Source organism: Haemaphysalis longicornis, unplaced genomic scaffold (genome assembly GCF_048455015.1).
Source record: "Haemaphysalis longicornis isolate Haplotype H1 unplaced genomic scaffold, Haemaphysalis longicornis Haplotype H1 scaffold_2, whole genome shotgun sequence".
Taxonomy (NCBI): Eukaryota; Metazoa; Arthropoda; class Arachnida; order Ixodida; family Ixodidae; genus Haemaphysalis; species Haemaphysalis longicornis.
Genome location: NW_027526295.1, coordinates 153,978,260 through 154,112,682, shown reverse-complemented (window position 1 = coordinate 154,112,682; position 134,423 = coordinate 153,978,260). Strand labels below are relative to the sequence as shown.

Here is a 134,423-nt window from a genome sequence, read left to right as displayed (position 1 = left end):
AGCAACACGTGCCGAACAGATTGCGGGAGCAGGCATCCGGCTATCATCAAGTGGTGATCCCCTCGTCACCAACACGAGCCTGTTCCTCGTTCAGGAATATGCGTGGATGCCGACAGGAGGAACGTCAGATCACATGAAGTCACACCTCGTCCGGCCCGCAACCAGTATAAGAAGGGAAGGAGCACCGTCGTTCTTCAGTGTGTAGTTAACCGTCTTTGTTCTTTATCAACGAACTTGTTAGTTTGTGGCGATATTGAATGAAATCGTGGAACAACGGAAAAGGAGATGATGGAAGCGCTCCTCGCTGGTCAAGCCGAAACAAATGAAATTGTAGAAGCTATACGCAGCAACCAGAACGTAATGGAAAGTAAGATTTACGTAACTTCAATTTAATTTTCAGGTTACGGTGGACGCACGTATTTTTTTTACTTTCGGTTGCATCGGACGTAACTCAGAACAGGAGGTTAAAATGCAGTCGGACGCAACTTTAATTTCGAAAATCGCACGCCTCGGTCAGAGTCACCCGTGTCGAAACTGGGTTCGTTATTCCGGGAAGGGGCCAAATGGGAAAATACGAAATGGGATGGGCGTTTTGAACCGGGTTGAAGCGGCAGGGAACAAACGAGCAAGTTCAAATGGGAACGGGTCCAAATGGGAGCAGGCGAAATGGGAAAGGGCGAAAAGGGTAAGGTCGTTTTGCGCCTGGTTGAAACGGGAGGGAACAAGCGGGAAGGATGAAATGGGAATGGGTTCAAACGGGAACCTTCCGATGTATGTATGTATGTATGTATGTATGTATGTATGTATGTATGTATGTATGTATGTATGTATGTATGTATGTATGTATGTATGTATGTATGTAGAGAGACAGAGAGATAGAGCTCTTTATTAGAAGAAAGCAGAGAGGTCTGCAGGCATGTATTCGCCTACATGCTACTCTGCGGGGATTGGGTGAAGGGAATAAAGGCCCTAAAGGAAGCATGGCGAAAGAGAGGGGAAAAAAGGAAGGGGTAAAAAATAATGTAACATCGAGTGTTCCGTGGGCCACGTAAAAGTCCAGGTGGTCTCACAGGATGACGACGCATAGTTCTACATTTTCTGTGCGACGCCGATGTCGTGTAAATAATCAAACAGTGCACCTAACACTTTTCGCTGGGATTATGGAGATGACCATGGTCTAAGGAGGGCTTTCAATGATAAAAGTGCGTTGTTGAGGCACTCGATCTTCTTGGCGAGGTGGTTCCTTTCCTGGTTGTACGCCGGTCACTCTAATAAAATGTGCTCAACAGTTTCTGGCAAACCACAGTTATCACAATAAGGGTCTGTGGTTTGACCGAGGCGATGTCGGTACGAGTTCGTAGGTGCTGCGTTGAGGCGCAACCGATGATACAGCGTCTCAAGTCGACGTGGGATTCGCTCTGGGATCCTCATTCTCAGGTCAAAGTCTATATGATACAGACAGGGGTGATGAGTTTCGGGGAAAGACCAGAGGCGGTTTAGTTCCTCTAAGGCAAGCTTCTTCGCTAGCGCTGCAGCCTCGTGCTTTGTAAAGAAAATTTTCCTTACATTGCGCAGTTGTAGCCCTCTGCGGGCCGCCTCATCTGCTTTCTCGTTGCCGAGAATGCCACAATAGGCCTCCTGCGTTGGAGTTTTGGCGACATGCAGCACCCCTAGCGGCCGACGCCTCTGGGTAGTACAAAAGCAGACGACCCTCGCCTCCCTCCATGTGTTTTCAATTACAAGCCAGAGTGAAAGTTGGTTGTGGCGCTTTGTGGCGTGTTTAAATGACTGCATACTGCATGAAATAGCCCTTAAAGTAGTTGCAGAGGCTAAACAAAATAATACCCGCTGAAAGAAGCCGATTTGTCGGCTTTCTTTTGAGCGAGCTGTCGCGGGGGTCACGGCGTGGGACAGTATCGCCAGGTCGGGTGGTTTAGCTGTTTGACGACAGTTAGAGTTTTTTCTTCTTGCGTGCGGTCGACAAAGGAAAGTTCATGCGTAGAATAAACACGGAACGCTGCTCATCCTATATCCTGAGGTAACTGCAAAAGGTTGCTTCAGCGGGAGCATGCAAGCGAACGCAAGAATTGCGCAGCCGTCTCAGCTGACACTGCTGGCCTGGCACCGCCTTTTGAAACGAGTGTAAATTTTGTTTCGTATTTTCGCAAATGAAATGATTCTTGCATATCGTGCGTTTTACGCCGCACGATTCACGAACGGCAGGGTACATGTATACTAGCGAGTAGGTGGGGCAATAGCGCCAAATAAACAAATTAAGCGCTATTAAAGGACGCAAAACATGCACCAAATAACACGCCCGCTGCCTGCAGAGATGTGTACTTTTTCTATAACATCACATAAGACAGCCGCATACACGGCGCGGGGCCCCGAATATTTACATACGATTATCACTGACTGTGTTGGTTTTCTAGTGCAGGGGTCGTCGAATCTGAACGCCGACACGCCAGTTTTGACTTCAAATGGAGTTATACAGGGAGACAATAACAGAGAATTGGTGTGCTCCAGTTGAATTGTCCCCCCCCCCCCCCCCCCCATCTTCACACTTCGCCAGATTATTGTCAAATATTATTAGAAAGTCGCTGATTTTTTTCTCTTTGCATTCAAAGCCCCCCTTCTCCTCCCCCCTCGATTTGCAGTCCAGCCCTCCGCCGAGTCGGCTGCATGGAATTCGGCCGCTGCTGACCCTCATTCTAGGCTATTAAGTGCGAACTGGGAATGTATGCTTCAAGAGTGTAATTAAGTAAAGTGAGAGCAAACAAAGAAAGCGAGCGGCCTCTTAGTTCACCCGACCACTTTGTTTTACGGCCACTAATTTCGGAATCGCAAAACAGATTTCACGCTTCTGACGGTCGCGGCATTTTGTCACTGAGACACGCAACAAAACGGCAAGCTAACGGTGCACCATGTATTCGTAACGGCGACGCAAAGGAGTACTGTTTAATGAAAGTGCACGCATAGTGTGCAGGTACGCAAAAGAGCGGCGCACCGCAGCAGGCGAGCCTGCATGCGGTCCGCCGGACTCGCTGGCTTTTTAAAGCGCGATCATCGCCAATTGCGTACCTCTTCTTTGTTGATCGGCTGTTTTTGAGAAGTCTTTGTCACCTAGAGTATTAGTTAAAACTAGAATTTTCACTTAAAATTTCACTTCGTACGGCCATCGATCGGTGAACCTGCGAGTAGCAGACGCCGTCACTGTCCCGGCACTTTCGTCAGCGCTGTAAACGTGTTTAGCGCTGCAAAGCTTTTTCCCCTAATGCCAAGTTGATCGCTGAAATAGATCGGACGCGTCGGGGATGAGCTGGTGACCACGTCGCAAAATAATCGGGAACGTCGAGCTCATTTTGCTTCTGTCAACACGGGATCCTATGGGACCCGCGGCGAGGAGGAACATCCAGGCACCCTACGGAAACCGCTTGCGCAGCGCCCCCTGGGCAGCGCAGGAGGCCTATGTGCGGGTATCCATTGCAAGGTCACACGGTGCCCTGCGACGTAGGCTAGATGGTGCAGGTAGGTGACGTTGCGGGATACATGGTCGTGAAGGCTGAAGCAACTGTATGTATGTATGTATGTATGTATGTATGTATGTATGTATGTATGTATGTATGTATGTATGTATGTATGTATGTATTGTACGAATCAGCGCGCCGCTCTTCACGCTTTGTGCAGCACTCCTCGACTGTGTGGCGAAGCCTCCACTAATTGCGCCTTTTGAGTAGGTGCCCCTCTCTCGCATCGGCAGCCGACGGATCCAAACAGGCCGCAGCACGCTGGGAAAAGTCGGATCACTGGTGCCTCGCTACCGGCGTGATTCAAACTTCGGCAGTGGCAGACGAGGCATGCATAGACTTGCCCGAAGGACGCGGAAGCCGTTGCGGAGACCTCCTCTCTCCCCTCTCTGGGACTCAGCGTGCGCCGCTATTACCGACCACTCACGAACTCTTGAAACAGCGTTGTTTTTGTCTGTACCGTTCGTGTCGTGTGCAAATTCAAGAGGGAACGCTTGTTTCACAGTTAGCGCTTTGGGTACAAGGCTTCTGCGCTGCCGAGGGGGCGCTGCGAAACCGACTTCCGGGCAGTACTTCCTGGGCTGCAGGGGTCCCATAGCATCCCGTGGTGACAGAAGCAAAATGAGCTCGATACTCCCGATTGTTTTGCGACATGGTCTCCAACCCATCCCCGACGCGTCCGATCTCTCCCGGCGATCAACTTGGCTTTAGAAAAAAAAAAGCTTTGCAGCGTTAACTACGTTTACAGCTCCGACAAAAGTGCTGGGCGGTGACAGCGCTCTGCCACTTGCAAGCTCACCGATCGATGGTCGCATGAAGGAAAATTTGAAGTGAAAGCTTCTTGTTTAAACTAATACACTTGGTGACATGGACGTTTCAACAGCAGGCGACAAAAAAAAAAAAAAAAAAAAGAAGTAACGCAATCAGCGATTATCGTACGTAAAAGTTTGCGAGTCCGGCGGACTGCAGGCTCGTCTGCAGCGGTGCCCCGCGCTTTTGCGTACGTGCATGCACAGTATCCGTACACTTTCATTATACACTGCTGGTTTGCGTCGCCGTTACGACTAGATGGTGCAGCGTAAGCTTGCCGTTTCATTGCGTGGCTCAGTGACAAAATGCAGCGAGCGTCAGAAGCGTGAAGCCTGTTTTGTGATTCCGAAACTAGTGGCCGTAAAACAAAGTGGCGAACTGAATGGCCGTTCTGTTTTATGGTTTGCTCTCACTTTATTTAATTACGCTCTTGCATCATATATCCCCAGTTCGCACTTAACGGACTGGAATAAGAGTCGGCAAGGTATTCAGGTGTAGTGCCGAGCTGCATGAAGTCGACACGGTGGAGGCTGGATGGCAAATCAGGTGGGTGGTGGTGGTGAAAAACATTTATTAAGACTATGTACAAGTGAGGGATAGGGGCGGCCTTAAGGGCCGACCCTGTACAAACTCTAGGAGGAGTCCTTAGTCCGGGACCCGTGTGGCTTCCGCGGCGGCGCGCGCCCTGGCCACGAGGGCTCTTTGGCCCTCCAAGGTCGAGCAGCCGAGCAGGGCAGCCTCCCAGCTCTCACGGGTAGGGGGGGAAGGGGACGTGATTGGGGGTCCGCCGGGTTGGATGGGCATGCCCACACCATGTGGAAAGTATCCGCAAACGGATGATCACAGTGTGGGCAATTCCCGAAGATGGCCGGATTGAAGTGCTAAGTATCGCCGGGCACAATACCGTGTTTGTGTATAGCCGTAAGAGCCAGCGCTCGTCAGCCTTAGTCAGGCCCGGCGCCGGAGGCGGAAATCGGAGCCTGTTCAATTTGTACATCGCTGTGATGTCGCGAAATGAGCTGACCGGGTTAGGTTCTGGATCGTCAAGAGATGGAGGGCGAGGAGGGTCCGTGGGCTGAGGTATCGGCAGCCTCGTTACCACCTAGTCCTGCGTGAGCTGGAGTCCAAATGACGGAACGTGTACTTGGGCGGTCCATATAATAACAGCCCTTGAGGATTCGAGCAGCGCGAATGGTGATGCGACCTTTGGTAAGATTTTGGCACGCACTCCGCGAATCGGTAATAATGATCCGAGATGCGGGGTCCGCTGCGGCGAGTGCTATGGCGACTTCCTCCGCATGAGAAATGTCCGGTGCTCCAAAAGTGAGCCCTTGAACAGGCATGTTTTGATGGATTACGGCTGCCGTCACTGTACCACCCCCCGTGGTGAGGGCCAGACGCGTCCGTGTAGAATACTCCAGGCCGGGACCCAAAGCGTCCTTGCATGGCTGTAACCCGCGCAGTTCGCCTGCCTTCGTGAGTCCCCCTAGCCATGTTTTGGGGTAGAGGCTGGATATCCAACGCACCACGCCAGTCCTCTGGGATTGTGCTTCGCTATTCTGTCTGATATGTGTAGGAGATGTGGAGGCGTTGTAAGAGGCATCTCCCACCGTGCGACTTGGTAAGCCGCAGGTACTGGTTATGGAGATGGGCATCTTTGAGTTCTCCGTACGTACGTGTTGGTCATGCCCAAATCTGCAAGACGCTGGTTAGACGTCGAGATCGGTAGGTCGAGGGCGCGCTTGTATATCTTGCGGAGAATGCCTTCGAGCGTGTGCACATCACATTTGCGCAAACGTAGGTATGGTGTCGAATAGAGGATCCGACTGGTCACGAAAGCGTTGGCGAGGCGCAAAGCATCGCGGCTTCTGAGACCCCCCCCCCCCCTCTCTTGTTTGAGAACCGACGGACCATCCTCGACCATACGTAACTTGCGCAGGGTTGTGTCGACTTTCCTGCTCTTATGTATGAAGAGTCCCAAGACGCGGATTTCTTCGCGTTCCGGGATTGGCCCGGTGCTCAAGGAAAGTGCGATTTGAGTCGTGTCTTTTGGTTTGGGGCGAAGATGCACGTACTCCGATTTTGCAGGGGAACACTCGAGGCCGCAGCGGCGGGCGTATTCATCTACGACCGTTGCTGCATGCTGCAGGCTGGCCTCAATGCTGCCAAGGGAATCCTGGGTTGCCCACAGCGTGATATCGTCCGCGTACAGAGCGTGCCGTACACCGGGGATACCCTTCAGCAGTGGGGGGAGATGAGACATGGCGAGATTGAACAAAAGAGGAGAGAGGACCGCTCCTTGTGGTGTTCCTCGAGTACCCAGAGGATATGGGCCATGCTCCTTGCCTTGAATGCGGAGGTACGACTGCCGTTCAGTCAGGAACTGACGGATGTACCTGAAAGCATTATACCCACAGTTCGTTTGGGACTGATGGGTAAGAATGATTTCGTGGGTAACGTTATCAAAAGCCCCCTTAAGATCTAAGGCGAGGACTAGTACCTTATCGTTACTTGGATGCTCGATCGGCTCAATGACGTCACGATGGAGTTGTAGGAGAATGTCCTCAGCAGAGCGATGTGGACGAAAGCCGTGCATAGTGTCGGCAAAAGTGTGCTCGACCTCGAGGTAATCGGTGAGCCTGTCCCTAACCATTGTTTCCATAAGCTTCCCCACACACGAGGTTAACGAAATAGGGCGTAGATTTTCGATGTTGATAGACTTGCCCGGTTTGGGAATAAAAGTTACCAGAGCCGTTTTCCAATCAATTGGTAGCGGTTCGCGCCCCTCCCAAATTTGATTGAAGTAGTCGAGGAGGTGAAGGTATGCTGGGTTTGGGAGGTTGGCTAGAAGCTTAACCGTCACTTGATCCCGACCCGGCGCCGTTCTTCGCTTCATTTTCGACAGGGCCGCCTTCAGATCGTGGAATTGAAAGCAATGATCCAAGTCTCCGTTATCCGAGCCTGCATATGAGAACGCCGGTTCCATGGAGTCCTGCTGGCCACAGATACATTTATCCCTAAGAGCCTGTGCCAATTTATCCGCGTCACCCGCGTAAGCGTGGAGCGCGCGTTGAAGATGTTTTTGTGTTTTTGAAGATGTTTTTGCGTTTCTGTGCGCGTTTGGCTAGGGTCGATGAGGGCCCTGAAGAAACGCCACGTGCTGCGGTTGGACATTTGCTTGGCGGCATTGTTGCAGCGTTCTACCCAATTGGAGTCAGCTGGGAGGGGTAGGGGAGCTTTGAAGGCAAAAAGAAAAAAATTCTGCGGATTGCCAATAATATTTGGCAATAATCTGGCAAAGTGTGAATATGGGGAACAATGCAGCTGGATGCGATCAATTTTCTGTCCAAGTCTCCCCGTCAAACCCTAATTGAGATCAAAACTGGCGTGTCGGCGTTCAGATTGTTAGTGACATGGGAGGGTGGGGGTTCTGACGACGTGCTGGGGGCCGCATAATAATGCCCCGCGTGCCGCATTCGGCCTGCGGCTGTAGGTTGCCTACCCCTGCGGTAGAGATAACCAACAGTCAGTGACGATCGCATGTAAATATTTGGGCCGCGCACAGTACATGTGGCGGTGTAGAATGTTGTGTGAAGCATAGAATTACACATCTGTGCAATAGCGGACATGCGATTTGGTGCTTGTTTTGCGTCCTTTATTTGCGCTTAATTTGTTTATTTGACGCTATTGCCTCACCTACTCTCTGGTATACATGTACCGGCCGTTCGTAAATCGTATGGCGCAAAATCTTAAGCAAGAATCAGTTAGTTTGCGAAAATACAAAATAAAATTTCCACCCCTTTTCAAGGCGGTGCCAGGCCAGCTGTGTCAACTGAGTCGGCTGCGCTTTTCGCGTCCTCTTGCATATGCTCTCGCTGAAGCAACCATTTACATCAAGATACTGGCGGTGAGCGCGACCATGGGCGGCGTTGCGAAGCGCTCCTCCGTGACGTCGGCTTAGGGATTGTCGTGTTTGTCGTCTGCTTCATTCGGGCTCGCTCTCCATTCTGCTTCTTCGCGCTCGGTTGGCGTCTGATGCTTGTCCGCACCAAATTGTGCGTGTGCGCAACCTTTCGTCATAACAAAAGTCTTAGAATTGCATACACCAGCTCAAGGCATTTAATGTACAGCTTTGGATACCGCAACGGAAGCAACATTGCCGGCGTCGCCCCATTCCTTGCAAAGCCGGTCCTGTGCGGCACGCGAGGAATCGAAGCCACGCATCAGCTTCTGTATTAAGCAATCTTTCTAACAAAGGGAACAGCCAGCTGCTAGTAACCGACAACAGCGAAAATACAGGACCAAAACAAATTCCAGTCTTTCCCGACTGTCGGCTTTGTCAAAAGACATTACGATTTTCGGTTATCATATGTAAGGTAAAACAGTTTTCGCAACCTTGCCAAACGCTCGAAAGTATTGTATCACATCACTTTACGTTGTCATGGCATGAAAGTATGACACATATACTATGGGCTGCAAAAACTGTAGGTTGGGTTCCAAATAACCCCCTGTCTGTATGTGCTCATGATATACCAGGCTTCTAACCAGTATGGATATTTATTGAGCAAAACGAGTCACGCTTACGGTAAAGATACAGTAACACTATGTTTGCTCAGATTTGGAGAGATATTTCGCTACATTTTCCACAGCCATATCTTCCCAATATTCAGATATGCGTTATAGGAAAACTGCACTCAACAGGAGGAGGATGAGGAGCTAGGTGGAGAAGGAGAAAACATTATTTAACAGTAAAATCGAGCTGGTTAGTAAGCCGGGTGCTCAGTCCAGGCAGCAAAGCAAGAGTAATTTTTTTAAATTCATATAACGCATCCAAAGTAGACCAGGATTTGTTCTTTACGCCTGGATCGGTTGGAAAACAATAAAGAGCTGCTTGGAAATATTCATCGGTTGGAATTTCTTGTAATATGTGCGTGTATACTATTTATTGCGTTCGTTAGCGAGTATATCGAGCCTTCGACACCGCAATCACGTCATAAATGTTCGGTCAGTTCATTATGATAGCTGGTTGCGATAGAAATTAATTCGGAGCACAAAAGCCGACTTCGAGTACTCTGGACAACGTTGTCTGGGGCGCGATCGCGGTGGCGTAGCACAAACCTTCTCCTTGTATTTGCATGAGAATAAACAACGCACGCTGCGGATGTGCACCTTCTTGAACGCAGCCATAACGAAAGACAATTTGTGAAGAAGGGAATACATGCCATGAACCTAAAGAAAATATATACACGATCTTTGGGAGCCTCCCAAACATCCCCAAACCTACTAATAGGACGTTTGTGACGGTGCAGAAAAATTAATGCGTTGGTCCCAGAAAATAAAAAAAAAGACATTCATCTGTAGCAAGTCAACAACAACGAAAGAAATATAAGACAGCCGCTTTATTTCCTGTGCCAGGGGCACGGTGTGCAGTACGACGATTCGCATCCTTTCCGGCATCGGGGAGGCAGCTCGCACGAACATCGCAACGACCGTACGGTGGTTCCCGGCCCACATGGGACGGGAGCTCCGCAACGGCCACCGAAACGTCAACGAGGCAGCCGACGCTGCGGCCCGTGATCTCGCCGCGTGCCGGGCCGCGCCAGCGACGGACGCCGACGACGACGAAGACTCGAGCAACGACGAAGAGGACAACGACGCAGAACCCCTGACTACGTACGGTGCGACGCTGTGCTGGTACAGGACAGAGAGGCAGGCCTACCCTCCGCCCCACCCGGGGCTCGTGAGGAGGGAGGCAGTGCTTCTACGACAGTTGCAAACCGGGACGGTGCTAACGCCGGCGCTCGCGCGCCACGTGTGCCCGGACATGTACGAAGACGCGGTGTGCAGTGTTTGTGCGCGTGTGAATGCGGACTTGGCCCACTTGATGTGGGGATGCGACGAGCACGACCCGAGTGACGGGAGGCCGATCCTCCCTCCGGACGTTACGAACTCGATCCGCTCCTCGGAGCGCGAAAGCCAGCTGAGGGCCATCTAGCGGCTCGAGGCTGCCCTGGGCAAGCAACGGCGAAAGGGGAACCCGCACTCCTCTCGGCCTCCTCCCGCGGGAGCGAGGGCTAGGGGCGATCGCGGTGGCACTCCGAGTAGCCCGCGCCGACCGGACGCAGTCCACGGGGTCGGCCCGACGCCGCGGTGAGCGGAGAAGACTACGGGACGGTGAAGCCCTGCGCGGCCTGATCCGTCCCCGATTGCAGGAATCTCAATAAAGTCCTTTCTCTCTCTCTCCTGTTGTGCGATGCGCGTGTAGGGGCCCGCTGCTTGGCGCGAAGTTGAGTATTGATTAAAAGCATTTCAGAAATAGTGTAGGGAAGTCTGCACATTTTGAATACTTATCGAAAAGCTCTGAGCGCGGAACCTCGCGAATAAGCTATAGAAAGGACGAGTTACACACGATTTTCTGACCGATGCCCTGCAGAAATCTGTTCTCTCTCTCCTAGTGTGTTGTAAACTTGGGGAGGATACAGCTTGAAATTATTCAGATGTCAGAAGCTGCAAAAATAAATGATTTACTAGAAATACGCTTTTTAACGCTCGAAAACATCAAAGCGGACGATTTCTAGCAGAGGCACTGCTGCCCCTCACAAGTGGAGTGTAGCAGACGACAGCGGCGCGAGTCCCTAAGCTGACGTCAGAGCCAGGGGGGGCCACTCAAACACCTCATCGCGAATAGGATGAGAAGCGTTGTGTGTTTATGAAACTTGTGAAGTTTCCTTTGTCGACCGAACGCAAGCAAAAAGAACAATAATTATCGTCAGGAAGTTAGACCACCCGACCAAGAATACTGCCCCACGCCGCGACGATCACGACAAATCGCTCAAAAGAAAGCCGATAAATCGGTTTGTTGTAGCGGATAATATTTTGTTTGGCCTCCGCAACTACTTTAAGGCCATTTTATTCAGTATGCAGTCGTTTAAACGCACCACAATGTGATTAAATTAAGTACAACCAACCTTCGCTCTGGCTTGTAATTAAAAACACATGGAGGGCGGTGAGGGTCGTCTGCTATTGTACTACCCAGAGGCGTCGGCCGCTAGGGGCGCTGCACGTCGCCAAAACTCCAGAGCAGGAACCCTATAAATACGAGTCCAACGCACCGAAGTTCATTCCTGTTGGAGCAGTGAATCAATACTGTCACTCTGCTCGAGTCCTGTACTGTAACCTCGCCCGTCGGGGCATTCTTCTTGCCGGGCTTCGGCTCATCTCTCACCATGCAGTAAACAAGTTAAGTTTGCTTTCGGCTTCTGGTCTTCTTCAAGGCAGCAACATTGGCTGGCCGCTCGCTTCACCACGCTACCACAGGCATGTCGGAGGCGACGGAGCTCTGCTCGGGTACGCCTGCTCGTATGCAGCAACTGGTTGTCAGCAGTGGGATGGCAACTATGCATCTGTATGTATGTATGTATGTATGTATGTATGTATGTATGTATGTATGTATGTATGTATGTATGTATGTATGTATGTATGTGTGTGTGTATGTATGTATGTATGTATGTATGTATGTGTGTATGCATGCATGCATGCATGCATGCATGCATGTATGTATGTATGTATGTAGATTGTCACATTAAGCTTCTCTTGCCGTTCGCTAGCTAGCGAATCACGCATAGGTTTTTTTTTATCTTTTCACTAAAATAAGTTTACAGTTAATCGTATTTATGCAGCTCTGAGCTGCATACAGCTCGTCATGTTTGCCCCGCGCATCACACGTCCTTCAGCTGAAATTTAAGAAAAAATTGACTTTCAACCACTGTTTTTTTATCGCTCAAACGTTTTCCTCCATTTCAACGCAAAGTGTGCGCGACGCGCGTGCTAGCGGCTCTGCGCCGCTCTCTTCAGCACACCAGCGTCAAGTAGCGCCATCTACAACACCGCTCCGAAATTCATCGCTCCCCTGTGCGCCCCGCCGACTGCCGCCCGTCACACTTCCCCCCTCTAGCCACCATAGCCATACATAGCTGCTATAGCCCTGTTTAAGTCCTCAAGGTTGATTCCTTACCCAGGGTTAACCCTCGCCGCCTGGAAATGTATGGAAATGAGGAAAAGGAGAGATGACAGGATAGGGGTAGAAAAGAAGACAGGAAGGTGAAAGAGCGCAGAGGGAGGCAGGAAAAGGGGACTGGCTGGTTCCCCCCGGGCGGGTCAGATTGGGGGCACCGTCTGCGAGAAGCAGAGGCCAAAGTGGCGTGTTGCCTCTACCGGGGGGCCGTGAAGGTCCAAAACAACCCCGGCTTTGGCTCAGCCACCAGGATTCCCTTTTCGCCAGAAGCGGCTCAGCCACGCACAGCCGGGGCGTGGGTGGGTCCAACCCACATGTGCTCGGGTCCGTGGTGTTGCAAGTCACCAAGTGCCTACGGCACTAGGCACCCCAGCGGAGCTCGGGACCGTGGTGGTGCTACTCACCAAAAACCTTGAGTACACAAGGTGCCCCCTGCGGGGATAGTTGTCTGTGTCTACAGGCACACAAAGCCATTTGATTGGTCTGCACAGAGCTCATAAGTGAAACCAAGTCATGGGTGATTTTAATGCATAGTTTTTTTAAAAGCGAACCTTTAGTTTTCAGTGATGGAGTAACGTGAAAACATTCGCAAGAAAGCCAACTTTCTCTATAGATGACAAATGATCGTGGATGAATTGGAAAAAAATGCTGCCTGTGCCCGGAATCGTCATTGGATCCCTCGTGTTATGAAACCAGCGTCTATCCGGTTGCTCCATTTTGATATGGTTGAAGCCATTTGAATTTAGAGAGGGGTGCATGGCAATGAAAAATTCAAAAAATATTGCACCCCACCATGTAAAAATGACGATGGTCGAACGCGAAGTTTTTGTCCTGTGAAATCAAATCACAAAAGGCCAAAAGTCAAAGCAACTGCAATCTGAAATCCAAACCGTCTGCGAGTCAAAGTCCAATATCGGACAACCAAAAATCCGTCACAAGAAAGCTTCGTGTTCCACCTTCATTGTCGTTAGCTGGAGGGCTGTATGTTATTTGGATAGTAAGCTGGTGTTACCAGGATTCAAATCAACCTTGGTCGTTTTTTGGTGGTGCTAAGCATCACTAGTGACATGTGGCTTTTTAAGCGGGAGTGAAGATGATGTACATACAGTTTATTCCACTTATAACAATATCCAAGTGCCAAGAAAATCCCATCGTTATAACCGATAATTGTTATAAGCGGGTTGCAAACTAAAAAGACGGAAGAGAGCTCAAAACATTTTATTCGCATGCTAGCAAGGTCGTACTACTATTAATTTGCGGAAAAGAATCCACAGGTGGTCACCTTTGTTTGCCGCGTGTGAAGCTAGCACAAATCTTTTCCAAGAGCATCTATAGGTGCTTAACCTAGCTGAGGTAAATGTCCTTGGCGGAAACAAAGTCCCCGAGGGACTGTGTCACGCATTGGGCCTCATACGAAGACACTACCTGACTAGGCTGCGCAACCGCGTCATTAGAGTCATCACTGGTGCACTTTTTGTGCACAATATAACCGGATCCAGTCTTTATATCCGATATCGTGGTACTGGAGCATTGTAATAAGCGGTTTATTTTACCATAGACAGAATACAAAAGTTGTCGGCGCCAAAGCTGTTCATCGTTATATCCGATATATGTTATATACGGTATCGTTATAAGTGGACTCGACTGTATAAGCAAAAGTTTTCTGAATTACTACCACTGCTGCTGCAGTTCATGTAAAATTGTTTTTTATACATGCAGCCTTGAAAACAATATACCAACACAAGTTTTGAAACGAGAATTAATGTATTTTTAATAAAGTCTGCATCATATAGATTAGCTTATCAGGAAATAAAAAATGGGCTAAATATTGGCAAAGAAGAAAGGCAAGTTAAAAGCAGAACATAACCAAAATGAGACTCGTGGGCAGCATGACACAACGTAAATAAAACAGAAATTCGCTGCCACGGTTTAAAGAGTGTTTCAAAGAGAGGCAAGCCAGAAGCACAACGAAAACGAAAGATGAAGATTTTGCCTCGCCCTGCCAACACGAGCACCAAACATGATGAGCACCTGCATTTGGAAAAGCTTGAACTACAAAGTTACAATCACCTCTATTTGGTTGCTTGGTAAAAAGCGAGGCGATTCTTTGTGGATGCTATGCCCTATTTTTCAATTTCCTAATAAGAACCTTTGGCCAACTTTTATTTCATGCAAATGGGATACAGGAGCTTGTCTGTTACAGAGCAGGTGCAGTCATCCTGGCCACGACACAAAAAAGGCGGGCATGAAGAAGGTGGACAAAACAAGCAACCGACTTGCAACTGGCTCACTGACAACTGGCGAGTCAACGCTATTGTTCACTTTCTTCCTTTGGACCTGTGAAACAGCCACAAGATGTTGGAAACTGGGAAACAACGCCCGTGGAGCATGGGGCGAAACTTAGCAATATGTTTAATCAGTTACCCTTTTTCGCACCAGCCTTTGATTTTCTGGTAACCTTAGCACATACACGTGTGAATTTATTTGGGGCAGAAAGAAGCGCATTTACATTGCAGTGCTGAAATGCATTATCATGTGTGGTAAAAGTACGGCATAGCTGCAGCTTTGTATTCTCACTGTTAACCAATGCATGATGATTGCGCTTGTAAGTGCTGTGTCAAACGTGCTTGCCAATACTTGAGGGCACTTTAAATATTCTACTCTTTCGATTTACTTGCATGTTGAAGCCAGTTCTGGAAACATATTCGCGTTATTTACTTGCAACATTTTGGTGAGTATGGCAAACGGGATATAAAAAGTGCAACTCCGGGAAACGCTCCACACGGTGTTGATAAGGAGAAAAAACGCGCTATTATCTCATATGCATAGCATATTCAGAAGGGTAAACGATATTACTGTGCACTGCAGGGCAATTTCAGATGAATAACGCTGTACCTGCATGTGCAGGAGTTCATCAATAGTCAAAGGATAGTGCAGGAAGGGTGGCTGATCAAGCATGCTGCTAGCATTGCCTCGTGGTACATGACAGTTATTTACGAGCTCCTGCTTCTTGCAACCATGTTTACTTGTCCAATAGGTGTGGTTGTACCCCATGTCTGCAAACACATCCATTTCGTTTAGACATTCTGAGCAGTGCATGCATGAGTGCATGGGTTTCTTTTCTGTTAAAACTATATTGGTTATTGCTCTGTATAGGGGGTTGTGAAAGCAATTTTCTTAAGAACACTTCAATAGTAATGAAATGTATTTGTCTCAAGTCGGTTTTCAGGAAGAAAATCCCGCCATCTCCACGAAATGAATGATGATGAGAGGGGCGAAGCTAAAATGCTTATCGGTAAAACCGTGAAACATTCGCCCACACATCATATAAAGACTCGACACGTCAAGCTTTCCACCGCTCCGTTGACAAGCCCGTCGACAACGTCGATGTTTGAGGTGATTATGTAGGGCTTGCTTGGGACTATGAGAATCTCCATGGGTAAGTTGGCGAATTCGGTGTGACATTTTAGCCACCTTGGCGGTCGCGTTCTGCAGAGCGTCTTGTGTTGCGCACCCCCGGTACGTGTCTTCAGCTCGCAGGCGACGAACGACCTCTTCTTCCTCTCCTCCCTGTTGGGTAGCAAGGCCAATCCCTAGGGGGATCCTGCCACAATCATCATCAATGTGCCGTGTACGGGCTGGACAGGGCGCGAGCAAAAGGAGCTTCGCCCCTAAAAATCGATTGTGGCTGCATAGTAACTCAGTTATTTTGTGCGGCAGTACCTATATGTGTTGTTTATGAAAGGGTATGGCACTTGTTACCTGCGCTTTGTGTTTCATATTTCATGTAGTTCTATGCCCTGCACAAGAGGCTGAGCTGTACAAAGGAGCCTATGAACTGGAGATAGTCTGTGAGGCCAAGTTTTTTGCATCAACATCGTGTTTGACAGGGTAAAGGCAACAAAACGCTGTTGCGCTTTGTGTGATGACTGATGTGTTCACTCTGCCGAGTACCTTTCAGTACCGGTATTTGTGACCCACTGGTCTACAAGACAACAAACAGTGTGACTCTCCTACTTCAAACTTTTTTTATTTAACTTGGAGTTTCTCTGGACTGGAAAGCTTTGGAATTTACGAACCAGCCACCCTTTTTCACCTGCTTTTTTGGGTATCTGTCGAAGTTTTGAAAAAATGGCTTAGTGGGCAAGCAAACATCAGTGTCATTCACGCACTAGAAAACGCTGCTGTATTAAGTACAAAAACAACCATTACAAGTGAAAAAAGAAAGTTTTTTTCAAGGAAGGAAAACTTAGTGCCAAATACAGCTGATGTTATTTAGCATTCTTTTGGTTGTGAAAGATTTGGATGAACTAAATTCACCCACTCTCCCTCCCTCCCATCTGCTTTGAAGGTGGAACTGACCCCTCACTGCGCAAAAAACACTTACTGACCAAAAGCTGGGGGGAGTTTTCCACCGATGCAGAAAACAATAAACGCAATAGCTCAGTTAGAACTACCTGCAATAACTCAATGACGCACTTATCGTTGTAGGCACTTCTACCTGAGGTGTTTAATTTCACCGTCTTCCACAGTAGAGGTGGTGAAGTACAAGGTGTTACAGAAGGCCTACAGAGTACAGACACAAGTACAACGGCCGCAAGTACAAAGTTTCAGAGAAACCACATACAAAGTAAACGTAAAAGTATGTGATTCGAACTAATATAAAGAAAAGGCACTAAGCTAGAAAAACTGCTACAAGATTGGCTAAGTGGCAGCTTTGAAATTTGCATAATTTGCGCATGAGTGACGTATTGTGGAAGGCCATTACATTGGATGCACTCTGAATGGTACATCAATGAAGAGTATTATGCAGTCCTGCCCAGCAATGAAAAGTTATTCGCCGAAAAATATAGCCCTGCTGCTTAACTTGAAAGAAAAAAAAATGTAGCTTGTGCTAGAAGTCAGTAGCTTGGTTTGTAAGACTTTGTAATGCAACCTGGATATCTAGTAAACACTAGATTATCAATGTTTCGCTGATGGAACAGTTTTGCATACAAATTTGTTCTGACAAATTTGTATGCAAAACTGTTGACAACTCAACTTTCTGCTGTAACCTTGGGACAGTTTTGCATACAAATTTGTTCTGACAAATTTGTATGCAAAACTGTTGACAACTCAACTTTCTGTTGTAACCTTGGGCGGCAACTTATTCTGTATAGCTTATTGTGTCTTCTATTAACTATTCTAGATAGCGTGAAGGGCTGTTTGATATAGGCCTTTTATTTATTTTTTCAGCAGAACCGTTTATTGGTCTTTTTGTGGTCACATTTGGAACAGTATATTTTCGGCTGCTTAATCATTCGATTTGCATGGTGGGCACTGCAACCGAACATTGTTTATTTTCTTGCACAACCGTGAAATCATACCCTGCTATCCCACTGCTATATTTTACATTCCGGTAAAGGTGAGTTCCCTAATTTAGTATGTGGCATAAATTCGTGCCTTAGTATGGACTCCCAGCAGTACTTCTCCTAATCGTGAATAAATGTTTTGTGTTTCAGGTTTTACTTTTTCACTTCAAGGAAGAATGGCAGCAATTACATCACACAAAGAGAGCCAATCAAATTCCTGGAGGGTCAATTTCTATTTTGTAATTTGTGGTGTGTCGACTAACAACAACAACAGTTAACTTTTGATACCAGAACATGACGTAACTAAGAGTAACGACTCTGAAAACGTGCATTTCCATCCACGTTGGTGTTTCTGTAGGCCAGTGCTACGGCATGGCGCCTGTGAATGCTAGTACGGAACTCTTGCCGTGAAGTTCAAGTACGGCTTCACATTGTACTTGTGTGGTACGGCTTCTCACAGTTGCACTTGCGTTACGGCACGTGTGCCGTCGCTTACAACTACAGCTTCAGTAGTGTTTTTTCGTTTGATGGATACATACCGGCATCAAGAGTACCGCTAACTCTTGATGCCGGTATGTATCCATCAAACAAAAAAACTCTACTGAAGCTGTAGTTGTAAGCGACGGCACACGTGCCGTAACGCAAGTGCAACTGTGAGAAGCCGTACCACACAAGTAGAATGTGAAGCCGTACTTGAACTTCACGGCAAGAGTTCCGTACTAGCATTCACAGGCGCCATGCCGTAGCACTGGCCTACAGAAACACCAACGTGGATGGACATGCACGTTTTCAGAGGCGTTACTCTTAGTTACGTCAATGTTCTGGTATCAAAAGTTAACTGTTGTTGTTACCACAAATGTCATATGGAGAAAAACACAAAAACAATATTATATACATTAATTTAACAGTGGATCTAGCAGCAGTGCGCGGGAGGAGTCTGAGGCTGGCTGCTGCTCCTCACGAACGCGACGACCGCCTCGTTGACGCTGACGCGTTCGCCGGTCGGCTCGTCCTTGAGCAGCTCCACGACGGCAGGCTCCACACCGCACGCCGCCTTCACCACCTGCCGGCAGGAGTAGCGATTCCCCAGAGCACAAGATAAGCAAGTATTGGGCAGGCCCTGGCACGAATCGGACTTGTGACTTGGACAAACAAGCAAAGCATCTCCCGTCATGGAGGTTCCCGGCAGAACACTACACCAGGGCTGTCAGTTCCAGTTCTTTCTGGTGGGAAATGCCTGCATGCATCCACGAATTCACAAGTACTTGTAGGAAAAATTCCCATCCAACTCGTACATGGTCACTAAGGAGAGGGGCTACAAGTATTTTTTTTTCTACTAAGTGGCGAGCTTCTTAGACTCACGCTTTGACGACAATGCCTGGGCTCACATGTGGGTCGTTGAAAGGATAGCAAATAATCGCAACCACTTCCAACTGCATTTGCTGGGCACCGGTGAAGCCAGGAGGCTGGAGAAACAGTTATGACCATTTTAGTTTCAGGTGATGTGCACGCAACAAGAATGAATGGCAAAGCATGCAGCCAGCATGTGATTCAAGAAGGTTGGCTTGATGCTTCAAGACAAACATGACTATAAGCACTGAAACCTCACCAGTGCAACCCGCTGTGCCGCATTAATAAGCAATGCTTTAAAATGTCAGCTGCAATCCCAACAAAAGAACTTGGGCCATCTCCCCTAACGTGAAACCAAGGAAGCACGCAATGTATATAAGTGTATTCAAAGATTGTAAGTCTCTCTTTTGCCGCACGGCGCGCGCTGATTGGGCGCCGGAGAAGCACCGGTGGGAAGAGAAATCGCGCGCTTGCTGAGTCGGTGGCACCCTCTCTTGCGTTGAACCGGATATAAGTAATTTGCATGCACGGTCTGCCCCAATCTGGGGTAGTGTCAGGGGTCAACGCGAGCGCAGTGCAACGCGAACGCACCGCAGTCCTGCTGCACGCCATGTAAGCTCGTCCTCGGTGATCAACGATGCCCCGGCCGGCACCAGGTAATTATGTATTTTATAGCTTCGACCGACCACCCGACGGGATCAGTTTTAGCGTCGACATCCGGTGGATATTTGAGTGTAACAAATTATAACCCATCTACAAACAGTTTCTGCTTGGGCTTCGCGATTGCTGAAGCGGACAGCGAGCGTTCCACAAATTTTTAAACCTTTTTAGTTTATTTTGAACCGGTGTTAACCATTATACACTTTTCTTTTAGTATACCTTACGTTCTAGCGCGAGGTGTCAGAAAACGAGTGCCCCGTTGTTTTAGTAGTGTGAGACGACGACGACAGGAGAAGCCGACAGCACGAGCCACTTAAAGGGCTTCACCCCGAAAACAAAACGTAATGGCCAGAATGATGACATACCTGCGGTGTCGTTATTTCATAACGTTGACATAATTGTGCCATGATTGTATTTGTCTCCCCGTTACACTTCCACATGGCAGTTTAAGAGTTCTCTTTTCAGTTAACGTTTACAAGTCTCTTTTGGAGCGCAGTACTGTGTGCAACGTGGGAATAAAACTGTTTCGCAGGCGGTCCACTTGGATGGGTAGCCCGCGGGGGAGCCTTTTTAACGCGTGAGCATCGCTGAAGGCTCAGGCGGCGAAAAACGCGCCGTTTCTGCGTCGGCGTGACCACAAAGTAACGCAAGGAGTGTAGGCGAAATAATCCCATTGTCTGTAAACAAGGGCACGCACCGGCTCCGAAAGCGGGTATGTCTCGGCCAGACATCCCCATTGGTTGCTCACGCGCGTATGCGTTGGTCTGGCGTCCCCATTGACTGGCGCGAAAATGTGGCCAAACAAGGAAGAACCATGAATGATTAGGTATTATTAACATCTGCCCGAACTTCACCTGTTTCCTCTGCACGCTAATAATCATCAACGCAGAGCCGCAACTAGTCACCTTCATCTTCGTCACGATCATCATCAGAGTGCTCGGTTCATTCCGGCTTCATGACGGTCGTTCACCGAATAAACGCGTTGTATCAAGCCTCCTTGTCTGGCCTCTCAGTATGCATGAATATTTACGGGGCGAGAAGTGGACAGTGACCTACGAAAATAGATAGAAATGACGGCCGAACTGAGCAAAATGAGCGCTGAGCAAAGGGAGGGGTACATGCGGGTATGCCACGGTCCAACGTTTATCCTAACGTCATGCGTTGAAGTCTAACCCTGTCAATCGGTACCTGCAGGTTAAGTGAAGATTTGGACGCACTTGGTACTACATCATTTAGTTGAACTAAAATATTACCTAATGCTAAGCCTGAACATAGGCCTGAGAAGGGTGGTCGGCCAAGGCTGCTAGTGATGATAACGAATAAAAAGAAAAGACGCAAGGCAAAAAAATGGTAACGACGAAAATATGCCCTGTTTGAGCTCTTGCGTGTTTCCGGTTATCATACACTTAGCAACGTTAAACTCAGGAGAACAAACTTCCTTTTGTAACTTCAATAGAGAATTTTAGCTTAGCGGAAGCGTACAGTACGCGGCGAGTAGTTGGACCCAACGCATGCGCGTGCGGGGACGGCCAGGGGGGTCACCCCTCAATGAACTAATACGCGGGATCGGCTAGGCGGGCCTCTCGTCCCCGCGGCGCGAGTCCCTAAGCCGACGTCAGAGCCAGGGGGCGCCACTCAAACATCTCACCGCCAATAGTGCAGTATATTCTAGGCACTATTGGCGGTGGGATGTTTGAGTGGCACCCCCTGGATTCGACGTCAGCTTAGGGACTCGCGCCGCTGTCGTCTGCTACACTCCGCTTGTGAGTGCAGCAGTGCCTGTGCTAGAAATCACCCGCTTTCATGAATTAGTGCATAAAAACCACATTTCCAGTGATTCAGTTATTTTTGCCAGCTTCTGACACCTCTGAATAATTTCAAGCTGTATCCTACACAAGTTTGCAACACACAAGAAGAGAGAGAGAACAACCTTCTTCAAAGCATCTGTCAGAAAATCGCCTGTAACTCGTCCTTATTAGCTTATTTGCGAGGTTCAGTGCTCAGAAATCCTCGATAAGTATTCAAAATGCGTAGGCTTCCCTACAGTATTTTTGAAATACTCTTATGAAGACTCGAACAGTCCAATACTACGCATCAAGCAGCGGGCCCCTACACGCCCATCGCACAGCAGGACATAAAGCGGCTGTCTTCTATTTCTTTCGTTGTTGTTGACTTGTATCAGATGAATGTTTATTTTCTGTGCCTAATGTATTAATTTCTTTGCACCGTCACAAACGTCTTACTAGGAGGTACGGGGATGTTTGGGAGCCTGGCAAAGATAGTGTGGATATTTTCTTTGGGCTGTATGACAAACATTCCTTTCTTCACAAAGTGCACATGACTTTTATGGCTGTGGCCACGAAGGGGCTTATCCTCAGCGTGCGTTGTTTATTCACATGCAAATACGATTACAAGGTTTGTGCTACGCCATCGCGATCGCGCCTCAGACAACGTAGTCCGAGTGCTCGAAGGCGGCTTTTGTGCTCCGAATTTCTATCGAAACCATCGTTATTACGAACTGACTCTCAATTTGAACGGTTATGACATGATAACGGTGTTGAAGGCTTGATGTACTCGGTAACTAACGAAATAAATAGTATACGTGCCGGTTTCCAGTATAACATGAATCGAAACCCACGAATATTTCCAAGCAGCTCTTTACTGTTTTCCAACCCTTCCAGGCGTAAAGAGCAAATCCTGGTCTGCTCGGGATGGCGTTCTATGAATTGAAGAAAGTTACTCTTATTACTGGGCCAAGTCCTGCACTGAGGACCCGGCCCACTAATCAGCTCGATTTTACTGTTAAAGTTTTCTCCTCCTCCTCTTTCTCCTCCTCTTGAGCGCTGTTTTACTATAACGCATATCTGAATATTGGGAAAATATGGCCGTGGGAAATCTACCGAAATATCTCCCCAGGTCTCAACGAACATAGTGTAACGGTATTTTCGCCGTAGACGTGACTCGTTTTGCTCAATAAACCTCCATACTGCTAAGAAGTCTGGATAGTATGTTAGGTTATTTGGAATTTAACCTACAGTTTTTGCGGCCCATAGTGCATGTCAGCATACGTTCATATCATGACAACGTAAAGTGATGTGATACGTACAATACGTTCGAGCGTTCGGCAAGGTTGCAAAAACTTTTACCTTACATACGATTAGCAATACCCCCCCCCCCCCTCCCGCTTCGGCACGAGAAGGGAATGCCCTTTCAGGACCCCTTTCACGGCGAGTTAGGCGCCCTCAGTGGGTGCACTGTTGACAACAATGTAGCTTCTACAGCGCTGCATCTAGCTTGTGGTATGAACTAGTGCCTGACACTAGTATGAACTATAGATATTTTCGGCTGCGCACTCGCGATTTCCGCGTGCAGAGTTAACTAACTGGCGGCGGCAGCGAGTAATGGCGCGGGGCGCGGAAGCGTCGTTGATGACGTATGCCAAAAGTTGCATTCAGGCACGCCGAAACGGAGCGGAGCAGAGGGGGTGCGCGTCGCCCGCGCCCGCGGACCATGTCTTCTGCGCCTCTTTCACAACCCCACTGCGCATGCGCAATCCCCTAGCGGCCAAGTTCCTAAGCAGTCCGGCAGGGGCATCAGACGACATTCCCCATAGCTCACGCATGTGCGCGAAGGGGTCGTGGTTGTATTTACATCGTTTAATTATTGTTTTTGTGCTCGTTGTGCGCGGAACAATGCCCACAACTTGTGCTGCGTTCCGCCGTAACTCCGAGTGCCGAAAAGAGAACGGTGTCGGCTTTATCGCTTCCCGTCGGCCGCACGCGATCGGCTACGGCCGCTGGCATGGATGAAGGCCGTCCGTCGCAAAAGTAAAGATGGTCGTCCATGGGAGCCGAGTAATGCGTCCAGGTTATGGGGGAAACACTTGGTTTCTGGTAAGTACCTTACTACAAAAAAAAAACATAATGGCATTTATTCCCGTACTTAGATTTCATTCTTTTTTCCGGACAAGCTCTCCGTCGCTTTTACCGTGACACCCGGACTATGTACCGTCGGTGTTTGCGCACACGTCAGGAACCGAGACCGCCGGAGCAGTGCGCTTGACCGCTTTCTGCACCAGCAATAGCGGTCGGTGAAAATTACCCTACCTTCCCGCCAGGGGAACCCTGTGGAGATGCGACGCCACAGCGAGCATCGGCTGCTCGCTTAAACCGTTTGCGTTCGGTATCACGTTTACAAAGTTCGGAATCGGTTGATTGATTGATTGTGGGGGTTTAATGCGCCGACGCAACGCAGGCGATGAGGCGCGCCGTAGTGGAGGGCTCCGGATTAATTTTGACCACCTGGGGATCTTTAACGTGCGCCGAAATCTCGTACACACGGGCGTTTTTGCTTTTCGCCTCCATCAGAAAAGCGGCCGCCGCGGCCGGGAATCGAACCCGCGACCTCGTGCTCAGCAGCGCAACGTCTTAGCCACTGAGCCACCGCGGCGGGTGAGTTCGGAATCGGCTGCTCGCTTCAATCGTTTGCGTTCAGCATCACGTTCACGCCGCTTCGCAGCCTTGTCTTCAGTGGTGCTAGCCTTCCTGTTATCACAGTGATCGGTGCTTGTTACGGTTGCGCGGGCGATAGAAGAATTGTTAGGCTCCATTCAACGCATCGATGGAAATCGGAACGCCGGTGCTGGAACGACCGCGGCTATGACGCAACGTGGCGCGGCTCTGACGCAACACAATCCAACACAATCCACTTTAATCCAATCCAATCCAAATTCAATCCAATCCAAGCCAATCGAATCCAATCCAATGCCCCTCGCGAGAGAGTGTTCGCTATCGGAGAGGAGAGGGGGTGAGCGGTGGAGAGCGCAGCTCGCGCGGCGAGAAGAATGGGGGAGGGGCGGACGACAACGACGCCTACGCTGCATGGACAAGGCGAGTGAATGAGATGCAGTCGCACCTAAAAAGAAGCGATCGGAGCAAGGTAGGTTAAAAGCAACATCGCAATACATTTCATGGATGCGCGCAGAGCATGCGGTAACTGCGAGCGTAAGAGCTGCGCGGAGGAAGAACTATGCCTTTTTCTGTGCCGCAGATGACCTCCTTGTGCAGAGATCCCTCAGATGTAGAAGCTCGTACTGAGTATTTTTTTCATGAAATGGTCTCACTATCTGCGACAGGCGGATCAATCCAGTCAGCGCTGCTGACTTTAGTGATTTGTAGGCAATGCTTGTAGCTCGCTAGCGCTGCACGCTTTCCCTACTTCTGCCCAAACAGGTATGCTGTTACATAACGCTGTGTGCGTGTGCGTGCGTGTGCGTGCGTGTACATGTGTGTACGTGCGCGCGTTTGTGTACGTGTCCGCGTGTGTGCGCATATCTCTCAGTGTTATTTTTCAACTAGAATGGACTGCTACACTTTAGGACGTGTGCGGCACAGGTCACCCAAAGCACCGCTCTGCACTTCTGGAGCTCCCTTTTTTAAGCAATTTACTGCACTTATGTGCAGTATTTTTGAGAGGCTGTGGCAAGGTTGTACCTTTTAGGGCAATGTCAACACAGCATGCATCAGATTTCACACATAGCCCTCGCGTGCGAACTGCCGGCCTTTGTTGAGCTGGCGATCTCAGTTCATGCCAGACGACCCCAAGTACTGCTAGCTCTGCTGCTCGGACCTCACACGGATCGGTCCGAGATTCCTCTCCCAGCCCTCATTCAGTGATATAAAGCCACCTGGTACTTGACCAGGGGTTGTCATCTTAGGGCGTTATAGCACCACACAGAAAAAATTACCAGTGACTTACTTCGGCTATGCCAGGATATACGTAGCGTGAGCTAAGGTTCAGCTGGTTATTCCTAGGTTTCCTGGTTGTCTAGGATTAGCTGATTATAACGCTTACTGTTGCTAAAACTATTTCCAAACCAATACAATCCAACCCAACCCAGTCTAGTCCAGTCATCAGTGCTCCTAGCACATGGCTCCTCCCGCAACACGGGTCTCCAGGAGCCACGCGAAACGGCTATCAAGCGGCTCCGGCGCAGCGTCAGACTTGGCTACTGCGCAACGGAGGCCCACAGCTAGGCACGCGCCAGCGCGTCTGCCGTGGCTATGACGTCACTCCTCTGGAATGCGCAGACCGGCGGATGTGCAGACTCAATTCTCTACACACCCGTACTCCAATCGGATTGGTTTTTAATCCAACACAATCCAATTTAATCCAGTCCAAATCCAAGTCAAGCCAAGTGAAGCCAAGTGAATCCAATTCAATCCAAACCAATCCAATCCAATGCTCCTCGCGCTTGCGCAGAACGGCCCTTCACGGCCCACGCGAAACTGCTCAACCTCGGCCTGTGTAGCTTACGCTACAAAAAAATTGGTCGCGTATCTGCTCCTTTCCTTGCAAATGTCGTCAAAAGACGATAGTCTTTATCGAATTTGCCAGGTAAATGCCTCCCTTCGCTTTCCCGCTCACCTCTCGTGTTGCTGCTCTTGCGTCGCGCTCCTCCTAAGGTAAAGACGCCAAAGGTTTGCTTAAATAATTATAAATTTCCCGCGTTCCACTGCTCCAAACCGGGTGTCTCGATGCCAACGCTGCTGTACGGCGAAGACGCGCGTGAATCGAGGCGCTCTACTTCAACGTATAAAGAACCGCGTTTTCCTACTCCACGTGCGTTGCAAGCAGATCGTGGAACCTATGTAGTGGAACCTTTCGTAACTGCTGCCCGTTGATTTCTTAAAATGGCGCCAGAAGCTATAGTGGCGCGGGCGACAGCAGGCGACGGCGGAGTGAATTTGTTTTCTGCAGTTGAAGTATTTAGTTTCGCAAAAGTCAAGCATGTACGATTTTTTATAAAGGAACACTGCAAATACCACTTCTGTATTAATTTTTTGTCTCATATTTGCGTAATGTCTTGTTCTTCTTCAACAATGTTGACAAGTATGAACATTACACCGGACTTTGACGGGTAGATTTAGCTGTGACTATACAAGACTATTGCGCAGGCATTGTTTTGGTTTGGCCGGGTGGCTGAACCGAATCACAGACAGACAGACATAAAGCTAAAGGGCTATAATATATAATAAAAGACAGACAGACAGACAGACATACCTAAATTTCTGGGTGTAAGTAGCCCAAGAAAGACTACTGTCTTAAAAAAAACTCCCACCTCCCCTCGCGGGAACCCGACGCATAGGCGGAGCGGCGAAGGGACCGCATTTTCTAGCGCGCATAACGTTGAGGGGACTGCGTAAGCCGGTCCCAGTCGATGACGACGTCGGCGTACTTGTAAAGCGACGTGGACTCTAGGTGTTTGAGCCAAGCGTGGATGTTGCTTCGCCGGAGAACGGCACACCGGTTATATGCGCAGCGCGCCCGAAGGAGAGGAAACTGCGGAAGAGAGAGTACTGCACATGCGCCGTTCCCAGCGCGTCTGCCGTGGCTATGACACAACGTGCCGCGGCAACGACGCAACACAATCCAACACAATCCACTTTAATCCAAATCCAATGCAAGCCAATCCAATCGAAAACCAATCCAATGCCCCTCTCGAGAGAGTGTTCGCTATCGGAGAGGAGAGGGGGTGAGCGGCGGAGAGCGCAGCTGGCGCGGCCAGGAGAATGGGGGAGGGGCGGACAACGCCGACGGCAACGACGCCGGAGGGACAAGGCGAGTGAATCAGATGCTCTGCATCTAAAAACTTCGTCTGCTCCTCGCCGTAATGTGGGATTGCCGTGCATACAACGAGAACGCAGCCGGAGGAGAAACGCCGGCGAACACTGCCACTTGAACTTCAGCTAGGCAGGCTAGGTGGCACCACACCGCAATGAATTGTTTCCCTCTACAAAGCGGAAACCAATCGCGATGATCATCCTCATCATCATCATCATCATCAGAGGCGGATTCCGCCAAATGACGGTGGGGAGCAGTTTCCGAAACACCGCAGAAAACCGGATCTCAATGACGCACATGCGTCTCCATGGCGGTACGCGCTCCGGAAACCGCTCCCCGCCACCGTTTGACCACAGGGTGTGCGGGCAGGGGGAGCCGCGTCTTCGGGAAAAGAGGCATGCGAATCGATGCGTCAGAGCATGTTTCCCGCCCGCAACATCATCATGACGTTCGCGCGCCGCGCTGCCATTGGCCTCACGCGGCAGACGCGCGCCGTGGGGGAACAATATCATACCACAAGCTACCTACTGTGGAGGCTACATTGTTGTCAACAGTCCACGTACTGCGGGCGCCAAACTCACCGGCATCGTCCCACTAAGGGAAGCGACAAAAGGCGCCGGGGTTTTGGGGTTCCACCTGTCAAGAGGGGAGAGGGAAATTTCCCTTCAGGGCCCCTTCTAGGTGAGTTGGTTCTATTTCATTACGGCAGACAGTCGCGTTACGGCGGAGAGTGCATTACCGATGAGCGTTGCAACACGGGGGAGAGTCTCACTACGGCGAAAAGTGCATAACGGCTGAGCGTCGCAACACGGCGGAGAGTATCACGAATAGTGCGTTACGGCCGAACGTCACCACACGACGGAGAGTCTCACTACGGCGAAAAGTGCGTTAACGTCGCAACACAGCGGAAGGGGGACAGTTTCAGTTGTTCAGCCGTTCAAATGATCTGCAGCTAGTTTCATGCAACACTGACAGAGCTGTGCGTTACGTGTACGAGCCTGCACATATACGTTGACGCGTATTTCCCGCATGTTCATTGTTTTCGGGCACTTGTCTGATTTCGTTGTGTGTTAATTGATATCTTTCAAGCATATATATTCTACGTATTTGTATTACAATAATGTTCGCTATGCCATCAACCATAACCCCGCGCCCAATATCCCTTAGTTGTGTTCAGTATATTTAGATTGCTATTGTGAAATATACACCTTGTGGCAACCAGAAAAATGTGTAGCGGTTCCGGCGCTATTGTGCGGTACACAAACTAGAACCATCCCAGTTCTCTCCTCCGGCGCAAAAAAAAAAAGCCTTATAATGGTAGAATAAGTGGTATCAAAATCAATTTGGAGGGAATAAAGTCAACAGAACACGAGGGGACTATAGCTATCTTTAACCTTGTCTTTAGCCTTGTATTTAAAACAGTCTCTGAAAGCCCTGTTTTCACTAGGCGTGCGCTGGCGACTACTATGCATACAGATGTCACTGAAAAAGAAAAAGAACAGGTGGCCTTAGCCAAAAATTGGAAGCTTGTGGGCTGAAAACCTGTGACATGTTCAGATGGAAAGAGGGAAGAGAGATGAAGACGAACCAACCGGCCGTACGGGGACTAGCTTTGTAACTCGCTTCTTTTTCTTTAGTTCGTATTGAGTAAGCCGTTGAGAACAGCAGGGCAAGAATTGGTAACCTACCATAAATAAACACCGTGCCGTTAAGGAAGCCGAAATGCAGAAATTAGAGTTATAGCAGATCGGAAAAACGGTTCCGGTACGGTACACGGTACCCGTTACCGGCCCGTACCGGGAAGGCTAGTTTTAAGAGTTATAGCAGACCGTTACTACCGTCCATGCTACCGTGACTGGGAGCGACTTGTGTTGTACGTCGTAAGGCAATTTTTCGTGAGTCTGTGGCGTTTCCTGTGCTGAAAGCATTAGTTTTCAGATCTCAAAAGCGCTAGACAGTATTAGGAAAAAAAAAAAAGAACATCCAACGCCCCTACGGAGATTCGAACTGCGACTGCGTGAACATGAAGCGGGCATTTTATCTGCGACTGCGTGAACATGAAGCGGGCGTGAACGTGAAGCGGGCACCGACATCTATAATTACCACCTCATTCTGAGTCCCCCTGGGCACATAACCTCTCGGTAGAGGTAGTCTTCACGTACATCTAATCGCGTAATTAAAAAAAAACTGTCGACTTAACTTGATCCCTCTGTATCTTTCCCGCATTTTCATTGTTTTCGGGCACTTGTTTTATTTTTTTGCGTCTTTCGCGAATGTTGCATGAAACTAACTGCAGAGCATTTGAACGGCTGAAACTGTCCCCCTTCCGCCGTGTTGCGACATTCAGCCGTAACGCACCTTTCGCCGTATTGAGACTCTCCGCCGCGTTGCGGCACTCAGCCGTAACGCACTTTTCGCCGGAGTGAGACTCTTCGTCGTGTTGCCAAGCTCAGCCGTAATGCACTCTTCGCCGTAACGCGACTGTCCGCCCTAGTGGGACGATGCCGTTGGACCACCCCCAACTTCGGTGTGGTTAAACGCGCTCTGTGTGCGGGCGGAGTGGCCGATCCGGGAGTCTTCTCGCACCCAGACCGATTCCCGAAGCGCAGACGCGCCCACGAAGCCGTCCCTTTCCGCTAATGTGTTTCGACCATGAACGTGGTGCGGCACTTCCAAGTGGACGCTCTGTACTTCGCACGTCGAGTGTCCGTGGTTTCGGCGCACGTCGAGCATGAGAAATCATCGGCCCACAATCAATTAGTGAATGATTCGTCTTTGATGATAGCTTTCTACCACAGCAGCGCAGAAAGTTCGAGCTTCTAATTTAACAATGCAAGACATGCTTTATGACGGCAACGTATAACCAAAGCACATTTATGATCATTGCGCTTCCTTATATTGCTTTGAGAGAGACGCGCTCCAAGGCATCGATGCACGTGGCCACGGCGCTGCATGGTTCATATCCGCCGTGTGTGACTACATCTGCGAGCACTGACATATCACCAAGCGCCTACCATTCCTCGACTGTGGCCACGTGTATGGATATGTTTGCGGAGTTCTTAACGCGTCTGATGCCGTCAGCGTTGTGTTGCGTTCGTAGGTAACGCGACGCATGCACTAAGAGGTAGTTTCTACGTTGATGAATTACAGGGGTGGACTTGAACTCCCGGATAATTCCAGGAATGGGAAAGATCAAAATTTTGGCATTCCGTGGAATAAAAGGAATAGAATTGTGGAAAGCTTTAATTCCTCGGATTGATTGATTGATTGTAGGGTTTAACGCGCCGACGCAACGCAGGCGATGAGGCGCGCCGTAGTGGAGGGCTCCGGATTAATTTTGACCACCTGGGGATCTTTAACGTGCGCCGAAATCTCGTACACACGGGCGTTTTTGCTTTTCGCCTCCATCGGAAAAGCGGCCGCCGCGGCCGGGAATCGAACCCGCGACCTCGTGCTCAGCAGCGCAACGCCTTAGCCACTGAGCCTTTAATTCCTCGGAGTTGAATTGGAAAGGAGTGGGGCTTCCTATTCCGCAACACTGCAAAACACTACTCTTTGAGCTTGGAAGCCAGGCACCAATAAAAACACAAACATGCAAGGAATGTAAGCACAAACACCAGCTTATCACGCAAATGGAAGATTCCTTCCTACCGTTATAAGCGGTGTCGGTTTTTGCATTTTTCTGCTATGGTCACCGCCACCAATTTTCCCCAGTTGCTATCACTACAAGGGACGAGCCCAAATTAACTACAAATCGTTGCGTGTCGACTTGCTAGGGGAGCAGAGGTTGCTTGTGGGAATAAAGCACAGGCCAATCAACAAACACTGTTCCGGTCTCGCACGCAGCGAATGCCGAGGGTAATCTCAAGCCCACCGGAATCCTCCCCACACCAAATGCCTGTTGGCTGGCATGCCCTCTGTAGAAGCGCTGTTCCTCCGGCCTGCTTACCTTGACGTGTAGGCGGCTTTTTTTGACCTGGTTCCAGAGCTCGTCTCGGGCGGCCGGAGTGATGGTGACTCCTTCGTACGCCGACAATCCCCTCAGCCTGCAGATGACGGCCTGCGGCAACAGAACATAACGTCACCTTCCAACTCGGCACTCAGCCAGGGGAAGGTAATAGCCTGGAAGAAAATATGCTGGAATGTATGTGTGTGTGTGTGTGTGTGTAGGGGGGGGGGGGTGCGTACAACACCCAAGGGTAAAGCGGCGTGATCGTGGAATGGGCGTCGAGATACGGCCGCCATCTCTGCCGCATAAATCCAAGTCAGAACTGCAGCGATGCTCCAAGCCTTCTTGCAAGCATTCTGCTTGCAGGCTTACTCATCCGGCTCCAGCAGCTTGTGCCACCGGCCGTGCTGCATCAATACTGCGCCTCGCTTGCACTGCACCATGTTCCGGTTGGCAGAGTTACAGATTTCTCTGGCTCAACTACTTCTCACTAGGTTACTTTGAGTCCCACTGCCATTTCCTTTTTAAAGACGATAGCCTTTTTGGTGCTACTTGGACGCGGAAATTGTGGTCTGTCTGTCCGTCTGCCTGCCAGTCCCTCGATTCAGCCGGCCGGCCAAAAGTTAGCGCAGATGTTGAACAAGACGTTTAACACGCAACGCCATTCCTAAACTTCTGATTCTCGTTGGAATGTCGAACTTGTCGAAATTGTCGAAATACTTGTCGAAATTGTTGAGCAAAAACAAAACATTACGCCCACTTGAGGCAAAACATCAATCCATACGAAACATTTGCAATGTTCCTTTATAAAAGAGATGCATGGATGATTGAATTTTGCGAGAGCAAACTCTCCGGCCGCTGTATAAAAATTTACCGTAGAAAAAAATGGCTGCCGCATAGCTCCGCTAACCTCGGATATGCAAATCAAAAGCTTGGCTTAGTCTGGTTGAGGCTTGGTTTCGCTTGGTTAACCTTTCACGTAGCTGTATTGCCGAGCACGCCTCAAAGCCGTTCGGTTCCGTGCAACGCTCACAGAAGGAGGCCGGGCGAACGCGGCGTTCATTCATGGCAAACGCACCGTTCCTCTTCGCCGGGCGCGAGACTAGTCACGTTGCCCAAAACGACCCAGCGCCGCATGCATTGGAGGCTGCTGGTGTGGTTGGCTGCGTCGGCCGCAGCGACGGTGGCGACCGCTGTCGGTGCCCGCAGGAACAGCGTGCCCGGCGAATCACACGATGCGTTTCGAGGGGTGTGCCGCCGGGGGTGTGTCTCCGGTGAAAAGGTCATTTGCGCATTCTCCGCTGGACGAAAGTAGTAATGCTTTGCTTTAAAAAAAATGCAACGCCGACGGCACTGCTGCGGTACTGGTGGCGCCACCTGGCAGCGGTTCTCGGCACGCACATCGTGGCCTCCGCGATCTGCTGCCGCTGGTTCGCCGTCGGCAGCCCATTGCGGAGGCCACGCGCACATTCATGCGTTTTTCACGGCAAGTGCCAGGTGGCCCCTCTGGTGTTGCTAGTCTCCGCCGCTGCCTTCCGCGGTTCGTATTGCACACGTATTGTACTCAAATCGTACTTAGTATTCAGGGGAAGCAGACGGACTTTAGTCTTTAGACGACATTTGCAAGGAAGCTGGCAGATGCGTTGTCATTTTTTTCCCTTACCACTTTTTAACCTGAAATGCCTCATGGGCCTATCTATAACCGACACAGTGTCTTGCCGACCTACAGGGAATAAATGCTCGTGGAAGGGGGGCACCAGTGATGTGCGAGCCTTCAGAAGGAGAGCCTGTTAACACACACAGATAGCGGCGCAACACCACTATTTAAAGGGACCCTTCATCACTTACCACCGACTACTTGTAATGTATTTTGGAATAGTCTTGTCCCATGAAAGTGAATTGTCCCACTATCACCGATGCTACGCGCGATAAAAATGGCGCATAATCGTTCCCTCTCAACTCGATGAGGCCTACGTGACGAAAGCTGCGCACTCTCTCCCGGGGAGGGGGCGGCTCGAGTCGTGGCACTCTCTTCGACGGTCTTCGATATATCACAGACAGGGGAGTTTTTTTTTCCGCAACGTGGAGGGGGCTGTCTCCATTCTGGTGCAGCTGATTGATTGTGCGGTTTATTGATTGATTGATTGATTGATTGATTGATTGATTGATTGATTGATTCATTCATTGATTGATTGATTCATTGATTGATTGATTCATTGATTCATTGATTGAGTCACTGATTGAGTCACTGATTGAGTCACTGATTGAGTCACTGATTGAGTCACTGATTGGTTCACTCATTGGTTCACTCATTGGTTCACTCATTGGTTCACTCATTGGTTCAATGATTGGTTCACTCATTGGTTCACTCATTGGTTCACTCATTGGTTCACTCATTGGTTCACTGATTGGTTCAATGATTGGTTCAATGATTGGTTCAATGATTGGTTCAATGATTGGTTCATTGATTGTGTGTGTTTTATCGATTGAATGATTGATTGCGCGCCGACGCTACACAGGCGATGAGTGAAGGGCTCCGGAATAATTTTGACCACCTGGGGATCTTTGACGTGCGGCGAAATTTCGAAAACACGGGCGTTTTCGCTTTTCGCCTCCACCAGAAAAGCGGCCACCGCGGCCGGTGGCCGCTTTTGTACCTGTTCTGTACCTGCCAGCTAATCAGCCCGAGCTTTACCATAGTATTGATCGGTCCTCGTGCCCACACAGGTGTTTGCCCCAGTGCAATGAGGAGTGTAACGGTTCTGGACATCTCAAAGCCAGCCGGGGATCGTGACATTCGCGCAAGCTCTTTTTAGTTGAAGGTTCGGCGGAGGATCAACAGGTTGCGCCATTTATGAACACATTTTGAATTAGGATAGCCACCTTTTTTCCTCCATATTTTTTTCCCTTTTAAATAAATAAATAAATCCATAAAATAAATGAGCCGGTAATCTGCTTAATGGCAACTCGGAAAATCTTTGCATGTTTTCGCTTTCGCATTCCTCGTACAAGTTGTGCCTGGCATTCCTTTAGAAACTCGGTGTAAACTGAGCTCACACGTTTGATCAAAAGTGTTCAAAAGTGCACACATCGATAAACCACTACACAGGAAACTACACCAAGCCGACGACTCGGACAGCAGAGGTACAGGGTGTCAATGGCGTCAGAGGTCGCCATAAGCAATGGCCACATAGAAGCCACAGCAGAGCTTAAAGTCAGCCCGTGAGAAGCCACCCCTACCTGCATCCAATACCATCCTGCCCTGCTTTGACTCAATCTTGGTAGCAGCAGTGCTATGCAATGACCTAGAAGTTGTTGAACGGCCGGTATCGCCATATTGACAGCATTTGCAGTGGACGTTCCCAGGGCAACGAAGCAGCAACGACTGACTGGCTTGTCGGCAACACGTGTAACAAATTGCGTCACTGCCTTACATGCAGCTATCACTGCAGAACATGCACAATAATGCTCGAAAAATATGAAACATTTTACAGGGCTCGCTTGCCTGCTAAGGTGCCATCTACAACCAGACAGTAGTAGCGGCAGCAGTAGTAGAACTCGATATTCGTGAATAGGGTGCACCCTTTACGGGTCTTTCTTTATGTTATGAATGGGACCTGAAATGAGCTTAACAGTCACGGGTAACCCTAGTTCAAACAGGGTTCATGCTGGTTTATTTGACGGAAATTCACGGGTTTTTAACGTATAATGGGCGATAGAAGAAGGCGCAAACACGGCGCCGTGTCTGTGGCTTCTTCGTGTCTTCTTGATCGCGTTGTTAGCGCTGTTACTAGGTTTTGAGGACCACATTGCCGCTTAGAAACCCACCTACGACTCATGTTTACCAGAAGACGAAGGTCTGAAATAATAGAAATACCCGAAAATGGTACCGTTGTTACAGCCAACATTTAGTTAGACACGGCGGCATAAGTCCCCTTGTCAGAATTATGGCTCCAGCTACACTTCTTTGCTTGCGTAGCATTCTTTGCCAAGTTACCCCGCAGGCGCTTCTGGGCAATAGGTCCAATGAGTCAAGAGTTCCCACAGTCTTGTGACAGCAGAGTCAAAAGGTCCATTGCATCAAAAGGTCCAAGGCGTCAAAAGGTCCAAGGCGTCAACAGGTCCAACGAGCCTTTTTTTTTTCAGTTGCGACGGCGCCGACATAACAGTGCACGGTGGTGTTTTGGCGCCAAAAAAAATTGAATTTCATCGAGAAGTTACGGCCACCAGTATAGTTTTATTGAAAGTACCATGCAATAATCAACATAATTGGTCTTGGCTTCGAATTATGGGGCAATTTTTTTCATCGAATTGCACGAATAATTGCGGCGACCGCAACACAACATCATGGTAACCGAAAGCAGGGTTCGTACAGGATTCAAACACAAGAATTCAAGGATATTCAAGGACTTCCAACGCCCTGTCAAGGTATTTTCAAAAGTGCAGGGGAGAACATGTACCAAACTGTTCTATTCTGCTCGCACACAAAACATTTGCTTCTTTGCATTACAAAAAATGACATTGAGAAAAATCTCTTTGGAACAACTCCACCCTTTGGAAGTGGCCAAATTTAGTGCCACCCGGAAAAATATTCAGAGAGCTTTACAAAAAACTTGCCATTGTGAACTTTTTCGACCTCTGAAAATGGCGAGGGACATAACTTAGGCCCGACTTTTAAAACCTTCCTTACCTTACCCCATTTCCTCACCTTACTGAAGGAGCCCTTCATGCTCCCTTACAGTGAGGCGACCTTGCAGCTCCGATCCGCATTTTTAAAGCCTACCTCAACCTCCCTTACCAAAGGGCGCCCTTACTCCCGTCAAGGAAGCCATTCGTGCACATGGGTGCGAGGGTAAGCGCAATTTGTTCTTAAAATGTGCCTTTATTAGCCGCGATAGGCATTCAATTTGTCGTGTTTTACATTTATACGGGCATATATATTTAATGTTTGCTTATTGCGCAGTTCTTGAAACAAGTTGTACCGGTCGGTTACTAGTACAGTTGCTGGTAAGTCAAATCTAGTCTGGCAACAGTCTCACGTTGATTTTTGTCAACATCGCATTTAGCGTCGAAACGTGCGAGCCAACGTTTTGTGCGAGCGTAGGGCCAATATAACCATGTCCGGGAAAGTGGATTACACTGAAGGAAAAAAAAAGAACATCTCCAAGAACTGGCGCTAAAATACAAAAAAACTTTGTGGAGTGCAAGAAGAGCAACGCCGAGTCGCTGCGAGCGAAACCTAAAGTGTGGAAGCGGCTTTGCGACGAATGCAACAGCATGCCCAACATTCGTCCGCGGAATGTAAAACAACTCCGCCTCATTAGCGTTTCCTCTTCGTTGCGTTTGGCAGCCGCACGCACTTTGGGAACAGGCGCAAGCACACCGCCTGCGTAACTTCCCAGAGCACATTTGCTGACCGTGGGCTGCGAAACGTTGACGAGGTCGCGACCACCGTCAACCGTCAAAAGAAGATCCACATGCGAGAAAGTAGGTGTTAGTGCGATGAAAAATTGTGCTAGGGATCGTTATCAGCGCTTATTTAAAAACGGCGATCAGATATCTGCCGCGATGCTACCACTGCTAACACTACGCTGACCGGCCGCGGAGGTTCGCTGGTCCGACCTGTCAATCATCGCGGCGCGCGGTGCGCCGAGCGGCCGAAAGATGGCGCTACCTGCGCGGAAGCATCGAAACAGGCTACGGCAGAAGTCTTGGTCACCGATTGCTCAAGCGGCAATTATAGCTGAAATAAACTTTCACATGCGAGAAAAGGGATGCCAGTGTGGTGAAAAGTTGCGTTAAGGATTGTCATTTGCAATTGCACAGATAGCGGCGATCAAATATCCGCCCCGATGCTAAGCCTAAAGTTCCCAACACCCGAGCCGAGCCGAGCAACGCAAGCCGGTTGTGGGCCGTAGGGGACTCGCCGCGCGCAAGCGCGCTGCGTTTGGGTTCCCCTAACGTCTTGGGGAACTGCCTAATAACTTGAGCAACGTCGGTAGTGGGGCTCCCCTTCTGTCCGAGTTCTCGCGCAGGCAGAGTTCCTCCAGCATTTTCATCCTTGCTGCCTTGGAGAAACGGTAGCGGAATGAGAACTCGTCGTCGCTGTACAGCTCCATCGGGTAAAGGCGGTCTCGCGGCTGCCTCATCGTGAGCGATGGATATCTGTACACGTCGCCGCACATGAAGTCGTCCACCCGCAGGCAACACCGAGCAAAGTCCGCCCAGCTGTCGTACGAAGCAATAAACTCGGACGCCACAGCCGTCGCGTTCCTCCCGCAGCACTGCCTTACGGAACTCCCAGCGTTCCGTGCGGCCTAACGAGGCGTGTGCCGAGTGCTGCGGAGAAGTGTGCGTCCAGTTGAAAGAGGAGGGTAAGGTCGCATCAAGGTAGCCTGCGAGCGACCTTGCAGTAAGGAGACATCAAGGGAGCTTTTCGTAAGGACGCCTCAGTAGGGAACGTTCCGAAATTGAACTAAGGCCTCCTTGCGAGTTCTAAGGCGACCTTAGAAAGGTAAGGAAGGTTTTAAAATTTGGGCCTTAATACCTCCTTCCATTGTCATCCTCTAAATGTATGTTCAACAGTGGGGATGGGGTGCGGTATCTGGCGTTTCCTGCCATCACACATGTAAAAATAAAACATTCCACCATAGCTTGGGAGCTGATGCACCGTGTTCTCACATTCACAGTCTAGCTTATCTGTGCTCCTTTTGATGTCATTCTGGGATGTCAGCACCGTTCATTTTCGAAACAGTGGGGCATAGCTGGGGCACAAGGATATGCAAAATGAATAGGAGGACAAGGCAAGGCAGAAAGAATCGAACATGGGAAGGGGACCTATGTTAATTTCCCCTCGTCCAATGCCGGGATTTCATTCTGTACGAGCCCTTGCACAAAGCAGCCTGCCTGTACTCCTAAGCTGGTTTGAAATTGTAAAAGCACGTTTTTGATGGGGAGTGTGCAGGGCCATTGATTGGTTGTGGTGTTTAACGCGCCGACGCAACGCAGGCGATGAGGCGCGCCGTAGTGGAGGGCTCCGGATTAATTTTGACCACCTGGGGATCTTTAACGTGCGCCGAAATCTCGTACACACGGGCGTTTTTGCTTTTCGCCTCCATCAGAAAAGCGGCCGCCGCGGCCGGGGATCGAACCCGCGACCTCGTGCTCAGCAGCGCAACGCCTTAGCCACTGAGGAGTGTGCAGGGCCAGAATGGTAAGCCATAAAAATCAGGTCACATATCCGGGCTTCTTCGTTATTGCCCAAAGAATTCAAAAGTTTTCAAGGAGAAGGAAAAGTTCCAGGCTTTCAAGGCCTTTGAAAACTGAATTCTCAATTTCAAGGGTTTTCAAGGACCTGTACGAACCTTGCGAAAATTCTAATTAAACTCCTTTTAATTATCGAGAGTCGATTGTGTCTTGTTTGCGAGCGTATTGAACGGACATAGTCCCGACGAGCCCAGGGAAAACAATATGGTATTTATTTGCGATTTAAGCTATTTTCCAGTTCAATATAGTCATGAAATTTGAAAGGGCTGCAGTTTTATTCTAAGGGACAAACATGAGGCTGCCTGTTTCTGGTCCAGGCCACATAACCATTTCCTGGCGTAAAATAACGCAGAATTGCTAACAAGAACATCTGTAATAGATACGATATGCGTGCTTGCCACCTACACGTCAACTCTGTGCGCAGCCTAAGTGCTCGTCTGAATTCGTCTTAGTACCGAAATACCCGTGTCCCGAAATGTCTGTGCACCGAAATGTCTGTGCACCGAAAAGACCGTATACAGAAAAGACCGTATACAGAAAAGACCGTATACAGAAACGTCCTGTACCGAAACGTCCTGTACCGAAACGTCCTGTACCGAAACGTCCTGTACCGAAACGTCCTGTACCGGAAAAGACCGGAGCCGGAAAAGACCGGAGCCGGGTTCTCTTGCATTGTTTTCGAGACGCTAATGGAATGTCTTAAAAGCAGCGGCTTCAGGTTCTTCGTATTAAAGCTGCGACTGGTAAAGCTGTAGTAAAGCTTCGTAGTAAAGCTGCGACCCGTGATATCGCCTAAGATAAAACTTCCCACGATCGTGTAGCCGCTTCAGTAGTCAGACTTCACTTATCCATTTCGGTGTCTCAGAGGTCAGACTTCATTTATATGTTTCGTGGTCTCTTCAGCAAAACAAGAGTTACAGCCATTTTCTGTAACCATTCTCATCCCGTAGATGTTCACATGTTTACAACAAACGAGAATTCCTCAGCGTTTACCATTTCTCTATGGATTACCTAATTAGAACAAGTAAATGAACTTGTCGTGATAAGTCGGTCAGGCCACACCATAATTTTTCCCGGGATGTCTACTCTGGATTTACACCTACAGCAGTTTCCCGAATAAGTTGGGGCTTTGTCGCAAAACAAAGTAGAAATGCACACGAGCGAGCGACTTACAGCTGCACTGTAAAAATATAACTTCATTGCCCCCTACTCACAAACAAATTTGGTATAATAATTACTTGAATGAAGCAAGACCAGGTGCAGCTTTCCGGCTTAGCCCAGTTCTTTCAGATGTGATTACCCTGAAGTTATTGAGCGCAGTGCAATGACTTTGAACGGCCTGAAAAATCGTCTGTTTTGGTTTCCCGCATTTCCAGCCCGGAGGGCGCGTGTGACATTATCACGAAATGACCTCACCGTTTTGTGCGGACGTCAAAACACTGCAAAGGCCGGAGGAGGCGTTTCGACCGCCCCACCGCCGGAGCTGAGCGGATGAGCTGCCTGAAGGGGTTAGGCCTAGCAATGCGGCGGAAATGCGATGACCGCTTTCATTAAAAGACTTGATGGCGGCTTCTGATGCACTTCTCGGCTTTATTATCGGCTCCTTTCCTGCGTGTGGAACTTTTTTTTGGCAAGAGTGCCTTTCTGGGCAGCGGTTAACCTGTTCTGGCTACGTGTACCGCTTCGTAAACGCGCCAGCGCCCAAAAGCCGCTCGCCGGGCCGCCCGGGAAGTGACGTCACGGTTTCTTACGAGCGTCCGAGGCAGACGGCTACGTCACTTCTTTTCCCTCCGACGGAGTAATCCCGCGCTGATGTCCATTGCTGCGGACCGCTCCGCGTGCTGTTCCGTAGACGCGATAAATCAGATCAAATTGAACTATGTTCCACGCGTCGCAGGACGCTCATATTTCAGCCAGGGTATTCTGTTGAGAAAGGGAGCGAACTGTGTAGTAATATTAACACCGAAAATTGCTGTCAGTACCCCTTTAATGCATTTCGGCCACGTTTGGCCTTTTGTTGCATTGGCCGTTGTTTCCCACAAGCGTGGGTCACGGCACTTACCACTTTGACTTGCGCATGCCTTGATTGCGCTAATTCGTAATCTAGGATGTCCGGTGAGTCTCAGGGAATTCTCCACGCCTTTGGTGGGTTGCCCGCTTCCGCACTGTGACGGCTGGCACCATCTAATATATGCGGATGAGCTCTGGTGCCGCCCGGTGGAGCCGAGACGCTTTAAATGTATAGCGGTCACTGTGAGCCCCCTCCCCCCTCTTCTTACCTCAGCGAGCATCGCGTCGGCGCATATACGCAGGCGGACACGCTAACTGCCACCCGATGCCGGGCTGAGAAGACGCTAACGGGTATTTTGCCCAGGGGCTAGGTACGTAGTGCAGTGTGGTGTTTTGTATCGTGGTAGCCCACGTAATAAACCCCTCAACTATGTACGTTATAGTTTCCCTTTAAAGGGACAGGCGTATACACGCGGCGCAGGCGAGACACCTGGCTCGCTCGAACCCGTAGTGGGCAGTCTTCGCAGTTCGTTGCTGTGCGAGAGTGATGGGAAAAACAATGGCGCGTTATTCTATTCCTAGAAAGGCTACAGAAAGCACACAGCCTTCATATAAGAATTTCCAAATTCAAGGGTTTAAGGACCCGCATGAAACCTGTTGGATCCTGTGCCGAAAAATTCGCTGTTCACACCCTTTCTCGTAAGAACAAGAACATCCTGCAACAAGCACCTGTGCCAAGCTCCAGTGCGCTAGCACCGGTTCAAACCGCCATCAGGTTCACGCATAAAGGGTTCTAAGGAAGAAAAAAAAAGTGGGCACACACCTGGGGCGGAAGGCGAACCGCACGGCTTAGACCATCGATGTTGCGGAACTCCGCGAGGGACGCCTCCGCCATTACGCCGGAATCCACAAGTCCTATCTGGAACTGTTTTAGGAAGAGAGGGGGACGAGGTGCAACAAAGCAAACAATGCCTGCGTTAGTGGAGGCAAAAACAACCTTCGGGGCTGAAGCCTAGAAACACTTAAAGCGTGGCCCGCATGGAGAGAAAGAAGTTTCAGGGAATAAAAATGGCGAATGTTGCCCGGTGGCCCCGGCAACAGCACGCAGTCACTTAATCGGCGAGCTAGCATGGCTAGATGCATGGAGGAAAGCACTGTGTCCTCCGTGGCAGAGGACTTAGGATGTGTGGGGTCTAGGCAAGCGAAATGTCCATGGTGCGTACCGGCACCTGCGGCCGCTGGGCAATGTCCACCCTCAATATTCGCTCCATGTGGGCCGTACTTTATATAAAGAAGAGAGGACAAAAATGGCCACGCTTCTGCTCGCACCGCTGCAAATGTCGTCGAAAGACGATAGTACCCTGCCGCCCTTGCCACGTAACTGCTTCTCCTGTCTCATTTGCGCCCGCTTACGCCGCCGTTCTTCCCCTTTCTCGGTCCACCCGTTGGAGGTTTCCGGAGTTCAGTTTTGCCGCGTTCGAACTGCTGCGCCATCTGTTGGAACTGTTCGGACTTTGCGCTCGAGCCACGAGCGCGAGGCTAGGCTGCAATCCTTATTTGCTTCAGAGGATTAAGAGATTTTTCAACGCGGTCTTTTTTAATTTGCAGTCGCAAAAATTTAGCACGTATCTACTTTTAAAAGAAGAATGCATACCCCAGTTACGTATTCGAGTTCCTCCAATAAGCCTAATATTTTAGCACGCAACAATGCTGACAAATTTGGAAGGTATTTTTATATTTATTACGAGTGAAAATTTGAACATCTCTTTCAAGAATTCATTGTAACTTTCGGCTGGGTTGGTTATCCGGTTTCTAGCTGTGTCGAAAAAAAGGTTTTTATTTATGCCAGCTTTCCAGACTTATGCCCTTCGGAAGTTTTGTTCTTACAATTGGTTATTTTGTTAAAATTGGTTGATATTGTGCAGTTTTCGTTATGACATTAACGCCACCCTTGTACCGTATATTGTTGCATTTTTGTATTTGTAGCGAATGCTTTTGTACCCTGGTTGCCGTGGGGTGTTAATCGCGTGCTAAGCTCTGAATTGTTTGTGTTGATTTTTTGGCTGCAGCCCACTTTTAAATTCTGTGTGTTTCTGTAAGTGTCTGTAACTGCTAGCTTTCGGGCTGTGTGGGTTTTGTGATAACAGGCGCTGGACTTGTTTTATTGTTTCTGGTTGTTACTTTTTATTATATCAGGATTGTTTGATAATAAATTTATCTTCTCTCTCTCTCACACACACACACACACACACAGCGCGATACATACATACATACAATTTTCGTGTTTGAGTAGCCCAAGAAAGACTGTCGCCTTGAAAAAAATTGGCGCAGCGTCCATTAGTGGTGCAAGACGGATGAAACAGCAGAGAAACTTGAAAAAGAATTTGCCACTGCCATCTTCTTCGCATACGGCTTCTGGCTTCCGGCTTCAAAACGACAATGGAGTACTCTTCTGGGGCGGTATTCTCGTAACTGTCCCTTTTGAAAACGTCCCTTTTGCGTCCCTTTCATCGTGACGTACTTCCGGTTAAGCAGTGAGCGTTGGCAGAAGGTTTGCAGCGCTTGCGTTACGTCACTTCCGGTTGTTTGCTTTTAGCCAATCAGGGTTTGCCAAAAGGGACACTTTTGAAAGGGACGCAAAAGGGACAAAACTCGAGAATACCGCCCCTGGTGTTTTTGGTCGTCCATGGAATACGGAGGTCTCGAATGGGGGCGCGATACTCGGGCGTTGATGGAAGGTCAGCAAGGCAGTATTTTTGCGAAAGTGTTCGCCGCACTGTAGAGATCTCGAAACGCCAACTATGTACTTCTGAGTGGCTGCCTCAAGTTCAGAAGCTGTTACGCGCCGCTTTTAGGTATGCTACGCTGGCTTAGGTAAAGCCAGTGTTTTTTTTATTACATGTAGCATGGATTTCAGTGATGTTCGAAACTGACACTAAAGAAAGAAAGAAAAAAACAGCAGAGCTGGCGGCCTTTCTTCCTTCGTAGGATACATGCCTCTTGCCCCTCACATAGATTTCTGAACTTGCCGCTGAAAGTTCTCCATGACCGGCAGGCCCGGATCGTTTTGTCCGCAGGCTTTCGCATCTCCCCCAAAGTGGACCGCGTTAGCGCGCTCTACAATCGGCGGCAACCAGCTGCGGGAACTCGGCGTCTCTACCGCGACCTTTTCTGTGCTTCCCACTTGAGGCGCGAACGCACGTGAACTGGTGAAGGGAAGAGCACATGAGAGATCATGCCACAAACGCTGGGCAATGTTGTCGAAGGTCGAGTAGGACGGCGCCGGGCGCTCCTCCTGAGGGGCACGCTCGCGTGCGCTGGGTACTTTTCTCTTCGTATCTTTTTTCGAACGCCAACGGACCAACCTCGAGCTTAAACAGCTCTGCTGTTAAAACCGCTGTGGCTGTGGCCGTTATCGCTCCTGTCCTTTTCTCTTTGCATAGCGCCCCACAATTCAGCTTCTCATTAGAATATCACTGGCGCTAGCGCACTTTAAACAACTATAAACCGCAGCACCATTTCCACTGCATTATAAAAACCAAACGTGAATGTCACCCTAGCTGGGGGATAAGACTGGCGAAAACCAGAGCCGACGGCTATCCGCCGGAAGACGGCGAGAAGCAACACGATGCGACCCACCTTCCCCGAGGGCAGCGCTTCTGGCGACACAAGCACGGCGCGGTGGTAGAATTTGGCGCTTCCGTATTCCCGGCAGGCGTACATCTTGTCCATGACGGGCGCCTCCACCATGGCCGGGTGTTTCTGCACGCGTCGAAAGACTGGGTAGCAAGACGCACGGGCAGTATAGCGTGCACTAGAACCACTAAAAAAGCTACGTTTAAGAGTAAAGACACTGACGCACGGCGGCAGCCATTTTGGTGCCTGACGCCTGTGTGGCCAGCTTTATGCGTCCTATTGCGGATGACATTGACGGGTAGAATTGGTCCGGGAGCCTTTTGGCAACCATGACAGCTGTGTTTACTTTTTGAAGATTTTGCGACAGTGCGCCAGTACGCTAGGGTTAGGCTCCGTTACGCTAGCGTGGCTTATGTCGTGGCTCTAGGTTACGCTAGAGCCAGTAATTAGGCCACGCTTTTTAAGTGGCTACAGGTTACGCTACGCTAAGCCACTGCCGTTATTTGCCAGAGAAAAGCGAGGCAGACGTTTTCCTCCTTCTCACCGGTTGAAAACAGCCCGGTACAGAGCAGCACGGCATCGCAACGCTGTCTGGTGGCTTAAAAACGCACTCTCAACGTGTCATACAGCCACACTGCGCTCCGAAAATCACGACTTATCGAAGAGCGCGGGCAACACAGAGGCATCAAAATGTCAGCGTCCATGGGCCTTCCGTGGTAAACATGTCACGTGATGCAGTTCGACCAATGGCCGCTGTCGGCGGCATGCAAAAATGACAGAAGAGTGCCGATACTCTGAAATCTTATCTAGTGGCTCTAGCGTGCACCACCCTTACCTGGCAGTACTTGTTGAGGTCCCACTCCAAGAGGAAATATTCCTGCCAGCCCGGCCTGCTGGTGCTAAGCGATATGTCGCCGTTGCCGAAGACGGAGAGCAGCGAGGTTTCACATGCGCACCCTTCCTCCGGCAGGCTGTTGGTAGTCAGCCGCTTAAAGATCTCGCTGTTCAGGTCCACGAGCTCCGAGCCCCGCCTGTCGAACATCACCACCGGGATCGGGTGCACTCTCCACCTGAAAGTGGATGGTGCCCAACATCCCCTAAGTAAGAAGCGTGACCCTTCCCCTGCAGCAGCTAGTATGCACGAAGGGTGGCCAGTATTCTGTTGAAAAGACTCAGTATAAGAGCCTCGTTCGTAAATTGGATGACTTAGACACTTGTTCAGCCCCGAACTCTAGTGCAATGCCAGCGTATTCAACACAGAAATGTTCCAAATATTTTTTTCATAAAGGTCACCACATTGACGTCTGTAACTTGCAACGCACATAAGGTTACCGGCAAACTCTACATTTGTCAGCGCCGCCAGAACAGAGAATTATTCTCCCAGCCCTTGCAAGTTTGACGGATAGATATATCAGCAAAGCGTACCAAACCTTTTCCCTCGCATCTATTTAGCATGCTCTTAGAATCCCTATTATAGGTTTCTATCAGACAACCAACCAGCCATTCGCCTCATTCTAGAGCCCGAGACCTCGCACGCACAATAGGAACATGGTTTATATTCATGCTGGTTTATATGACAAAAATTTAAGGGTAGTCAGGGACTTTCAAAGCTGTCTGTGTGGATTTTTAAGGACCTCGTTGTCTATTAAAAAGCAAGACCGATGTTCAGGGTAAAATGGAGGCTTCAAAGAATGAAAAATTGGCGGAAAATGTTAACACTGGTGGTCCCAATGTTTCAACAAGAAGACACGCATTCAAACAAGTACCTTCATCAAAACGATGGCTCCAGCGACATTTCCTTCGACGATTTCTCATCATCGTTGGTTGTAGTTACACAAATAACATAAGTAGGGTGTGCGAATGCCGAATAATAACTTTCGAATCGAATATCGAACAGAATTCGGGAGAGAAGCCCAATATCGAATCAAATATCGAATATTCATTTTTATTTTTGCAGGCCTCGATTTTTCAAAGGTTAGACTAAGAAAAACAGCGCAAACGACGCGAAGAAGAAAGGTGAGAAGACTAAACCAGCTCCTGTGGTTTTAGTCTTACCTTTCTTCGTCCCGTCGCTTGCGCTGTTTTTCTTAGTCTAAGAATGTACCAACTGGCCCGTCAGCATACCCTTTTCAAAGGTTCTTGCGCAAAAGCAGACGCTACTTCACATGGTTAAGAGACGCGACGGTCTTCTCTAACTCGGAGAACAAACACACTTTTCAACTCGTATCGGGGGTACTCCAGGAATCCGGACAGGCGCGATACATTTTTGATTGCTCTGGAGTTGCTGTACTCCAATCATAGGCAACCACTACACAGCACCTCGCAACTCAGAACCGAGCACTTTGCAGGCATGAAAACACGAAAACACGGCACGACCACAATCACGGACCACGATGAGGCACTTCTTCAGAAGCACATGGGTAGCGCGAAGCGTGAATAATATGTGATGGAAGGAAAGCTCGCACTACAGCCGCCGTGGACAAGTCTGAGTTACCCACTGTTCCAGTGTACTATAGTTCATCTCACAAGCTAGCTGCAGCACTGTGGAGGCTACATTGTTATCAATAGTGCGCCCACTGAGGGCGCCTAATCCGCCGTGAAGAGGGTCCTGAAAGGACACTCCCTTCTCGCCTCTCGGCAAGTGGCACCCCACGGCCCCGGCGCCTTTTGTCGCTTCCTTCGCGGTGAGTTAGGCGCCCTGAGGGGGACAACAATGTAGCCTCCACAGTGCTGCAGCTAGCTTGTGAGGTGAACTATAGAAGAGCGAGTTGTGTCATTTGTAACTGATTAGGGGGTCTCTTTTGCGATGAAAATTTCTGCTGGGAAACTCCTGTTGTAAGCAGCGCTCCTTGCGGCCCCGCTGCTTACCAGTTGGTTGAACAAGCTTTGTTTGTTGAATCAATCCCCCTCTGTTAACGTAAATAGTCTTCTCTCTTTATTTCGTGATATAATACTTTATAAAAACCGTCAAATAACTGTTTAGTTTGATTTTAAAAAAGCCTATATGTGGCGCTGGCTGCAACGGGAGTTCTCTGTGGAACGCCTGCGCTCCACACAATTTTTTCGTCGCAAAAGAGACCCTCGCTCTGCATTGTTTTAATGCGACGTAGCATTCGTTGCAGAGTACACCCACAGCCAGAACCGTGTAACGCCCTGCATTTCCACAAAAATTCAGATATCGCGGAAGTTCCACCTGTAAGCGCTGTAATGGCGTATATACAGATAACTGGTCGCGCGAAATTTTGAAAAATAATAAAAAAGACGAATATAAAATAATTACGAAAACTGGCGAACCGTGTATAACGCCTTTCATTCCCACAATAAGGCAGATTTCGGGAAAATTCCAAATGTAATCGTTATAACGCAAAGGAAGATAATTGGCCGAACGCAGTTTAAAAAAAAAACAAAAAAATAAGAATAGTAAAAATACGGAAAACATCAAAACGTATAACGCGTGGCATTTCCAGAATAGGGCACATAGCGCGAAAGTTCCACCTGTAATCGTTATAATAGCGTAAATGGAGATAATTGGTCGAACAAAGTTTTGAAAAATTATATTTAAGAAAAATATAAAATAATTCCGGAAATTGGCGAACGTTGTAACGCCCTGCATTTTCGCAATAATGCAGATTCGAGAAAGTTCCACCTGTAGTCGTAATAGCGTAAATGGATATAACTAGTCGAACGAAATTTTGAAAACAAATAACAAAAATAGGAAAGAATACGGCAAATACGACCTGCATTTCTACAATAATGCAGGTTTTGCGAGAGTTCCACCCCTAATCTTTATATTAGCGTGAAATAGATAATTGGTACAAAAACTTTTGAAACACTAAAAGAATGAGAAAAATATCAGAAATTACGGAAAATAGCTAACCGTGCAAAACCCTGCTTTTCTACAAGAATGCAGGTTTCCCGAAAGTTCCAAGTGTAGTCGTTATAACAGCGTAGATGGAAATAATTGGTGGAATGAAATTTTGAACTAAAAAAGAAAAATGTGAAATAATGAAGCAAAATGGCAAAAGGTATACCGCATGGCATTTCCACAATAACGCAGATTTGGCAAAAGTGCCACCTGTAATAGTTGTAATAGCGTAAATGGAGATAATTGGTCGGACAGGATTTAGAAAAACCAAATTTTGTAAAAGCTCACACTCATGACGAGCGGCATAAAATGCTACGCATCAATAGATTTTTCTCTGAATTTATGCAGATTTTTTTCCCCCGCGCGACACACCTTACCTTCTAGAACACTGTACCACTGTGATTTAAAAAGCAAGCAAACACGCAGTAACTATACACCAACTGCATTACACCAACAGCCAGAACCACTTTTGATTTGAAATTAACGGAAGCGCCGTGAAAACGGGTGTGGTCTTTACATGAAGCTGCACTAACATGCAAACATCCGGTCATAGAATTAATTCAAAATGGCGTCCAGAGCCGACGGCGACGGCAAGGAAGAAAAATATTTCGACGCAATCGCAGGTTACTCCGTGGAGCGGGATAAAATTTACGGCCTCTGCAACGCGCGCTCGTCGAAAGCGCGATTTGGATGAAACTTGCCGGACAGACGGTGTAGCGGCAGTGCGTTAGCGGGCGCCGGCAGCTCTCGTTTTCGCAAAGCCAGGGAAGTTCAAAAACTCCACTCGACTATTCGAAAAATCGAATAGTAATATCCAATTCGCGAATCGAATTATTCGCGGAGGTACAATTCGAGTAGCATTCGCACACCCCTTGAAATAAGCACTAAGTGTGTTACCAAATGCAAACCTTTATTCACTAAAGAAGATCAACCAAGCGTAAATCCTCCCGCAGTCCTTACGTAGCGCCATGTTGCTTTTATGCTCATTGAAAAGCAAAATTCTTGAAATTCAAGGATTTTCAAGGGTCTCTAGAAATTCCAGGACGTTCAAGGCTTTCGATTGATTGATTGTGGGGTTTAACGCGCCGACGCAACGCAGGCGATGAGGCGCGCCGTAGTGGAGGGCTCCGGATTAATTTTGACCACCTGGGGATCTTTATCGTGCGTCGAAATCTCGTACACACGGGCGTTTTTGCTTTTCGCCTCCATCAGAAAAGCGGCCGCCGCGGCCGGGAATCGAACCCGCGACCTCGTGCTCAGCAGCGCAACGCCTTAGCCACTGAGCCACCGCGGCGGGTACGTTCAAGGCTTTCCCGAATTCCAGGGTTTTCAAGCATCCGCATGAATCCTGCCGCAAAAATGCCTAGGGTTAAACCTCAGTATAGCTTCTTTGACGTAACAAAGACCATGACATAATAAAGCGACCAACAACCGCATGTAAACTTAGCCTAGGTAGAATTAAACTTAGTGTGTGCCAGTAGGTTCAAACACCTTTACGCAAGGGGTCACATTTCTTAATCACAACGCAATGACTGGCAAAATTATTGTGCAAATGTTAGAAGCCAGCCCGCCTCGTATGCCAAAGGGACAGCACCCTGACCTGCCGACGCGTTTGGCGAGGAGAGATTTTCCGAGGAGGACATCTTTGAGTATCTCAAGGGCGGCCTCGCTCCCGGCATGCTGCACCAGGCCATCAAGCTGGCACGGCTCTGCCTGCCAAGGAAAAGGGAGAGAGGGATCATCAGCATCCTTCGCTTAGCACAGCGCTTCAAGAGCAGCCACTGCAGCCACACCTGTCACGCCAAACCGAATGCGCTTTGCGCCGACAATGAGGGATCACGGGTCAAAAACCCCGCTTTGAGCAGTTAATTGACAATGACGCTTTCGGGTAGCCACCATTGCCTCCCTTCTGGGTATGGAGGTTCCGACCTTTGCTTGCAGGTGGCGTTCAATGCGAGGTCACGTTTATTCACCTAAGAGAAAGTTGGTGCGGCCGTACGGTGTGCGCGTACGACGTTGAAGGAAAATGGTCTTGGGGTCAATAATTTTCGCGAAGACACTTAGTGCAATTCAATTCCATAGATTAGGCTCGCAGGCCTGCACTGAGGTTTGAGAAAAGAGAACACAGAGGAAAAAAACTGACTGCTCAGTTTTAAAATCTAACACTGGGTATTCGAACTGAATCATTCGCAGTTATACTATTCAAATGTTCGCACCCCCCTCTTTTTTTACTCTCTTTAGATATTATCCAGACGTGGAAGGCACACTAAACCTGGACGTGACTAGTTTTCGAAAATGCTCACCCATCTCTCCAGTATGCTTTCAAAAAATGGCCCATCTCAGTCTGCACAGATAAGCCGTGGATGCCTACCTTAGCACCTCACAATGTATATTACACCTTTCCTTTGTCTCACCGATGTCGTTTTTATTAATAAACTTTGGGGCTTTGATCAAATCTTGGGGCATCAAACATGCCGAAGCTACACCTGGGCTGAGAGAGGAGTCCGGAATAATTTTGAACACCTTGCCATCCTTAACGTGTGCCAAAATCTACACACGGACATTGCCCCTCGTCACCTCCATCTGAAAAGTTGCCACCCTGGCCCGCCAAATTCTTTGTAGTTATGCCAAGATGGGCGAGCGCCTAGCTACCGAACATGCTAGACTGCAAGTGCAGGCTATGTGCACCTACCTGCATGCGTAGTGCCGCAAAGTCATCCGCCAGGCGCATCAGATCCTCTTCATCCAACGTTGACGTGAAGCCTTCGTCAACGAAGTAGCAGTCCGCCTACGACACAAGCCGAAGTCAGGAAGCACGGGGTTAACTCACCCGACATGGAACTGTACCCTCACAAATACGATCGATTGAAAAAAATTCCCTCGCACTTCCCCGAGGGGGAGAGTGTGTAAGTGCGAATGCACGGTTGTTTATTGCGCGATTACGGTGGATATCGTGATCTTAATGAGTAGTCGAGAGATTACACACACGCACACAACTACAAAGAAAGATATTTCACTCGTTATTGCTGGTACCGTTGCCCGGACCGCCATCATCGTTATCGAGATGCAGGACCAGCGACCGCTCTCGACGACGGCGCGCGCTCGACTAATACCCTCCCGCGCCACGCGGCCGCTACACGAGCGCGCTCACGCGTCGGAATGCGGAGCGCCCGCTACGCGAGCGAGAGCTCTCCCGCCCGAAGTGGAGAGGAGGCGCCCAACACCCGCAGTCACTGAGCGGAGAGAGGAGGAGGAGAGTAGCGCGCGCCCATCTCCCCCCGTTGCTAGGGAAGACGAGGAGCGCGCGCACCCGCAGCTGTTGCTATGCGGACGACGGCGGCGGACGATTCAGGCTCGCTTAAGAAGTGCATTCGCACTTAAAATAATGTCTTCATACGTTCACAGCCCACATACGAACCATGGGCAAATTGAGGGGCAATAAAAAAACCAACGACGTTCAACTAGGTTCACATGAAAAGACACGCCGTTCAATATACATTTAAAAAAAACGTCACGGTATGTGAGATCGACCATGACCTGGGACAACACATAACCGTCTCTCCACTCTCGAGCCATGGTCGGTTTTTGCGTTGTGACCATCACGGAATACCGATTAGCCAGTGTCCTCACGCTCCACTGTTAGCTCAGGTGATTCTTGTGTAAGCCTTACAGCCCTGCACGGACCTGATTTTAAGGCCCGGGCATCCATAAATGAGCCTGGCCCGGGTCCGTCCCGGGCCAGTTGTCAAAAGCCCTGGCCCGGCCCGGACCCGGTCATTTATTTTTAGGCCTAAGGAGGGCCCGCGTGTGCGTGACCAGGCACTGGTGTATACATTACAGGAAATATATTATATTTGGTTGTCTTCGTGGCGGACAATCAGACGGAGCCTACAGTCTGTACAGCACGTCTAGGATTGAAATACAAAAAATTAGGTTTAAGCAGTGCACGTACTTCCACGCAGATCACGTCACATCGGCGTAATAATAGCTTGTAATCGTACATCACAGATACCATCATCTTTAATGACCAGATTCTTGGCAAAGTCACGTGGTTGTCTAGGCAAAGTTGGTATGCTGAAATTTTTGGTGCTGAGTTCTAATCCACAAGTATGTACTGTCACGATCACTATTACCTGCGACGCTCATTAGTATTTACCGGTTTACACAACCCTCGTCTGGTACGCGGGGCACGGATCAAGTACGCATTAGAAGGACAACGTCCTAATGAATCAAGGTTTATACTAACGTTTATGCCAGTATTCATTGTTTTGACGATATAATCTCCTGAATACTTATGAGCGTTGCAGACCATAGTGAGCGCGATAGTACGTGTCTTGAAAGGTTTCACCTGCAGTGAACGCTGAACGCCTCTGTTCACCAGCACGCGAATTCGATTCCGGGCCAGGGCATCTGGGAGTACTCCCGGCAGTCCTCCCACAGTGTGCAGCCAAAAGGACGACACCCCATAATAGGCCAGGTTTGGATGGCAAGTTATCAACTACTAATAATTCCCTATCCCAAGATGAGGCTGCGCACTCAACGAGTTGAAGCAACGACCACCCTACAGTGAAACTTTCGCGGCTTCAAGGGAAAGGAGGGAGAATCGTAGCAAGCCCTGTTCTGACTAGGCGTACGCTGGCGACTGCACCATGAATACAGATATCACTGAAAAATAAAAAGAACAGGTGTCCTTAGCCAGAAATTGAAAGGTTGTGGGCTGAAAATCCGTGACATGTTCAGATGGAAAGAGGCGGAGAGGGATGAAAACGAACCAACCAGCAGTACGTGGACTAACTTTGTAACTCAGTTGTTTCTCTTTAGTTCCAATTAAGTAAGCCATTGGGAATAGTAGGGCAAGAATTGGTAATCTTCCATCAATAAACACCGTGCGCTTAAAGAAGTAGAAATGCAGAAATTGGAGGAAACTTTTTCTGACTGTCCAGTTAGATTTTTTACATTTTATACCCCTGCAGTGATTCTACCGGCTTAGGCCGCTTTGGAGCAGCTTTTGGAGCAGGCAAAAATGCGTTTCGGAGCAGCAAAACCAGCTTTCGGAGCATGTGTTGATATAAGCAATTTTAAGACACGTATTGCATTCATGAGATAGATAATCGCTAAAAGCACACCCTTCAAGGATAATAAAAATTAAAAGAACTCAGAACATGGACATTTTGTCCCCATTTTCATCAGTCTCCTGAAGAATGTCTGCATTGAACTTTTTTCGGCAGTCCGCACAACAAAAATTAAAAAAAAAAAAAAAACAAGCTCTCATTTTTACACAATAGAAGATTTACTATGAACAAACTAAAAATTGCTCATCACAACGAACATGCTGTGTAAAATCGAGCACTATTGGAAGGCTATCGTGGGAAGGCTACATCAGTAGCGCCACGGCTTTGACTGCATACTTGAACATCACGCTCCTCCCCGTGTTGCACATGAGTCACTATTTAGCAGCGTCAGTGCTGCCACTGTAAGGGTCTAAAACGACAAGCCACCGATAGCAGCGCTATGTTAACAAAGGCAGCGGGAAGCCATATCTGGCAACCAACATGCAGCAGGCTGAATCTTGCCCCTTCACGACAAGTTTGCCGCAGGTAGCCCATTAGTCCCCCCCCACCCTTCGTAATTCCGAGACTATGTTAATTCCCTGCGAGGCCACATGCACGCATTTCACCTTCAATTTCCACGTATGTGAATTCTATGCCTCTATGAACTCTACGTGAAATATAAGACGGGCGTCGTCATATGCGTGCCGTACTCGTTAAGCTCGGAAACGTCAGGCGTCGTGAAATTGCCGTACTTGCTTGCCGGTGCGCGGCCCGAACTATGTCACCGTTTCCTGCCCTTGCATACTATTTTCTCCCCCCTACACTTTGTAAATTCTCATCTGTTTACAGTAAAATCTCGATGATATGAATTTCGCGGCACCGCGAAAAATATTCGTATCATCCGAAATTCGTGTGAACAACACAGACCAAAAAATTAAGCACTAAAACAAGTTTTCGATTATTTCTTTTACTTTCGCGTGATGAAATCCGTGAAGTTTTTCTGCTTTTTTTAAACCTCCATGTCGCCAAGCGGTCCTTTCTGGACTCATCTCCGCACTCGCGCTGCCCAAGCTCACTCACTACAGGAGCGTTTTTGCGCGCGATTCGTGCGCGTCGGCGCCCGCGGTCAGAAAATTACGCGCGACGCGCGTGGCAGTGGGAGGAGCCTTACGAATTGCGCCAATTGGAAGGCGTGCGCCTCATGGCGGCAGTTACAAAGCCCCCGAGACAGCCGGCTGGCTCCGGCGGCTCCGGCGGAGATGTTTATGCTTAGCACCCCGACAGATATTTCATGGGCGCTTTCACTAGCGGCGCGGATGATTTTTATAGCACCGTTTTCGCTCACATTATTAGCTCATTTACCGCACAAGAAACTTCGCGTGTGCTTTGAGCGGCATTTTAAAGAGCGATTAGAAGCGGTCTTTTGAGCGTCCCGCACCACTTCGCGACCGAAACCGCAGCCATGATGCCGCGCCCGGCCGCGCCCCGCGCAGCGTGCGGGTGGTTTCGCGGCGGCGTCAGCGTGCCTGCGGAGTGCGCGGCGCGTTTTCGCGAGCAGAAAACAGCTTGACCGTTCCTGGAGAAACAGCGACAAAGAGGGCAGAGAGCCCGTACGTTGCCGTAGCTTGCTCGATCGGCAGTCGGGTGCCTCGCCGACTCGTTCTTATCCGCCGGGCACTGCAGGTTCGTTCGTAAGAGCCGAAATTCTTCCCATTTCAAACAGTGCATTTTCGCCGGGACTAATCAGAAATTCGTATCACCCAGAATCATATAATCGAGATTCCACTGTAACTACAACTCCTGCGTCCTCATCTCTTGCCTACTTTTCTACCAGCACAACTCCGCAGGCCCCCGGTCGACGCGTACGCTGTCGGGGCGCGTTGGCGAGCGAGTGCGGCAATTTCACGAAGCCTGACGTTGTTGGCGAGCTTCACGGGTACGGCACGCACATCACGACGCATATCGCGGCCCGAAGACCGCGAGGCGGACGGTCGCGACGGCGGCAGCCGGTCTCGCGCGCCCAATAGGTGCGGAGCGCACTGCACGGAATTAACAGTCTCGGGTATACCCGAGACTTAATTCCGTGAGATGGGGAGACTGTTAATCTCCCCATCTACCCCTCTATAGAGGGGGAGATTTCACAACGCCTACGGGGCGCCAGCCGCAAAACGCATCATCGCCGTTATCGCAAGATTCGCAACAACGGCCAGTTTGCCTTGGCTTGGCTCGGATCGCGTCCTGAAAACAGGTACACCGCGATGTCGCTTTCAATGGGGAACCTCAAGTAGTTAGTTTCGTTTCTGAAAGGGGGACGTACACCCTTTGGCGCAGGTTGGGCGCAGAAGCGCCAAATTTAGAGGAAATGTAGCAGGATGTAGCAGCCAGAGCACTTTGGCGCAGTTTGGCGCGATTGGCGCAGCGGTAGCCTCACTGCCCCTGTCACCGGGGCACTTTAACTCCGGATTTAAGCGGAGCGCGATTGACTCTTCGAGCGCGCTCGACGCACTGCTGCTGCTACACGGCACGTTTCGATCCCGATCGGGAAGTTGCACCGGTTGCACTCATGTACGACAGGTGGCACTAAAAATGAACTTCGTGGCCGGCGACTGGTAAATTTGCAGTGTCGTAGTTATACGTAACTACATAAATATTACAGCACGCTTACTTGAGTAAAGTTATTTGATACAATTTGTGGCGTTATTTAAAATTGTCACCTTCTGTGCCATTACTCAGCGGTGACGAGGGTATCGCCGCTTCCGTCAGATTGCGCTTGGAAACTTCAATCTCGCTCGAGAAACCAGGACTCAGTTCGAGTGGGATCGGGCTCGATCGCGATTGAAACTGCCGTGTAGCAGCCCCCGATCCGGATTGAGCTCAATCCAAATCGACTCATCCGCGATTGAAAGTGCCCGTGTGACAGGGGTACTACGTACAAGCTTTGACTTGATTGATTTTGGGTTGTAACGCGCCGAAGCTACACATGGGCTATGAGGTACGCCGTACCGACAGCTCCGGATTACTTTTGAGCACCCAGGGGTATTTGCCGTGCACCGAAATATCAACCACACGGGCATTTCGCATTTTGAGCGGCCGCCGCAGTGGGCAATCGAGGTGAGGGAGAGGCTGTCTCCCTGTCTGGCTCCGCCCCCGCTGGTGCACCTCGGTTTGGCTCGGGTTTCGGGTTTTGTCTTAGAGGTTCGGTTTGCTGTTCTTTGTTTCTTCTACTTTTCCGGTGGGCTCTTGTGATTTGTTACAGCAACTTTCAGCCGCGATGCACATTTAGCCGTACCACCACCTTTAGCTGTAAAAAATAAACTACGAAACACGCAAAAAATAAGACAAGTGCCCGAAAACAATGAAAATGCGGGAAAGACGCGTCAGCATATAGGCTCTTGCCTGTAACGCACAACTGCGACAATGTTGTATGAAACTAGTCGCAGATCATTTGAATGGCTGAAATGGTCCCCCTTCCGCTGTGTTGCGATGTTCAGCTGTATCAAACTAGTGGCAGATCATTTGAACGGCTGAACGCCTGAAACGGTCCTCATTCCGCTATGTTGCGATGTTCAGCCGTAACGCCCTTTTCGCCGTATACTATATAGTGAGCCTCTCCGCCACGTTGCGACGCTCAGCCGTAATGCACTTTTCTCCGTAACGCGAGTGTCCGCCGTAGCGAGATAGAACCCTCGGCTCGGTGCTCTAATCGCGAGCGCTCGGATGGACATTTTCATGCACATGTGGCTATTATATACGTCCCGGGAAGCAAACACTCATTAAAGTGAAGACAAAAATTTGTTTTGGTCTTTTGTGGTCGCGCTGCTTCGCGGCGGTTGATGGTATCGCTCCGTGCGCGATCCTGGCGTACGCGCTGGGAAGCTGAAGCACAAAGTAAACTTTTGCATATACCTATTCTTGCTTCTCGCTCTCTGCGTTTTGCACTGTTGTCAATGTCGATTATGTATATTTAGCAGTTTCTGCTTCATGCACACAGATGTCGCTGCATAAGATACGTATATTCTTTTCGATGGGACTAATGAGTAGCTCCGTATGAGCATGAGATCAGGGTAGTCGCGGCATAGATAAAACTCTGTAAAAAAACAGTTAGCTCTAGGGCGCACTATTGTTAGGCTAGTGACCTGGGAGTCCAAATAGCGGCAAAAAATGTCACTTTTCGAGATCCACTTATGGGGACGGATGAGCAGTTTGTGTCGGTTTCCTACGAAGCAGTTTTTATCTACCACATATAGATTTCTGTGGTGTATGTCCTAATGCTAGCGCATTGCGGCAGAGTTTGCGCCTTAACTGTAAGCGACACACACGCAAAAAAAATAATTAAAATGTATAATTAAGAAATAGCAAGAATAAAAATATACATAGCTCAACCCAAGTTTCAAAACGCCGCTTCAGGTACTATGTACAACGCTTCGTATCGAAAAACGTACCTTTCTCTACGTTTCTGGATCACCGAGCCGATCTGGATCTGGATGTCTACGTTTCTGGATCTTTTGCACAATCCAGTTACCCAGTACCCGCTGTACGTGTCCATGAAGACGTTGACTGCTGCTTCGTCAGGTAGGTTCGCGCGGAACACAGACTCGTGATCTGTTGATGCGAGGTCATCTCTGACGACCTCTAGTGGCTGCTCGTGCTCATCCATGAAGCAGAAGTTATAAGCTGTGCGACAATCGCGTGAATGCGTGGTGGACGGGCGTAGCGCACACAATTATGAAAACGAATCTTGCGATGGGCAGTTCTGTGCCAGTGCGATACACAGACGAGTATGGCGAATGTTCGCAGCGGATGAGCAAGCGACGTACGCGTGTGCTTTCGACCGAATGAGAGCAAACGTTCTGCACTTCTGAACAGAGTCCAAAGCACCACCCTAGACCAAAAAAAAAAACATTTTTGTCTTCACTTTAATGAGTGGTTGCTTTCCGAAACGTAAACAATAAGCACATATACGTGCAAAAGCGTCCGAAAGCGGATATTAGCGCGCGTACTTAGAGCACCGCGCCGAGCGCTAGCATAGGAACAGGATGGGAGACGAGCGTCTGCAGGCGTGCAAGAGAGCGCGGAGAGCGAGAAGAAAGAACAGGTATACAGCGGTTTACTTGGTGCTTCAGCTTCCCAGCGCGTACGCCAGGCTCGCCCACGGAGCGAAATTACCGACCGTCGCGAAGCAGCGCGACCACGAAAGACAAAAACAAATTTTTGTCTTCACTTTAGTGAGTGTTTGCTTTCCCCAACGTATAAAATAGCCACATGTACGTGAAAGCGTCCATACGCACGCGAGCTCTTAGAACACCGAGCCCAGCGCTTATCTAGGAACACGATGGGAGGTCAGCGTCAACTTGAAGGTGCGCGGAAAGCTGAGGGGCTCAGGTGCCAAAAGGTTAACTTCTACCACGTGTGCGTCAGTCTCCCCAGCGCCGCAGGCCAGCCTCGCTCACGGAGCGAAACCATCAGCCGCTCACAAAGCAGCCGAAACGAGGAAAAACAAAATCCACGTCGCATGAAGTCGCGCACATAGAGGAAGGGACGCCACGGTGAAGCGTCGCTGCTTGGGGGGGGGTGGTCGGCTTGATCCCCTGCGGGATATGGTTTGTGAATAGGCGGACCGGACTTCATTACATACAGACCGTTAAGTAACTTCAGAGACCACTCCTTACTGAATTTCTTGGAACACCTCAACACTGTTTCGGAGGCAGGACAGCTCCCCCTTCAATGGAAAACAGCCGAGATAAGACTCATACTGAAACCGGGGAAATCTCCCCACAGTGACAACATAAAGCCAATATCCCTCAGCTCCTCTGTTGGGGAAGTCAGAAAGAGGATTGTCTTCAACCACCTTCAGGAACATTTAGAACACACGCAGCAAAGGCCCACGACAATGTTTGGATTCTGTAGACATCTAGGAAGCTGAGACGTACTGCTGCTACTTAACAAAGAGGTACTCAAACAATCCACGCGCCCATCCTCTAGGGACGATTGCTTCTGGTCAAGAGGTGCAATGAGTCAAGAGGACCAATAGTCACGTGAAAGTCGAGTCAAGATCCACAAGGAGTCAAAAGGTCCAACGGGTAAAGATGTCCACGGTGAGTCAAGAGGTCCAACGAGTCAAGAGGTCCAATATTGGACCTTGTTTTGACGTGTTGGATCTTCTGATTCGTTGGATCTCTTGACTCGGAATCGGGGTGATCTGTCCCTGGATCTCAAGGGCATACGGTACAATGTGACTCATGTAACTATCCTCAGAATACCTCAACAGGACAGAATGCGAACCACGGACGTACGAATACATCCGCAATTTCGTCTCCGACCACACTCCACAATCAGGAGAGGAGACGCCTCATCCGATCCCATGGGGGATATAGAGGCACTCCCCAATGATCTGTGCCGTCACCGTTATCATCCAACGTCGCCTTCCGGGACATTCCCAGAAGACTCGATATCATAGATAACCTTAGGTGTGCTTTTTACGACGACGATATTGTCACGTAGCCAAGGACGAAGCAGTTGTTTGGAAAAGAAACAAGTTTATTGGAGCGAACTTGTGCTCCCCTAACAACTGAAAAAGAATACAGAGGCGGCGAAGCAGTGGTCAACAAAGTGACGTACGTGCGTCGGCGAGCGTCGCAGAATCGAATGCCCCGGCGTCTGCTCTGCAGGCTTTTTATCTTTCGGCGCGCGTGGTTCTGGAACCGTCGATTCGCATCGAGAACATTGTAGATGCAAGAAGATTATTCCGGGATGTTCACGTTAGATCGGAATGCTTTCCCTATCTGAACAGATAACACATGCGGCACAGAAAGAAAGAATGGAACACGCGCTTCCCTTGGCACGGAGATAACACAGACCGGCGCAGCCGGGCGGTAAAAGCAAAACACAAATAAACAAACCCAATGCATGGTTCGCGGCATTACCCCCCCCCCCCTCTAAGAGTGCATCGACCCGATGCTAACATAAGCGACAGTCCGAAAATGAAAATAAAAGTTCGTCATCGTTCGTAGAAAGGTTTTAAGCGAACCACGTGGACGACTTCGGGCCGCGTACGTCGTCGTGATGTGCCGGAGTCACCATCGGGGATCACTTCGTAGGTAAGTTGGCCAACACGTCGCAGAATCTGGTAGGGTCCGAAATACCGTCGCAGAAGTTTCTCGCTCAGTCCGCGTCGTCGGATGGGAGTCCAAACCCACACACGATCCCCTGGTTGGTACTCGGCGTCTCGGCGTCGGAGGTTGTAGCGGCCGGCATCCACCAGCTGCTGGTCCCTTATACGAACTCGAGCAAGCTGGCGGGCCTCCTCCGCACGTTGAAGGTATCCTTGGACGTCGGCGTTGAGGTCGTCGTCTTCTACATGCGGAAGCATGGCGTCGAGCATCGTAGTCGGTCGTCTTCCGTAGACAAGCTCGAACGGTGTCATCTGCGTAGTTTCCTGCGTCGCTGTATTGTACGCAAACGTGACATACGGGAGGACTTCGTCCCAAGTCTTATGTTCAACGTCGACGTACATGGACAGCATATCCGCAATTGTCTTGTTCAGACGTTCTGTTAGTCCGTTCGTTTGGGGGTGGTACGCCGTCGTTCTTCGGTGATCCGCGTTGCTGTAGCGTAAGATTCCTTGCATCAGCTCCGCGGTAAAGGCCGTTCCGCGGTCCGTGATTAGGACTTCAGGGGCTCCATGTCGCAGCACAACTTGGTTTATAAAGAACTTGGCGACTTCTTGTGCAGTCCCCCGCGGAAGAGCGGCGGTCTCTGCGTAGCGCGTCATGTAGTCTGTCGCTACGACAATCCACTTGTTCTCCGATCGTGACGTCGGGAACGGGCCTAGAAGGTCCATTCCAATTTGTTGAAAGGGCCTCCGCGGGACGGCGATCGGTTGTAGAAGTCCGGCACGTCTTGTCGGCGGCGTTTTTCGTCGCTGGCAGTCCCGGCAACTCCGAACGTAGTGGGTGACGTCGGATGTAAGGCGGGGCCAGAAGTACTTCGCCTTAATTTTTGCAATAGTGCGAGCTGTGCCGAGATGTCCGGAAGACGGGTCGTCGTGGGACACTTCCAAAATTTCGTCACGAAGGTCTGCGGGGATGACAAGTAGATAATTCGTTCTTGTTCCGGGGCTGAAATTCTTCTTCACGAGGACGGAGTTTCTGAGGCTGAATGCTGGTAAGTTACGCTTGAACGCTCTAGGCACGGCGACGTTACGTCCTTCGAGGTAGTCGATCATTACTCGCAAGTCGGGGTCGGCACGCTGCTGGGCGGCTAGGTCGCTCTCCGTAACAACCCCGAAGAACGCACTGTCTTCATCGGAGTCTTGTGGTGGTGGGTCGACAGGGGCGCGGGACAGGCAGTCGGCGTCGGAGTGTTTCCTGCCGGATTTGTAGACGATTGTAATGTCGAACTCTTGCAGGCGCAAACTCCACCGCCCAAGACGGCCAGAGGGGTCCTTCAAATTGGCGAGCCAACACAGCGCATGGTGGTCTGTTACAACCTTGAACGGTCTGCCATACACGTATGGGCGAAATTTTGAAATGGCCCATATAATAGCCAGGCACTCTTTTTCGGAGGCAGAGTAGTTTTTCTCCTCCTTCGACAGACCACGGCTGGCATAGGCGATTACGTTTTCGCACCCGCTTTGTTTTTGGACAAGGACGGCACCCAAGCCTATATCACTGGCGTCCGTGTGTATTTCCGTTTCGGCGTTGTCGTCGAAATGAGCGAGCACGGGAGGGCTTTGAAGGTGTTTTTGCAGCTCGCAGAATGCCTTTTCTTGGTCGTCTTCCCAGCTGAAAGCGGTGCTATCTTTCGTCAAGCGCGTGAGCGGCTCTGCAATGCGTGCGAAGTTTGCGACGAAGCGCCGGTAGTATGCGCACAGTCCAAGAAATCTGCGCACGCCCTTCTTATCTTTCGGCCTTGGGAAGTTCGCTATGGCTGAAGTTTTCGCCGGGTCAGGCAGGACTCCCGCGGCGTTGACGACATGGCCCAAAAACTTCAGTTCCTCGTACGCGAAGCGGCACTTTTCAGGCTTCAGCGTTAACCCCGACGTACGGATGGCCTCGAGTACTGACTGCAACCTTGCGAGGTGTTCGTCGAAAGTCCGGGAGAATACCACAACGTCGTCGAGGTATACGAGGCAGGTGTGCCACTTCAGGCCAGCTAGCACAGTGTCCATGACTCTTTGGAACGTTGCTGGTGCCGTGCATAGCCCAAACGGCATTACCTTGAACTCGTATAGGCCGTCCGGGGTTATGAATGCAGTCTTCTCTCGATCTCTCTCGTCCACTTCAATTTGCCAGTAGCCGGTCTTCAGGTCCATCGATGAGAAGTACCTCGCATGGCAGAGGTGGTCGAGGGCGTCGTCGATTCGTGGCAGAGGGTACACGTCCTTTTTGGTGATCTTGTTCAATCGCCGGTAGTCAACGCAGAACCTCAGTGTGCCGTCTTTTTTCTTCACGAGTACGACCGGCGCAGCCCACGGACTTTTCGATGGCTGTATAATGTCGTCGTTGAGCATGTCGTCGACTTGAGTCCGGATGGCTTCGCGCTCGTGGGAAGAGACGCGGTACGGTGACTGTCGGGTAGGTCGGGCTCCATCCTCGGTTATTATCCGGTGCTTCGCCAGAGGTGTTTGACGTAACTTTGAGTTCGACGAAAAACACTCGCTGTAGCGACGCAGCAAAGCCAATAACTTGTTCCTTTCTTCTTGCGGTAGCGCCGGATTCACGTCGAAGGGGTGCGGAAGCTTGAAGGGATCGTCGGGTGCGCGTTCAAAGTCGGCGACTGCTATCACGTCACTTGCTAGTTGCGTTTCTTCGACGAACGCAATTGCAGCGCCCTTGTTTAAATGCTGGTACTCCTCGGTGAAATTGGTGACCAAAACGTGGGATTTGCGATGCTTAAACCGCGCAATGCCTCTTGCGACAGACACACCGCGGTCAAGAAGCAACCTTCGGTCACTCTCCACGATAGCGTCGACGTCGGGAGCAGCACCTTCACAGTAGACGGTGATCATCAAGCTTGCGCGGGGTGGCAGGGTGACGTGATCATCGGCGATCCTTACAGCTGCACGGTGTTCGGGGTTCGATTCCGGCGTCATGGAGTGGTCGGAGGAAGAAGTTATCGACTTCGTCTGGAGATCGATTATTGCGCCGTTGTCTGTCAAAAAGTCCATTCCGAGAATTACGTCGCGGGAGCAGTTGGGCAAAACGACGAACACTGCAGGGTACGTCGTGCCGTCTATGGTGACGCGCGATGTGCACGTTCCACTTGGCGTCACGATGTGGGCTCCTGCTGTGCGTATGTGCGGACCGTCCCATCTGGTCATAACTTTCTTCAGCTTAGACGCAAATGGTCCGCTCATTACGGAGTAGTCGGCTCCCGTGTCTACGAGGGCGACTACATCAAAACCGTCGAGGGACACCTTGACGTCGGATGCCGCCTTCCTCGAGTTCCGGGTGCGTCGGGGCGTCGCATCTCGGCTTGTGCGTGTTGACGGTCGCGCACTGTGCGTCGTCGTTGTCCATGTCTTCTCAGCGGACGTCTCGGTCAGGTCGGGTAAGCGTCGCGGCGTATAGCTGTCGTCGTGTTCGGGAGTCTCATCAGGGTTAGGTCGGGTCGTCGGGATGAGGGCATGTCGTGAATCACTGTCTTCGGCGCGTCCTTGCGTCGTTGGAGGGTTTCCGGTTTTTCGCCGTAGAGTAACTTCACCTCCAGAAGTTGCTGCTTTTAGTTTCCCCCGCGTGGGCTGGGGGACCTTCCACGGGCGAAGTCAGCGTTGCTACGGCGGTTCGGCGATTGGTATGGGTAGGGCGACGGCGAACGGTTGAAACGCGCTGGGCCACGGCTGGTTTCAGATAGATACTCGTCGATCTCACGTGGTCGTTGGCCAGGGAGAGGGCGAGGTGCGTCGACGGAGAAACCACGCAGTCCGAGTCTCTTGTATGGGCAGCGACGGTAAATGTGGTCGGCCTCTCCGCAGTGGTAGCACAGAGGACGGTTATCGGGAGTTCGCCATACGTCCGTCTTCCTCGGCGTCTGGTTTCGGGCTACCGGGGGTCGGGCGGGTGACAGTGGGCGGCGGTACGGCGGGGCCTCTTGACGGCGTGTTGGAGCAGGGCGGGGTCGACGAACAGCCGCGGAGTATGTCATAGCTTGTGGCTCTCGGGGTACCTCGGATGGCGTAGAAGTTCCCAACGCTTGTTGCACTTCTCTAATGACGTCGGTGAGAGAAGCGACTTGGGCCTGCGGCGGCGTTGGGAGAAGTTTCCGCAGCTCCTCTCTCACTATTGCGCGGATAGTCTCGCGTAGGCTGTCGGCCGGGATCCGCGTGCTGCCAAAGTCGTTCGCATTGGCCGCGCCAACAAAGTTGCGGTCATGCTGCTTAGCACGCATTTCGAGGGCTTTCTCAATGGTGCTGGCTTCGGTCACGAATTCGGCGACGGTTTTGGGCGGATTTCGGACAAGTCCGGCAAACAGTTCCTCCTTCACTCCGCGCATTAAGAAGCGCAACTTCTTTTCTTCCGTCATTTCGGGATCCGCGCGGCGAAATAGCTGCTTCATCTCCTCAACGAAGATCAAGACGCCTTCATTGGGGTGTTGCGTGCGCGTTTCCAACAAAAGGGCGGCTCTTTCTTTCCGCACGACGGTAGTGAAGGTCTTAGTGAACTCGCTTTTGAACTGAGCCCAGTTTGTCAAGGAGCTCTCGTGGTTCTCGAACCAAGTGCGAGCCGAATCTTCTAAGTAAAAGAAAACGTGCCGGAACGTTTCTGCGTGGTCCCACCTGTTGAATTTCCGGACGCGCTTCAGTTTCTCCAACCATTCTTCTGGGTCTTCTGCGGGGGCTCCTCGGAATGATGGCGGTTCCCGTGGCTGCTGCAGAACGACAGGAGGATTGGCTTGGTTGAGCATGGTGCTGGTTGCGACGTTTTTCTTCTTCGTCTTCTCCGGTAGTAGACCGAACTCGGGTGGTAAATCTTGCACGCGGAGGCTGGCTCTTGTTGGACTGGCTTGGCGGCTTCCAGAGGTTGTAGTGGGCATGAAGGGTGCGTACCCCGCACCTCGACCAGATGTCACGTAGCCAAGGACGAAGCAGTTGTTTGGAAAAGAAACAAGTTTATTGGAGCGAACTTGTGCTCCCTAACAACTGAAAAAGAATACAGAGGCGGCGAAGCAGTGGTCAACAAAGTGACGTACGTGCGTCGGCGAGCGTCGCAGAATCGAATGCCCCGGCGTCTGCTCTGCAGGCTTTTTATCTTTCGGCGCGCGTGGTTCTGGAACCGTCGATTCGCATCGAGAACATTGTAGATGCAAGAAGATTATTCCGGGATGTTCACGTTAGATCGGAATGCTCTCCCTATCTGAACAGATAACACATGCGGCACAGAAAGAAAGAATGGAACACGCGCTTCCCTTGGCACGGAGATAACACAGACCGGCGCAGCCGGGCGGTAAAAACAAAACACAAATAAACAAACCCAATGCATGGTTCGCGGCAATATTACCCTCAGGAGGAGAAACGGCTCCCTCTGTGAAATTCAGCACTCGTCAGAGGGAAACAGACACCATAAACTAATACGCCAAGACCTGTGGCCTCCAGTGTAGTTCACAGAAGTTAGAACTCCTCGTCATCCATCCCAAAGACAAAAGGAGCATCAAATAAGAGGTCGAAATGCCAGTAGAGGAACGCGCGCTCATTCCCAGTTCCAGCACCAAAATCTTCGGATTTCACCTACAAGCAGACACCAAGCGCGACATATCCCATCAAAACTGAAGAAAACCACCCATAAATTATGCACGTGTTTAAGAAGGTGTCTGCCAGGAAGAGGTGTATGAAAGAAGCAGATAACGTACGCTTGATCGAGGCATTCGTCATTCTGAAGACAACTTGCATCCCCCTGTACGTCTTAATGAAGAGCGACATCAGTAAAACATGCAATAAAACTGCGCATGCACGCGTCCACAGTCAAAGATCCTCAGGATGGGCCTACACGACACAGCAGAATTAATCGAAGCCCATCTATCGAGCGAAAAGGCCAGACCCGTCTCCTCAAGAGGGTGGACGACCTTCACCGCGATCCCGCAAGTGCAAATACCAGACCCTTGGAGTCATTTTACAATTACACACTGAACAGACAGAGACTCCTCGCATCACGAGGCCAGAAACACAACCTCCTCCCATCACGAGGCCAGAAGAGCAGCGAGAGCCCGAACACCCAACACGAAGTTCCGCAAAGACACTGGCAAGCCATACACAACGAGCACATCAACCAGGAACAGCCTCCCTGTGAGCGCAAAGGTCGCAGACATTGCAGAAGGCGCGATGGCTATTTCTCTGTCCCTCACACAGACGCCGGCACAAACCGTCACCGATTAGCGTGACGATACCGGAGCTACTGCAGTCGGGTTGGATTTCTTCATCGACCCTTAGATTGCGACAAAACCAAACACCAAATTAAAAAAAATGAAATTAGTGTGGACACCCGCTCACGCAGTTATGTAATCCAACCAGTTTGCCCACCAACAAGCCTGCGCACTCCCCCCACCCCGCATATCACATTTCAGGGAAATCACGCAGCGCTATTGGCTAGAAAGGGGCCCTCCCTGTACCTCACCCCAGCATATCTCTAGAGAGCAACGAACAGTCCTTCGCCTCATTCTATCTCGCTCTTGCCCCCTACCAACAAAATTACACCTCACGCTCCTGGATCAGTACGCTGTCGAATGTATATTTTGTACACCCCAGGACCACTCGAACACATAATCGAAGAGTGTGACTTCTCAGAAAATCCACCCCTCCTTTATACCCCCGCCCTCTTTTTTAGAAATAAATCGGAGATCCTTTTGTCCAGCTACTCTCTGGCAGCACATTTTGGGCTGGTCGAGAGTTCGCAGGCAGCCAGGACGTCACATGTGCTCCAATGTGCAAGGAACCACTCCCAAAGTGCTACAGGACCCACTTTAAAAGCTCGATAAATGTGTTCGCTTTCTCTATCCCGCACTCTTAAGAAAAGGTCGGCGCACTTACTAACAGAACACTAACCATTTACTTGTCCCAGTATTGACTAGGTACTTAGTTGCTTTTACTAGCTGGTCCAGCATAACCTAGTAAAAAGATACGCGCAGCAATGTGGATCCACGGAGTGCGCAGCGCGACATGGACACATTAATCACGCACATATCACACGTGGACACTCAACAAATGAATTGAGCAAGAAAGCTACCGGGATGCACGAGGAGAGAGAGTATAATTTTGTTACCTTAAAAATACATCTGCTCTTGCTTTTATAGCCAGCAGCGGAAGGTCCCCTGAGAGAGTCTATGGGCTTGTCGTAAAAATCAAATATTGTAGCGATAATTTTAGAATTATGCATTTTAATGTGAGCATATACAATACAGCTTGTGGATTTGCAAAAACTTTTTAATCGTGATTGGTGTGGAAAAAGAGCTGTAGTTATCATATTCAATATTTCATAGAATTTTGTTACTTCAGCGAATGTTAGTATCAAACCAGCAGGAGTTACTAAGTGGACGGTCTCGGTTCCACACTTAGTGGCAGGACCTACGTACCATTCTTGGGGGTAGTAAACTCCGTAAGGAGTTAGTAAATACTGCCGTTACTACCCTTTTACGAGCTTTTTTGTTAAGAGTGCGATTCCGCCGACTTCACCTTGCCGTCCTGCCTCCAGACGAGCTCCACCCGGTGCCAACGGTCTTGGTACTGCGCGGCGTAGAGGTGGCCAACCGTGAGGTCAGTAGCCGCCTCGCCGTTTTCAGCGCTGCCATAGTGGTGTGCCATCTTCTCCCGCAGCTCGCGGAACTCCTCCTGCAAGCGACGAGCGCGTCGACTTGAACGCGGTCTTCCACCCTCTTGGCAGCTGCGCAACGCCCGCACGCGCGAGACACATGCACGACCGCGTGGTCCGAGGCGATGCACGACTGGTTGGAAATATGGCTACCACAACGAGTCGTGGGCGTGAATTGGAGACACATGCTCCGATGTGTGTGTGCGATGCGTCGTCGGCGTCGCTCCGCCCACTGCTTTCGTTCCATGGTTGCCTTCCTGTTTGGGCGCACTCCGGCGAATTTCGATGCGTGCAAGAGAAATCCGAACATGAAACGAAAACATTTATTAACGTAAAGTAAAAAGGAGTAGACTACATTATACACTATTTTATACGTCCAGTAAAGCGGTGTGGGGGCGTTTAGCACCGACGATTCCGCTCGTCCGTGCTGTTGGTACCGCTGGCCACAAGTGTGTCAGGTGCCTGTATTGTCGCTGTACATGCATGGCACGTGCCGCGTTCTGTATATCTTCTCTGCTACTCTGAGTTGTTCGCTGGTCTTTTTGTCACCAGCAACTACGCGCAGCCATGAGCAATTTAATTCACCAAGACAACCAACTTCTGAAAAGAAGAAATATGGAAGGCAAAAAAAAAAAGGTTAAGTCTCCTGCCACACGCGTGGCACAAGCTGCGCCCCCCTGGCAACGGCTGCTGCCACGCAGAAGTGACGTCAAACTAAAATAATCACGTGACTTCCTGTGACGTCACAAAACAAACGTCATATTTACGTCATTTAATCATGCCGCTTTTTTGCGTTAACGACGACGGCAGCCGGCTGTTCACGTCTTGTGTCCCGATGTTCTCCGCCCGTGGTTCGAATGGCAGGCCTGACGCATCGTTACGTCCTTATCTCCCTGTAGCGGCTGCCTCGGGGCGCTTTTTTCTTGTTTGGAGGTGTGCTTGTAATTATTTAGATTGGGTATTTTTTGTGAACTTGCTGTTGCACGTCTTGGTAAGCCTAACGCATTGTTTTCTGCACGCTGCTTCGCCCCGCTTTTTACATGCGCCTAGAACTGTAGTGTTGTCGTTTAATATTTTGTAAGCTTCACGTTGTCTTGCAGTTCGCGTGCTATCGGCTTTACGCGCCTGCATTCGTTGTCTACTTGTGCCTCGCTTCTTCCATGCCGAGCCTTGTGTTCTAATTCTAGAGTGGTGGCTCAATTCATCGCCTCCTGTAAAAAATACAGGAGGCGATGTTCAATTATAAAACGTGGGGATCAGTATTTTCCATCGCGTCGCGCCGTGGCTAACCAGGTAGCTGTCTTTGATGACATGCCAACGCGAGCGACGTAGTGATAGCGTGTGCACGAATCGAGTGTCGTCAGGTAGCGCACGGCCTCATCGAACGCAATCCGACCTCGCATGTAGCTTCTGCAATTTTTCCCCCGGGGCAGTAGTACTATTGCCGAGAAATGTATCCTGACTATTCCGCAGAAACGATCTGTGCACGCGGCGCTGCAGAATCCGTGCAGGGAGCGCAGCTTCACTTCCGTGGGTGGAGCCCAACTGCCCGTCCAAAGATATCTACTCAAGATACCACGGAAACCATTCGCTGACTGGCTGGCTGCTTGTGCAAGGAGGCTCAAGCTCCAACTGTGCAAGCATGGGAGAAGTGCAGCCGATAAGATCGCCGTGTGAGCCAAGTTTGGAACTTCTGCTAATAGTCCTTCAAAGTATGGTGTGCATAAGGTTAACAAGTGACAGTTCAGTTATTGTTTATCTTTGCACAGATTTGTTGCTCTTTCAGCTTATAAAGTTTTAATGAAATGATAGGCAAGGCTTAAAATTACTGCTTGGCTTTTATTTCCCTTTCCTTCGCTCCAGTACCCCTCCTCTAACCTGGTTAGGCAACAAAACTGCCTCCTGCATCTGCTTTGAGTATGTATTTTGATAGGCTCGTTCCTTCTGTACTCTTGTGTTTGGCTTGGTTGGAATTGAACATAACCAGCCACAATACTTTCATTCACTCTCACCAGGATGGGCTAATGATGATGAGAGCTTATCTCGGAGGCTTGCAGACTACGCACAAATTCCAAGTGGTCCATCCCAAGCACTCTGCGGAGTTCAACTTGACACTAATGCTTGTATTCGCAACTGGTGAAGCGTGCTTAAGTGTCTACTGTCCAAGCCTTTGGGGTAGTGAACAGGAAGAGTTTCCAATTGTGAGGGGACGTTTCACATTCTATTGCTTTTTAACTCCGCACTGTGTAAACTGTTTTGAATTTTTACCACTGTTTTGGAATGCCCCTTACCACTAAGTGAATTTACTTAGTGGTTAGGGGCATTATAAAATGTCCCATATTTCGTTCACAATGATGCAAGTCTCGTCAGAATCCAGCTGCTAGAAAACACATTCACGGGTTGTGTGTTGTGTGCCCATTAGCTGTTTCTTTTTCTTCCACAAAACGGGCACTTAAACAATCCTTTAAGCCAACAGGCTTAAAAAATAGTTTATCAAGTACAACTTCGGGGTAATGGTTGGTGTCGAGCGTGACATTGCCCACTCCCGAGAGTACTTCTGAATACCTTGTGCAGGAACTGGAGCCAAGGCCACGTGCGTGGATGTGAAGAATGTCTGTCGGTGTTTGTGAAAGTTGCAGTACAGCTGGAAGGTGTATGGATCATGGGTGGCTTTAACAATAAAATGACTGCTGAACGTACTTTTGCTCTGGTATCAATGAGCAGCATGTGAGCATTGATAAGTGCTTCACTGTTGACATTTTTGTTATACAAAAGCAGGCCATGTTAAGGCCCCCTGGCAAATATTCATGAAAAACACTGGACCAACACATGGAAACTGCCAACCAGCTGCCAACACATGGAAACCATGTTGATCACAACACCTTTCCTAGTACATCAGTACCGTTTATCAGTGCTGTGTTTTTTTTCCCCCAACTAGTAAACTATCCCAGCGTTGTACTTTAAGCCAGAAATCAAACACTTGCTTGTCAATGACAAGTGATCTGCCAAACTTCCGTGTCTATGCAAAAAGTGAGTAGCTCTACTTTCTGTGCACTGTTTGTGCTGTGAAGCTCCATTTCTAAACAAAATACCAGGGTTCTTCTGGAAGATGCACAGCATTAAAACCTCACCAAAAAAGGAATTGGCAAGCGATACTTTCTTGCACTACACTAGAGTCCTGCGGGAAAGCCAAACCAGCAAGTGATCTTTTTCTACAAAGCGCTGCAGAGGAGCCAAGAAAAAGATTCCTTTTTGCGGACACCAAAGCTACGCTGGAAAGCCAAAATGTGTGGTGTCTGTTACTGCAGATTAGCTGCAAGACGGGCATGTTCACGCAAAGATTTATGAACCAGGCTGGCGGGGTAACAAAATCCTTGAATGAGGTTACAACAAAATGTGTTATGAAAAATGATATAATACTGTTTGCTATAAATAGCAATTAAAGGTATAAAATGGTTTTGACAGCAATTAAATGGCCTGTTGGAAATCATTGGCAAAACCTAAAGAGCAACATTTCACACAGCTGCAATTAAGAAATAGCAAAGCGTGGTTGGGGCCTGAATTCAGCAGGCATGCTCCAGCTGAGAATGTATAATTGCAGAGCAAAACAATTATAAAGGCCTAGGGAAAAGGTGAGCTTAGTTGAGTTACCACCAAGGTATTTGGTAGAGAGAATAGTTACAAAAATAACATGGGAAGCTTTATTTTCCCGGATTTAAGTTTATCAGCACTGAGCTTCATGTTCTGCATGTCCCATTGAAGAATGTTACACCTGCATGCACTCGGCACATCACATTTTACGGTATAACACAGTTTACTTCGAACATAGGTAAATAAGAGAATATTGCATAAGCAGTTCATTTATACGTGAAATAGAAACAGCAGGGTTTTTAAAACGATAGCCCGTAAGTGTGCTGAATAAAAGGGATCAATGATGAGTTTATGTTGTCACTAATAACAAATTTCAACGACCTTGCCAGAAACAAACCCCTTCCATGGAGGGACTGTGTGTAATCATAATTTTTTTTGATAAAAGGTTGTAAATGCCCTGTAAATGTATCTCAAAAGGTATTTTAACGCCCTAGTCGTAGCCTGTGAGTCATCGGCGCTTTTTTCTGGTGTTTAGATGATCAAGGGCTGTTGTACGGGATCCACCTTCTCTTCTCACTTTGGTCACCATCTTTCTTAGTCACTGCATTCATGTGCTTGGTCAGGGAGCTAGCAAGCGAGGACGACAGTCGGCACCAACTATCAGCCGAGTTCCTTCAGGCTGGGACAATTGCTGGAGAGGCTAAACAATGTTTTTAAAATCCCTGAGAGCTTTCACTTTTTGTTTTGTTAAAGAACATTTAGGCAACCCTTCAAGAACTGTCCGAAATAACAAAAATGACTATTGTGCCCGTTAAAAAGTTAATCTAAGTACAGTGAACGATGGCATAAGATCTATCAATGTGAGCCTACCCTTTGAACCTGCTTAATATTTAGCAGAGACTCACTCCATTCATTAGCTGTTTTATGGCACTGTGTGGGTGGGCTACTGGTTTGCACCTATGGAGCCTGTGGGCCGCGCTAGTTTCCAGTCCTCCTGTCAAATGTTTTTGGAGACTAGCACTATCCTGCAGTGTACGAGCCATGAATTCCCTGGGTTGGCCATGGGAAATTCCAGTGAATCGTTACAAGCTACCAAAGAAAGTGAGCATTTGTTTATCGACCACTGTTTTGTGGCCACGAAAAGTTTCATTCATTAAAAAGACTAACAAATGACATCAATTTTATTGCAAACTTCAAACAAATAATTTGTATTACAGAAAATGTGTAAAGCAGCCGGAGCTCCATAGCCACTTTCCAGCTATTTCTCCATGCCATCTGAGAGTCTTGTTTGTGCGACTAACAGATACCGACCTATTCCACTGCAAAGAAACATAACTGGGTGATTGTAGTGGGGCCTCTAGTTCCGTTTGATCATATCACTTGAGTGTTTACGTACAGTTAACATACTGATGACTGTGTTTATAGTGCATGCACATATAACATCAATGTAGTTTGAAATTGGGATTTTTTCACCATTTCTTTTTGTTAAATTCGCCCCATGACAGCCTTGACGTTTGCGTATCAATTACATTTGCAGCATGCTCGCTGCTTATACCTGTTTACACAAACAATCCGTAGATGCTTTCACGTTCCAAGCACATCTTAAGATTCTCTTTGACGTTGCTTATTGAGCCTGTGCAGAACCCATAGGTTTTCATATGCTGGAGTGACATGACATTAGACATGATGGCCGGCCAAGCGCCCTTCCTATTACCGTCTGTACAGCCTCTTCTCTGACCCTATCGTCTGGGTGTCCTGAATTAACTTCCTTTGCATGAGGGACTCAGTCAAGTCTGGGCAACATAGCGTACACCACGGTACAGTGAGACGTGAAAGTTATACCAGTGCAGTGGCTATAAGATGAAGCGTCTAGCTAGTCTACCTTTTGAAGGTCGCAGGTCCTAAACTGTCGTAGCATCATGTATTCTACTACGAAATCTTTGGTTTCTACTAGGAAGTCTTTTTAAGCGCTGAATATCACGCATTTATGATGCTTGTGGCGCATGCTCACAAGACTTTTCTGTTTATAAAACGTATCGTGGGTGTAAAACAAATTTTAAGCTACAATTTCGCCCACTAGAAAATAAGAAGTTCCCGATTTTTGGAAGTTTTCCTTGCTAATATTTCAGAAGAGGAGATCTACTGTAGTGGTACGTACGTGGTACATGTGTGGGGACACCAAAGATTACCTTTCCTATTCTTGGCGCAATTGTCTGTAATTGTAATGCGCACATGTGCCTAGTAAAAAACACTTGCCGCCACTACCCTTCGTCCTCGGCACTGTACATTCTGATTATCTTTTGGCGCTGCTAAGTTGTCTTCATTTCGAGAACACACACCGCGATTTCAGGTCGCCCATTTCATTCTGAACTTGCCGTGGTGCAAACTGTTGATAGCAGATGCCGCCGCGCCGACATGCGTCGGAAGGTTCACAGAATAACGCTCGGACGGTGTCTTTTCTTGTGTGGAACGTAGCTTGTTCGAACGGGGCCAGTCGGCTGTGCGATGTCGTCTCACGTACGCTGAAACTGTACGCAGGTACCATCGGCGTACACCAAGCATAACCAAGCGGTCACAGGTCGACATTACTCGAGAGCGGCTATTTTGCTGCGGTCTGGAAAGGCTGGCTGGGTCCCCACGGAATACATAATCACAGGCAACTTTCTCATGTTTTCAGATAGTGCTTCTAACAATATGAACTCCGGTTTATCTACGTTGTCGGCCCGAGAAAATCGGAGTTTCGTCACGCTTTCGGATACGCGACTCCATGTACGCGATACGGCAGCAGCAGCAGCAGCATCGCCGGCTGCTCCCGCAAGAACAAAAAATTGTTTGTTTAGAAAAGTTTTAGCAGTTCAATGGTGCGTTATTTTGTACTGCAAATAAAACAATTGTGTATTTCGGACTACACTACACAAAATAAGGACAATTATTAATGTTATGACGTCATTATGACGTCACGCGTGGCAGCATCCGTTTCCAGGGGGGGGGGGGTGGTGCCACGCGCGTGGCAGAAGACGCTGCCGAAAAAAAAATGCGTTGTAGGAATTTGTGGTCGGAGCCCCTTCTTCGCAGAAGCGGGTCGGCGGAGGACGCGCGAGCCTCCCTTTGACCTAACAAAGGGAGGTCAAAAAGGGAGCTGGCACGGACCAGAATTCAAACATCAGCGTTACATTGTCATAGAAATGCTTTCAATGCAAGAAGCAAGATGCCCACATCGTCATCAAGGCCCTTTGTGCATGCAGTCGTGAGTCGTGCCACAGTTTAAATCGGTGTGTGCGTGCGTTATGATGGCGGTTGTCACCCTTGCAAAAGGTGTATTTAGTCGCATGCAAAGCTACCATGCAGATATAAAAAGTTTTTCCACCCCATCCCCAACAACCGGGTTATCGGACAGCCGTTACTCACGTCATCCCTCAGGAAGCGGAGACACACGTCGTCTGTGCTGGTCACGCTCAACACAAATACGTCCTCGTAGACCGCCGCACTCCGTGATGACTCGTCCAACGAGTCACTCGCTGAGCTGTCCTCGTCGCTCGAAAAGCCACGTCTCCACTGCAGAAACACAGATGTCGAGGTTGGCCGACAAACTGCACGCACATGCATAGCTGCGCAGTGACCTGCACTGCGCAGCAGTCACCCTTCCCTTCTAACCTGATGGCCCCCATTAGGCTTCGCACAGCAATGGCTGCTTCTACACATAGCGCACTTGCACAATTCTAACGCGCAGGTAAGTTTACTTTGGAAAAATCAAAAAGAAGTTCGAATCCGCCCGTCTAATGACGGCAATGGTTGAAACACGAAGATTTTTTTGCGTGTCAAATTCAAATCAACGCCGCAGCAACCAAAGTCGAATCGTCAACTGTCAAAATGCGAATAGCCTTAAAGCTGAAATCCAAGCGTCAACGATCAAAGCGCAAACTGCGTGCGAGTCAAACTGGAAACTGAGATGACGACTAACGAACCCATCACGGTGAAATAATTCTGTATGATTCTGTAACCTCTCACCTTTTTACCCTCTTACTTAAAGCCCTGTAAAGGGGCCTGTAAGGTGTTTTAAATAAATAAATAAACCTGAGCGCCCCCCCCCCCCCCCTTGTCGCCGTCCATAATCCAAAGTGCCAATTTCCAAAGCAGAAGTCTACTTCAACTCATCCAAAGTCCAAATCCAACGTCTCGGTCCACCCCTTGACGGTTCCTGGAGTTCAATTTCCGAGTTCCCGCTGCTGCGCCGTCTGTTGAGACGGGTCTAGGACATTTCGGTGCAGGACATAGAGTTTTAGCAGTCTGTCCGTTCCGTCACGTACATTGCTACCGGGTTTACCGGGACCCGTCTGCGCCTGCGCGCGCGGAAGGGCGAGGAGGAAGGTCGTGAAGACGCGGACATAGCGAAGGCATGATGATGATGATTTTGGGTTTAATGGCTCAAGGCCGACAAAGGCAAAGAGCGCCATGACAATGATGAAAGAGATGATAAAGATTTGTAAAGGAGGCACTAGTTTAAAAAACTTTGCTCAGGAGGTTGGTGTATAGGGCCATAATTAAAGCATAGTGAGTATACTAAGATAAATGGTGTATAGGGTCATATTAAAACAGTGAGTGCAAGCACCTAAGGTGTAAAGTCTCAGGTTCCACCACTGTTTTAAAACACATAATGAACACAGGTGAGGTTATGGTCTATATGATATGTATTTTAAAAAGTCTACATCTGCTAGGTAACTAAAAACTTTTTTGTATGGGAACATTGGATGGTCTGATAAAAATAGTGAAGGGTGCAAGGGAATGTTATATGTGTAAGCTTCATTAAAATGACGTTTCCTTTCAATGATGCGCATGTCACACTCAATAAGCATATGAAGGACAGAAAGCTGACCCCCACATCGATGGCACTGTGGCTTGTTTGCGTCTGTTAAAAGGTATGAGTGTGTGATGTGTGTGTGGCCAATTCTAAGTCTGCATAAGGCCACTTCTATTGATCTAGCATGTTTCTCAGAGGGAGGTTTTTCAATTTTAGGTTTAATGACATGTAATTTGTTGCTTATTTCTTTATCCCACTGTTGTTGCCAGTGCTCTCGCAGCTTCCTTCTCACATAAGGTTTGAGGTCTTCATATGGAACCAGCTTAATATCTATGCTTTCACGAAGGGCAGCAGCTGCAGCACTTTGGTCAGCGGCTTCATTTCCAGCAATGCCACAGTGGCCCGGAACCCAGCACACTGTGACAGCAAGCTTGAGACTATAAGCCGAGTACAGAGCTCTTAGAACAGCATTAAAAGTTGGGTTTTTACTGGCCTTCAGAGATGAAAGCTTTGTAACAACACTCAGTGAGTCTGTGTATACAACTGAGCTCTTAATTTTGTTTTGGAGAATGTGGTTCAAAGCTAGCAGGATACCATATGCCTCTGCAGTAAATATACTAGTGTTCGTGTTCATTGTTTTGGACAAAGTGAATATGGGGCCAATTGCAGCACAAGACACTGCTGCAGAAGTCTTCGAGGCATCTGTGTAGAATTCAGCTGCCTTGTATTTCTCCCTGAGTGACAGAAAGTGCTGAGTAATAACAAAGTTTGGCACATTTTTCTTTTGCAGTTCTCTGAAAGACATGTCACACTGAATTGGGCAAATGTCCCACGGAGCAACCAACTCATGAATGGAGGTGCAGTAAACTTCAGCAAGAGGAACTTGTAGGTCCTTTGAGAGGCGTGACACTGCCAAAGGGAAGGGTGGTGCTATGGATGGTCGATTTTCAAAAAGTTTATTAGTAGTGTTATTTTTCATAATTGCGTTCAAAGGGTGTTCCTTCATAGAAGTAATCTTTGCAGCATACATCAGAGCTGTGTAAGTGCGCTGGTACTCCAAACACCACTGATTAGATTCAACGTGAAGGGATGGAATGGGGCTTGTTCGATATGCACCTGTTGCCAAGCGAAGCCCCAAGTTGTATACTGGGTCCAACATTTTCAGTGCTGTTGTGGTTGCAGACTGGTATACAATGCATCCATAGTCAATTCTTGACCTTACTAGGCTATTTAGAAGTGAAAGCAGACACTTTGTGTCCGTTCCCCATGACTGATGCGATAGTACCTTTAAAATGTTCATCGTTTACAGGCATTTCATTTTTAGTAATTTAATATGCGGTATATATGTGAGTTTGTGGTCAAGTAAAATACCCAAAAACTTGTGTTCATTTTTTACTGGTATGGGCTGACCTTGTAATGTAATACAAGGAGGGGGATGGACACCATGCCGCCTGGAAAATACCACAACCGCACTTTTATCAGCATTAAACATAAACCCGTTCTTGTCAGCCCATGTAACCAGTCTGTTGACACTTAATTGGATTTGGCGTTCACATATCGATAAATTACAGGACTTAAAACTAACTTGAATGTCATCAACATAAGTGGAGTATGAGACAGTTCGTGGGAGAACATTTTTTAGTGAACTCATTTTAACAAGAAAAAGTGCGCAGCTCAGCACTCCCCCCTGGGGTACACCATTTTCTTGAACAAAGGTTCTAGACAGCACATTACCCACACGAACACGAAATGTGCGATCAGAGAGATAGTCCTTAATAACGTTGAGCATATTACCAGTAAGGCCAAATGACTGCAAATCTAGCAATATACCGTATCGCCATGTTCTATCATATGCCTTCTCCATGTCAAAGAACACAGAGAAGCAGTGTTGCTTATGGATGAAGGCGTCTTTCACATATGATTCAAATGCAACCAGGCTATCTGTAGTTGACCTTCCAGACCTGAAGCCTGTCTGATTTTTGTCTAACAGACCATTAAACTCGAGAAAGTACAATAGTCGCCGATTTATCATTTTTTCGAGCAGCTTACATAAACAACTCGTCAAGGCGATGGGTCTGTAACTTGCAGCAAGACAGGATTCTTTTCCTTATTTTAGAAGCGGTACAACGATAGCCTCTTTCCATGTTCTTGGAAAACGACCTGTTTGCCATATTTTGTTAAAGAGAGAGAGTATTGCATGCAGGGTTTCACTGTGTAGGTGTCTGATCATGTCATAGCTGATTCGGTCAGCTCCAGGGGCTGACTTACCACATGTCGAGAGTGCACTCATCAATTCAAGCATGGTAAATGGAGCATTATATCCCTCATTCGAGCGTTGGTTCACACGAAGGGGCTGACGCTCTGCTGCCTTCTTATGCTGTAAAAATGTTTGTGTATAATGTGAAGAACTGAACGCATGTTCAAAGTGTTTCCCAAGAGCATCTGCTTGATCTTTTACTGAGTTACCCACACTACTTACTAGGGGAATAGGATGACTCTTGTATCCTTTTAGCTTCTTTATTCTAGTCCAGACTTTCCTACAATCCGTATAAGAATTTATAGATGATATAAACCTGGTCCAACTTTCGTTTTTTGCCATACGTCGCGTACGCTTCCCTTTAGCTTTTGCCTGCTTAAACTTGAGAAGGTTATCGGCCGTGGGATAGCGGCGTAAAAGTGCCCACGCCTTGTTCTGTACAGACCGTGCACGCGCGCAGTCCTCATTCCACCATGGTCTGGGTTTTGGGAGAGTTTTAAAAGTAGTCTCTGGAATGCTTTTCTGAGCAGAGTCAAGAATGTGGGCTGTAATCACTGAACTTGCTGCTTCAACATCTAAATGGCATATTGTTGTAGGGGGTAGCCTGGAAAGTTCTTTGTATGTTTTCCAGTCAGCTGCTTGTAATTTAAATGTTCGAAGTGGTTCTGTGCCTTGAGAGTCATTGTTTACAGCAGTTAGTTTTGCAGGAAAATGATCACTGTCATACGGGTTGTTAAATACACTCCATTCAAGCATAGGCAGTAAGATTGCAGAGCCAATTGCAAGGTCTATTGCTGAGTATGTGTGGTGTGTGGAATTGTAATATGTGGGGCGTTTCTTATTAAATATGCAACATCTGGATGTCGTGACAAGCCTTTCAATGAGCCGCCCTCGAGCATCGGCTCGCACAGATCCCCAGATGTGGTTGTGAGCATTAAAATCACCGGTTATGATGTAAGGTTCAGGTAGTTCATTGATTAGGTTTTCAAATTCAACGTTGGAAAGGCGATAGTCGGGTGAAATGTAGAGAGAGCAAACTGTCACTAGTTTGCCAAAAACTATGGCTCTGACAGCTACAGCTTCGAGTGACGTCTGTAGCTGGAGGTACTGACAAGCCACAGATTTTTGGAGTACTATTGCCACACCACCAGACGGCTGGATGCAATTTTGTCTGTCCTTACGGTAAACAATGTACTGTGTTAGGAAGTTTGTCTGTGATGGGCGCAGGTGTGTTTCTTGGAGACACAGTATTTGTGGTTTGTGATTGGTGAGGATGTCATAAATATCGTCTAGATTTCTTAACAACCCCCTACAATTCCAGTACATAACACTTTCAGCAGCCATGAAAATGAGCAAAAGAGAAAAAAGGATCATGTTCTGGATCATGTTTTTTCTCCTCTTTTTAGCAGGCCGTGTTTCGGGGCCCTTCTGAGCAGGATCACTTAGGTTTTGGGGTCATTTCCAGGGGCAGCGACTTTACTGGCCTTTGGTTTGGTCGGTTTGCCACGACCTGTGGCACCGCGGCGCTCCTGTGATGCCTCAGGAGCAGACGTACTTGGAGAGACATCCATGGCCTCAACCACGGTTTCTGAAGTTGAAAGATTGTCAGAACCAGACTTTGTGCTAGAGGCCGTGGCCGCAGCACTGGGCACAGCTGGAACAGCAGTAGCCACAGGAGCAGTCTTCTGCTGTTGCACAGGTGCCTGAGACGAGGCCAGGTCAACATCGCTGACCTGGACAGGAGTCGTGCTGGCGGCCTTTCGCCCAGCACTAGGTCGGGGTGCAGCAGCAGAAGCCACGGTAGCGACTTTCTGCTGCTGAGTGGGGGGCTGCGACGGGACCAGGTCAGCCTCGCTGTACTGGGTGCCCGCATCTACCAGACGACGCCCCACCCCCCGGCGAGCTGCGTCTGCGTAACTTTTGCCCGATAGCAAGGCATGCTTCAGGCGTGCTTGTGGGAACGTTAGGTTCTCAGTGACTTTCAGTTGGATTATTTCTTTTTCTTTTTTGAATGATGGACATGCACGTGAGAAGGCAGAGTGTGGTCCACTGCAGTTTGGGCATTTCACTTGTTGCTTGTTACAATCGTCACTGGTGTGGTCAGTGCTTGCGCAGTGAGCACAGATGGATCGGCCACGGCACGACAGAGTTCCATGGCCATACTTCTGGCACTTGAAACACCTTCGCGGATTAGGTATGTATGGACGCACTGGACAGGAAATAAATGCAGCGTGGACCGATTCGGGAAGTGTTGGACGGTTGAAAGTCAAAACAATGTGTTTAGTTCGGATTTCCTCCCCTGCGCGACGTATAGTTATCCTCCGCACAGCTGTTACGCCTTGGTCTTTGAACCCTTCGAGGAGATCGTCTTCATTCTCATGAAGTAGTTCTCGTTCAGAGATGACGCCTTGGGTTGTGTTTAGGCTACGATGTGGCGTGACCGTCACTTTTAGTTGAGCCAGGGTGTCCTGTTTCAGGAGGTTTTCACTTTGGTTTTTTCTTTGTACTTCTACCAGCAGGTCACCTGAGGCAAGTTTTTTTGCATGGTAGTCTTTCCCAACGATGTTCTCGAGGCATTTTGCAATGAGGAACACCGATTTTTTTGCTAGGGGTACATTTTCTTCAGAGTGTACCACAAGGTATTTGTTAAATGTTTCGACAGGTGGAGCTGCTCTGATGCTAAGTACTTCGGTGCGGCCCCTTTTCAGGGACCGATCAGTTTTTCTTGGGATGGAAAAAGAAGCCATAAATACATGGTGTACATTCGGTGGCAAGGCCGGCCGCCCACCACCGAGCCCAACAAGGGAACGTGACTTAACACGCTAGCCGTACCATGCCACTATAATCCTATGCTCGGGATCGAGGGTGACGTCTTTGCACAGGATTAACCCTCGCCGCCTGGAAAAACTTAGAAATAAGGAAGAAATGAGATGACAGGACAGTGTTAGGAAAGGAAATAGGAAAGAGAAAGAGCTGAGAGGAGGACAGGAAAAGGCGACTGGCTGATTCCCCCCGGGCGGGTCAGACCGGGGGCACCGTCTGCGAGAAGCAGGGGCCGAAGTGGCGTGTTGCCGCTGCTGGGGGGCCGTAAAGGTCCAAAACAACCCCAACTTTGGCTCAGCCACCAGGTTCCCCTTTTCCCCGGACACGGCAAAGCCACGCACAGCCGGGACGTGGGTGGGTCCAACCCACATGTGCTCGGGTCCGTGGTGTTGCAAGACACCAAGTGCCTACGGCAGTAGGCACCCCTGCGGGGCTCGGGACCGTGGTGGCGCTACTCACCAAAACACCTTGAGTACACAAGGTGCCCCCTGCGGGGGACATAGCGAAGGCAGGCCAGCGGAACTAATCCCCTTACCATGACGCATGCCCGAGTGCCCAGACGGGTCCCGGTCAACACACTAACTATAGTTCATACCACAAGCTATAGTTCATCTCACAAGCTAGCTGCAGCACTGTGGAGGCTACATTGTTGTCCCCCTCAGGGCGCCTAACTCACCGCGAAGGAAGCGACAAAAGGCGCCGGGGCCGTGCGGTGCCACTTACCGAGAGGCGAGAAGGGAGTGTCCTTTCAGGACCCCCTTCACGGCGGATTGGGCGCCCTCAGTGGGCGCACTATTGATAACAATGCAGACTCCACAGTGCTGCAGCGAGCTTGTGAGATGAACTATAGGTGCATCACTGTGGAGGCTACATTGTTGTCAACAGCCCGCCCCCCTCAGGGCGGCCAACTCACCGCGAAAGAAGCGACAAAAGACGCCTGGGCCTTGCTGTTCCCCCTGCCGAGAAGGAGAGGGAAATGTCCTTTCAGGGCCCGCTTCACGGCCAGTTATGCGCCCTCAGTGGGCGCACTGTGGACAACAATGTGGACAACAGTGCTGCACCTAGCTTGTGGTATGAACTATACGTACCGGACGGAACGGACGGACTGCTAAAACTAACGCTGCGCGGACGTATCGATGCGCAGACTTTTCGGCGCGCAGACTTTTCGGCGACCGAATTGTCGGCGCTTGCTTGTTTGAAACAGCAGTCATTTTTATTTCAGCATAACGTGATCAGTGATGGATCATAATATAGCGCGGTGATTGCATCTTTACATTGACGCCGTGTTTGATTCATGCCAGTTATTGTTAGAAATCGAACAGTTGTATATTTTCGTTTACTACGTTGTTCTGAGAACACCTGTTATGCAGCCAAGTGATAGAATTACTTTGCAAGTTTTTTTCTGTAATTTACGGCAAGGCGTTAATTTATAGTTGCTATTTTTTGCGGCACGCAAAGCAGCTAAGACAATTAGCCGGTGTTTACAACTGTGTCATATATTTTTATGTAAAGTTTTATCTAAATGAAAGTCACACCCTCACTATCCATAGAAAGTAGCTTTACAAACATTCGGTTTTTCCAGAAAATGCAGAAAATCTCATGGAAAGTAAGTTTTATGTAGGCTGTTCTGTCACGCTCGTAAACACTGTAAACACTGTAAATTCGTAAACACTGATGTAGCTAGGTTTTTACAGACAAGTCTATTTGATATTGTCATGGAGGAAGAACGGGCCTTTTGAAAACCTATCATCTCTATTCTGATAAAGCTCGTACGGGTTGTGCGCACAAATACCACTCATTCCCGTATTCGGGCAAGCCAACCCTCATTTTATGTTTGCACGCGTACTTTCATCTCGTATGTATTTGTTGGCCCAGCCTCCACCCACCCCGTCCCCACCCACGTCTTTAGGTTTGAATCTCTCCTAGATTTCTTTTCCAGTAATATGATTTTCTGTTTCTCCTGAAAACCTTACCCGCGAGGTACAATCGATGGCGCGTTATAAATAATCGTGCAAATACGGTATTCAGATCCTCACAGCCCACCGACTCAGCCCGACGAGCGCGTCAACCCACCCCCTGCCTGCGAGTCGAACAGACTCGCCCCGACGGCTTTTCGACTCACCACGTCCGCTTATGCGTGTGTAAGTCGAGTCCAGAAAACCTGTTTATTTCAACTCAACGCGCCCTCGTCGGGTCACTAGCCACGTTTACATTGACCCGACGAGGGCGCGTTGAGTCTAAATAAACAGGTTTTTTGGACTCGACCCCCCATGTATAGGCTCCGTGCGCTGGTGTTTCGAGCGCGACCGCAGCGCCACCGAGCAACGGCGCCGTCAGAAATCGGGTGTTGGTCAGCCCGAAGGAGCGGCTGTACCGGGCGGAGATTCCGCAGTCGTTGTGAAAAGGTACATTTTAAAAAGGTTGCGAGGAGGCTGACGAAAAAATAGTTTATCTCGGTTACCTTGAAATGAAGCGGAAAGGCGACAGCGATGAACCCGCGCAGTGCGACGAGCGATGTAAACAACGCCGCTCGACTTCTGGCCATAAGCGTTCGTTTTGCTGTTTTGTGTGAATGTGGTTTATACTCTAGATCTTGTTTCTGTGCACACCTGCTATCAACTTCGGAGGGGACCTGCGACAGCCGGTGCCCAACGAAGCTTGCATAAGCAACGCGAGCTTCATCGGGAACAATTCAGCGCGCCAGCACACACCCCAGCAATCTTACCCGAGTGCTACGGAATATGACGCAGCGTAACGGTCGACACAAAACTGCAGTGATCCCACAGGCAACCACCGCAGCTAAACAAATGGGCCATTAATATGCGCGTCAATCATCTTGAAGCAGTGACGGTGTCGGTCGTTCCTTTTTTTTTTTTTTTGTCGCTGAGCTTATGCCTCCCCGGCATTTTAGCATTACGTGTTGCTTATGCTTTAGCAATCTGTATCGCTTATTCTTCTACTGTATTATGGTGCTCATCGCTGCTTACCCTTTCCTAGGTGTACGCGCAGAGCTTCTGCCCGTGCGGCCTCGGCCGCTGCTTTGACGCAGATATCGCGGCCAACTCCATACGACTAACATTTCGCTGATTCGGACAGAGCTGGAACACCGGCGTTGATACCGGCGCTAAAATTTGGCAATAGCTGCCTGGTGCTCACCGTTATGAGTTGACAAACATAGCAACTGCATCAGCATGTTTACGCGAGCCGTGGCACCCGGCCTTGCGCGTGCAGCTTCCCCCGCCTACCTCGCTTAGACTCACTGAACTCATAATAAAGTGCAGAGATGCGTGAGCCGCGTGTTTACAACGGAACTCATAACCATTCACTGTACCCGCCTTTAAGTAAAAGTCGCAGCCCAGCGTCACGTCTGTTATGTGCCCAACGCCATTGCTGGAAACATCGGACGGGTCCGTTGCGTTCGCTAGCTCCTCCCGGACGCAGTAAACATCGTTTGCGGCGTGTAGCTGGCGATTGCGTTTTGAGGTTTTCTTAGACAAAAAAGAAAACGAGCCAATATCTCCCACTTCTCTAAAACCGTTAAAACGAGCGCGCTGGCTTGAGCAATCAGTCATCGGAGCGTAGCACGGGCGTATGGGGAAGGGCGCAAGCGACGACCACAACATCCGATAAATGCCTCCAGTAGCCGTAGATGGCGCTAGTTGTTTGGGCGCTTGTGTCGCCACCATACCAGCGCACGGAGCCTATTGGCGGTGAGCGCGAACACTGGCGGCGCTGCGGAGCACGCCTCCGTGACGTCAGCTTAGGGATTTTCGCATTTGTCGTCTGCTTCACTCAGGCTCACTCTCCCTGCTGTTTCTTTGCGCTCGGTCAACGTCCGATGCTTGACCGCACCAGAATTGGCGTGTGGGTAACATTTTATCATAATAATAGGCTTAAAGTGTGAGTTAAAGTATAGTTTTAGATACCGCTACGGAAGAAACATTGCCGGCGTCGCCCCCTTCCTTGCGAAGCCGGTTGGTCGTGTGCGTAGCGCGATGAGTCGGAGCTAGGCGTCAGCTTCTGTATTAAGCAATTTTTCGAAAAGGGAACAGTCAGCTGCAATAATAACCGACAGCAGCGAAAATGAAAGACCAAAACAAATTCTGGCCTTCGGGGCTATCGGCTTTGGCAGAAGGCATTATGATTCCCGGTAATCATATGTATGGAAAAACAGTTTTTGCGACCTTGCCGAACGCTCGAAAGTATCACGTCACATTGTATCACATCACTTTACTTTGTCATGACATGAAAGTTTGCCGACATGCACTATAGGCTGCAAAAACTATAGGTTGAGTTCCAAATAACCCAAACAGCGCTGGTTTTGTACGAGGCTTCTAACCAGTAGGAGGTTCATTGAGCAAAACGAGTCCCGTCTACGTTTAAGATACAATAACACTCTGTTTGTTCAGACCTGGAGGGATATTTCGGTACATTTTCCACAGCCATATCCTCCCGATATTCGGATATGCGTTACAGGAAAACTGCGCTCAAGAGGAGGAGGAGGAAGGCGAGGAGGAGAAAACTTTATCTAACAATGAAATCGAGCTTGTTAGTGGGCCGGGTCCTCAGTCAAGGACAGGAGAGTAAAAGCAATTTTCTTTAATTCTTGGAACGCCATCCCGAGTAGAATAGGATTTGTTCTTTGCGCCTGGAATGGTTGGAAAACAATAAAGACCTGCCTAGAAATATTCATCGGTTTCGATTCTTGTGTTATTTGCAGGTATACTATTTATTGCGTTGGTTAGCGAGTATATAATGCCTTCAACACCGTAATCATGTCATCATTGTTCGGGTTGAGAGTCAGTTCGTTATGATAACAATGGTATGATAACAAATTCTGGGCACAAAAGCCGCCTTCGAGTAATGTGGACAACGTTGTTTGGGGTGAGATCACGCTGGCGCAGCACAAACCTCCTCATTGTATTTCCATGTGAATAAACATAGCACGCTGCGAATATGCGCATTCTTGTACGTAGCCGTAGTCAAAGCAAATTTGTGAAAAAGGGAATGTATGCCATACAACCTAAGCAAAATATACACAGTATCTTTGTGAGACTCCCAAAACACCCCTAAACCTCCTGATAACACGTTTGGGATGGTGCAGAAAAACTAATGCGTCGGGCACAAAAAAAGAACAAGATACATACATCTGATACAAGAAAACAACAACAAAACAAATAGAAGACAGCCGTTTTATTTCCTGCTGTACGTGCGATGCGTGTGTAGGGGCCCGCGCGGCTTGGTAGGCAGCATTAGAGTGTTGGGTCTTCATATGAGCACCTCAAAAATTCTGCAGGGAAGCCTTCGCATTTTGAATTCTTATCGAGGGGCTCTGAGCGTTGATCCTCGCGAATAAGCTAGAAAGGATGAGTTACGCGCGATCTTCTGACCGATGCTAGCAAGAAAGTTGTTCTCTATCTCCTCATGTGTTGCAAACTTGTGGGGGATACAGCTTCAAATTATTCAGATGCGTCAGAAGCTGGCAAAATAACTGAAGCACTAGAAATGCACTTTTTAATGCACTACAGCAACAAAGCGGGAGGTTTCTAGCACAGACACTGCTGCCCCTCACAAGCGGAGTGTAGCAGACGACCGCGGCGCGAGTCCCTAAGCTGACGTCAGAACCAGGGGGCGCCACTCAAACATCACACCGCCAATAAGCGGACAGGTTGGGTCAGAGAGCCGTCGCGGCGAGTCCAGTCAACTCGGAGGCAGGGGCTGAGTTGGCGGGGCTGAGTCGGCGGGCCGCGGGGAGCAGAATACCGTATCTGCGCGGTTCTAACGTGCCCCCAATCGTAACGCGCGGGTAACTTCGCGCAGGAAAATTCGAAAAAAAAAATGTGACACTGACGGTACTGCGCAGATGAAAAAGACATGACACCACGTACCTGGAAGAGGGAGATTTTATTTGGCGTATGCAGCTCTGGAAGCCAATAATGAATTGTGTTTCACAAGGTTGCTTATCCAGCTGCTGCTGGAAATAAAGTTATAGGCACCCTGCAATGCAGTTTGAGGAGCAGGTGGCGCCTTCTGGCGGCTGAATTTATAAGCTTGAAGGCGCTCGCTCGCGCATGCCCGCGTTCACTGCTGCTGCGTGAGCGTGGACTATTTGGGAATTTGCTTAGGGTTTTTTTTTTTATTTCGCGGTGATGTTTCTGCAGCTGAGTGTTTGATGGCGTCATCGAAATCATGCGGTGACCCCAAAGTCGCAAATAAAAAAAATGTGGGCACAGGTATTGTGGCCTCAAATGCCCCAGTCGGGTGGGCACGCCAGGCCCGTATCTTTTTACAGCTTCCCGTCGCAGCCGTGGGATAAAACGTGAAGACAGAAGTGGATTGTCGCCGTGTGGCGAGTAAAGTAAGTGAACTCTGTTAGTTCGGGAAATCACGGCATGTTACGAAAGCCATTAATTAGCGTCAGTCTGCATTTGTACAATGCGGTCGCCTCGACGTCGTAGCTTACCGTTTGTGTAACGTCTGGTGGTTTGTAGTTCAATACCTTCTAATTTAATTGACAAATATCATACTTTGCCCTACTTTTCGACTCCGTGTGCTCATTCTTGTGGCTTGTATATGTATTCCAAAGTAATGACCCAACCACTCGTCGTGACGTGCTTAGCAAATGTGCGTGTTCGTCGGAAGCCATCCTCTCTTTTTCATTGTGCAGGTTTGGCGTCTGCAGCCGAGATGTGAACACGGCCCGGCGCTGTCACTCGCGTTTCTTATTCGTGGACCACTCGCTGTTCATTCATGCAGATTGAAAAGAACTGCAATATTAGTGAATAACGCGTGGTACATTATTACAGATGAAAACATAAGCAACGTTCAAGCAAGGGAGAAAAAAATGTATATGCGCAGTGTATTTTTTTTTAGTCACGTTTGTTGTATGACACAGCTTGGTATTACTGCACTTTGACATCATTCCTCATTCTTTAACTGTTTCAGTTCAAAGGATTCTTCAACCTGGCAGCCCAGTCGGGGATAAAGTGGGTACTCCAGTCATCTTGTAAATGTCATTCAAATAAAACGCAACTGCGGCAACGTGCTTGCTGTGCTGCATCGAGTCACGCTGCCGCATCACCAAGTGCACTTGCAGGAAGTTTAATTTTTCGGGGCCTCACCGTCAGCTGCGAAGTATAAGCTGACGCACACGGAGAAACGAAATAAAGGCGCGTAGAGTACTAACAAACGTTTAACGCCAGCAATATCCGACTAATGTTTTTAACTGAAAGATGGGAACTCACGAGCTAAAGGCCCGTTCCCACTGCGACGAAAGCGACCAGAATTATGTCGCTTTGTCGCGCGACGACAAAAATTGGTCCCGACCATTCGCCAAAAACGGTCGTCGCGCGACAAAGCGACGGAATTCCGTCGCTTTCGCTCGCTTTCGTCGCAAGTGTGAACGCGCCTTAACAGCTGCTAGGCCACGTTGTTTTGGTTACTTATTTTCAGACCAATGTAGTACACGCGTCATGCTCTGCTGTTAAAGACGTGTTTCGGTGACTTCAGATTCGTACACTTCCCGTAAAAATGCTTGCTTTCGAACAAGCGGCCTTCTTACATGTATTTATGGCTTATTTGAACGCGTAATGCAAGCCTCGCGACACGGCGGCTCGCAGTTTTTCACCGTATGCTGCTGGGCTATATAATGGCAAATCCAAGTGTAACGTTTGCTGCAAACGTAGCAGAAAGATGTCCTCGGCAAAATCTAGCGACGCGCGCCGTTAAAACGCTCAAATCACGGATTCCCCCATCACGGAAAGCAACGCTAACACGGCCGCAGCCCCGCGCGGAGCGCCTGCGTGTTTGGCGCCGCCGCCGTTGGCGGCGCGCATGTCAGCTCGACGGAGGCGCCGCCCGACGATTGCAGGGTGCCTATAGCGGGGAACACTGAAGCTGCCTGCGATTTCAAGTGCCTTGATCTTCATAATTCTAAGCGTTAGCGGCTAAGCAGAAGCACGAAAGAATGTGCAACGGCTGACCAGGGTATGCGGCATGCCATTGAGGAATCAGTGCGCCGAAATTCCCTCACGTGGTGTTGACGGACTGTTTTTATTGGATTGAGTTGGATTTTGCGGGTACTTAGTGTCCGTTGCGCATGGGAATGCTGCTGTCCGCTTTAAACCTATTTCGGTTTTGAGCCCGATGGTAACGCGCACACAAATATTAAGCTACCTTTTAGCAAGAGAGGGTGCGCGTTAGAATCGTGAAAATACGGTAGCCCCTTTTCCGGGAACCCCGCCGCTCCCCTCACCTCGATTCTTTGTACGAGGTTCATATAAACTCGGACGCGTCGAGGTAAGCTGAACCCGCCACTCAACTCACCCCGCCCCCGTCACGTCCATGTACACGGGACTAATGCAAATGTGGCTATGGACCCGACAAGGGAGGGTCGAGTCGACTGGCGGGTTCAGCTACCTCAACCCCTCCCGCGTTGATATGAACCCCGTCCAAAGAAACGATGTGAGGGGACTGGAGGGGTTCCCAGAAAAGGAGCACGGTATTTTCGCTATTCTAACACCCATTACCTTTTTTTTTTTTTTGCTAAAAGGTGGCCTTAAAATTTGTGTGCTGGTTACAGTCGGGCTCAAAATCTAAAAACGTGTTAAAGTGGCCAGCAGCATTGCCATAGGCCCGAAGCACTGCACCATGAATACAGATATCACTGAGAAAAAAAGAACAGGTGGCCTGATATAGAAATTGGAAGCTTGTGTGTTGAAAACCCGTGACATGTTTGCATGGGAGGAGGGGGAGAGAGATCAAGACGAACCAACCGGCAGTACGGGGACTAACTTTGTAACATTTCTTTCTCATTAGTTCCGATTAAGTAAGCCGTTGCGAACAGTAGGGCAAGAATTGGTAACCTGCCATAAATAAACACTGTGCCGTTAAAGACATAGAAATGCAGACATTGGAGTAACTTTTACCGACTGTCCAGTTGGATATTTGACATCTCACGTGGTGAGGGTGGTTGTTGTGGGATAAGGCGGCGTTAGTTTGACTGGATATGCCGGCAATTGCTCCGCCCAAGCTTTTCCTAATTAGCGGTAGTGTCCTTTCGCCACGAGTTCGCCATTTCCGTCTCCTGAAGGAGGCTTAGGAGAAGGCGCGACACGTCTCTGCGCAGCATCCGATGTCCCCTTGGAAAGACGATGTTGTCCAGAGTGCTGTGTGGGGCTGCCAGCTTTCGAATCACTGAGAGCATTGTAGTCCGCTCGACATAATGCTCTGGCCAACACCTTACGTAGTGGTGTACACCCATATCTCTGCACATGACAAACGCAGAAGCGATCGCACGAGGCCCACCTTGAATAGCGATACTGTGGTCTTCGCTGAGCCCGTTCGGATGCAGCACAGCAATGTTGCCTCCGATCTTGTAACTCCCTTTGTGACGCAAGGCTCGTGATAAGAAATTCCCAAGGAGTTGAAATGTTTGGCCACTGTTCGCCTGAAGTCGTTCCAGTGATTGGGGGAAACAGTCGGTGCAAGTTGCAGCGCACTCCGTGCCATCTGATCAGCGGTCGCATTGCCCTGGGCGCTGACATGGGATGGAATCCATTGAAACCGCACATTGAAACCGCACTTGCTGCTGAGTTCTTGCACAAGCCGTACGGAACGCTAACAGTTGTTTTTCGTAGGGATCCTACGCTGCAAAAGTTGTAGTGCTGCTTTTGAGTCAGTCAGAATTACAACTTCCTGCGGCTTATATGAGTTAAGTTTTCTCAAAGCAGCCGCGATGACAATGCACTCGGATTCGGTGGAGGACACCACACGGTCCAGGCGTGCTGTCCAGGAAACCTGGGCACCAGGAAGGACATACGCCGCTGCACTAACCCCTCTGTGCAGATCAACTGAGCCAACCCTAAAATTTTGAAGGGGATTGGGATAAGAGTTCTCCAAATGTTCAAGAACCAAAAATCTGGCTGCTTCCACTGGCGTATTTCGCTTGACTCATGTGAGTAACACGTAGCTGACACTGAAGGCTCGCGTAAGACCATGGCGGCATTGAGATGGGAAGTTTCCCCGGCCACTGATGGCACAATATTGTCAGAGTGTTAAGAGCAGTGTGCGCATGAGAGGCCGCCCTTAATTGTTCGAAGCCGCCTTATTATTGTTCTTCCAGCACTTGTTTCCCCTAGACGCATTACCTGCGTCAGTAAACTCTGTGACACCATCAAGCGGAGTGTAGCAGACTGGCTCTCCCGTATGACCTTCTCGTTTGCCGCTCCCTCAAGAACTCCAATTGCTATCCTCAGCCCTTTCCTGTGCAACGCTTCGAGGCGCTCATACCGGGATTCTGAAGGGGAGATCAGAGGCAAGTGGTAAAGAATGCGACTCACAATCAGACCTGACTGCAGCTCAATCATGGACGTCGTGTGATTCCCCCGCTTAGCTTAAGAAATCCTCCTCAAAAAGTTCACACGGGGAAGCAGAGCCGAAAGTCATGTCGACTGCCCGTCGCCAATGCAGTCTGCTGTCCAGGGTGAGACCAAGGAACCGCACGTGAGTGGCTTCTTGACGGATAGACAGGCTGCCCAATGGTAAATTAACACGAGTGGAACGTCGCAGGTTCCCAGGGAAAAGAACAAAACAGGACTTCTGGGCGGAGAGCATCAGTCCGACGGAGGACAAATATTTTTGCATGGTGTGAACACTCCGCTGAGCCATCACTGCCAGTCGCTTAGGTTGATATCTGGACAACCAGATGCAAACATCTTCAGCGTACACAGATACTTGAGCTCGTTGTGGAACTTCTTTTAGTGCTGCAGGTAGCCGAGCCATAGCCACATTGAAAAGAATCGGTGAAAAAACACTACCCTGAGGAACCCCCCCCGCCCCCCTCCCCCCGCTTCTTTTTTCGCTTAGCACACTCCCGAACCGTACTTGCATGTACCGGTCAGAAAGCCGTGAAAGCGAATAAGGTTTCCTGACACCCCCATTGCATGTAGTCTACTATTGCTTGTCTCAGGACTCAGTCATAAGACTTCGAAACGTCAAAAAACCGAGCTATAGTTGAAAGTTCATGCACTCAGTTTTGTTCGACATGGCTGATGAAGTCCAGAACACTATCCTGGGTGCTTAAGCGTACACACACACAAGCTCCGACTTGATTGATTTTGGGGTGTAACGCGTCGAAGCTACACATGGGCTATGACGCACGCCGTACCTAGGACTCCGGTTTAATTCTGAGCACCTGAGGATCTTTGCCGTGCACCAAAATGTCTAATACGGTGTTTTTACTTTTCGCCTTCGTTTGAAAACCGGCCACGACGCCCGGGATCCACCCAATAATCTTGCTCTCGGCAGCACAGCATGAAGCCACTAACAGCTGCGCCACGGCGGTAAGGTACGCACATGCGCCAAGAAGTGCCTGACTTGCATAAAATGACGTTTCAAAATCTAGCGTGTGCCGAGATCTTGAACGTGCACCGAAATCTTTAACGTGTGCCGATATCTCAAACACACAGGCCTTTCGCATTTTGCCTCCATCCGAGAAGCGGGCGCCGCGGCGGGCAATCGAGGGGAGGGAGAGGCTGCCCGCCTGTCTGGCTCCGCCCCCGCTGGTGCTCATCGGTTTGGCTCGGGTTTAGGGCTTCTCTTCGAGGTTCACCTTGCTGTTCTTGGTTCTTTTCTGGTAGGCTCTTGGTGATTTGTTACAGCGGCTTTCAGCTGTAACGCACATTTAACCGTACCACCACCTTCAGCCTTAAAAATTAACACACGAAACACAAAACAAGTGCCCGAAAACGATGAGAAGACGCATCAACATATACATGCAGGCTCTTGCACGTAACGCACCGCTGCGAGAATGCCGAATGAAACTAGCTGCATATCCTTTGAACGGCTAAAGCTGTCCCCCTTCTGCCATGTTGCGACGTTCACCCGTGGCGCACTTTTCGCCGTAGTGAGACTATCCGCCGTGTTGCGATGCTCAGCCGTAATGCGACTGTCCGGAGTAGTGAGATAGGACCGCCTTTGTTAACGCCACTGTAAGTACGACCGTTCGTTAGCCTTTAAGTAGAATCGACACCCAATGTAACGAAGACAAGAGCGATAGAGAAAATAATTAAAGAATGCACACGCGCTTAAACTACTTCGTTTCCTGTCTTCTCTCTTTTCGCGGTGGTTTGGCGGGGAGGGGGGAGGATAGATAGGAATGGAGCAGCAGCGTCTTGCAGAGTTGGGCGAAGTAAAATCAAAGCGCTTCGATAACACTCAAGTAATTAGGGGTGTTCACATGAATATTAAAAAAAAAGGGTGAAGGGAAGTAAATTAACCACGTTAATTTTTAACATTTACTGCCGAAATTGGGTTTCACGCGCTGATGCTCCGGTTCGGTTTAGCGTTCGCAAAGCGCCGCAAACACAACTCTCGAACGTAAAATCATATCAGCTGACGAAATTAAAATATTAAAGCTAAAATGTTAAAAGAATGCCTGGGACATACCGTACGCCGAAATCCCCGCACCGAGACTTCCTGCACCGAAAAGTTCGTGCACCGAAATGTCCGGAACCCGTTCAGACAGCGCAGCACTGGAAACGCGGCGATTCAGCTCGCTATTGTTCGGACTTAGCGCTCAAGCAATGTGCGATAGGTCCGGGAGGCAGCACTGTTTGTTCTTCCTGGTTAAAACGTTATTTTTACACCGCGTTTTTGTAGTTCACACGAGAAATGAGCATACAGCTACTTTTAATTAAAGGAACACTGATAGCAACACTTACGTATTGCCGTCCTTCCTCAAATAAGCCTAATAGTATCTTCTTGTAGAAGAATCTTGACAAATATGGAGCAAGTTTCTAGATTTATTGCATTGTAAACGGTTTGCCTGCATAAACAACTCTTTAAAGGACTAATCTTAACATTTGGCTGGGCGGCTTCTTCGAGGGACCGACAGACAGTCAGACAAACAGACATACATACAGAAAATTTACGGGTTTGGGTAGCTTAAGAAAGACTATCGTCTTCAAAACGTCTCCTTACATTTTCGTCGGTGCACTTCCAGTTGGTGAAGCGGGTCAATTGCCACGACTGCACTGAATGACGCCTTGCTTCGTTACGACAATTTTTCATGCCCAGGTGACGCGTTTGACTGCTCCAGGCTCCCCGAAGGAATGCCTGGGTGTGATAGCAGAGACAACGCCGCCTGTATAATCATTGCCTAACGCGTGAGCGAAAAATGGCCAAACAGCCACTGTTCTGCTGCTCTCTTCTACCCTTTCCCGCTCTGTAGCCTTCCAGCGTGCTTTCATGTCTGCCGGCCAGCGCCGCTTCTCGGAAAGTATGCAAAATAGTTAACAGTTTGTCTAGTGTTCCCCAGGCGGCGCTCGTACGCCTTCTTGTTTATCCCTATGCCTGTCTAGCTTGGTCTGACGCTGATAAAACCGCCGGCGTCACGGCGTACGCAAAACCACTTGGGGTGACGCAGGCTGATGCCGGCTTTCTGCGCTGACGTACTGGGATCACGGGCCCCGAAATTTTCGGAGTGGGCCATCCCCCCTTTGGTCGTACTGTTGCACACAGGACAATAAAGCCATGGGTGCAAGAAAAGCGAGCCGACGTTAATTCACACTAGAGAAAGTTGGCGCAGTTGTACTGTGTGCGCGTACCGCGTTTAAAGAAAATGGTCTTGGGCGCAAATAGTCGTCGCAAAGGCATTGAATGCACGACAAGTTCACTTCTATCAGAGAAGGTTGGGCGCGCAGGCCTGTGACGAAAGTTTCGTCGAACTTTTTGCAGGCAGGCGAGAAAAAAAAAGAAAGCGTATAAGGTGCATTTTCCGCCGAGTCATCGTTGGAGCTGGGCTTCTTCCTGCTTGAGCTGTTTCGGTTGCGCTCGCTTTCGTCATGTGGCAAGCCCGAGCGCGACAGGGCGTTCAGCGTCTGTTTACACCTTTTAGACACCGTGAAGTTTCGAAGAGGCGATTGAACAGGAAGCAGACGGCGACGATGTAACGAGAGAAGAGAGAGCTCACTGAAGCCCGTTCTACATAGTGCGTTTTTCGTCTGCGAAGTCGGTGGAACGAACATTAGCACTTTCGAAGTTCGCAGTGCCTGAAGATGCCGTCTACATGGCGTGCGAACGTTATGATTTTCGCATTTCAGAGGCACATTGTTTGCAGATCGAATTAAATCTGCCACGAGCAAAGCTTGCTATGATTAAAAAAAAAGGTTTAATTTTACTTTCTGGGCAAGTTGTTTCAGACTGTTTTGCAGTAAATATGAGTTTATTCGCGGTTTCATATAACAATCGCCAACGATTTATCAATATACGCACCCACAGCCGAGAAGACAAGAACAGCAACCAACACTGGGTTCGCTTGTACCGTGTATACACGCATGTGCGTGTATAGCACACCTTATACTTCGGAGGGTTCTTCTTGGGTTCTTATGTACTTCTCTGCTGTGATGTCCGCCACTTGCGCGGGCACCGATTAAGCCGTCGCAGAAAACGGAGCGCGACATGGCAATGTCAACGCACGTGCATTTGTTTTGGTGCGCCCGCGGTTAGCCGACGATGATGATGATGATGACCATGCTTAGCGGCTTCCCCTTTGTAACGGGGGGGGGGGGAGGTGGCGTTGCACCGCGACCTTAGTCGTAACCTCACTGTGCAATCACCTCACCAAAAAAAAAAAAAACTTGATGGAATGTTTGTGCTAGTCTGACTTTGTTCGCACGTCCTCTTAGATTGTTCTCTGCACTTTTTCCTCCAACATTCTAACCTTATTTTACTAACATCTACTGCTTTCCAGTTCACTCTTCCATTAACCTCAAAGCCAAGCGATACCGGAAGCTGGATGGATACAATTGCACTCTGCTATACAGTATGCCGCGTGGTTTCTGGCTCCCTGCCGCAACTTGCGCCGCAAGTTCTTCCTGTACTGGCTCGCGGATAAGCGTTTCAGCAAGCAACGCATCTGGGCTTCAAAAAAAAAAAAAAAACCCACTCCCTTTCGTATTATCAAAGAATTCTTCCGTCGTGATCTACAACTTCCACATTCTGTAGATATCTAAGGACTTCTTTGCGTCCATCCTCTTTGTCCAGGTCGTTGTCTCTGATTCTTTCATTTCAATTTTCATTGCCTTGGTCGTTTCCCCTGCACTTTCATGTTTCACACACTTTGTTCTGGGCCTTCTTTTCCTCCACTGCATGTCCACGCTTTTCATGTAACGATACCGTAATATTCTGGCTGCCAATCTCTGGTTATCAATATTTCTAAGTCGTCTTCAAAACATATTTTGCTCTGTGCTTCTCTCACTTCAAAGGAGGCCCATCCCATGTCTCCCTGCACTGCCTCATTTGATGTTTTACTGTGTGCTCCTAATGCGAATGGACGTACCGCCCTCTGATTTACTTTTTTTTTCTTTCATTCTTGAATGCTCCTCATGAGTCTATAAATAGGCCTGGCCTTCGTTTATTCGTATACACAGATATCCGTATTTCGTTACACACGCTATTTGTTGCTTGTTGAACGAATACCGATTCGTTACGGGCGTCGTCATTAAAAACCAGAGTTCCCGACTTCGCTGTGCTGAACTCTAACCCCAGTTCAGTGGCTTCTTCAGGGCATATATCTGTGAGCCGTTGCAGACATTGTTTGCTATCTGCTAGTAGTGCTACACAAGCTTATACAAGCAACACCATCTGGCTGGTAATCGTGCAGATGGTGACGCCGTGACGTTCACCTAGCTGTGTTCCTATTGGCCGAAGTACCGGCCCCTCTAAGCCACACGAGTGACGTTCGCGGGGGATGTGCTCCCGTTCCACACATTTGGCACTTTGCCGCAGCAGCGAAAAAAGCTCGGTTTCCCGCACGACGGGTTTTTTCTGCGAGTTCGCAGAAAAAATCGCCCCATGTAGAACGGGCTTCAGAATTCCGGCCGACTCCGTCGATTTCGGGGGAGGAAGTTTTCTTGCTACACGGAGCGACTTTGGCTCTGGCGGATCTCTCTATCTGCCAATGGAGCAGGATTATCTTGTTCCTGATCTGCCATTGTAAAGTCTTCCCCCCAAACAGACCAAAAACGTCGCTCCGAAGGTGCTTTTGATCTCATTGCAATTCAAGATTTGTCAATGGTTGGTCTCTCGCGTTGACCATCATGGACCGTCACGCTCCACTTTCAGCTCAGGTGATGCTACTTCAGGCGCACTTTCCTTTCGAGGATTTCCCGAACAATCTAGGAGGATGTGATGAGCGTTGGTGGTGGAATTTATGTGCACACAAACATCTGCCCACTGTGTCCTCAATTGGATTCGACTGAGACGAAGAACACAATGAACATTGTGCCGGTGGATGGGCGTCCTAATTCCCGTTCTTGCTGCGCCAGATAACGTATCAGTACCCCCTATGAACAGTTGGAACAGCGTGAAAATTCTAGCTATCTGCGCGAATGGGGAACCAAGAACCGTCCCTCGTGACCAACGTGATCCCACCCAGCTTTCCAGTCCTCACGATGACGACGCATAGAACACACGCGCAGAGGAATGCATGCCCGGACCCCGAGCTACGACGGACGCTTATCCGCCTCGGTTCACCTCGCTGTCGTCCTCCCAGCCGACCAGCTCCGCGTCGTTACAGCCGTCCCCGCAGATATCGAGCGGAGCATGGAGACGGCCTTCCATGATGTCGGTGGCCACCTCGTGGTCGTCGCTGCCGCAGTCAAGCGTCACCTTTTGCACGAGCTCGTGCAAGTTCTCCTGCAAGGGACGGGCGCGTCTTTATCACCACCTGCCGCCCTCTCGGCGACTGTGCAACGCCCGCATGCTCACGACCCACATTACACGTCCGGGGCATCGTGAAATCTGGGGAATGGGAGACAGAGGTGAGGCTAACTTTCCGGAGTCTCCTCTGCTTACCCATGAAATAACACAGAAGGCTAGCCCTGATTTATTTTTAAATTTGTGAATTATGAAGTATGCTTCCAGATTTCTTAGCTTGGAAAGGTGTCGCCTATTTAATATTGTTCAATAATTCTCTTCGCTTTGGGCCGGGCGGCTGGCTAGACTGGCAGACAGGCATGGAGGCAGGAATGGAGGCAGACAGACAGACAGACAGACAGACACAGACAGACAGACAGACAGACAGACAGACAGACAGACAGACAGACATATTCGCATTTAGGTAGCCCAAGAAAGACTCGTTTTTAAAATACCTGTTTACCGGTGCATGCATGATCATATTCTGTGGTAAAACGTCACATGACGATTATTATACTCCTTAACGGCAAATTAGTGCGCAGTGCGAACTGCCGTATTCTTAGTCACGGCGCGTATCTGCTGCTTCTCAGGAAGGGATCGCGTGACCAGGGAACGCACGGGTGAGCGCTTCGCTGCTGCCGAGCATGTTGTTGCCAATCGTGTTTGAACCGCCTGCGCAAATGTCACGTGGTTCGCATGAGCTACAAACGAAGGACGAGCGACTGGCGAAAGTGTGAGGGGGAGGCAGTGAGAGAACTGAGCCGTGGCGACGTGCTGAGAGATGACACCTTAGCAGCGCGTGCCGCCCTCTTCGTCGCACTTTCACCCGCTCTGCCCCAGTTTTCTGTCTGCCTGGGGTGCCTCGTTCGCTATCTCGGTTACGCGGGCACCGCCGCTTTCGCCTTCGCCGCCGCGAAACCCCTGTACCGGGCGCCAAAGTGATGCGCACTAAAAGGAAGGCTCCAGTAACACTACCCCACGCCACATGAACTGCGCAGGCCAGAATATGTGAGGATAACACTTACACCTCCGTCCATCTTCTTCTCGCTTGCCATGTTCTTGATAGTCGAGGTTGGCGTAACCGAAAAGCAGAATGCCAAGGCTGCAAATAACGTCACAGACAGGCGCAATCAACAACATAGCCTGCGGAGAAGGGCAGTTGCTTATAGTACTACACAAAAAAGGCCAGGGTGGTTATACACGATCAGTTTTATTTTTGTTTTGGCTACCATTGTTATCCTACACTCTGTGGTTTATAGAAGATCAGCGACCGCTGACTGAATTAGGGGAGTATCACGTCAATGTAAACAAGCTTTAAAAAGATAGGGGGTCAACAACTGTAGAAAAACTTAAAAAGCAAGGTTGTATATGCTATTACATGCGTGTCTGCGTGCGTGTATACTTAATGAATGGGTAGCTTAATTCAAACTTTCTTTTAAAAATACGATACTTCAATGCTCGGTTGTATAAAGATCGCTCAAAATGGCAGTCGAGCGAAAGAGGCAATAAAAATATATCTGGCACTTGGAATTTACAAGAGAAGAACGCCGGGTCAGCAGGCGACCAACCGACTATGACGCTAAAGAGTTCTTACTTCAGCGGAAAAAGAGCGGTCACGTATCTGATCTGGGTTACCCCGCAGTTTCTGACTCGCTGCGACTATCAAAGTTTTCAGTTTATATATAGCCAGCGTTTTGTAGTCGAATTCATTTCGTCCCATGTTCTGCGCTGTTTTCACAAAAGCACGTAACTAATCTTAATGGACCTTTTTCCAGTACCGGTCCTCCTAGCGGCCGCCACGACGAACTAAAAATGGCAGTAAGGCACGCACCCCAAAAAGTCAGGCTTTCGGAGAACTCGTGCACAAAATATCCTGGTCCTGCAGTCCCTTACAGGGACAGACAACCGATTTTTGTCGCGTATATGTTCTCCAGCTCATATGAAAGCCAGCATTTTATATAGTCCGGTAACAACAAGCAATTTTTAAACAAACTGGTGGAAATAATTTTAATTTGGCAGCAAACGTCCTGAAATCGGAAGAGTGGTGGTTCGTAGTGTCGAAACTTGACACTACAATACGTGTCCCTGTCACGTGACCTGCAAACATAGGTCGGCAAAACAGAAAGAATTCACTCAAACTCAATCACAATTTTTTTCATTCACGCTGTACTCAATCAAACTCAGACTCAAAAAGTTCGTCTGTTCATAAAATCACTCGTACTCACTCATCAAATGCTCATTTGTAATCGTACTCACTTGTACTCAAACTCATTTGTCCTCACGAGTATTCATACTCAATCTGTACTCATGAGTACTGAATCTGTACTCATGAGTACTCACTCTGTACTCATGAGTACTCAATCTGTACTCATGAGTACTACTCATTTTTCACTCATGAGTACTACTCATTCTACACTCATGAGTACTCAATCTGTACTCATGAGTACTCAATTTGTATTACTCACGAATAATCAACTTATCTGCACTGTTAGCTAGGTCGTAGCTCGAATGAAAGACTAAGTAGAAAAAATAAATTGTTTAATTGATTAGAAAAACACAGGTTACATATAAATCAGGACAGAGGAAGAAAACGTCTGACGCGGTGCACTGTCGTTGGGCGACTTACTGCGCGAAGGCAAGTACATGTGACAAAGCAAAACGGAACGTAAGCACTCGCGTTGCGTCTGGTGTCTCCTCTTGTTCTCAGGCCGGGTCGGGCTCAGGGGGCTCGGGGGTTGTCGGTGCAGCCGTGGCCGTAAACTGAGTTTTTCTGCGTGTCTTCGGGTGGCAGCTTTTGTCGTCCGTTTTCTTGTTTGCACTACTGTTTTCACTACTGTACTCAGGAGTGCATATACTCAAGAGTGCAAGCACTCGCAAAAACAGTATTCATGAGTATTGTACTCATGAGTGCTGCGTACTCATGAGTGATGTGTACTCATGAGTACTGTGTACTCATGAGTGCTGTGTACTCATGAGTGCTGTGTACTCATGAGTACTCATACTCATTAGAACTCAAACTCATGAGTACTCATACTCATGAATACTGTACTCATGAGTACTCATACTCATGAGTAGTGTACTCATGAGTACTGTACTCACGAGTAGTGGACTTACCCCTATACTCACTCGTCATCGTACTCACTATTTTTTTCTGGGTGTGTGATCACTCATCATCGTACTCACTCGTGAGTTTGAGTACAAATGAGTACAAATGAGTGTACTCACGAGTGAGTACGCCGACCTATGCCTGCAAACCTAGCAGCTACTGTAACTGCTGAAACGTTTATTTACGTATTGAAAACCTTTTAACACAAGTATTTGTACAAGCTTAAATAGTATATGTATTTCTAAACATTACTTTGAAAATTCTAAAGACACGCCGCCCGCCGCCGCTGGGTTGCTCTCAGTGTGGCTAACTGGGCCACCATGCCCAGAATTAACGGCAGCGTTCAGTAAACAGACCCAGCGAAGGAGCTTTGACGATTCTGTCTGAGTCAGGGGCGTTTGTTCTGCCAAAATATTTGATTTCAGTCTCCAAATACGCCAACGGCAGCTTAAAAAAAAAAAAAAAAAAAAGTCGCGCCCGGGGAGATTTGAACTTCCCGCCTCCACAACGTGGCCAGATTCTACCTATCGTCTACCCCAACAGATGGCGCATTCGGGCAAAATAGACCCTTGCATTAAAAAAACACATAAAGGAATAGGAAAGCCTGCAATTCACACTTTTTTAGCTGGGAACAAGTTTTTAAATATCGTTTTTATTTCGCATACAGACAAAAGTATGTTGCCGAGCTACTTTATATCATGGTTGCCAGCATTAGTTTTGGGAGGGACACATACGTCGCGTAGATCAGAAAATTCGATTTAACAAGTTCTAGAGCGTTATCAGCAAAACCGCTTCTCGTCAAGGTGCTTTAAGTGATGCCCTTTCATTTGGGATACAGAATATATACTCGACAAAAATCGGTTGTCTGTCCCTTTAAGGCCCATTCACACTTGCGACGAAAGCGAGCAAAAACAACAGGAATTCCGTCGCTTTTTCACGCGACGATCGTTTCTGTCGAATGGCCGTGACCAATTTTTGTAATCGCGCGACGAAGCGACTGAATTTCCGCAGGTTTCACTCGCTTTCGTCGCAAGTGTGAACGGGCTTTTCCGCACACACCCGCGACCAGTCCTTTCACATGAATGTCATGGTAGCTGGCGCACACTCCCGTGACTAATAGTCAGTAGTAGAAGCCCCCTTTTCTTACTTTTTTTTTATTTTTCGTTACTCCCTCACCGGCAGCGATTGCCGATCAACACATCCAACAAGCCAGTACATCCAACGGGCCATTACATCCTACGTTGGATGTGTTGGCTCGTTTGGATGTAATGGCACGATGGATATACAGACTTTCGTTTGGATGTAGCTGCTCGTTGGATGTATTTGCTCGCTGGATTTGGTGGTGCGTTGGATGTAGCGGCACGTTGGATGTAGTTGCTCACCCTTCTGAAGAGGGAAGGTTTGTAACAAGTCACCTGGGCCGCCTCAAGAGTGGTGTCGGCCGATATAGCTGATAGCCTGATATAAAGTTGTAGAAATAACTCCAGATAGCACTTTTTTCGATCTAGTGATCCCGTTCGCCAAACAACCTATGTATACCGTCGGATTAAAGGTCATTTTTTAATGGATAGGGATTATTTGGCGAAGACCGCACCGTGAAGGTGTGACGTTTTTAGCGTATACTGCCTACATATGCAAAATAAAAGTAAACGGTAAAGTTACACATTTAAGCTTTGTAATGTTTTAATGTAGATAATGGGTAGCAGCTAATCATGACTATTGGGACGAGCGAAGCCAACTTAAAGGGGCTTGTAGTATACCGCTCCATGACGATACATAGAGGCCGTGGGACCTTCACATTTTTTCGTGGCTTTTACATCACCCCCAGCACAATGTCTTCCAAGCAGCGTTTTGTGTCCGCTACTAAGTAATTTTATTAAAAAGCTCGAAAATAGGTAACAATAACACAAAGGTCTACGTAATCCAGGGCCCTCACTTGGTTACTCAAAAATAAAACCTGAAAACGGACTAATGACACAGTAGGCAATCAAATTGGGAGGAAAAGACACCGGATGGTATGCGTGATCATGAACGGTGTGGCGGAAATACACATGGCAATACGAACATAATTACTCTGATAAACACCAAAAATATTATGACCGGATAAATGTTAATATGGCGTTAAATTATGCATTATATAAAAAATTGATACATACATGATTGAAATTCATAATTGAACACCCGGAAAATTTCCAATAAAACTAGATGGTGCAAACAGAAAAGCAAAAAAAGAACGTCAAAAATATACATGGAGCCTTTTGCGTGTAAGGCACTGTAGGTACGTGAAAATATTTGCGATTAGTTTAGTACAATGGGCAGTTAAAAGCAGACTTGTCAATGAAAGCATCAAAATCCCAACTACAATAATACAAAGACGTAGGTGGTTTGATAAAACGGCATTCATTAAAGTGGTGTTCGATAAACTGCCTGGGAACTATTTCGGAGTCATTCTAGCCCATATGCACCCCATTGCAACACTGCTCGCATGTTCGAGTTGTATAACCTGTGAGCCAGCGAACACAGCATGGAGGGTACGCTACACTATACCGTTAGCGCATTATATAGTATATACTGTAACCCAACTGCGCATGTGTGAACTTGTTCTGTACGTTAAACCGGAGCTTTGCTACCATGCTAGCGTAGAACTGTGGTGCTGTCGTGGCCGCCAGGTGGACCTGCCTGCACTAGCTGCCCGATTTCACGGCGGCACTCAAACTACGACTGATTAGGTGCAATTATTCCTCGTACCAAACAACACTTACACGTGGAAGAGAAGGCTGGCGTAGCGCACGCTGCCCGCTTCGCTAAACCATTCCATTATCTGAGTCAAGTCAGACTGCTTTGAATTAAGCCTAGAAATGTAGTTATGTTTCACAACAGGACATGACGCGCTGGAAGTAATGAAACGTTGGATGTGGTGGCGCATTCGATGTACTGACCCGCCGCGGTGGCTCAGTGGCTAAGGCGTTGCGCTGCTGAGCACGAGGTCGCTGGTTCGATTCCCGGCCGCGGCGGCCGCTTTTCTGATGGAGGCGAAAAGCAAAAACGCCCGTGTGTACGAGATTTCGGCGCACGTTAAAGATCCCCAGGTGGTCAAAATTAATCCGGAGCCCTCCGCTACGGCGCGCCTCATCGCCTGCGTTGCATCGGCGCGTGAAACCCACAATCAATCAATCAATTCGATGTACTGACTGAAATTGGATGTAATGACACAGCTTTGGACGAATTTGCTCGATGGATGCAATGACACGTTGGATGTAATGACGCGTTGCATGTAATGGCGCGTTGGATGTAATGGCACGTTCGATGCAGTGGCCAAAATTGGATGTTTCTGCTCGTTGGATGTAATGGCACGATTGATGTGCTGGCACGTTGGATGTAACGTAACGACGAATGTGTTGGCCCCAAGCGCCGGCAGCCATGTGCTCGCAGCGTGATCGGCCTCAAATGTCTTGCCCCTTTCCTTAGAAAGCGTTTCTGTGTGCACGTAGGAACCCCCACGAGCTGCGGGAAGAGAAAAACTCAAAACCTGGAGCGCTAGAAAGCCGTGCAGTCGCTCCCCAAGCAAAAGGGTGTGGGGTGCCCTTTTGTTTGTTTTGCTGGAGGCGCCTGCCAAGAATGGTGGACCGGCAGCCCAGGCATGCGTAGATCGCTACTGGAAAAAGGTACATTCTAAACCGACCCCCTTATAGAATGTGGCCATTTCGTCACTGTCTCTCACCGCCTGATAAATGGTTGTACTCGTAGGTAAAATCTCTTTATTCATGAAAGGGATCGGCTCCGTGCGTCAACTTTCTTCATTAATGGATAGAACTTGTTAGAAACGCTCCTGTGGTTACGGTTAAACATGCCGCGACGTGAACCCTTGTTGGAACGCTCTATCGGCCAGGGGGGGCCCTTCACCACCCATACTGTCAAAAGCACCCCTCATATATGCTCAAAGCATCATGCTGCTTACCTCTAAAGAACCGTGCTACTGCTATTATCTATTATGGCTGCAAGCCACTCGACATGCTGCGCAGTGCAGCTTTCAGTATCACTTAAAGGGACCCTGCAACCCTCTTTGAGCAGTGCAAGTAAACCTGCGCGACGTTTAGATTACACTGCCAGGAACACCTGAGCCAAATATTACACGTGCACGTGAAGCGGTAAGCGCGCAAATCGCCGTGAAAGACTCGGAAAAACCAACCGCGATCTTTTCAGTTCTCATTATGCACCCCCTGGCATGGCCTCAACGACGTCATTCGGGCCATGGCTGTCCTGGCTGTCCTATTGGCTGTCGTTGGTGAACTTCGCAGCTAATTTCTGGCATTTCCTGTGACTGTGACGATGCGCCATCGTCAGTGATGTGTACCAACCTCTTCTATAGCCCGTTCTGCGAACTCGCAGATGCGGCGCTGCTCCTGCAGCAAAATGACCTTTTTTCGTTGCTGCGGAAAAGTGCCAAATGTTTGGAACGATCGAGCATCCCCGGCGAACGCCGCTCGTGCGTCGTGGAGGCGGTAGAGGGAATGGAACTTGCGGCCAGTAGGAACACAGCTAGGTGAACGTCAAGGTCATGTCACGGCCTCACCATTTGCATGCTTAGCAACCAGATGGCTTTGCTTGCATACGCACCAACCCAAACGTACGCGTGTTGACAACACGAGGTCGCGCGCCGTTTTCAACGAATGCTTAATCGGTGTCCACGACATGCGCGGACATCACAGCAGTTCGGAAGAAGCACAAAACCGAAGAAGTCCCGCCCAAGCTACACCAAAATGTGCTAGGCACGCATAACAAGCGAACCCAGATTTGCTTGCTGTGTTTGTCTGCTCTGCTATGCGTGCGTATATTGAGAAATAATTGGCGATTGATAAATGAAACCACTAATAAACTCGTAATTACTGCAAAGCAATCTGAAACAACTTCCCCAGAAAGTACAATAAAACTTCATTTTTAACATCACAACAAGCTTTGCTCGAGGCAGACCTAATTCGGTTTTCAAACAATGTGTTTCTGAAGTGCGAAAATTGCCACGTTCGCAGGCCATGTAGACGACATTTCCAGGCATTGCAAACTTCGCAAGCGCGAATGTTCGTTCCACCGAATTCGCAGGCGAAAAATGGGCCATGTAGAACGGGCTTATGTCTGAACCTGTCCGCATACTTTTAGTGTTTCTTTTGTTTTGAGTGCACGCAGAGTTTGAGTGACGAGCCCACTCGACAACAAACGTTTATTGCTTCAAAAACGCCCAACCAGCCGGAGCGCTTGCTTGCGAGCAGGCCGCCATGCCTGCTTTTTTGTGGCACCACACCGAAAATTGACCCCTCCACGTTGCGGAGAAAAGGAGAAAACTCCCCGGCCTGTGACATATCGAAGGCCGCCGGAAAGAGCGCGCAGCTTTCGTCGCGTTGTCCGCGGTTGAGTTGTGAGGGAACAATTATGCGCTATTTCTCATCGCGCGTAATTTTGGTGATAGTAACGGATTTTCATAATTCTTAGGGAGGAGATTGCTGGGATAATAGACTTTACCCCAAAATACATTCCGAGTAGTCGATGGTAGGTGTTGCAGGGTTCCTTTGTCTTGGAGCGTATAATCATGGCCACTCCTTCAAAGAGGAATTTTCCATGCAGCGCCTATGTTATACCTTAGTATAGCCTATAACTTAGGATTCGGTCATTTAGGTTGAAAATGTTTGGTAAATGTGCTGCAATTTCATGGTTATTCGCTCGAAATAAGAATACTTTTTTCGGGTATTTATTCACGTTTAAGTTTCGTGTTTTTTTTTTCGGCAAGTAATCTTAGGCATCTCTGATTTATCAGTCCCGTATAGTCCGAGGGCAGTCCGAGGCGTGCCATCGTATGTACTGTTGGTCCTTCAGGAATACATTTGTAAAGTAAGCGCCGCATCGCGTCTAGATCAGTCGGATAATAAAAGGGACTGATAATTGAGGAAGACCATTATATGGAGCCTCCTTCTTCAAGCATGTGGAAGAAACTACAGGTAGAATTTACCAATAAATTCCAATGCTTTGTAAGGTACGCCATGTGTTACCCCTTAAAACTGTGATTATACTATGTTAAGGCTTATTACATTCCCAAATTGCAAATTCACTCAGTGTGTATGGATTAACTTATTGCACCACTCTTGCACCTATCGAAATTGCCCAAAACACAGTTCTTCACGCCATGCCATTCATACCCAGGCAGTAACCTGTTAACTTTCAATATCAAAGGCGCAGTCTATTCCCTTAAGAACTTGTATTAAATATCATTCCATGATGCTTTTGTATAAGATCAATCGCAACATCAAGAGTCCTTTGATTACAGTTACCCGCCGTTCTACGAACTACTCCCTTCGAACCACATGGTCAAAGTTTGCAATACCTGGGATTAGAACCAACTGTGGATTATTTTCCTTTTCCTGCATGGCTGCTCGTTTATGGAAGAAACTCCCACTGAGCATCACCTCAGCGCTTTACAAAACATATGTAAAAAACAACTAAACGATCAAGTGTTTGCGTTGTTTGAGTGATGTATCGATATTAGTGTTCATATGACGAGTATTTCTTTCATTGCCGTTGTTTTTTTTTTTTAACTTTTCTTTGCTATACAATTGTTCTTTGTTTTCCTCTCTTTATTATTCAATTATTGAAGTCTTTGTAACAACTGTCTATACGAGGAGAACGAATGTTTCGTTTATAATGCTCAAAAAATATTATTACCTCATGTATCGTAGGGACCCCTTTCACAACCCACTCCTGGGTTCTGGAGACCCACCTCCACACTTCCTGGCAGATTTAGGTCAAGTACAATAAAAATTTTAACTTGAATTTGAAGCTTTCCTACTATGCATTGTTCCTGAAGCGTATGATAATTTTTGGGGGGGGTCTCGTACAAATGAAAACCAGTGAAAGTAAATATGAAGTTTCAAATTCGTATAACTTGTTCTTGTTTAAGCCTAGCACTACTGCCAAGAGCTTTCAATTCCGCAAAGCGTACACAGTCGCTGAAAGAGTAACGTTGTACCACTAAGTGAGAGGATGCGAGATGGGAAGATCAGGGTAAGGGCCACTGATATTGTGTTTTTTTTTTTCTGTATGTGTGATTTTTTTCCTATATGTATGTTTTTTTTCTGCACGTATGAAAGACCCTGACGGAAATTTCCGATCGCAAAAATGGAGCACTGATCATTTTTTAATTAAAAGAACACTACAATTACCAGTTCAAAAATGCCTAAGATTTTCATTTTGCTGAACAATGATGAGAAATGTATAGATTATTTCAAGATTTAGTTGACTGAAAATGTTTCGCCTATATAAAGGTATAAAGAGGCTGAATCGAAGGACCCAAGACGTACATACAGACAAACCAAAATTTTCGCGTTTCAACAGCCCAAGGAAGACTATCGCCTTTAAAATTTACGCAATGAACTAACGAAATCAAAAATAAGTTTTTTATCCATCTCCCCCCAAAAAATGAAGATTACAACAAAAAAAGTATGGAAAAGGAAATTGGAAAGAGAAAACCTTTAATGCAAGCTGAAGAGGTCAGCCCCACTAACGGTAGGGCTTGCTGCTCCAGGCGGAGGCGAATACAGTGAGATGACCGGGGAAAAAAAGGCAGAATTATTGGAAATAAAAAATAATAGTGTAAGTGAAGAGAACTAGTCGAACGGAATCTATAAAACCGCTGACAAAAAAGGAGCAATAATGAAATTATAAAGGAGATGTTACCAGATAAAAATAGGAATCTAATACACCAGCCCCCAAAAATGCACACGAAAATCAAAATGCCGAAAACAAAACCGAACGAAAAACGAATAAAAATCTCGAAAATGGACCTACCATGAACTATGGCTTGCACCAGCGAAAAAAAAAAATGCTTAACCGGCGAAACTGAGGCACAAAACCGATAGCTAAACCGATGTAAATGTATGTCTTCAGTGAAAAAGAAATTATAATACAAAGATCCAGCGTATTTGGCCACTCATAGCCAAATCTGTATCTAAAAACTAATTCTCAATAAAGACAATATTCCTAGAAATGCTACGCATTAGTACACAATTTTTGCAAGCGCTGGGTTAACTGCCCGTCATCTTGGGACTAAAGCCCTTTCATCGGCTTTGAGCTAAGTAGCGACAACCATTGATGTGCCGACGCGTGCTGCTATTGGCTCACGCTGAGGGGTTTCCGGTTCCGCTCTGCCTTTCCTTTTTCGGTTCGCTATGAACGATCAAGCTGGGCTCCGAAGGTGCAGCAGATCTCGTTTTTTGTGTGCGCCAGTGGTATTATCGGGTGATTTTGCGGCACTTTTGAGCTGGGTATTTCATTTCTCGTACGGTCTGTTCTCACCATAACGCATGACCCTTACGAGATGGCGAGTCGCTGTGCATATAGCTGCGCGAAACAATCGGTTAAGGCAAGGCTTGGTTTGCTGCGCCGCTCGGCAAGCTCAATGCCGAACGCAAGAAAGCTTGTATGCATAAGATAAGACTCGAACTCCCGAATCCTAGCTAATGGAGCATTCATGTCTTATGGCAACAGCCAATTGCTGCTGCACGGTCGCAACGGACCTTGCACGTGTGTGTGCATATGTGACAGCCGTGTTGACCTCGACCGCTTTGTTTTTGTTTGCAAAACTTCGAATTGGGAGGGTGTTTCAGGGCATCCAAGGAGGCGTTGTTCACAAAAGCTTGGTCGCTTCGTCGTAAGTGTGAACGGGCCTTAAAGAGTTGTGGTACCGGGGTTCTTGCACCCGGCCGCGGTTCCCCAGAGAGTCACTGAGCCCTCTCAATCACACCTTTACTGGGAGTCCCGCTCCGCCAAGGTCCACTGCTCAGCCGTTCCGGATGCGCACACCTAGCCCAGCCCAGCCCAGTCCGCCATGTTCTGACCTAGCTCGTCTCGCCCCACATCTTCTTCCTCAGCCGGCACATGTCCATCCCGTGAGATTGTCCCCCGCCACTACTGCGGGATTGCCACAGAGTATCTAAAGGGAAATATTTTTAGGCAGCTGGAAAAACATAAGTGGACTGGCGAAAGGGCGCAAAGGGCCTTAGCCAGTTTTCATCCAAAGTTGAGGGATGCAAACCACAATCAGGAGCCTTAAAACTGTCGCGACTTGATCGCAAAGCCTTCAAGCTTGAATCTGAGTCGTTTGCTTGCTTCCATTTCCCTCCGTACTCGCTTTAAAGGGACCCTGCAACACTCTTTGAGCAGTGCAAGTAAACCTGCGGGACTCTTTGCTTACACTAACAGAAATACCTGAGCCAAATATTACACATGCACGTGAAGCGGTGAGCGCGCAAATCGCTGTGAAAGACGCGGAGAAACCAACCGCGCTATCTTCAGTTCTCTTCATTATGCACCCCTGGCATGGCCTAAATGACGTCATTGAGGCCATGACTGTCCGATCGGCTGTCACTGGTCAACTTCGCGGCTAATTTCTCGAATTTCCTGCGACGATTTCCCGTAGTCGGCGCTGTGTACAAACCTCTTCAATGCCTGAAGCTGTAGGCACAGTTTTGCCGTTTCTTTTGTGTTTTGAGTGCGCGCGGAGTTTGAGTGATGAGCTCAATACTGTCCTTTCAACCAGACCGCTCGACAACAAACGTTTATTGCTTCGAAAACGCCCTACCAGCCGGAGCGCGCGCTTGCGAGCAGGCACTTATGCCTGCTTTTTTGTGGCACCAGACCGGAAATAGACCCCTACACGTTGCAGAGAAAAGGAGAAAACTCCTCGGCCTGTGACATATCGAAAGCCAAGAAAAAAAAAACGCCGCGAGCCGCCCCCCCCCCCCCCTCCCCCCTCCCATCGGGAGAGATCGCGCAGCTTTCGTCGCGTTGTCCGCAGTCGAGTTGGGAGGAAACGATTATGCGCGATTTCTCATGGCGCGTAGTTTCGGTGGTAGTGAACGGCTTTTCATAACTCTTGCGGGAGGAGATTGCTGGAACAATAGAGTTTACCCCAAAATACATTCCGAGTAGTCGATGGTAAGTGCTGCAGGGCCCCTTTAAATTTAAAATTTGAACTTCTCCGTTTCGAGTTGCTCTTCTCCTCCGTCTTCGTAATTTAAATGTCGCGTATGCGTATATCAGCACGCGCCGTGTGGACACAGAGAGAGTTACAATCTTTGAATAAACTTATGCGCTGCATGCTTCGCCCCTCCCCAGGTTTTAGGTTAGTGGAGATGGCCCGTTTTTTTTTTTTTTTTTCGTCCCATACTAAGGCTGCAAGGAAGAACATAAAAATCGAGCTATCATTGTGAACAGAAGCGCCGTAGCCATAATTCTCTTCGTAGAAAGGTGGGGAGGGGGAGTTGAACCCGCAAACTTCCTTTGACTACGTTCCCGTCGGACAGGAATTTTTTTGTACCCTCTTGGAACTGTGCGTAATAAGGTAAATAAAATGAACGGATCGTTTTCTGGCAGTTGTGAGAGTGGGCAACACTACACTGGCAATATGCATCAAGCCTAAACAAAGAGCACCTGTGGAGTTGTGTTATGAAGTTCCTTTGCTTAAAGACGGGGCCAGAACGATTCGTTCCACGACCATTCCTCCCGGGACCATTTTTTCCCCCTACCACCGTACAAAGGATGGCTGTTTGAATACGGGGAATAATATTCCAATTGACACGTACCCTTCATGCCTATCACACAGCTCCTATAAATCAAAATGCGTGGCATAGAATTGGTTCAAAAGCGACCAGGGGAAGAGGTCATTCATTAACTCGCCCAGAAAGATCAAAAGCGGGAGACACATGTCCGTCCGAGCAATCCGGTTTCCGGCGCGCCGCCTTTAAAATATCTAGCAGATTGGATGCGCGCCGAAGCGGCCGACGCGACAGGTCATCCGGCAGCCATTCCGGTGCTCGGGGATGAGACGCGTGCGGGGACGCGTGCTTTTCGCTGATGTGTTCGACCCTAAAGCTTCCCACATGCGCGTTGGGTTACGGCGTCAATCGAAAACGGAGCCAAATTAGCAAAAATATAAAGCGAACATCTCCCAATGAGAACGAGCCATCGCAATAAATCACGGCCTTCACCATTAAAAACAAAAGAAAACAAGTCTTGTCATACGTACGTTGCTCCTTTCGCACTCCTTCGCCCTTTTTGGTCACGCAGTTTCCACACTGGCACTTACCCCAGAGGGCACAAAATTTAAAAAGCAAGCTCACGTCAACTTGCCCCTGAGCCAGCTCTGCAACTACACAGCAGTCGGGCGTAGAAAGTGCTTATCAATATACGATACTCCTATCATAGTTCCGCGGGAGCTGGCGATTAACGAGTAAGGCAACTCACTAGACCACGTCAGCTTCTCGCTTTCGCTCCGCTGCAGTCAGTGTCAGCTATCATAAAGTATCGGAAATCTCCTAACAAATCCAGTGGACAGGCTACAGTTGATAGCGTTGTATGTGTCATAGATAGCAGCGCAAAAAGACAAAGACGGGGATGGAGACAACACAGCGAGGACTGCGTTGAACTTCCAACTGGTTTTGGTGTCCGTGAAACAGACATGCCTTCAACCCGAGTCTCTTATCTGCTTCCTTTTTTTTTTTTGAGAGCATGATGGCAGCCACGCTGACGCACGCCTCCCAGAGTGTTTAACTGAGGAAAGCTAAACGAAATTGGTTCGCATGAAAGTTGCGATCCCCACAAAGCACAGCAAGAAGTGAGTTTCAGCCGTTCCTGTCTGTGTCGGTCTACATTGCCTAGGTGACCTTTTCTGAAATTTGCCTCACTAAACGCATCCTGTATATGCAACACTGCTCTGTATAAAAACTGCATCAAAAAAGCAAGTGCGACATTTTATACATTATTTATCAAAATTTCTTTAAAACTGGCTGGCAATACGCAGACACGCGTGTTTCCGATCTTAATAATATATTTATGCAGAAAGCTGCACAAACAAAACTATGACATAACGCGTACTCACTCTGAGGACTAGCCAAAACTGCAGAGTGCTGTCAATGTGGATAGCAACAAAAACAAAAATGAATAATAGAATCCACGCAGAAATGGCGAAAGAGCAGAGATGGTGGCGCAACTACCTTGCATATATGCCATGTGGCCCTCAAGAAGAAAGCTTTTTAACCCTATATGGCAAGAAAGAAAAAGGAATTGTACCGCAAGCCTTTTCACGCTAGACACGATTTGTAAAGCCCAAAATTAAGGGAAGAGATACTGATAAAGAGCCAGAGAAAGTAGCCTTATGTGTCGTTTGGAGACAGGGAAAACACAGCAGCCAAGCAAGAAATGACCAAGAGATCCATGCGGCAGCGCAGGGCTGCCGCATGGAGCTACCACATCTCGCAGTGGACACTGCTTCATCTCCAAGATTCTTCAATGTGCATCAGTCATCTGGCTTCGGCGTACTGCCGTTCACGCCTGTACACCTATTCCATCAACCACAAGTTCGTCCCACCCGGTGTTGGTATGTTGGTCAGCGCCCTGTCCGTGTGCCCTTTCTGTAGTCCTGTTTATAGCGCTGTTTTATAAGTTAGAGAAAATGAAGCTTGCAGTTGTGACAGGTGTCAGGACAGCATTTGAAAAGTTTGCGGCAGGTCTCTCCGCGAAATCATACATACGTCACACGGCTTGCAGGAGGCTAGCCAGCAACGAATACCTACAAGATAGTTAGCCCTTTCATTCAGGTAAGTTGTGGCATGCATTGGACCCGACACGAAGCGAATTTCGCGTGACCACAGACAGAGCCTGGTGAGAGAGAGAGAGAGAGAGAGAGAGAGAGAGAGAGAGAGAGAGAGAGAGAGAGAGAGAGAGAGAGAGAGAGCGCTAGACGGAAAGGACATGCTGTCACAATGACTAAACGCAACTGGTTCGGCCTGGCTCTTGAATAAAATGACCCAAAGATGCCGTGTGTAGACGGTGTAGACGGTGTAGACGGTGTAGACGGTGTAGACCACGTGTAGACGGTAAAAGTACGAAGAGCGGCCCGGAGGTTGAGTAGGGATGCCTACACGAGCCTGTTTACGAGCGCTACATTTTGGTTCAAACACAGCATATGTAAATGGCTGCACTAATGATATTCCTGCGCGTTGTTTTCTATGAGCATTTTAGAATACAAAGAGCACCCGCTGTTATACAAGTTTCGCGTTCGAGATAGACACACTGTCAAAGTACTTTTCAGTTGTTATCTGAACATCGAAAATCGCAGCAGGTAAGCAAGATTATATTTTACGGGGAAAGCAATTTCTGGTTGTACAAAACCTGCGGCCGACTGCAATAACGTCGTCAATTCCTTTCGTTAAATATTCCATCACACATATACAACTAAGTCGCTGTGAGAACTTTGAGCTAAATTCTCTCTTCGCTATAACCAAACGTAAAGTGTGAGGTACAGGCTTACGTGTTGAGGATGCTGGGACACGGTTGTCCGGGTCGTGAGGCTCCAACTATGACGAGGAAGCGAAGAACTCTCCGTCGTGCCCGCCACCGATACTGTTAACAGCGATTTCCCTTCTCCGTGCAGTCCACTCGCTGAAGACGGTTCCTCGAGGTAGCTGGACTGTTTCCCAGGAACTTCGTCCACGTGAGGAGAAGGGGGACGAGTTGGGGGACCGGGAAAGACGGGTTTTGTGCACGGGGGTCTTTGCGAGGTCTTTGGGGCCGTCACTGCCCACAGTCATTGTCATCTCCTCCCATCAGCAATCTCTCTTGCACTGGGGGGAGCGGGGGGGCTTAGGACAGGAAGGCTTTTCCTGCAATTAGTTGCGGTAGGTAGGAAGCCTTCAACAAGGGCATGAGCTCTGTGCGGCAAGCTGTCGAGTGGGGGTTTGGAAAAGTTGTAAACGAGTTTGCCTTTCTTGACTTCAAGAAAAACCAAAAACTCCTTCGGCAGCAGGTGGGTGAGATGTACAAGGCTGCTGTGACCCTAACTAACTGTCACACATGCATGTACGGAAGTCAAGTGTCAATGTACTTTGACTTAGAGCCACCTCACCTGCAAACCTATCTGACGCTACGTGCCACTTAATTGTGGAATCGCCACCATTTGTTTTCCCCATAATGCCCAATTGAAAATTTTTTACTTTGTACTGTATGGCGGCAGCATATGTTTTTTGTTCAGTACATCAGGCTACCTGACACCCGACTACATCATGTTTAGTGGAGGAGTACACGAACAATTAATTGTAACCTTTTTCTAATGCTGTATTGTGTGGCAGTAGCAGATTTGTTTTGTTCAGTACCTGAGGCTGCGTGACACGTGGCGCTGTCATGTATAGTGGAGGAGTTTGCAGACAACCAATTGTAACTATTTTTTTAGTGCTGCACTGTGTGGCAACAGCTTGTATATTTTGTTCAGTACCTCATTGATTTATTATGAGGTTTGATGCACTGACACTACACAGGAAATGAGGTGCCCTATAGTGGAGGGCTCCAGATTAATATTGACCACTTGGGTATCTTTAACAGGCACCGAAATCTCAAATACATCATTTTGTTCAGTATGTCAGACTGCATGACACCTGACTGTGTTGTGCATTGTTGATCGCTTATTGGAATAGAGGCTGATATATATTCTGTTATTGTTTTAGGCTGAATGTCAGAGCCTTGCCAACCACGTAATGGTAGCAGAGCATATGCTGCTGTTTTGAACACTTGATGCTTGTTTTGAAGTTCATTGTGGTATCTGTGTAGTACACTGTCATGGTATAAGTTCTTGTTGAAAGCTTGACAATTTTTTTAACTGGCACTAGTATTGCTTGTCCATTCATTTGGTTTCAAAACAAATGGTTGAAGTGGGATATAGTGTTAGCAGTTCCTGCCCTGGACTGCACTTTGAAGAGGTGGTCCCATTTTGTATGCTGTAAAAATTTTTTCGCAATGTTGTTTACCATGCCTGCTCCTTTTGGCATTGTTTGGTTGTAATGCATAGCTTTATGCTTTCATTATTTGTCTTGCAGGTAGTACTCAAGTGGGTTTCTTTTTCTGAGCGGAACTATGTATGTATAAGTATGTATATTGTCACGACGCAACAATTGATGAAGGCCAGTAGGAGAGAGAAAAGAGGGTGTATTTCGGGAAACTTGTGCCTGATGCCTGGCAGCGGTCACACCAAGAACACGCGCTCACGAAGGGGCACGTTCTCGTCTTTTCCACGGCTTAGGCAGTGATGATCATACTTATGATTTCCATGATGAGGATAAGGATGATGGATGCACGCCAGAACGGCGCACACCGGCTCCGGACGATTGGCGTCTGCGCTCTATTGCTGGGTACACACGTAACAATATGTAGACAAATATTCATTTTTATACAGTTGAACCCCTTTGTAAGAGACACATACCGGGGAGCAGTTTCTGTCTCTTATACGAGATGTATCTTATAAGCAGGGAGCCATGTTTTCACTTACTAATCAGGCCCTAGTTCAACGTGGGCACCGTATGACTAAAATAAGCTCAAAAGAACGCTGCAGCATGTTGCAAAAGATTCATTCTAATTTATGCTTGGCCCCCAGAATTTATGAAACAGTTCTGAATCTTTGTTTGCTTCATGACTGTATTTACACTGTTTTTTAAAATCGATTCTACAAGCTTTTTTTACTTTCACATACGACGAGGCGTGGACACCTCGTCCTATGTTTGTTTTTTGACAGCACCTGTGTTCTGTGTGATTTTGTGTCTTAATATTATTCTTTAGCACACCTCATTTCTCATACTCTCCTTTTGGCTGCTTCATAATTTTTACTTTTTTCTTCATTGGTGATAGCGATTGCCCTGTCACAGACAGGCGTACCGTGATATACATCCTGTGAAATATTTGCTGACGTTGCAATGCTGCTGACACAGTGTGTAGGGAGCTGAGGAGCTCTATCAGGCCATCTGTGCCTTTAGTCCCAGTCTCCTCTTGCATAGCTGAGAATCAAAGGTTTATCATGTTATTGACAAATTTGCTTTGCTCAGATAGCACAGTGTATGCATATGCAGTGGTGGAAGTTGCACTTGTGTATAAAGATGTGATCCACAGAAGGGTATCTAATGTATTTCACTTATTCAATTCACAGTAGCATGTTTTGAGAAATAGAAACGTCAACTTTCATTTTTATTGTTTCAGGTTTATGTACATGGGAGTTGAAATAAAAATGAGGTCGAACTTCAAATGCATCAATGCTGCAGAAGTGAATAAACAATTCTGTGACAATTTCTCGCCACATTAAAAAAGTTTTGGCCTCAACTACTTATTTTGAATGAGCTTTTCTATAATTTCTAGGAAGGCTTTTCTTTCTTCGGCCCTTTCTGACCGTTCAATTTCTCGTTCTTCAGCACGCAGCCGGCGTTCCTCTGCACGCTCTATAGCACGCTCTTCTGCCATGTGCTGTCGCATCTCCTCCATCTGTTTTCGCATTTCATGTGCGACACGCAGTTCGCGTTCAGCCGCATCCTTCTCCAACTGGAGCCGTTTTTCTTCTAAAGCGATGCGCTTTGATTCTATTGCGGCTTCCTTCTCCTTCATTATAATTTCATGCCGCATCCTCTTTTCAAAAAACTCGTAGCGAGCCTCTTGATCGTTTCTCCTTCTTCCTGAAAGGAAACGTGTTACAAAATGACCTAAAATGAGGCACAAAACGAAAAGTGGGTGCAAGCGAGATGCTGCAGTTAACAAGAGCAACAAAGAATACTGATGTAGAAATCTGAACCTGAAAGCAAATGGCTACTATGAGAACAAAATAAACAAATGTCGAGACTGGAACCTGAGTGTAAAATCAGACACATGACCATTGTTACAACAAAAGGTCTAATAGGAGCCCCTACCACGAACCACCTCGTTTCGTGTAGGTGTCGGGCCCAAGCTAGCAGGAGGGTCGGGAAGCCGGCTTGTGCTTGGTGTGCCTGCTTGGTGTGCCTGCTCCGTTGTCATAGGCACCTGGTTCACCGACAGCGCCTGGCTTGCTGGGTCTGCCTGGCTGGGGCTGCTCCAGGGGGTCAGGTCCTGTTGGTCGTCTGGGTGTTCATCCATGTGCTGAACCGTGAAGTCGTCTTCAGCATGGTTGCTGCTGGCGTCGTCGTGGTTCACAATTCGGTTGAGCACCTCCGTCGCTGTCTCAGTGCCATCGGTGCCTGCAAACAAATCGTACAATGTAAGCACCTGCTACATCGATTATTACCAAATGCAACTATAGGTGGCTCACAAACATGAATAGTATTCATCTCTCTCTCTCACTCTCTCACAAGTGCACACACACACACACAAACATAGAAATCTCAAAAAATGAGTCAATGAACAAGGACGCAAGTGAGTCCCCTTGTGAGGAGAGAGAACATGTATGGAAAGCATTTATGGTGTTCTTGTAGGAGTGGGATCGCTTTAAGTAAGCCTCTTGAAGTATCTGCTCTTTTCTTTAAGTTTTAAGCAAACAGACAGAGTTCTGTCAAAGATGTTCGCATTCATCACTTCAACTAAGCTGCATTGATGAACCGCCAAAAATATATACCCAAGGCACCAGCAAAAAAAAAATGTCATGATGTCACATTTTACTTTTGAGAAGCTCAGCGTAATAAAGATACTCAGTTTCATTTTTGGTGAGGACGACAAACCGCACGCTGGTGCAAAGGTCACCCAGCCGTTGTAGGTTGCAAGCCCCTACAATTTCACGGGTGAACAAAAACTTCCACTTTATCATGTTTTGCATGGATGCAATATTCATGACCATTTGTAATCCTTCCATTTCCTGACAAGGTGTTTCCTAGGCACACTAGCGGCTGGAATGTACACGTAAGGGGCAGCAGCTAGTCTTATGCCACTGTGAATGGGAATACGTACGTGTAGGTTTGAAATTTTACGTCCAAGGAGTGTTCCACTTAAGTTGACATACGTAAGGTTAGCACACATTTGTTTGGCGCAATTTTTACATGAGTTAGCTTTTCTGCACAACAGCGGTGTTGTGCAGGAAAGCCAGGAAAGCTCGAATAGCAGACGCTTTTTGCAAACCAATCGAAGTTTCGATTATTAGCGTAACTCTAACGTTTACACTGTTAACGAGGCAAGAGCACGTAAGTAACTCGGTGACAGTGGTGTCTCAGCATATCGCAAATGGGTACTCACCAGCGCGGCGGGTGTCCGCGTTGCGAGCCGAGTGCTGCGCGGCGAAGATGTCCCTGGACTGCGCCGCCGAGATGCGCACGGAGGCCGTCGTAGATGCAGCCTGCTGCTCCCGTGTGCGTACTGCCCAACTCGGTCCCAACTCGAAAGTAGGAACAAATGGTCCCGGAACTTATGGCCCCGGAACAAATGGTCCCAGGCACCTGTTCAGGCAAAATGACTCTATAAAACTCCACGTGGGTTCTGTTTAAATTTGTTTTATTTTGCTGGAGCGCAGTTTCTAATTTCTTAGGTTTCTTTATTTTTGTTTTCTTTTTTTCAGATTTCGTTAAACTGGTTAGCTTAATTTGGGCGATTACAACGATTAAACGCGGTATTTCTGCCAACCACGAATTATTGTGAAAGTGCAGGGCATTCATTACACGATTGTCGTCGCTAGAGCCCGGGCAGCCAGCCAGGACCAGGGCATCCCGGACTAAGGTTGCCCCCCACAGGGCTGGTGCCCCTGCCATCTAGCACCAAATTTGCTCGTTTTTATTAAACGTTTATTTCTCTCTCTGGCCCGTTTTCGGAATGTTTTTTATGCGTATTTTATCCGGCCTTTTTATTTTAGTCGTCGCATTTTTTATGTGTTCAAGACGAACATTCTTATTTATTACTTCCCTCTCTCTTTCGGTATTTGATTTTTGTAATATTTTCCTTTTTTCGGTTTTCCACGTTTTGATTGTTTGCGAGTCCGGCCGTGTTCCAGGAAGCCGCACGTGGTGCGAGACGCCGTTAGTAAGCGAGGGGGGTGACAGGCACAGTGTCGAGACATGCGGACGTCTGGTCTGATAGCAAACGTCAGCTGAGGCGCTGGTCAAGCCAGGCTGTCGCGACGGTCAGCACTGTTACGTTCGTGCTTCTTATTTAATTAATGAAAGCCGCCGGTGGCTCATGTATTGGCGTGGCCTCCGCTTCTAGCTGTACGCTCAGTTCCTTTCATGCAGCCGCAAAGACGCGGGGGGGTCGCGGAGTGCAGGCTTTGTGCTCCTTCCTCTTTTGTGTGGCCAAAAGACTGGGGTGCTGAGTTGGTATGCGGTCGTTCGGTGACGAGCTGACGGGAAGCGAAAGGGTGCCGTCTCTAGTTTTTGACGATTTGCGAAGCCGGCGTCGGCGCTGTTCGCTGACGGTCATTCGCCTTAGGAATTCGCCTCGGGTTGAAGGAGCTCTTCTGGGTAGTACGGCGAGCGGCGGCGTCCCAAGGGATTAGCCACGACTCCCTCACTGCGCCCGCGCGCGCGGCGACAAAGGCAGGGCGGGAAGGCGACGACACCGTAAGGTGTTAGCCGCGCGAAGACCGCTCTAAACGTTCGGCTTTGGCTTTTGAGGAGATGCCGCCCGCCAGCAAAGTATTGCCTATTTTCGGAGAAAAACCAGTTTCTAAACTGGAAGCTGTAAAATTATCGAGGTGCAAAATCTTTATTAGTGTTGCTTCGCTTGATTCGAACTGCAGATATCGAAGCATTTCAGGTGGTGAGCACAGTAACTCAGCTTAGCCAACCCAATAAACCCTAATCGAGTAAAGTTCCCTTTTGAAATAGCGACAAAACCGCGAGCTCAATGCACCAGTACAGCTCTTTGTTGACTGGCGGTCAAGAGTACCGTCCCACTCACATTTTTGATACTTTACATAACCTAAATAATACCGTCACTGTCAATAGGGTCAACGCACTGGATGAAGTCATACTCACTTCTCAAGCATTAACAAAATTTTGTATTCTTGCGAATATTGCACGTCAGCCGTGTTAATTTAAACATTTGTGTTGCTCCACTTCATAAGAAAACTGCATTCACGAAGAAAATTACGGTAGCCCGTTATTGTATTCACTTTAAACACCGGCCGAGGGCGGCCCAGTACACACAGATTTTTGATTGAAAGTTCACCACTGGTTTGCCTGGCACTCGGAATAACAAAAAAGTACGAACAAAGCAAGCACGGGAGATCGTACACGTGCGACAAAAAAAGTTTGTATACAGCATTGAGCTCAAGCAAATTCAGCATTAGCAAATATACTGTGGACGAACAGACGCAAAATACAGTGTGCACAGATACAAGCATAAATATAAATACATTGATCCCCCTCCATCTCTCATGCAGGCGCTAAGGCGTAGTAGCGGCGGGACCATTTCTTCCTACTTTGAAGTTGGGACCATTTGTTCCGGGACCATTAGTTCCGGGACCATAAGTTCCGGGGCCATTTGTTCCGGGACCATTTATTCCGCGACCGGTATTGGTACACCGGTAGTTTTAGGCACCTTTTCTTAGCGTAAGCTACAGTTATGCAGTCACCGCACTCACCTGCGTAGGTTGGTCCGGTCGGCCGATGCGTACTGCCCGAGTAGCAGCTCCGTGCGGTCGCGCACAGCACGGACCGTGAACGGCTGCTGAAGCAGCTCTTGCATCTTGGACGCTATTTCCGTCCACTCCATGGGGTCTTTGAAATGATTTAAATTTCGAACGTAAGCTAATATTTACAAATCGATATGTATATTAAACCGAATCCGAGCTGTCCCGTTTGAGCCGTTCCGTGTGGATGCCATGTTGGAATGTGAGGTGTTCAAGTGGTTGTGTCCGAGCTGTCGCGACTCGCGAGGGAGACCGCAGGAAACGAGGCGTGTCGTTAACGAGGCCCGAGGGGCCTCGTTAACGACACGCAAAGCCCGCAAAACCCGCAACGCAAGTTTCCCAAACTTGCGGGCGCACGCAAAGCGCGCGGCTGCCGCTTACGTACTGCGCATGCGCTCTCGCGCCCCCGCAAGTTCCCTGCGTGCGCTCAACTTTTAGTTGAGCGTACGCTCGAGTTGCGGGCGCACGTAGGGGCAGCACAGCGCGCGCTGCGAAGTTCTCGCGACGAACCAGTTTTAGTCATCGCCTGCGCAGAGGAGTTGACCGCACGCAGAAGTTGGTGCGTGGATAAACCAGTAGCGCCGAAATGCGCGTTTTGTGTGTCATGCCGCGCCACTGAACGCCAGATTGGCGAACGAAACATGTGGTTGTCGGCCAGCGCCAGACGTAAACCTAGCCAGAAGAAGCCGTAAACCAGTTTGTGGGGAGACGCCGTTCCTTTGTTCCCTTCGTTCACGGGCGAGAAAGACCGGAAAGAGGACGGGAGGGGCCTCGCGCACGGCCCGCAAAGCCCGCAAAATCCGCAACGCAAGAATCCAAAACTTGCGGGCGCACGCGAAGCGCGCGGCTGCCGCTTACGTACTGCGCATGCGCTCTCGCACCTCCGCAAGTTCCTTGCGTGCGCAGAGCTGCTGCGTGCGTGGAATCTACGCTTGATCTTTTGTCAACTAGTACCGAAGTGCCTGCTAATCTGTCCTTTTACGCAGAAAGCAAGTTGAACAAAGGGGAGAAGGTGAGGATAGCTTAGTTGGAAACTACACCGTGGTCGAAACGTTGCGCCTTGCAATTCCAAGCAGGAATACCTTTCAATGCTGAAAGCATTACAATGCAATTACTCATGATTTACAATTACTCATTACAATTACTCATGAATGCAATTACTCATTATTTTCAAAGGCATGAGGAGAAGAATCCCGCTGTTGCATTCCCAGCGAGGCAGAGACGAAAACACAATGAAGAAAAACAACGAAAAACAGACATTCGATGTTTTTCACAGCACTAAGTCGTTTACCAGCCTCTTTGTTTCATTCCTCATAAACTGGATGGAACGCTTGAGTCACCCATGAGAGGAGAATCGTGCTCTGTTTTTTCTCTGTCCCTAGCTAACGCTGCAAGGAATGGCACAAAATGCGAAATGCAATTGTTAACAGAATTTCTTCACCGTTATTTACTCAGTGGGTGATTTGTACCGCATAGAACTATTGGTAATAAGGTCACTAAAATCAGTCTCTAATACCGTTGAACAGCATTGAAGGACTCTACTAAAATTAATGGATCTTTTACTGATGCGCTCCAGCAAGATACAGCAAGTTTAAACAGAGAGCGCACTCGGAGTTGTTGAGTGGGGTCATTTTGTGCGAAGATAGATCAGGGACCTTAACTTTCACGACCGTAAGCTCCGGGACCTTTTGTTCCCACATCCGTTACTCGTGCTCTATTGAAACTGTCCCAAAGAAAATGGTGCGATTGGGCTGAGTTCTAGGACAGTTTCTCTAAAGCCATTTTATAGATCGCAGTTTTATCGAACTACCTTTGTCCGTTTTATCGAAATTGTGTGTTCTCTCTCTTTTTTTTTTTTTTTTTGCTTTCGATGTCCGGTCAGTCATTTTGATTTATTTTTCCGCTCCGCTATCCTAATCGGACATGAAAAAAGCTCATTGGACTGATGAAACGACTGGGTGTATCACGATTGTCCCGTGCGCAGAATTCCCGTCGCAAAAGCCCCGCGACGTTAGCCCCGTGTCTCATATGCCCCGCGTGCAGTAGCCCCGCGCCATAATCACCGCGTGCCTTTTGCCCTGATGCCAGTTTTCCGGACCCATTCTCCTGGGGCGATATTACGGCGCGTCATTTTCTTTTCAGTGACTGTAATTTTTTTTAATTAGTGCAAAGTAAGGTTGGACGATCTTCTCAAGAAAATAATTGGCTCTGCCGCTTTCACGAAGTATCACTGGGGCGTTATTACTTCTTTCCTTAGCTGCGATAATTTAGATGTGTGTTCAAACTACGATGGCGGTAAACGCTATTCTCCCGCCCCCTCTCCGCCCGGTTCTAGGACATTATGGTGTACGGACATTTGGGTGCACGGACGTTTCGGTGCGCAATCATTCCGGCAAACATCATCTGGTGCTTACTTGTTTTAAACAGCCATTCTATATTTTCGCGTAACTTGGCTTATGGAGCCCAACAATCTACTGCAGTGCTTGCACATTGACCTTGATGGGATCCGGACAGTTTATCGAACGCCGTTTTATCGAACGCCGTTATATCGAACGCCGTTTTATCGAAAGTGTTCTTTTCCGGCCTTTTCTTGTAACAAAATTTGCAGTACGTTTTTTAGTTTCCTCCTTGCTCTGTAATTTGCAAATCTTGTCTCCGAAGCGAGCCTGTTTAACCTAATTTGTAGTCTTTGTACTAGTTGGCTTTTATTTCCAGCGAGTTCGCCTATGACGAGTTGGCCGTGACGGGTTCACTTGTGACGAGATCTCTTAGACTCTACCACCTCTGTTGGGGCCTCACTTAATTTCACTGTCGGACCCCCACCCCCATTCTCCCCCTGTTCCAATTCTATAGCAGTAATCTTTCCGAAGTTCTTGGCACGATATTTCTCCAGATACAAACAATGTAACCACATGGTCCGAGTAGGATTCGTGTGCAAACCACGTAAAAAATTGGGGAAGGACAATACTGGACCACGTAATGATGAAACATGGCGCAGGGCATTTGGCAACACCAACGTAAATACACCGATACTGTACATGTAAGGAATATTGCGCACGGGGTTGCTGTAATAGTTACTACTATAGTTCGAATGATACAAAGGAGATCAAAAACACGGGAAAGACACGTCAACATATATAGGCAGGTTTTTGTACGCAATGCACCGCAGAGACAATGTAGAATGAAGCTAACTGCAGGTTAGGTTAACGCGATGGCCAGTTAAACAAAATAAACCCCGAAAATTGCAATCAAAGCCGCTAAACACCACTTTCGATAAAAAGGACGTAGGTGGTTCGATAAAACGGCGTTCGAGAAAACAGGCATTTTTTCGATAAAACGGCGTTCGATAAACTGTCTGGGGACCTACATAGATACCTTGTTTGGTTTTTGCAGTTACTTGTGTAAATTAAACATTTCTATATTTCTGTTTATACCTTGTTCAGGAAACACCCATTACTCAGCCAACTAATTAAATCATTTTGCAGACCTTCTTATTTACGACAAGACTTTAAATGTAGAATCGCTCTTGTCTGCCGCATGCACATCAGCTAACGAAATCAGCCGGTGTTTACGATGAATTTTGCAAGTAATTTCCTCTAAATAAAAGGCACTCTCCCACAATGGCAAGAAAGCAACTTTACAAATATTCTGTGGCCCCTGAAAATGCCGAAAATCTTTCCTTTCCTTTTCCTTGACAATAAATTCAGTCACTCCCGTGTTCAGTCAAAGCGCGCTGTCACTTGTGCCCAAGGACACAAAACGCGAAGAAAAGTGACCGAAGTTTTCGAAGGCATGTCAGTTTTTTTTTTCTTGCTTTTTTGTGCGCCGCGGGTTGAGGTACCTAAGAATATCTGTAAAAGTGCGTATGCACACAGGCTTGGGGTGCCGCAAATTAGTATGATCGTCATTCATGCGAAACCAAAGCGGAATTGGGTTAGCCAAATTTTAGGGCCGCAACACATACAATGAAAGTAAACATTTGACTGCGACGTAGCTGCCTCTTTGGGAGGTTACATATGAAAAGCTATTATTACACTGCAAACGACGGTACAATAAACGGAGAACCCGATGTTTTACGACCACCTTTCTTTTTCAAGGGTAACTGGGCCCAGGCTGCTGCGGCGTCTGATAGCCTATCAACGCGTTAGATATCTCACAAAGCCCTTCTCTGCGGAGGGCAGCATGTGCGTGTACACAAAGGTGAGAGTTCTAAGGTTGGGATTGAGGTATTGTGAAGTTCGCCGAATGTTCGACCACTCAAGTAGAAGCCCCTTCCTGCAGTTGTGTTTCGTTCTCGACGATGGCTGCCCCACGAAGTCGATTCTATGTCCGGATGCCTGGCAGTGCTATAGCTATACATGCACCATGAGCTGGCCCAATCTCTTTTGTGCGCAACAAAAGCCACCGAAGAAGCTCCCGAGGACACAATGACCAGTTTCGTTGGCCCCAGTGTAGCCCACCTGGCGGACGGGTGTAGGCCCGTTCGTCACATGGTGTTTCGTCAAAGGCCGGTTCGTAATAGGCGTTATGCAAAAGTGCCGCCATCTACCGGAAGAAAAACGAAACGAGCACGCGACGCCATGTTGCGGGATGGCGGTCGCGGGATTGCTTGAACGTTGCTTGGCACGGAGCGTGCGACGGGCTTTCTCGGCTGGGCGATTCTTTTATATTCACATTTAAGAGCAGCAAAATTAGCGACGAGTGATCTGTGGACCTTTCTCCGTTGCCCACATTTGCGGGCGACTTCGTAAGTACGCATTATGCATCGAAAAAGCAGTCAGGGAGGCACTGGCAGGGAAGCTGTTGGATGCTGTCGCGTTTATTCTTTTTTCTTTTTTTGGCTTTCAGAATGCAAACATTGAAAGTACATCCGTGTTGGCTCGCATCTTGCGGGTTTCTCAGGAGGTGATAGCAGTCCATAGTCATCGATGGAAACCTCCAGAACTTCGCTTGTTATTGAACGGGCACACCGTCGTCCCGGGAAAGCACATCAAGGTACTAGGACTGCCACTACAGAGTGACGGAGGAGGACACATGGCGGTGAATAACATTATTAGACAGGGAGAACAGATTCTGCACATGTTTCGGAGAATCTCTAACAAAAACAGAGGACTCCTAGAAGACGACCTCCTTCGTCTGAGAGATGCTCTCATCCCGTCCAAAATCAGATATCAAATACCGTACGTCAATATCAATAGGACTCAAGAGAACAAACTTAACACGCTTTTGCGGAAGGCCACGAAGATCGCCCTCGGCGTACCTTTGTGCGCCAGTACCAAGCTGCTACTCGACACAGGCACCATTAATACACTCCAAGAATTATTGGCAGTCCACAGACATAACCAACTGGATCGACTGCGAAAATCCCCGCAAGGCCAGGACATTGTACGTGCTGCGGGCTACAACCCCTTGCGAACCCCTACCGGAGAACTGGCTATACTGCCACCAGAACTGTCGAACCTCATTCAGACAGCACCCATCCCGAGAAATATGGACAGGGAACGCAACCCAGCAAGACGACTCATCCGGGCCAAATTTTACGCAAAGAAAGCCACCAGAGACGCCCATCAGATCCATGTTTACACCGACGCGGCAGTGCAAGGACATAGCTATGGCATTGCATTCACGAGCAGTTCAGGCCAGGAAGGGACAAACCAAGGCAATGGCTATTCCGTCGAAGAAGCCGAGGCCACTGCAATAGCTTGGGCAGCCGCCTGCACTGCGACACAGCACACTCTCACCAACATATACACTGACTGCAAGAAAGTCTGCACCCTTTTAACACAAGGCTTCATTCCCAAACCGGCTTTGGAAGAGCTTAAAGGGGCCCTGAGATGGATTTCAAAGTGTTTTTGTTTGCGTCAGAAAACTACTCTATAGTTCTTGTAGAAACACGTCCAAAAATAGTAAACATATTCGCTCACGCTAACAAAAGTTATTACCCCGACGAGACAGAACTATTTGTTGGCTCGGCGGCTTGCGACGACGACATAGTCCGACCTCGTCCGAGGCGAAGCACTCATTTCATGGTTGGCCGCCGGAATGTCCGCGATTTTTGACGGCGGCGGTTTGGTTTAGAGCGTCGTCGTTACCATGGTTACTTGAGCGAGTGGGTCGAACATGAGACGACGGCGTCCTTTTTTTTTTTTTTTTTAAAGCTACCTTTCAGTCGTTACGGACTTTGAGCAGGAGATACTGGTGATTGCGGAAGTCGACCTTGCATGCGCGAGAGTTTCCGTGAACGGTAACTTATTTTTAGCGTCGCTACATAGCGATACAGAGGCTAGAATTTCTACCGACTGTAGTAGCGAGCCCCCTGCGCCGGCGAAATGTACGCTCGCGTTTTAATTACCGGAAAGTTCCGAGTGAACGCCCTCCCCCGAAACATCGCCCACCCCCTTTTACGGGTGAAATATTCAATTTACTGAAAGACGCGCGCCCACCCCGTAAAATTCATGGCTTTAGCGCCGATGAGTGAACAAAACAAACCCGAATCATCTCTTCATGTGTAGATGCGGTCACTTATTCGTCCTTTCCACACGTGACCCGAAATTTCGCCCATCTCGTATTTTTCACTTGATATCACTGTACTTAAATTTGGGTGGGCGTTCTTCCGGAACTTTATGGCACAGCAAATGCGCTGTGCTCGGCGCTTCATGCAAGCAATCTTAGTTGATGCTGTTTACTACATTCTTGCTAAATGATGATCAGGAGCACGATAAATGACAATTTTTTTTTAGAATGAGCGAGCAAAATTTCCGCCCCTACTCCAACTTCCCACGCTTCCAATGGTTCAGATGACTTTATGAACTAGCATAGCTCTTTTATGCTTCCAAAATCGTCTTGGGCAAGGTAATATAGGTAACTGCGGAATCATTACAATATATCTTACTCAATTTATATCGAAATATTTAGCGGTAGCGTGAATTCTGGTTAATGCAATACTTGGTCCTAATTGTTCCCACTAGATGGCGGCGTCAACGTCATGTTTTCAATTTTTTAAGCTCTAGAGTAGAAGTATACGGCTCTTTAAAAAAAATTATTGTATTGTGAGAGTTCAATCTAAGACGTCCAAGATTCAAGCCATTTCAAGCGTAAGCGAACAGTTCTGGGCAACAAACGTTTGTGTCATTTGCTTTGAGACAAATTCGCCAGATGTCGCTACTCGCAGAGCCGGTAAGCCGGAATGCAGAAACCGCAGAGTGCAATCCTTTCGTTTTCAGCGGCAAACGGCTACTCTAGCTTCATTTAACACGGTAAATGGTAAAGCGCGCTAAGGACACTAGGCAACAGGTTTATTCAGAAGGCCGGTGCAGCAAACCACACTTTCCTGCGATCATGACTTGATGGAAAGCAATGAAATGAAACTCTTTGGCAGTTGTCGTTACGGGATGAGCATGCTATTGCCCTTGTCGCGACCGCCGCAGAGAATCAGCTGCGGCAGCGTTTGGGCTTGAACTGATTTATTCAGCCCGCGTGAGCGCACTTGAACATGCGCCTCGTGATCACGAGCAGTGCCCGGCGTCGTCCAAGCGCTGCGTGCGGAGCTCCGCTTTCGTCGTCGGCGCGGCGCTCCCTTGGCGCGCCGTTCGTTACCACCTCTGAAACAACGTCGAGGCTACGCTCGAAACACAGATGGTGCAAAGAATCCTTTCGGGTACAGCGTCCAAGAAAGCAAATGCAAAGAAGACACGGAGCGCTGAGCGATCACGCTGGCTGCAAGCGTCGTTGCTCCTGCGCTCACTGTATCCTTCCGCCGAGAACGGAGGAGCGTCAAGCCCGGTTTGGCCCGGTGTGTAATTGCTTTACACTGCGGTATAAAACAAATATGTGTGACTGTGTAAAAGCACACACACACAAAAGATGTTTTTTGTAGCTTTCTGATGTTTTTACGCTCGTAAAAAATTGATTAAATCAAGAGCGCACAAACACGTCACGATTAGTTCAAGAAATAGCCGTTGCGCTCCGATACCATCGACCCCCCAAAAACCCCCATCTCAGGGGCCCTTTAGCACCTTAAAGGCACGATTAGGGTACACTGGGTACCGGGACACACAGGTTTGGCAGGAAACGAAACAGCAAACCTGCTCGCCCGCGAAGCGCTTCTCCGGGCACCTGCCAACTGTGGTCAAACCTAGCGTCACTAAATAAGCTACGCTTAAGAGTACCGCCACTTCGCGCACCCGGAGGCGTCTGAAGGCCATTTTGTTTCTGGCTTGCAGTGTTGCCATCTCTCCGAACGAAACCGCCGCCGGTTGTGACGGGCAGAGTGCGACCGGCCGCTCTAGCGCCCGCGCAGCCGAGAGAGAGAGAGAGAGAAGAGGCGCCCAAAAACAAAATGGCTGCGCCCATATGTAAACAAACATCACGTGATGCCGACCGGCCAATGGAAATCCCGGCGGCACATAACAATGAGAGAAAAGAGTGCGGATACTCTAAAAGCCTTTATTTAGTGACGCTAGTCAAACCCAAAAGCCCGTGACACCGCCAAAACTGCAGCTTAAAGAATACGCAGACAGCAAACGCAAATTCACTCCTCCGCACAAGAAATTGTCCAGGCAACAGCAAACCACTATAAGGCTGACGCAAACGCAAACGCTACTCAAACCCGACAAAGTATACATGTACAAAGGCTGTATGAACACTTCCCCGCCAGAATGTGATGAATGCCACGTACCGATCAATCAAGAGCACATGTTATGGCTATGCCCCAAGGTAGATAGAAGCAGTATCCGCAGGGAGTGGCTGACTCAACCGGCCACGCTAGAGCAGCAGCTATCGTTGGCAAGCTTTGTCCAAAAGACCATAGGCACCCCGCCTTCCCGGCTAGAACCCTGGAAGAGGAGGCCTTAGCCTAAAGGGCAAATAAAATTCTCTCTCTCTCTCTCTCTCTCTCTCTCTCTCTCTCTCTCTCTCTCTCTCTCTCTCTCTCTCTCAGGAGGCCAATCCTCAAACGCTTCGAAACTTGCGGGCTGTCCTGAGGTTGAAATGGGGGAGGGGGGCACTCGCGATATAGCTATACGCGAAGGATCCTCTGGGACGCAGAGGAAACCTGCAAAAAAAAAAAATAATAAACAAAAAAAACCAAATAAATTGCATACCTTGCATTTTTTAACAGCGGAGCTGTTGTAGCTGGCCGTAATGTGTGGCGCGTAACGTGTGTGGCGTGTAACGCGTTAAACATTGTCAATAAATTACCAATAAAGTGCCAATGAATACTTAAATTACCAATAAATTGCCGAGCGCTGGTGAGCGCGTTCCTCGCGGCGACCGCCGAGCGTCCCCATCACACGCAAAGGCTTTAGCAAAAAAAAAAACTGTGAGAACCTTAAAGAGCGAGAAAATGCCGAGCGCTTGTGAGCGCGTGCCTCGCAACGACCGCTCAGCGTCCTTTGCTCGCGCCGTGGACAAAAAAAAAAAAATTGTGGCTTGCAAACGATGTCCACGGGGAAGCGATGCAGAAACATCCCCCTCGCGAGGGGAACGATCAAATGCAGAGCATTTCTGGGGGCGCACGACGTTAAGTAGTTTGCGTTACGTTAATGTTGTTGCACTTGTGGCAACTGCTGACGAGAGAGCGCGGCCATGAGTGCATTCCAGCCTCGCCGACACCCGCCTTTATCACGCCACGATCGCGCCACGCTCGCGCGATGCTGACGTCACGATCACGCCACAGATGTTGTTGATTCCGCGACGCGCGTGCCCCCATCTGTTGGGCGCGAACCGACAGCGGAGAGAGCGCGCGATGCGAGCGGAGAGTAGGCGAGGAGGAGCGGGGCTGACAAGAGAGCGCGGCGATGAGTGCGTTCCAGCCTCGCCGACACCCGCCTTTATCACGGCACGATCGCGCCGAGAGGGCGCACCTGCGAGCGATGCGGACAACTACGGACGCCAAGAACGGGTGACATCGTGAGTTAAAGAAATGCTCTGCATTTAAAAAATGGGTGCACACTACCGCTTAGAAAATTCCGCTCGAAAAATTTGATCTTGGGAAAATAGGCTACGGTCGAACAGGAGGCGACGAGCGGTAAATGACCGATACACTGAATTACTACGTACGTTACTCGCGCGACTCATGGCGCTACGTGAAGGTTGCAACTCTCGCTGATTCCTTATTAAATGCAGAGCATTTCAGTAACTCACGATGTCACCCGCGTTGACGTCCGTAGTCGTAGTCCGCACCCCTCCCCCTACACTATATAAAAAAAATACTATCCGGCGCCTGGTTTCGATCACTCGACCCTGCGGGCGGAACGCAATGTACATGTTGCTCTACCCACTGCGCCACAAAGCCGACACAGAATGGGAGGCTACGAACGCGCCTTATATCCTTGACTCATTCAAACTACGTCAAGAAGCTGCTGATACAACGCATTCACTACCACCAACTCCCCAAACATTAAACGTTAACGCAATACACCCACCCCCTATGCGACGCATTTACTCGAGTCCCCCTCGCGGGGAGATGGGCCCAATTTTCTTTTTCCTGTAACGTTTGGCAAACGAAAGAATGCGTCGTACTTCCATAAAAGCGTACCGAACGACCAGAATAAAAGAAAACGCGGGCGCGCAAAGCACGAATGGCAGACTTAAAACTCTACCCGCGCGATAAAGGAGTGCTCGGCGGCAAATACAGGGCTAGAAAATAGTTCACTTTGGGACCGTTTTAGTCCTGCAGATATTATTCGTTTCGTGACTATGCGTGCGATCTAGCTATAATATTACTGCGTGAAGGGAAGTCGACACCCGCAAGTGACTTCACGCAGGGCTCGAGTCATGCTTGAGTTGAGAAATAAAAAAAAATGTGTACGCTATTTCCGTGGTCGTCCTCTTATCATCTTTGTGCACAGCAAGTTACACGGAAGTATTTGGGCATCTTGGATAACGATAAATGCCGACGTGCGCGTCGCTAACCCCGGGCTATCATGTACTACACAGCGGTATCCGGAGATTCGGGAATCCCCCAACATGGCGGAAGCGCACGCGGTTCCCGCAAGAGGACGCCAGTTTTTGCATAAGGTCTATAGGCCGTTTGGTCGCATAGGATCATTCGTCATAGGACATTTTGTCACTTAGGAAAGTTCGTCACAGGAACGGTAAAACAAAATTTGCGGTGTCTTTTTAGGCATCTCTGATAATCGTTTGTACATTTTGCGTATTGGTTACTGAGTAAGAAAGTGTATAACTAATTTGCACACGTTGTTCTCACAAACTACGTGATTCTGGCGATCCTTTTTCAGCAATGTGGAGCTAAGAAGTTTTGTACCACATCTTTTCCTACCCGTGTGACGCATTTCTTTTGGAAGGTGAAAACAAGAAAGAGACAGTGTGCTAAACTAAATCCATTTCAACCACCACCTGCAACAAAGCAAACCCACCAAATGCGAAAGGCACAACCTGGTATAAATTATCAGAGTTGAAGCCGCTAACACCCCTCCCCCCTTCTTGGCATCCACCCAAAATGAAACTTCCAAACGAAATTTTCAAGAACGAGAAGGTAGGTGATACCCTTTTCCCTATTACGGGACCACTGAGAACCAGATGCCTCTTTGACCAGTTTTCTCATGACGAGTCGGTTGTGACGAGTGGGCCTGTTCCCATGTAGGGCCGCAACACTGAAAATGGGGACGCGCGTTCATGTAGCCCGTCTTCCAAGAACTTTATTAGGCTACGTCCCTGCCCGACTTTTCTCTCTAGGGTTCTTGAACTCTATCCATAATCTTAATTAACCCAGGTCACCCTACTTGCCCATTCTGGCTTGCATTCTTTGCTGAACTTTCCCAGATGTACGGCCGAAAAAAGAGAAAAAAGAAAGCATGTATGCCTCGCTTCTTACTTTTGAAAAGAACCGTCCTACCTACTTCTCTGAGACCCACATGCGTACAAAAAAAAAAAGCACGTGGACATAAATTTTGTGCACCTAACGAACTTTCGAATTTGTCAAACCGGCGTATGACGGAAGGCCATGTGACAAACTGGCCGTATCCCCTGGAGGGTCGGCTCCGGTCTTTTCGGTACAGGACGTTTCGGTAAAGGGCGTTTCGGTACGGTCTTTTCGGTGCACGGACCTTTCGGGACACGGGCGGTTCGGGACACGGACCTTTCGGGACACGGGTGTTTCGGTGCAAATACGAATTCTGGCGAACGGTTTAGGCTGCGCGCGTTATGTTCTTGTTCGCAGTTGCGTGTTACTTCAGGAAAGGGGATGGTTATACGGCCTTACCGGAAATAAACGTCGGTTTATGTGTTAAATATTAGCTAGGATATTTGCCGCATTCATAAAACCTTATTGTTCATTTTTTTGCTTTTTAGCGACTTTTAATCACCAGTATGTTATATAACAAATCAGTGACAGTATCGTGTTTTCAGTCGTTTTTTGACGACTTATTAACAATTGCGTTTTTTTTTCGAAAATAAGTGAGACTAACTATTTTCTATTTGCACTTTGTGGAGTCCCTACGACAACGGCTGCGTAAATGAGTGCTACCTTACTGGGAAAGGAACCTGTGATTTTATAAATGACTATTTTATAAAGGCCGATTTTATAATGACGATGAGGTTGCAATTTCTTGGCATTCTGCTTTTCTGTGCGTTGCTTTCTTCTGATAACGCAAGCACTTGAGGCGTTATTAGCAATGCATCACGGAAGGCACCTATTGTAAATTGCTGCACGCTTCCGTCCCGACTTATTCCTAGTTAGCAGGGACTGCGGCGGGTTTATTGTGTTTGTGAATCAAAAATTGGAAATGCTGTGTAACGACGTTAAAAGCACTCTGCAATGTTTTCGGCAGCATACTTCGAGTTAT

General features: G+C 48.5%; 1 protein-coding gene and 1 long non-coding RNA gene across 3 annotated transcripts; both read right to left on the bottom strand.

Moving 5' to 3' along the window:
* Nucleotides 1-18,460: 18,460 nt before the first annotated feature.
* On the bottom strand, nt 18,461-94,582 carry LOC144167459 (tudor domain-containing protein 7A-like). 2 transcript variants are annotated; one of them, XM_077696716.1, is made up of 10 exons: nt 94,361-94,580; nt 74,910-75,056; nt 67,775-67,930; nt 50,754-50,849; nt 49,662-49,774; nt 45,032-45,266; nt 44,200-44,322; nt 41,384-41,485; nt 31,285-31,395; nt 18,462-18,765 (listed from the first exon to the last, which is right to left on the bottom strand). In XM_077696716.1, exons 1-10 carry the CDS (start codon nt 94,448-94,450, stop codon nt 18,616-18,618), a joined length of 1,323 nt encoding a protein of 440 aa, XP_077552842.1. In that variant the 5' UTR covers nt 94,451-94,580; the 3' UTR covers nt 18,462-18,615. The 2 variants fall into 2 exon arrangements, with proteins under 2 accessions (XP_077552843.1, XP_077552842.1); XM_077696717.1 differs by lacking the exon at nt 67,775-67,930 and having other exon boundaries at nt 18,461-18,765; nt 94,361-94,582.
* A 3,315-nt stretch (nt 94,583-97,897) lies between these two features.
* Nucleotides 97,898-112,360, bottom strand: LOC144168372 (uncharacterized). Its single transcript, XR_013322177.1, has 3 exons — nt 112,252-112,360; nt 99,103-99,179; nt 97,898-98,077 (listed from the first exon to the last, which is right to left on the bottom strand). It is a non-coding gene; the product is annotated as an uncharacterized LOC144168372 (long non-coding RNA).
* Between the last annotated feature and the right edge of the window lie 22,063 nt (nt 112,361-134,423).

Excerpts from the sequence above, each read along its gene's own strand:
- LOC144167459 (XM_077696716.1), bottom strand. The coding sequence starts at position 94,450 with ATGAAAAATTGTCGTAACGAAGCAAGGCGTCATTCAGTGCAGTCGTGG. Across the intron at positions 49,775-50,753 it reads TTGCGGCACTACGCATGCAG|GCAGAGCCGTGCCAGCTTGA; the intron begins GTAGGTGCACAT and ends TTTCCTTGGCAG. Across the intron at positions 44,323-45,031 it reads ACCTCAACAAGTACTGCCAG|AAACACCCGGCCATGGTGGA; the intron begins GTAAGGGTGGTG and ends CGACGCGTGCAG.